Raw genomic sequence first — 144179 nt, 5'->3', positions numbered from 1 at the left:
GTCAGGCTGCCAAATCACAGCACGCAATGGCAGAAAGGCTCATATGGGAATGTGGCATACAGCAGCAGAAATGACCAGAGAAGAGACAAGTGCAATATTGGTTGAAATTGTTATTAAAACAGAACACCAAGCATATGCTTGTTTAATTTCTGTCTATATGCTGATTATTACTTAAGTACCACTTAAGTAAATTAATAAATACAGTATATTTCAGTCTTATTTAAATCTTAAAGGATCAATGTTTTACCATTTAACTGTTAAATGTATTTTTCTTTTAATCTAGCCAGCACATCAACTACACTTTAAACATATTTAATAAATATCTGAGTATTGTAATAAAGTCATAATGCATGGCAAATATAGAGTAACTGGCATATGAAAAGATATTTTATGTGTCACTGTAACGTAATGTAATCCCTGGAGGACAATGACCTTTTCAGCAAACTCCCATGACAAAAAAAAATCTTAATGTGCTTTAGCTGTGAACTAAGTATACAAAGATTTGCAGCAAATTAGTGTGAAATTATTTTATCATCCAGTACCTACGGTTAAAAGTTAACTAACTCATGGAAGTGTTAACAATGTGTTTCTTGATGTGAAAATGTTCATCGTAAATTAATTTCTAGTCCCTCCCGGATGGCCGAGCTCCTCACCCTATCTCTAAGGGAGTGCCCGGCCACCCTACTATTTCAGCCGCTTGTATCCGGGATCTTGTTTTTTCGGTCATGACCCAAAGTTCATGGCCATAGGTGAGGGTAGGAACCTGAAGAAGACAAGCCACCCTTTTCCAGTCGAGCACCATGGCCTCTGACTTGGAGGGGCTGATCTTCATCCCAGCCGCTTCACACTCGGCTGCGAACCACCACAGCGCATGCTGTAGGTCTTGGCTAGAGGGGGCCAGCAGGACCACGTCATCTGCAAAAAGAAGAGACGAAATCCACTAGTCCCCAAACCAGACCCACTCAGGCCTTTGGCTGTGTCTAGAAATCCTGTCCATAAAAGTTATGAACAGGACCGGTGACAAAGGGCAGCCCTGCTGGAGCCCATCATGCACCGGGAACAGGTCCGACTTAGTGCCGGCAATGTGGACCAAACTCCTGCTCCGCTTGTACAGGGACCGGATGGCCCCTAATAAAGGGCCCCCGATTCCATACTCCTGGAGCACCCCCCACAGGGCATCACGAGGGACACAGTCGAATGCCTTCTCCAGGTCCACAAAACACATGTGAACCGGTTGGGCAAACTCCCATGAACCCTCGAGCACCCTGTAGAGGGTATAGAGCTGGTCCAGTGTTCCACGGCCGGGACGAAAACCACACTGCTCCTCCTGAAGCCGAGGTTCGACTATCGGTCGGACTCTCCTCTCCAATACCCTGGCGTAGGCCTTACCAGGGAGGCTGAGGAGTGTGATCCCCCTGTAGTTGGAACACACCCTCCGGTCCCCCTTCTTATAAAGGGGGACCACCACCCCAGTCTGCCAGTCCAGAGGCACTGTCCCCAACCGCCACGCAATGTTGAAGAGGCGTGTCAACCATGACAGCCCTACAACATCCAGAGACTTGAGGTACTCAGGGCGGATCTCATCCAACCCCGAAGCCCTGCCACCGCGGAGCTTTTTAACCACCTCGGTGACTTCAGCCTGGGTGATGAAAGAGTCCAACCCCGAGTCCCCAGCCTCTGCTTCCACCAGGGAATGCATGATGGCAGGATTGAGGAGATCCTCGAAGTATTCCTTCCACCGCCCGATAATGTCCCCAGTCGAGGTCAGCAGCCTCCCACCCCACTGTAAACAGTGTTGGCGAAGCACTGCTTCCCCCTCCTGAGGTGCCGGACGGTTTGCCAGAATTGCTTCGAGGCCAACCGGTAGTACTTCTCCATGGCCTCACCGAACTCCTCCCAGGCCCGAGTTTTTGCCCTTACCACAGCCCGGGCCGCGGCACGCTTGGCCTCACGGTACCCGTCAGCCACCTCAGGAGTCCCACAATCCAACCACAGCCGATAGGACTCCTTCCTCAGCTTGACAGCGTCCCTTACTACCGGTGTCCACCACCGGGTTCTGGGATTGCCACCGCAAAAGGCACCGCAGACCTTACAGCCGCAGCTATGGGCAGCAGCATCGACAATAGAACATGGTCCACTCGGACTCTATGTCTCCAACATCACCCGGAAACTGGTCAAAGCTCTCCCAGAGGTGAGAGTTGAATACATCCCTGGCCGAGGGCTCCGCCAGACGTTCCCAGCAGACCCTCACTATGCGCTTGGGCCTGCCAAGTCTGTCGGGCTTTCTCCTCCTCCAGTGGATCAAACTCACCACCAGGTGGTGATCAGTGGACAGCTCAGCCCTCTCTCTTCACCCGAGTGTCCAAAACATGCGGCCGAAGGTCTGATGATATGACAACAAAGTCGATCATTGACCTCCTGCCTAGGGTGTCCTGGTGCGAAGTGCACTGATGGACACCTTTATGTTTGAACATGGTGTTCATTATGGACAATCCGTGACTAGCACAGAAGTCCAATAACAAAGCACCACTCGGATTCAGATCAGGGAGGCCATTCCACCCCGTCACGCCTCTCCAGGTGTCACTGTCGTTTCCCACGTGGGCGTTGAAGTCCCCCAGCAGAATAATGGAGTCCCTGGGAGGGGCACTATCCAGCACCCCTGACAGGGCCGCCAAGCAGGCCGGGTACTCCACACTACTGCTCGGCCTGTAGGCCGAAACGACACTCAGAGACCTGTCTCCAACCCAAAGGCGCAGGGATGCGACCCTCTCATCCACTGGGGTAAACCCCAACACGAGACAGCTGAGCTTGGGGACAACAAGCAAACCCACCCCAGCCCACTGCCTCTCCCCGTGGGCCACTCCAGAGAAGAAGAGAGTCCAACCCCTCTCAAGGAGATGGTTTCCAGAGCACAAGCTGTGCGTGGAGGCGAGCCTGACTATTTGTAGTTGATATCTCTCGACCTCCCGCACAAGCTCAGGCTCCTTCCCCCCCCAGCGAGGTGACGTTCTATGTCCCTAGAGCCAGCCTAAGCCTCCGTGGATCGGGCCGTCGAGGTCTCCCCTTTCGTCTGCCGCTCAATCCTCTTTGCACCGGTCCCTCGCGGTTCCCCTTGCAGGTGGTGGGCCCACTGGGGGGGTGGCCTCGCGTTTCTCGTTCGGGTTTGGCCCGGCCGGGTCCCACGAGGAGCAACCCAATATGTCTAAATAACCTGATAAAAATAATAAATGATTTTTCTAGAAAAAAGGAGCTTTGTAATCCAAAGACTACAGCATCCATAATTCTACAATGCAAACTTCATTATATTCTAAAACAAAGTAATTAAGCATGGCCTCTTCTGCCTCTCTAGATATTGTTAGATATTATTTGACCTCAAGCATGATAAACACCAGACAACAGTCTAAAACAGTCCTACCTCCAACGTAACATTTGATGTTAGAGGTGAAGATACAACAGTGCCACAGAAAATATCATGTTAATATATATATATATATATATATATATATATATATATATATATATATATATATATATATATATATAGTCACACAAGTATTTTTTTAGCATTTTTTCACACTTTTGATAAATATTTTGTGGATTGAAGGAATTTGAAATAGTTGGTAGAAACCATCTTAGTTGGAGCTTGCTATACATCTTAGCAGGATTTGTAGGACAAACAGAGAAAAACTGTTCTCAGGATCTGTGTGCTGCTGTATACATCACATAGTCGTTTCTAACCTCTATCAATAGGCAGATAGATGGTGGCACTGCTTTGAAGGTATTTAGGTATGCCGTGTAGTATCCATGGCAACCCCCCCCCCCCCTCTCTCTCTTTTTTTCACCACTGTGAAAAAAAGGAGGGGGGGAGAGGGGGGGATTCCTATGTCTCTGTGATGCAATGGGAATTTGGCCGCCCCGTACGTCACTCAAATAACACTTGCTTGTCTTGTGGGAAATAAATGGCACCCAACAAGGCAAAACAAGGTCTTGGGAGGTTTTACAGAAAAATAACGAATAATAAAAAAGAGTAATAATAATAAGTTAAACACAAATAACGTTGCCTTCATTTATGAAGATGAACTGACGATAATAAAGGTTTCCAATCAAATACTTGTTTGGGGCTCCAGGAAGACAAGATTCCTATTATATTTCTCCTGCTTGATTCACGGCCTCTGAATTGAGACACTGGCGGAGACATCAATTATTCCAACATGGAACCTGCTGGGAAATGGGAGTGGGGTGGATATATTTGATTTCTCTCAGCCGAAAAGGCATCTGCTGTCGGACATTTCTGTTTTATAACCTTCTGAGATTTGCAGAAACTAATCTCCTCGCTGCTCCAGATTGACTACTGAATCATAGTAAATGTCTTATTCACAAATTTGCAAAAGTAAACAAAAAAAGGCAAAGCAAACTGGAAAAAATAAAAACAAAATCCAAACCCCAAAACAAACTGCAACTCTCCTTCTTTAAATTATGATTTTGACCTAAACATCAGTTCGTTTTTTTATTTAATAATTTCTACATAAAATCACCCATTTGTACAGATATTGGAAAATGCAGTTTTTTAACATTTTATTTGAACTGCTATAGCTCTGTCAGTTCCTGCACAACACAAAAATCTGTTTCCATTGTGATCTTTAATCCAGTGACTTGACCATTGTGTGGTACAATGTATCTGGATATTGTAAGAACCAGCTCAATTTAAGAAAAAATACAAATATACAGTGGGGATTATCCACTGGTCTCTGGCAAAGTGGAGGAGTATTGGAGTGCTTCACTGCTGTTTCGGCCTTTCAGCGCTTGTATAAAGTGATGTTCTTATTTAAGCCAATTTGAAAGGCAGAGTAGCAAGATCAAAAAGTAACACCCATCTCTGCTGATATGAAAGTGCACCAAAATGTGAATGTGGGGGGGCACAGACTGAACTTTTCACTACAGGTCTCTAAACTAAAGTAATACACAGTAGTTGTGTGAATCCACAGTGCAAAGGTAAAACTGGTGGTCATTAGACTTCACTAAATATTTTAACAAGCTTACGTTTCATTTTTTGAAAAAAATTTGGATTGCTTCACAGCCAGAAGATTCTGGATTTAAATACTTTTTCTATGTGATGGTTGCATGCATGGGTTTTCTTCAGATACTTCAAAAAATGGCTGTCGCTCTAAATTGCCTTAAGGTGTGCCAGGCACCAGCCCCCATTAAACTAGCATTACGCTATTTCACAACGGTTGTGTCACCAAAGGTTCAAGCAATTACTTTTCACTTACGGCTTTGCTTCATAAATAAAAACAACATTTGAAAAATGTATGTTGTGTTCACTTAGGTTATCTTTGGTTATACATCAAATTCTGCAAATATAGTATAAATAAATGATTTTACTAAAACTTATAATAAACCTTTAAGCTTTGAACAAGATATTGACATACTGGAGTTAGGGACAACCAAAGCAGTGTAGTAACCATTTGCATTACACTATATCTGTTATGATTTGGGGTTGCTTGGTTTTTGGTTTCTGGGTTTTTGTTGGTCTTATTCATAGTTCAAGTTTTGAATCATGTTTCTATTTATTTTCCTGGTCATGCTTTTGTTTTGTCGTCTTGTTCATGTTTGGCAAGTTTGGTTTTCGGATCTGGTTATGCTTTTGCTTCATGTTTTTCTAGTTTGTGTTCAAGAGTCTCTGTTCTGCTCCAGCCACGTTTTGTTCTGTTAATGAAGTTTATTCGGTTCACCTGCTCCAAGTTAATCTGTCTCCTTGCTCCACCTGGTTTTCACTCCATATATACACACCTGTTCAGTTAGTCATCACGGAAACATTTTTCTCTGATCATGTCTTGTTCACAGATCATGTCTTGTTTTTTTGCTCATGCCATGCCTGTCTCGTCTGCCTGTTTGTTGTTTTGTTCCTGCCTCCTGTTGTGAGTGAGTTATTTGTTATTAAACCTTTGCACTTACCATCACGCTGCCTGCTCGTCTGCATTCTGGGGTCCTATATCTCGCAAACCCTAACAATATCTGAACATTTGTGCCACTACAGATTCATGGGGAAATTTTTCTCTTAGGGCCAGGTGAGTTTGGCTGAATTTTTTAGCTTCATAAATGAATTCACAATTTGAAAAATGTGTTATATTTACTCTATTTATCTTTGGTTATTGAATGACCGTATAATCCTAGTATGAATGTTTTCATTGAAACTGTTATAATAACCCATTTTCTTCAAAATGGGTTAGGGTTAGCGTAGATGGATCATATGTTTAAGCATAGATCATGTTTATTAAATTCACAGCATTCAATGCAATGGTCCACATACATACATACATACATACATACCAACATACAAAACTGCAGCAAGAAATCAATGATGGCAGTGACAGCATTCTCACATGGTTGTGTGTTTCAGGACCACTTACCCTCCCTGGCATCGGTTTGCATTTAAATATTAACCAACAACACTGTGACAGGCTGACTGGGATAATGATTCAGGTCAGTAGAGATGACAGAGACTGGGCACAGTTGTGGGAAAATACCTAGTGAAACCCACATCCAGCATCAGCTCTTAGATAAACCTATCATAAAAGAGTGCCATAATATTTAAAAAAAAAAATGTTTTCCGGATATTTAAGAGCATTATATTATCTGCCTGATAACAGATGTGTAGCAGCATAATGTGGTTCCATTGTTTTCACAAGAGAAACACAAGCAGGCATCTAATGTCTGATATACTGTATATGATTACTAAAGTGCATCTTATTTTCAACAATAAGCAGACAGTGTTAAAAAGGCTGATATTTTGTGTGAATCACACTATGTAATTTACTGTTGTGACAAATAAAAAACCATTACAATCATATCCAATCATCCAACACAGAGATAAGGTTCCTCTTGATTTATTTCTAATGCTAATGGACGAGCAATTCATCTTTTCTGAAACCCAAACAAAAGCAAGCAAAGCAGAAAGCTGTATAAGCACAGACTTCAAAGCATGAGTCCTCATTAGACAAGTCACGGCTTTGAAGAGCATGCTCTCCTTGGTGTAAAATAACAGATGGATCGGTGTGAAAGCTCTGTTTGTCTCCCACTGGGGTTCCTGCAATATGAGCACATTAACTGAAAATTCTGTTTTTAGCTTTGAACGACACATACACATACATGGGGTTAGGAATAAGTAAAGCGTTGTAGTGAGCATGTGCATTACACGATTTCTGACCAGTACAATCAATTGCACCATTTGGCACACTGCTGTTGATACCTATTGCAGTGCCAAAGTGCCACTGTAAATCTTGTGTAAGCGTGTTTATTGGCTCTCTTAAAAGGGTTTGGTGCACACAAACACACGAAACAGGAGCAGAAACCAAATCTTGTTGTTTAAAGTTAGGACTAATCATGGGAATTGATTATTTTGAAGCTTTCTGACCTAAATTTTGAAAAATTATCAGTATGAGGAATACTTTTACAAGCATTTACAGGAATTCAGATAACTTCTGGATCAACATGGAATACAGACAGCTAATTATGTGCTGATTGGTCAATTCTTGGTGTTTGTGGTCACTACATGATACTCTGTGTTAGAATTTAGTTACATATAAATTAAATGATGAAATAAAATGATCCCACACTGACCCACCACTATGAGTGGGATTAAACAACTCTACACAAATATGGATGGATGTGTCACACTTTTTTTTAGAAAAATAACATGCCCTCCTTTTTAATTGCCACAATGTAACATAGAATGTCTTGTGAGTGCACAGTAAAAATATAACGTCTCATAATGGGTGTGTAAATCCATATCTATAACAGTCTGTGTTATGAGATTTTGCCAGGAAGATAGCAGAGATGGACAGAAAAGTACCCCTTTAATCATCATAACACGAGCTGTAAAACATACAACAAGACAACAAACCCCTCAGGTTATCTGAGTAGTGCAGCAGGGCACGTGTCAAACATGACATTGATATAGGTTTTCACTGAGCCCTTATACATCTCTCACATCACACGATTTAATTTTCTTAATACCCCATAAAGATTCTTGCTCTCCCAGGTAATGGGTATTCTTGGAGGTTTTATTCACACTGAGTGAGTTTTTATGGTTCTTTAAAATCCATAAAAATATGTCCAATAATCTTTCAGCAATTGGACGTTGAACATTTAGCTTTTATATTTAATCTTAACTTAATTTAATAAACAAGACAATAAAATATTATAATAAATCTTGTTTTAAATGTTAGATTTAAATATCTCTTTATTGAAAATATTATTCAAATCTTTATCACAATTTTAAAAAATACTTGGAAAAATACTATTTTGACAGGTAAGAAACTAATAAGAACAAGGGATTTTTTTGACAAAAAACATTTATAAACATGTTTATAACCAAGCCCCCAGACACTCATAAATAGATGGAAACAATTTATACGCTGACAGTGTTTGTTATCTTGACCAATCGCCGAGTGTAACTGCCTGTGTAAAGTAATAATAGATTAATTTACAAGAGCGAGAAGAGCCTGCAGAGCACTCAGATACAGTAATTCATGCACTGGATAAAGAAAGCATAAAGTGACACATTTCCTCCAAAACATCCGCTCCGACTTTAAATGTGTCACATTTGATACGGCTCACATTTGTTCCCTCCACACATCTCACTAAACAAACAAGTAGGACATATTGGACACAGCTCATTCCACACCAGAGGGAGGTCTCACTCCTTCCTGTCGGTGCAATTGCCTTAGCTCAATGATTTATAAAAAGCAGAACAATGTGTTCACAGATGGGGCATAGATATAAATATTCTGACCAGTCGGAAGGAAAACCTCTGTTTCTTGCTTAAGGTGATCTAAAACAAGACAGATGAAGGTGCGATAGTACTAGAGTAAATGTGTGAAAAAACCTAGAAGCAAACCTGTAGCTGTGTTTATGTTTTCAGTTCAAACCTTAATGCCTATAAAGCCTATCTACAATCTTATATGACTTAAAAATAATTGTCTTGCTTGAGCATTCAGACTCATTAATGTGCAATATGTTTGCTCTATATGTGATTCAGTTGTATGTGTAGCAATACAGGAGCAGCCGCTGTTGTTTACTACCAACACCTGATCCAGAAAGCCAATTGCTTTGCTAACACGTCAGTGCATCTTTTTTTCTTCTTCTGAGGTTTCCCAGGAGAATTGAAGGCAATTTTCTGTGATGAAAAACCCTTTGAAAGCAAACTGCTTATTACATGGCTCCATTGATTTGGACACCAGCCTAAGATTGCATAGATCACAAATCCAGCAGCAAGACTCAGAAAGAAATGGGCACAATGCATGGTTACATTTTCAGTTGGTTTGTCTTTGATCCCCCATACTGGGACTGTTAATAAAATAAAGAAAAACTGCTGGTCAAGTGTAGTAGCATCAAAGGCTTTCTGGTTTTAATTTGCAATTTAATAAGTCAGGGGAAAATGTATCCATTACAAATGAGTATGTTTGTGAAAAATAAAAATAGAAAGTAATGTGGACAATATTGAGGAGAATTCAAAAAATGTAGAGCACATGACAAAAAGTGTCAATTGAGATATTTTCTGTACTGACTTGATCCAAAGCCTTAAATAATTACCGCCTGCCCCTTTGGAACTTCATGTATCTCTAAACCAACACTCTTACAGCAGTCACAGTTGCACCATCCAGCTTGACAGAGGCAACACAGCAGAAAACAGGAAAAATCAATCAAACCCGGGGCCACATGAGGTCACTGAGACTGTAAACAGTATAACAATAACATGAAAACCATTTTACTTTGAGGCATGGCGGTGGCGCAGGGTTAAAACATGCGACCCATATACAGAGACCACAGTCCTTGCCGTCCTGGTTTAAAGTCCTGGCCCGTTGACTTTTGATGCATGTTTTCCCCTCTCTCTCTCTCTCTCTACTCAAAAAGTCCACTGGTGCCACAAAATAAAAACAAAAAAAAACTCTAAAATATCAGCACTGAAAGCTTCTCCAGACTGCTGTAGTAACATTTCTACATTTAACAGCTGGGACACAAAACTCTGCTATGTGGTTTTTATTGTTGTTTATGTTTCTGGTGCATTAAAGATATCCTGTATCACATCACACTCTTCTAATGCTTTGTGCAGCATATCAATGTATGGTTTAAAAACTATGCAAAACTGCCTATTACATGAGCATGCATGAAACATTTATGGAAAGGTAGTAGTATGTAGAGCTGTTGATTGTTTCTGGTCATAGCTGGGACACTGTGATGCAGACCAACACCACGTTTTTGTCACTAACATGCTCTGATATTCCAATCTTTAACTGTCACAAAGAGGACGTCTCTCAAGCCTGGAGGGCTTTCACTCTGTCTGCTCTGCTGCCTCAGTTGCTGCTGCCGTTTTGTCTGCCAGCAGCTTTATGATCTGATCTGGGTAATGTACTAAGATAGCTTAACTAACAAATAACTGTGAGTTTTCCAGTTGCCAACCTGTGCATCTGTTGTTTGCAGAGTGCAAAGATCCCTGGGAGAACTAATTTGCCCTTTCTTCTAATGAGCCCTGCCCTGCTGCTGATCCCGTGTATATATAAGCATAAAAAAACAGGGTGTAATATATTACAAATCCTCTTTAAGTGGTACAAAAAAAGAGAAAAAGATTTTACATTTAGCATCTAAATTAAAACATTTAAACATTACTTTGAATTTAACAAACCAAAGCTGTCAGGTATTTGTTGTTTGTTAATTTGTTTTTTTATGGGTTTTCTAAGAATCTGTTTTTTTAATGGGGTATTTTAATAGGACCATCTCCAAGCATCAATACTAACAGAAACAGTGTCGGTGTGAATCCACCAGAGGGCAGCAGATAGATTTTGTTTGTTTTATGTCACTGACCCTTTTACAGTCCATTTGAGGCATTTTAACCATCTTGTTTCATTTAGCTGTAGCAATGCTAAACTTAAACAGACACTAGATCGATTGAAAATGATAGCAAAAGCTTAGCAAGTATGTACTTCATAACTCTTTTTAATCCACCCAAACTGAGATTATGGGATTTTGAAAAATAAATCTTTTTGGTTGGAGCAACCAGAGGGTACATACAATAGTATATTTTTAAAGAAAATAAATGTATGTTAAAGATTGGTGTATCAGTCTCTCACATTGCATATCACGCAGTTATTCAGTGTCATAGAATAGCTGGCATCTAAAGTGCCTTAAAAATGCTTTCATTAACTTGATTTATTGCTTCACAGTTATGCACTAATACAGGGTTTCAATTATGCTGTAAAAAAATGAAAATCCTATTAGTGTGACATCTATTCAGCATGAACAGTGAATAGTGTGTTCATTATTCATGAATACACTATTCTTATAGTGAAACATGGTGATGGCAGCATCAGGCTGTTGGAAATCTTTTCTTTAGCAGAGACAGTGAACCTGATCAAAGTGGATGGAGTTAAGCATAGGGCAATCCTGGAAGATCCGTAAAAAGACTTCGACTTATATGAAGGTTCATGTTCCAGCAGGACAACACCAAACATTAAACCTGAGCTAAATTGGAACAGTTTCAATTAAAGCATGTCTGTGTGTTAGAATGGCTCTGTCAAAGTCCAAACCTGAGTCAAACTGAGAAACTGTGGCAAGACCTAAAGTTCTAGCTGAGCTTGAGCTACTCTGCAAACAATAAGCAGCTGATAAAGACAACTCAGTAGTAGTCAGACAGTCATTTTCTGTACCGCTTCTTCCATAGCAGGTCGCATGGAAGCTGGTGCCTATCTACAGCAGTCTATGGGCGGGAGGCGGGGTAAACCCTGGACAGGTCGCCAGTCCATCAAAAGGCAACACACAAACCACCATACATACACTCATTCACAACACAAAGGGCAATTTAGAGAGACCAATTAACCTAACAGGCATGTCTTTGGACTGTGGGAGGAAGCCAGAGTCCCCGGATAGAATCCACACATGCACGGGGAGAACATGCAAACTCCATGCAGAAAGAACCCTGACCGGGAGTCAAACCCAGGACCTTCTTGCTGCAAGGCAACAGTGCTACCAACTGCGGCACCGTGCAGCCCAACTCAGTAGTATTTTATAAAAGTTTGATTAGTGGTGTCTGAATTTAAAACAGTTTTTAGATTTTGTTTATAAATATTTAAAAAAGAAAACATTTGTTGGAACCCCAGCCATGGGTTACAACATGAAGGGCCAGTAAGAACCTTTCTGGAACTTTAAAAATAAATTGCATTAACCTACTCCCAGCACAGCCAGAAACATGGAATAACAGTGGACATCCCGTGACGTCACTGTCCAAATAAAAACCCCGCTTTTGCAACAGACTGACCTCTTCCATGCAGGTCCCCAGAGGAACTGGACGGAAGGACACAGCACGCTATTGTCTCTTTGCTGGTAAACAGACATAACTCTGCAAACTGGATCCAAGAGTCTCATACGATCACGTGATCATATGCACTAAGTTAAGTAGGAATGAACTGCTGTTTGTGTATCCGGTATTCATTCATGAATGGGGTAATTAAGGTACAAGCGTTGCTTGACTTTTCTCTCTGAGGTCTACAGAAGTAAACTGTGTTCCAGAGAGTTCCCAGCAGAGACCCTGTCTCTACGACGCCGAGTAGAGCAGTTTTTCCCGGTCTGACGGAAGGACAACGGGACCGCATCACTGTGGCTACAGCAGTAAAGTGCAGTTTGGCCGGCCTGGCAGAACACGCCGCCCCACCCCACAGCTGCGGAGGTTAGCAAGTTAACCCTTTGTTCACTGTGGATGTTTCCTCAACTTCGTCGCCCGGGATAACTTTTCCTCAGCACGGTTCACATAGGAGGTTGTGTTTTGGGCAGAGAGAAGTAGTTTAGAATGAAATATTCTGAACATTTTTCGTTTTATGACGTTTGGTTTGGTTTGTGTGAAAACTCAGCCATCTTAGTGCTAAACTTTATAGCTAATTAAACACCATTAAGCCCCATTTGTCAAAGATTTGGTTCTTATTTAAAATAATATTTCCTTAAATATTATTTTACTATTTCCTTAATAATATTTCTTTAAATATTATTTTAATAAATAAAGGCAGCTAATTAAACACCGTTGAGAATTGGTCGTCCAGAAGGTTGGTTTTATTCAGCAAATCATTCTTTAAAATATTATTTTATTAAAATAATATTTTATCTGATCTTGCATTGTGAATGGTTGTCTAAAGGTTTACCAATTATTGCCTAAGTTGGTTCCAAGACTAACTTAACTTCATTTCCAGATTCTTCAAGACAATCCTTGGTTCTCAAACATAAATATTGCATGGTAATGTTGTATCACTCTTTCAGTCATGGATTTCAACCATATTTGATCAGCTTGTATATATTGTACATAGCCCATTAGTCTTTCATTCTGCTTGGTAGTTTAGTTGAATTGTTTTAGCATAGTAAAGAGTTTGTTGATTGAAATATGTTTGACTTTGAGTTGACTTATTTTTGTTAATAAATTCTTGTATTTTAAGAAATTGTGTGAATTCATTCCATGTGTGTGCAGAGTTTTTGCTGTTCAATAATGTCAGAGCTCGTCTCACACCTTTCTATTTTGTCCTAATACCACCACCTTATTAGGCTGGTATTTACAGGGCAACCCTTAACAGACCAAAATATTATTTAATAAGTATTAAAGTATTAATATTAAATGTAAAATAATATATTCATATCCATAATCACAACACATTCATCTTTTTCCTCCCATTTCACATTATCACTACTTTCTGTTGGTCAACCACCCACACTGAAGTTTGTTGTTGTTGTTATGTGACAAAAATGCTCAAGGGTTATAGTTTTGCAAGACACAGTGCATGGAACATGCCTTCATAATTAACTAACTTTGCTGCCACTGGGAAACTGTACATTCCTTTATAAGGCACCACACGTCATTACACACATATCATCTACTGTTCAACTTTTTGAGCACATATAATTCAGGCTGCTCTGAGTGCAGCTATGATGGAAATTATGGGATACACACTGGACACATCTGGTGTCCAGACTGCTAAATATTTGTGACTCATCTTGCATGTTTAGTTTTCATCCTGTAAGAAAGCCTAATTATACTTAGATACATGAAATCAGGTCGGGACTGTGAAAGAATTGCCTTACATTAAAGGGAAATGTCATGCTTTGAAATCCTTCTCTGTCTTCCTTAAATCATTCAGTTGTGGTCTATATAAAGTGGAATTGCAATGCTTTGGTCTGAACTCCTTGTTATTGTAGCTGTTCTGAGGTGCGTCTGAGAGCAACTTATTTTGTGCCGTCTCTTTAAATGCTACTGAGGCATGCCCTGCCCCCCTCGAGGTCAAAGAGCGATGCACTTTATCCCGTTCAGCCACTTTTGTGGTTTGATAACAATTATCTAGCACCGCAGCAACAAGACAAAAATGGCAAAAACAACACCAAACTGTTTATGTTTATATAACAACAAAATTCAAAACACTCTTTACATTTCTGTCTTGAAGGAGCTAAAAGCAACACACAGCACTAACATAAGCAGAAGGCACGATGCCAGTGGTACCAAAACAATGGCCAGGACATCATATCAACACACAAGAATTTTATGTTTAAAATGTTTGTTGTCATTTTGGCGTTATTTGCAGCTTACCGCTTTGCTGTGTTTCCATCGTTTCCATAGACATAGAAGGAACTGACCCTTAATCAGATGAAGTCTTTTAGCAAATCCTTGATACTGGCGGAGGTTGCTGAAGAACTTGTCCTTGAAGTGGGAAAATAGGACTTTCCTCGCTGATCTGGGAATATTTCCATGAAAAAGGTATTTCGAAGAGGTTCTGATGCTGAGGGACGGTGTAATGAATTGGGTGGGTAAATACACCCAACAACCGAACTGAACTTATCCTCTTTCAGCTGAGCTTGCAGCGAGAAATAAATATGGCAAATGTGTGACATTGATCAGCTGGACGTTCATGACCTTATTTAGCTCTTCCACAGCAAATACTGTGACATAACAGTTGGAAAAATGTAACAGATGATAGAGAAAACTAAGCAGACTGAATAATATGACCTAAACAGAATATAAAGATTTCTTTGCAATACCTGGAGAGACTATATTTAACTTTTCTGCATTCCTACAGACTCCAAAGACACAACAAAATGTATTTAAGGACTAAAAACATGAATTTTGCATGATATGTCCCCTTTAACAGTTAGAGGTGGTAATTTATTCTGAGTTTTATGTAATAAAAGCAACTGAAAGAAGTAAATTAAGTAGTAGGAACTATCTTTAATTGGACTCTACACATATATTGCTGCACATACATTAAGAAAACCTGCATTTTATTATTATTTTTTTATTTGTCTCTATTAACATCTTCTGCTTAAAAAAACACTGTGCACCATAAAGCAGTTGATGTACTTCAGATTCAAGGATTGCACGGAAAATAATTTTTTTTTGACAAAGCTCATTGTAGACTTTTCAGTGGTTTGACTGTGTCAGGATGTGACATTTTGGAATTTGTTTTGGGTTTCTGTGTTTTTTTTTACTTTAGCTAGAGGTTTCTTGTTTTTGGTTTGTATTCATGTTTGGTTATTTTTGTTTTCCTGGCTGTTCTGGTTTCCTTCTCCCTCCCATGTGTTCTCCTCTTGCCCTTCTTCCCTTAGTGTGGCTTCCCTACTTACTTAGAATGGTTTCTTTATTATTATTATTATTATAGTTTTCTGGTCCCTTCGGTTTGTTTACTGCTTGTCTTGTCTGGCTCCTCATCTGGTTCACCTGCCCCTCTGCTTGCTGCACGCCTGTTCCACACCTGTGTCTGTTTTCCCTGATTACCTGCCCTATTGTTTCTTGTCCACCTTCATCTGCATTTAAGTTTGTCTTTGTCCTTTGTTCCCCGTGGTGTCGTTATGTCTCTTCCCTGTATTTTGTCATGTCTTTGGATACTCGCCCTGCTCCAGATCTTATTGTTTCCGTTTTTGAGGATACCTGTGCTCTGGATATCTGTACCCCTGCTCCTCGCCTGCAAGTGAGTGAGCTCTAAAAATAAAGACAAGTTTTTGATACCACTCTGCTTCCTCAGAGCCTGTCTGCCTTTGGTCCAGCAACAGAATAGCTAACTATGTCAGTCTGCCGTTCCAGTGATTCGACAGGCAGTCATATTTTTCTGGTTATAATTATGGCTCTGTCCATGTGCAGTGTTAGTGAGGAGAGAAAGTGTCTGCTTCGTGAGTTACGCTGACTGAAAATCTGAGGTCATCATGAGAGAGGGAGTTGGAAAAAGACCACAAAAGCCACAAGAAAGTAACCAGTGTCAACATAGAATGGAGAAAAAATGAAATCCAGAACAGCAGAATACTATTAAAGGCTCATGGTCATGCTCAACATGTTTTGTAGTGAATCCTAGATCACAGGAATGTCCCCCTGTCCTGTCTCTGATTACGAACTGACTAATGGCCACCAGGCTATTAAATAATATAAGATCACACTGTGTTTTCTGTTCCTATGCACAGCTCTCATCCACTGTCACCAGACAGCTTATTTTATATTTTTATCCTTATTTTGTTGGTCCAAGATTTCTAACTTTCCTTTATTGATTTATTTCAAGCATATTTAGCAGACACTAGACAAAAGTGGGAAAAATACTTTAGAGGAACTTGGGCTTGTCTTTCACTAAGCAGAGGTGAAAGGTTTGATCACAAAGTGTCAGAGGCTTAGGGGTCACCTAACTGGTGTGAGTGTCCATTTTTCTGTGTGGTATTTGGTGGGGAGTGGGAGTGTGAGGGTCGTCAGTCCCTATGTGGCATTAGTATAACAGGCATTAACTATTCAACTAATGGGTTTTACAAGTGCATTAGAAAACATTTATGACAAATTTAATTGTTAAAAATTTTATAAAATTAGTAAATAGGCAAATAAATATCACTGAATAAAGACCTTGGTTAACCAGAAAGAGGAGTGAATTAATGGGAAAATTCCAAGTGGATGACAGCCAAAAATCCACGGAAAAAAATGTTGGTGAGTTTGACAGCAGTCTTGTGTCAAACTGTGCTGTGCATTTTTTTCTGTATGTCACCCTGCAGCACAGAACTACTGTACAGAGGCATTTAATCAATGTAGTGAGACATCAGTGAAGGGCACTGAGCCAACCCAGTAAAATCAAGCCCAATAAAGAACAGCAGACTATATTATAAAGCCTTATTGTTGCTGCATGTAACTTTCCCTGACGTAAATCCTCAGCCATTTGGAACTAGTGCTATGCTGTTCTTACAGTTTGTCTCAGTTGGGAAGACTTTGTAATGTAAGCAGCAAAAGCAAATTAGATGTTTTAAAACATGAAACAAACACCAACAAGCTGTACAACTTTATATGGAACCACCTTAATAAGTCAACAAAAAGATGTAATGAAAATCGAAAATTCCTTAATTACAATTGGTCAAATTTCACATATGTTAAATCATTTTAGTCAGTTTCATAGAAAGATTTTTATCTGTTCAGATATCTATTAATATATCCAACAAAAGGCTGAGATATTTACTGGGGCTAAGCTGTACAAAGCCATCAAGGTAAAATAACACAATGAACCTATAAAACTTAATGAAAACATGCAATACATTTATTGAGGCAGATGCCGTTTAGCTACAGTTTTGTGCGATGTACTAATAATTACCCCATAACAAAAAAAATCAACTAGTATTTGCTCTGTGTTGCAATAGACTGAACAATCAGTACATTATTCTGACATGAAATAAATGAGAGTTTAATGGAGTTTAAACAAAAATTCAACATGGAAGACTCACCATCACCTCCAGCTTCATCTATTTACTCCTCAATGCGGCTCTGCTCCACCAATCAGCGTCAAGTCTGTATTTCTCCCCCGGCCAATCATCCCTCAAGGCTCCGCTTTAAAAGATCTTCATCCACGGAACCCTCCGTTCTGCAGCTGAACTTTGACCCTCCTCCACCCCATCTTCCAAACTCTTTCCAAATCTCCTCAGGCCTCCACTCCACCACCAGGATCGGATCCCAGGGGGGGAAGACATCTCTAAATCTAACCTTAAGATGTTCATTCAAGCGCACGTCATTCTCAGCATTCACGTGTTCCACTGGGGTCCGAGCACCAAAGTAATAAACATTCACTTATAAACTTTTGTAATTGCATCCCTGTCTTCTCTTTGTGAGTCTTTCCAGGTTGCATTATCAGTAGTCATTTCTCTCAGGGAGCTAAAACCTCCCATAAACCACACACACACACACACCAGGCTCTGAATACGCAAACAATAACAAGATGAGAAAATATCCCTCGATCATCATCTCATAGTTGTAAACACAGATGTGCAGAGAATCAAATCATGTAGGAAGCACATGTCAAACACACACGTGAGGAGTGGTGCTGCTTATAAAAAGATATGAAATCATACATTTCTGAACAGGAAACTGATGAGATCTATAGTTTACAATACCACTCCTGGACATAATAAATCAGTAGTTTGATGTAACAGAGTTAGGATGTAAAACAGCTGGTAGAGATTCAGCATTAAGCTTCCAAACCCAAAAAAACTAAACCAGCCAGACGTTATAATTATATGGAGGAGAATTTTTTGAATTCTTTTTCTTTGTGAGAAATGTAATCTGACTCAGAAATGGTTCTTTCTGTCACAGACAACATGGCCATTGTCCTCTGAGGTTAGCGAGCCTCTTCTGAAAGGCTATCTTCCTGGTTGCCCCGGGCTAATTTGGACCTAGGCTGAGTGGGGTCAAAGACCACATGCTTAGACTAGCTTTCTTAGCAGAGATAGCTCTGGTCTACTTAGCTCAGGTGATTAGACTCTCCATCTTTTTCTGTTAGGAACTCTGTGAATAAACTGCAAGCTGTAAAATGATCTGATAATCCTTTTCCCATGCAGAGTTGCCATTTAAACATGATCCTTACTGACTTTGGTTCGTACTAGAAAAAGTCAACCAAGACAGCCATCGGCAACTGACAAAGATGACCTGTGCACCATTTTGCTCTGCTACATCTTAGTGGTAATCAAGTCTGAATGTTTCACAGAATAAAGAATAAGCCCCGACTTCCTGCTCTCTTCCACGAAGTCAGCTGTCTTTTCAGACATTGGGCTGATGTGGCTGATGAAGGCCAGATGTGAATCACAAAAGTACACACATTTTCTTTCTTTTGAAAAGTTCACAGTCACTGTGTTGCTTTACAAACAGACATTCTAATCTGTGGTTTGCCCTAAAAATACCATTGATGTCACTCAGATGCCTTTTAGGGAGAATCACTTTTACAGAAAAATGAATTGTTGACTTTTTGTGTGTAGGACAAAAAACAATCCTAAAATTGTCCTCAGTCGTTCTGATCTTCATGTTCAAACCACAATCTTTTCACTATAGACTCCAACATTTCTAATTTAAAGTGAAAATAAGGGTTTTAGCAGGAGACAGAACTTTTCACTCTGTCCATTAAAATGGCTACTGTAAAGTTCTGTTTACACCTTGAAGAGTTTACTATAATACCTTACAGTACCATGCAAAAATATTTGCTCACTTAAACTTGAGATCAGACAAGTTTTAACATTTGATAAGATAAAGTGACTAAATACAAATTAGTTTTCAAATGATTGTTTCCTTTATAGAAAAAAAGGTATCCAACCCATCCTAAATCTTATAAAACAATAATTTATCCTGTGTAAAAATCATGACTTCACTATAAATAAAATTTATTTTGGCTAAATTACACTTGTCATACCCAGGCCTGATTATTGCCTGACTTGCACATTTCATAAAATCACTTACACTGGATATGTCTGAAAACATGAAGTATTCTACTTATTCTCAGAAAAACAACACCTCATGCCCTGATCCAAAGAAATTCAAGAACAGATGGCAAAGTCTGGAAATGTTTACAAAGGTTTACACTATTTCTGAGGATTTGAGGCTCTGAAGTATAAAGTACATAATGTTGAACTTTCCAAAAAGTTGGCAGGCCAGCAAAATTATTCCAAGAGCGTACCTATGACTCATCCAGGAGGTCACAACATAACCCAGAACAACATCTAAAGCACTCAGCTTCAGTCTAGGTCAGTGTTCGTGATTCAACAATAGGAAAGAGACTCGGGACAAATGGTATCCAGTAGTGGGCACAGTTCCGCTAATCTGCTAACAGCTAATAGTGGAACTAATGTTTTGGCATTTTTGCTATGTTGCTATGTTGGGTTTTGTTAACTGTAAGTCCACTAACAAGACATAGGAGCAGCCAGCTGAAGACGCTCTATTGGCTTACTAAGGCTATACACTTGACGCAGCGTCATTTTCTACATCATTGTCACCATAAAAACAAAAGAAGAAGATGTCATTGTTCAAAGTGATATGTTCCACGCAGCAGCAAGTGTCTGGCCACCTGCAGTTATTCTTCTAGTTATGGAGGGTGAATACAGCAGTTATGCTTGGCCTGTTGAGGAATCCGTATAAGCAACTGTGGCAGCATCTTTTGTTTGAAGACATGTGATGCAAATTGAGTGACAGACGGTTAATGCTAACGGCTAGCAGTTAGCATTAACTTCCACTAATTCCTTTACCTGTTCAGCAGTTTAGTGGTAGCAGAACAATTTTTTCAATTAGCAGAACATGGATTAGAGAAGGTATTTTTATGGATTTTTTTATTAGAATTAACACTTCAACTAAAGATTGTACAAAAGATTAACAAGAACTAACACTCACTTGTAATCTTGATTTCATTATTTATAACGCTAAGATCTACTTACTAATTATTTAATTAAGCAAAATTAAAACAGAAGGGAAAAATAAGCTAAAACAAAAAAAAAAAATAAACAAATTCTACTCTACAATAACTTGCTAAAAGAGGAGCATTTCATGACTACAGAACTGGACTTTAAAAATGTTATTATCAAGAGATTATTATCAAGAGCATTCAGAAGCCTATAGAAAATGTTTTATAGTTAACATTTTTAGTTCTTATATTTCAAGTTACTCTAGGACAATAAAAAAATGGAGGATGAATTTCAAGTCTTGGAGAAACTTGGAGTTTTCAACACCATAACAAAGCCTAAAGAAAGAATTCACTGCTTTACTTAAGCAACCGTCTACAGTTCTGGTTATGAGGTTCCCACACTTCTATCTTTTGGCTTGTCTACAGAAAAAAAGCTTTGCAGAAACATATGTTTTGTCACTCTGAGACAAGAATCTGTCAGTTCTGGTGTGGATTTTTGTTGTGCTAGTGGTCTCTCACTAGGATTCAGAAGAAGGTTGGATCCGAAAAGACAACCAATTAAAGACAATTGGTAGGTGACGATGAACACACATCCAACATATGGAAGAAAAACTGTCCTCCTCTAAAACTTTAGGTTGATCAGGTCCTTCTCTGACCCAATCAAGCAAGGCTTCTTGATGGTTTGACAGTTTGGTCTAACTCAACGCAGACTCAACTCAGCCTGGTTGCCAAGCTTCTAGGATAGGGGACAACAAAGGTCTGAACAGCCAATCAGAAGAGTGCTTGGAATAATGTGACAGCTATGCCACACTTTTTAAAATGAAAGAAACCCAAGCATCAAAAATACCAACAAACTATTACTGGATACAAGACATGAAAACCCTCACTGATGCTGTTTTTACATTGTTTTTTCGGAAAAATGTACTTTCATATTCATATTCTCTTTCAAGATTCAACAACATCAGCTATAATCAGTGCTTAAAGTTATGATGAATTACGGATTATTTTAAACATTGTTGGCCTATCTAAATGGGCATAATAAGATCATTCATATAAGCTTAACAAGATATGAGATGTTTTTGCTCTTAGAAGGCATTTTTTACACCCATAGGCAGCTTTCACATAAACTGTGTGCACAATAACAACAACAAAGGTTGTGTTCTGTTCACATGTTGTACACTGAGATACCACCAGCAGGGAAAGAGGTAATTATGACTAGACGTAGGGTCTAGCAAGGACATTTTGAAAGGACCTGGAGAAAGACCATTGATGGATGTTTATGTACACTGCAAATATAAATAATGCCCCATTTTAGCAATCTGTCAATAGTACAATTAAACCTAAAGAACAAATTTTTAAAAATGCAAAAAGAAATAAAACATGTACCCATCACCACAGGGTAGAAATCGAAGATGCTACTCAACCATATTGAAGATTTAAATTATCTTCCTATCATTTCCCCCACTCTGGCCCAGTGCCGCATACAGAAAAAAATGTAAACTTGGAAGTTTTGACCTTTGATTTTATCAGTCAGCATAAAAAAAAGAAGCCACATCTTGTGCCTGTTTTTTCACTTCATCTCATTTTGAAGGAATGTTTGAATGAGTCCAAAATCTTTGATGAACAGCAATTCGAACTACTCTGGCCAGAGTGACTAAATAGGTTCTTGCCAATGAGTTTCACAGCACATGAGTGAGAGGCCAGCTTTCAATTTCAAAAGCCCACTAGCACCAAAGCAGTAAAACGTCTCTATTTCTAACTTGTCTCTGATGGATGTTGGATTATTCTCATTACCTCCATCAAATCCATCTATCCGTTGTCTTTACTCGCTTGCCCTTGTAGGGTCCCGGGGGGCTGGGCTGGAGCCTCTCTCCAGCAGCTGTTGGGGGCAGGAGTACACCCTGGACATATTGCCATTCCATCTCAAGGCAATACAAACACATACATTCATACCTAAGGGCAATTTAGAGGAACCAATTAACAGCAATTAATTAATTCAGAACCCACGCATGCAAACTGTAGGTAAGGTTTCGCACCAAGGACCTTCTTGCTGCTACCACCTGCTCCACTGTGTAGCTCATTTTGATTACCTAAAATCATGCTTTCTTCACGCATGCATTTGGATAGCACAGCTAAGGAGGCGCCACCTAAAACCGATAGAGAGTAGCTTTTCAAAACATGATTATGACAGCTATTAAAAACATCTCTCTTGACATGGTGAGTTTAGAAGGATAATCGAAGTCAGGATGTGATCCCGGTGTAATATTGTAAGCTGATTCTGCTTTCACATGTTCCTATTGGAATCCAGATGTGTAAAGCTGGCAGTGACATAAATGTTAACACACTGAAACACTTAGGAAAGGAAAAAGGAAATCTCAGATCTTATTTAATTTAGAGGAAAATGGAATAAAACGTGAAACACAGATATTCCGGTGACCCTGATTTAGACCTAACAGGCAGTGATGAGAAAGGAAAGGCTCAGAGTTTCAAAGGAAGTCTCACATCCACACATGTACTTTTAGTACACCTGGGTTGGTTTATGCTGCCTCACGTCCTGGCTCTCCTGAAACATTAGCACTATTCACACACTCTCACTTGGTGCTTCAAACACATTCACTCTGTAATCCTATCCTCTGCTGGAACTTGTGTCGACAATTACGTCAGCTTAAAAGAAGCTAAGCAGTTTTACATTTTGGAACAAGTCAATCACCACAGATAACAGAGTGGAGCAAAATGTCAAAAAAATCCAAAATTAAAATCAGGTTAAATTGATACTTGTGGGAAATTAGAGGATGAGAGAAGAAGAATATTCACAGTCTACAGCAAAGACATTACAAAGTCTCTTGATTTGGTTCCTTCATGTTCCTTCATCTCCATAGAAAGGTGCTTCACAGCTACTGTTTACAACACAAGTTTTTTTTTTTCTAATGCAGCTGATAAAGGAGAATAATTGCCTAAATAAGTTTGGCTGTCCTTCACTAAAACCTTTTATCAGCTGACTTCAGTCCCAGAAACCCAGTATAAATGGTTGGATAAACGTTGTCTTAAATTGGGAGGATAATGGTCAGAATTTTTTTTTCAAAAGAGAGATGGGAACCTACGGAACCATTACGAAGATGTTGAGAAGCACCAAAAGTCTGTGTGAATTCAATCTTGATTATGTTACATCTGTTTTTTACTACCTCAGCAGAGAGCAGTTAGTTGTCTTTCTGTGACTTTCTACTTTGTACTGCAAGGCAAAGTAAAATTACATAAAACACCAGAACTACATGCACAACTAGTCAGCTTTAAGGTGTCAGAATAAAAATAGGGGTTGAGGAAATCTATTGTCTCACTTTTGGATAATGTGCACTGGGGTTTGTTATCTGTTCTTTTAGTTTGGGTAAATTACATGCACAGCATTCCAATCTGCTCTCTGAGTTTAGAAAATTCATGCACACAGACCTGTGTTATGTTTGAAAATTGTCTACAAGGACTTGCTAACAAATATCATTTTGTTAGAGAATCACCATTAAGATCATTGTTTGTGTTTAGTAAGTTCAAAACTTAAAATAAATTAATTAAAATGAACACTGGTAAATCACAAAGTTCATCTGCTTTCAGCAGCAGAAAAGTGTTACAATACTCTCAAACCATATTTTACTCTAAACAAGTAATACTTTGGGCAGGAAGAGCTTGGGAACTGATGAATACTCTTAATATAACAGATGATAATTATTCAAACAGCTCTACAGTAGCTAATATACATTGGAAAAAATAAACTGCATAAATAGATAAGAAATGTAAATTCTAACTTTTACATTATTATTGGAAAAAAGTGTAACTATCTAAATTGTGCTTATCACATTCTTGCAAAATTAGCCTATTCACAGCAATACAGAAATCTATACTTGTAGCACCTGTTGTATTTAAATATTTTTTTTATTTCTATTTGTTTTTGTTTAGAGCAGTGCTGGTTGTACAATCCAAGTTATACTTTCTGTGTTGTTTGCTTCTGCTATCCTGTTTCCAAGTTACTTCCTGAGCTAAAACATATTTCAATGCAACATCTCATTTAATAAACTGAGGGACTGGTCTGCAAATGTCTGCAGGGTAATTGCTCTTGTTTGATCAGAGTTTATGAAACTGTATCCCACCACCTGCACATCTATTTAAGTGACTTTTTCAGCTGTACATTGCTCAGAGACTGAGGCAGGCACTAGGACCTGCAGCTTCATACAACTGCCCAGATCCTTTAGCCTCTAAGACGCTTCTCACTTTCTTTCTGAACAATTTTCAAACAAGTGCACGACTCAGGAGTGTTTGGAATAAAACGGTTGTTCTGCTCTTGAAGTTCTCTGAAACTGTACAAAGAAACTGGAATATATTTCAGAAAGCTTTGGAAATACAACATCTATGGGAGAAGACAGCGCTACTTTAAAGGTATGTGGATTTTTTTAAACTTTCATTTACAATGCATTAATTTACTATGACATGCTACTCTATAAAATAAAGCACCATAAAACACACTATTATGTCAGTAAGGAGATTTATGGAACACAGTAGTTTTGTAAGAGAAGCTTCTAAGATGAAGAAGAGAGGTAAGTTTTCATATAATTACATTTTTTAGATTTCCTGTTTTATTACATGTTGTAAATTAATGAAAATTACCTGCAATCAGCTCCCATCTCCTAAGGAAGTTTTTAGGCTCATCATATTACAATAGCAGCGATCAGACCTGCACCCATCTCCCATAGCTAGGTAACATTCTCATGCATTCCTGCAGACTGGTGTATTTGAATGTCATGTAAGGTTATAAACAAGAGGCTAGCTGTAGGGCAGTTATCTCAAATTATGTATACCCACAAATGTCCAGCAAATTGTTGCATACTTCACATAAATGACAGCTATTAGACTCAAGATAACTTCAGTGGGTACTCTTGGAAATTTTAACAGACCTTTAACTATACATATGGAAGCCTTTATTTTTGCTGAGGAAATAACCTAAAGTTCTGCCTGCTTACTGGGCTGATCTTGCCAAAAGTACTTACTAAAGAAAATGGGTCTGCAAATGAGCTACACGAAAGGGTCAACTCACTTATGCGTTGCACAACATGATTGTCAACTGGCATGAAAAAGAGAACGCTCAACTGAAAGAAAGGCTTCTCTGCACAGACAATAGTAGCAGTAGTCGGTTTGCAACGACAAAGAAAGACAAATCAGAAGGGGCTGAGCTGCAGGTAGCAAGTTGTTCTTAGAGCTTAGTTAGGCTGACGTGAATTGTTCAGGATGCAAAGTTACAAATGCACATTTTACATTTTTTTAATCAGTTTCTTAGTTATGGTAAATAGTTGTGGTTGATATTTTTCCAAATAGATTCTACAAACTCAAAATGCTCTGCAGTAAGGAGCAAAGTGTGTCCTTTCTCAAAGCATCTGTGAAGTATCAGTGATGTTTTTTTTTTACATGCTGAAGAACAATAATACCACATGGCTCCTTGCCTCTGATTTTCGTAAATGATTTTGTGTTATCTTGGTTGGAATCGGGGAAAAAATTAATGTACAGACATCAAAGCTGAGTGGAGTAAACCACAAGTTGCTCTTACAAAACTGAGCTGGCAAAAATTGATGAGATGCCTGGAGAGTAACTTAATATCCACAAAGCTATCTCAAGTATGCTAAGTATGGGATATGTTTTGTTCTTAGTGTGCATTTCATTAGGTGTTTGATTTATGGACCATGGCTCTCCAAAAGCCACATGTGTTTGCACATAAAAACATACCATTTGTCTCTCGATGAAGACTGAATAGTGCAGCTAAAGTATCTAAGTCTGCCTGAACCTCCAAAACAAAATGTGTATAAGGTGGTGGGACTTTGTTGCTGGGGCTTGTCCTCATCTGGCCTCCATTCTGAGGCTTCAAAGATGTTTGAGCAAACGTTACTGAGATGTTCCAGAAGCTTTCCAATTTTAACTTTATGCATTTGAGTACAGAGTTATACAAAAAGACAGAAAGTAATGAATAAAATGGAACCCTTTCGAAGAATGTTTAGCATTCTACCGGTGCACAGCTCAGAAATGTACATCTGGGAAGCTTTTCTGAGCACCAGCTGTAGTTCCTATCAATGAAAAATATGTTACACAGGTGAATGAATAGACAAGTGAGATTAACATTATTTTAACAGGTTACAGGTCACTGTGTGATCAGTCTAAAAAGAGCCAGAGTGCAAAGGTTTCACGATTGTTTCTAAAATTCAGAAACGGGTTGTCCAGCTCATTGAAGCTCGCTACTTCACTTCCAAAAGTGTAAGTTAAAAAGTTTACTTCAGTGCTTCTTGATGTGTTCTATGCTCCACTGTTTATCATTTGTGTATTTGCACCAAGGATATTTTAAGAAGAGCACCTAAATATTTGAAACTGTCATTTTTGCAGTGTTGAGCTGCTATGGCCTGCACCGCCCTACATTCCAAAGCACTTATACGTGATGTTTGGCACAGAAAGTTTGTAATTGTTCCTCAAGGCCTTGTAACTTTAGTTCCACACCCTGAATTCACAGTGTATTTAATGCACTTCCTTCATTTTATGGCAAAATGAATGAATTCAGGGTGGTTTTCATGGGCTTTACAGCTATACAAAAATTATTTGTAAGTACAAGAGTAAAGTAATCTTAGTGACTAATTCCTGTCCAAAAGGCTTCACCTTCCTGTAACTGTTTTGAAATAATCAAGGCTGAATTCAAGAATTTGTACAAAAACCATAACTGCCACCCACTATAAATATATGAAAATGCTGATATACTTACCAGTGGATTTTAAAACTGGAGAAGATTAATTTAAAAGAAAAACATTTAATAAAACTCGTATAATTTTTACGCAGATGTTATATTAAGAGAATATTTATTGGATAATCCTCTTCTACTAATGTCAGAAAGAGCTTGACTATAATTACCAACCATTACAGGGGACTGTGTTCCTCCTACTTTCACGGTCATCAAACTTAATTATCCTTCTTTCATCCATAATCATAGCAGTATCTAACTTTCCACAAAAACATGTCTGATCATTGCTTTCCATCTCCGACCCAGTTCAAAGACCTGGGCGCACATTTAAAAAAAACAAAAAGAACTATAAGCTACTGTTGAAACCACCTATATACCTGCAGACAATTATCTCCTTTAATATGTCAGACGTACTTTCATCTTCCATCACAAGTACATTGATGGAGACCACCAAATTTAGGAAAAGTGAATCTCTAAGAGTTGAAACAGGTCTGTGCCTGAGCAGTATTGCCTCTTTCGAGTGAAGCACCCCTGCACTCTGATGTATTTTATCATACCAGGGTGAAAATTACAAGAAGGCCACACACATTCACATTGTGTGTGTTTATAAACTGTGACTCAGTTTTGTCATCCTGAAAATCACCCAAGTGCAAATTCAACCATGTATAACTCCTACTTGTCAAGATATGTTCACTATTTACATATTTTGGTACTTTGTTACATGTTTTCAGTGTAAAGAACTGAATGTATTGTGTTCTCAGAGCATTCTTTCTTTTTTTAAATAAGAATTCTGGCCAAAACTATCATCATTGACCAATATTTAACCGAAGTTATTCAATTTATATCCTTTAACTGGGATTTTCACTGTTTTCTAAGCTGCTGAGTACAGACCAAAGTGAGGAGAAGTAAAATGTCTTCTGATGTGAGAGAGTAAAACCAAAAGCTTCCAAACAGATGGTAAATGAAAAGTCAAACCTGCTTGAAAAAGGTGTTGCACTTATTGCCACATTTATAAACAAAAATGCACACTGCCACTATTATGGTGTTACTTTGTTTACCTTGCATAACAGATGAAGTGAATTTATTTAGAAAAAGAGCAAACCATAATGTAGGGACTCAGACAGTTGCAGTGTTGAAATGAATGGCTTCTGAAAGTGAGTCCAGATGTCATCAGAAGAAGTTGGGCTGGCAGTCAAAAAGTATCATATGAGAGTTTATAACAGAAAAATAAAGCAGACATTCATTTAGATAAGTGACAATAATAGTCAATAGGCTGTATGCCACAGGGTGTTATTCATTAACTAAAAACCATGGGAATAATCAAGTTCATGTATTGTAATAATCAATACTATCATTAAAAGCACCCTGGCATTTTTGTTTGGGACTGCTTTGTAATTTGACCTGATCTTGAAATCAATTTTGGCTTCCTGCAACTATCCATCATCTTCCACTTCTCTGAGAATGGGTTGCATGTTTAAGAGTTTCTGGAGGATTCTGGCTTCTCTGTCTCTCTCACATGCAGAGATAGTCAACTTTTCTGTTTGAACAGCGGGGCTGTTTTCCACAAATCACTCTGAGATGGGTGGTGAGTACAGGTCTCCTGTCGTACTGGACTTTTAAAATCTTAATGGTTCCCTACTTTTAAAATGAAGAGAAGATAAATACTAAGGAAGGTGGACAAATATTCTCAGCTACACTGTTAAATTAAAATGAAAATATTGAGGTTTAATGCAACCCGATTTCATAAGGTTGATCAGGTTTGTCTGATCTGTTCAGACAAACCTGCTTCGTTAGTCTAAGGGTCAGACTAACTTCAGATTCAGCTCTCTAGGAGCATGCACTGAGCAGGACACATCACAAGAGACTGATCATGCATTCATAAGAAGACCTGGGGTACCAAACGGGACATGTACTGACAGGTATTGAGACAAAAACTTTTGAGGATATAACCAATAAGTCCATATCCTTCTCATAATTTCAAAACCCCAAAAGATATGAAGTTTGCTTTGAAATCCAGGGAAGGATGGTCTCGCTGTTTATCATGCAGCCTCACAAATTCATGTTAAGGTTTACTTTTCCAGTAATATTGTATACAGCAACATTTAGTCATTTTCTTTCTCCTGCTCAGAAGTTCCCCCCTTCCCAGTTTATGTCCTTCCTGCAGTTTACCAACCCAGAAATACAGTCTTCCTCATCCATCAAAGCTGTCCTAATTTCTTTACTTTGTGTAAACACATTTGAAATTATTGACTTTGATAAACGAACTGTGAAACCTTGTTTGCCAAGGCATTTGACAATAGTTGCAAAAGGTTAGGGCTAAACAACGAGGAGGCTAAAACATGTCAGGCAAGAATGATCTGAATAAACATCATAGTCCAGCCTGATGAAGCTTTCCCAAACCGGCTGCTTACTGAACTGTAACACAACTGGTCTATGTGCAGTTTATGACAGTTTTCCTTTGAATGACACGCTGAAAGAAAGACAAAATGAACAAACAAGTTTGCTGAAGTATAGGAAGAAACTTACGCCATCAGAAACTGAATTTGAATTGCTCAGACTGAATCTGTATTTGTGTAATTTGAAATTAAATGCATTGGTTTGAAAATGAATTTCACTAAAACTGAATGTAATGGTTTAAAACTGAATTTGTTTGCTTTAAAAATTGCTTTGCTTTGTATTCAAAATTCTGTTAGATTATTTTCACTTTCAGGTCTGAAATTAAATTTCTGTTCAAAAATTCATTTTTTTGTGTCACACATCCGGGTCCTTGAAGCCACAGATTAATCAAACACTGATTCATGGATGTCATTCACTATTGCTGTGTCCAAATTCAGGACGGCATCCTTTGAAGGGCGACGAATGCTGTCCAATCTCCAAGGTTACAACAAATGTGTCCTTCTTATCCCCAGATTTGAAGGATGTATCCTCCGTGTCCCGCCCTATCCCATGATTCATTGCGGGTCGAAGTAGATTGTTCAAACGCAAGTAGCAAAGGCCGGAGGAGAGAGAAAAGTTGTGAATAAAATTGGATATATTGCGCATTCTGTGAAACAACTGAACTTTTACAATGTTTTTAGACGAGAATGTACAGGTCCTTCTCAAAATATTAGCATATTGTGATAAAGTTCATTATTTTCCATAATGTCATGATGAAAATTTAACATTCATATATTTTAGATTCATTGCACACTAACTGAAATATTTCAGGTCTTTTATTGTCTTAATACGGATGATTTTGGCATACAGCTCATGAAAACCCAAAATTCCTATCTCACAAAATTAGCATATTTCATCCGACCAATAAAAGAAAAGTGTTTTTAATACAAAAAACGTCAACCTTCAAATAATCATGTACAGTTATGCACTCAATACTTGGTCGGGAATCCTTTTGCAGAAATGACTGCTTCAATGCGGCGTGGCATGGAGGCAATCAGCCTGTGGCACTGCTGAGGTCTTATGGAGGCCCAGGATGCTTCGATAGCGGCCTTTAGCTCATCCAGAGTGTTGGGTCTTGAGTCTCTCAACGTTCTCTTCACAATATCCCACAGATTCTCTATGGGGTTCAGGTCAGGAGAGTTGGCAGGCCAATTGAGCACAGTGATACCATGGTCAGTAAACCATTTACCAGTGGTTTTGGCACTGTGAGCAGGTACCAGGTCGTGCTGAAAAATGAAATCTTCATCTCCATAAAGCTTTTCAGCAGATGGAAGCATGAAGTGCTCCAAAATCTCCTGATAGCTAGCTGCATTGACCCTGCCCTTGATAAAACACAGTGGACCAACACCAGCAGCTGACACGGCACCCAGACCATCACTGACTGTGGGTACTTGACACTGGACTTCTGGCATTTTGGCATTTCCTTCTCCCCAGTCTTCCTCCAGACTCTGGCACCTTGATTTCTGAATGACATGCAGAATTTGCTTTCATCCGAAAAAAGTACTTTGGACCACTGAGCAACAGTCCAGTGCTGCTTCTCTGTAGCCCAGGTCAGGCGCTTCTGTTGCTGTTTCTGGTTCAAAAGTGGCTTGACCTGGGGAATGCGGCACCTGTAGCCCATTTCCTGCACACGCCTGTGCACGGTGGCTCTGGATGTTTCTACTCCAGACTCAGTCCACTGCTTCCGCAGGTCCCCAAAGGTCTGGAATCGGCCCTTCTCCACAATCTTCCTCAGGGTCCGGTCACCTCTTCTCGTTGTGCAGCGTTTTCTGCCACACTTTTTCCTTCCCACAGACTTCCCACTGAGGTGCCTTGATACAGCACTCTGGGAACAGCTTATTCGTTCAGAAATTTCTTTCTGTGTCTTACCCTCTTGCTTGAGGATGTCAATAGTGTCCTTCTGGACAGCAGTCAGGTCGGCAGTCTTACCCATGATTGGGGTTTTGAGTGATGAACCAGGCTGGGAGTTTTAAAGGCCTCAGGAATCTTTTGCAGGTGTTTAGAGTTAACTCGTTGATTCAGATGATTAGGTTCATAGCTCGTTTAGAGACCCTTTTAATGATATGCTAATTTTGTGAGATAGGAATTTTGGGTTTTCATGAGCTGTATGCCAAAATCATCCGTATTAAGACAATAAAAGACCTGAAATATTTCAGTTAGTGTGCAATGAATCTAAAATATATGAATGTTAAATTTTCATCATGACATTATGGAAAATAATGAACTTTATCACAATATGCTAATATTTTGAGAAGGACCTGTAGTTGTGTAAACCTAAAATAACTGATCAGTCTATCAAGATATCGCTGTATTGCACAAATGCGCAGATGTGTTCGTCCGCTGTACCAGCAGCCGGCTCGCATTGCCAGCTGTCAGCTGACCAGGTGGTTGAGGTGCGTTAAACCCCGAGAGAACAGCTGACTCAGCTGAAAAATAAATTAAACAAATGGTATTTGTCATCAATGTATTTTATCCAGTGTTAGATTTTTATATCTATGAACACAAAAAATATTTTCAACATTTTAAATGGCTGAATAATGAACAAGATCATAAAACAATAACATTTTAAAACAAAAAAGCATTATAAGCCATCAGCAATATGTAAAAGGTAAATAAAAACCGTGTAGTTATTTATAGTAGAGACAGCATTATTAACCTTCAGGCTCCATTTGTTCGACTTCACAGATGTACTTCACGCTAACACGGTTGCTAGGCAACCGAAGTTACGCTGAGGTAAGGGCAAGAGAAACGCAGACCAACGTAACACCGGCGGCGAACTAGGCTAATCTGGCATGTTCAGCTAATAGCTACAGGTAGCATAAGTGTTACTGTTTGACCATCATTTGTTTACATGATTTCTTATAGATGCTCATTTGACTTGTTGATGGACATCCGCCAAGCTCATGTAGCTGCACTGCTCCAGCTCAACATGCCGTAAAGGAAGTTTAACCTGATGTGAAACGTAAATCGATGAGTCTGTGTTTGACACACAAAATTAAATTTTGGAACAGAAATTGAATTACCGACCTGAAAGTGAAAGTTGTCAAATTCAATTTTTAATACAACGAAATACATTTTAGAAGCAAATGAATTCAATTTCAAACCATAACTTTCAGTTAAGTGAAATTCATTTTCAAACCAATGCATTTAATTTCAAATTACACAAATACAAATTCAGTCAGAGCAATTCAAATTCAGTTTCTGATGGCACAAGTTTCTTCCCATATTGAAGGCTGTGGTGCTTAAATTTGAAAAAAGTTAAATAAAATAAAAAATTTATAATTTATAACCTTTATAGTAGTATTGTAATTGCTAAAATACTGAATACCTGGTGCACAGCTTTAAATTTCAAAGTCTCTTGAGACAAACTAATGATAAGCAACAACTCACTGGAGTTTTCTTTGATTGTGTGAGTCGCTGCAAGGCAGGTGTAACTTTAAAGAAACTACTCTGTAGGTGAGAATTTACATGACAATAAACACCAGGAGCTCATACATGGAAACCAAACTTGTGAATTAGAGACATATCTTAACTGTGTTTTCAGTGTCACAAAGCTACATTCATTGTCTGCAAAGTGTAAAACTATTGCAAGTTATACTGTAAATCATACCTGATTCAAAGCAAAACAGTGGAAATAGTCAGATAGGCAAAAGAAAATCCAAGAGTGCAGACTGCTGATTTCACAGCTTATAGCAACTAAAGTAAAGATTAAATATCCAGGACGTAAGCCTCAGTTATACTTTTGAAACTCTGTAACTGATATTGGACAACATCTCTCTTTTGAAGTTTAAGAAAACAATATAAAAAAGAGTACATTGCGTGGCCTCTTTGGCAGGCATTTCTATCATGAGTAGAAGCCCAAGTAAAGCCTAGAAACTAAAACTAACAATCAACAGTTTTAGTCAACTTGCTGTGGTGTAAAAAAGTTATGTCTACACAAACATGAACTCACTGTTTCCATCAAAAATCTTCAATGCAAAAAATATGTCCAGAAATCTGTTTTTTGAGGATCTGATTTTTATCATGACAGACTTGACACTGGCCAAGTGAGGATAAAAAATCCTGAAAGGCCAGACCTTGACATGAGGATGTCAAGGTCTGGCCGAACAATTTGTTAAGAGAGCAGAGAATAAAAAACAACTATTCTGTCCAAGGACTAAAAGCAACATCTGATGTGGAATCTACCATTTTTATGTTCTTCAATAAACACATTGACTGCAATCTTGGCAAACAAAGTTTGATCAGTTGTTAGGAGGAAAATGGAGGCAGATTCAGTTCCCACAGGCTGTCTTCAGTCTCAGGTCTTATGAACTAAAGTTAATTGACAAATAAACTTTGTAATGACGCAGTTCATCTCAGGTGGCTAACATCTGCCAAGGTTTGAGCATAAAACAAATGTCCAGTTTTGAACCTGAGCCACCAGATAATGAAAACAGCACATATCTTGACCCCCCTAAATAATCTCTGTAAAAATAAAGAACTTGAAGTGCTTGAACTGAAACTGTCATATTGTTGGGTTTGGTTAAATTGTGCATAGTGACAGTAGTCACTTGTGCTTTCTCAATGCATTAAAAGCAAACAAAATCATGATAAGTAATATAAGCTTTCTGAAATCAGCCATTTTCAATTCTTATGGGATTGGTTCTGTTGTTGTCATCACCAATTACATTTTACATCTTTGATTTTGGAAACCATAAAATGTTCTGACACTTGATGGTGCATTTTTCTGTTATCGTTTCAGCTCATCTTTGATGTCACAAGGTTTGTCCGAAGCTGCTGCACGTGTTTGTAGATGTGAAATCTACTTTATAAACTCAGATGTCAAATAGACAAGTGTTCTGTGTCAAACCCTCTTGTGCAAACCATTTAGGTCGTAAATACTACATCACAGGGCTAAATGTTATAAGAATGTGTTTTAACACATGAACATGAACAATAAGCTATTGTTTTCCCAAATGGAAAAATATGAGCGTCCAGTCACAGTGATTAAAGTTTCTATTGCCTCACCAAAAGCTTTGGACGAAAAAGCTAGAACCTACTCTTCAGTGATTGTCGATTTTGCTGATCATGTCTAATGTGATCTGTAACTAGACTCAGTTTTGTCTCAGTTTGGACCAGAAGACTTCTTTGGGTGTTTGTGTCTAGCAGACTTCCACACATCTGCCTTAAATCACAGCTGACTGCCAGCAGAGCCTGTGTTACTCAAGCAATGCTCGGGTTGTGCTTGAAATGGTTTCCTGCGTTGCTGCCTGATAACAGTATAGCAGAACATCACCACAGCTTTATAAAACAAGACAGCAGTTAGGATAAAATGGAAATTACAAGCTTCAATTGCAAGCTATTATATTTCCTAACATGTTTTCTTTGACATGTTGCCTAGAGAGAAATAAGACATTTCCCCTCCCTATAAACTGTAGACAAGCCAGAACAGGTTTGCAGACGTAGAAACCCTTACTCTGTGGCCAGCATGAGGAAAACACAGTAAAGAATTAATAAAAAAAAAATGTAGTACAACATAATTGCCATCTGGCCATTTTAAGTGTAGGTCTAGATTTTACAACAACAAAAATGTTGGCTGGTTTGCCAGCAGTTATTCATTCATTTTGAATGAAGAAACAAAATTATTGACACAGAATAAATGTGACTTGTCTAGAAAAAAAATTATTTACTGAGGTTTTCACAAAGTTTGTCTCAACTAAGCATATAACATCATCCAAAACAAAAAAGCCAGAAGTCTGTTGTGGTGAATATTACTAGTAACCCGTTTTTGTTTAATGTGCTTTCTAGACCAAATCTTTTCAGATTAAAAATAACAAAGAAACAAATAAACATGGACATACTGCCTTATAAATGTATACACTTTGAACCTTACCCCACTTTGTATTGTTACAACCACAAACTTGATCATATTTATTTTGTGTGTATGTGGTTGAGCAGCACAAAAAATTGCATAATTGTGAAGTGAAAAAAAAATGTCATTTACAAAAAATGTCTTTTTATTTGTATTTCAGCCACCCCAAACCAATTTAATCCAATCCACCATTTGAAAATAGAAATAGTATGCCACAGCTATAAATATACCAAGAAATAGCCCCAAAACAGACAGGTTGGACAAAGAGAGCATTAATCAAAAAAGCAGTAAAGAAGCCAAAGGTAGATCGGGAGATCTGTTGAGAGAATCCAAAGCAAACTTGGAAGAATGTGCTCTGGTCACGTGAGACCAAGATAAACTTTTTTCAACTTTATGAAAAATGCAGAAAAGTAATATTGTACATCACAGTCCTCAACCTGAAACATAGTCATATAGCAGCATCATGCTTTGGGGATGCCTTGCTTCAGCAGGGGCAGGGAACTTGGTCAGAGTTGGATGGAGCTGAATAAAAGGTAATTCAAGAAGAAAACCTGTCAAGGACTGACAAAAAAACGAGAACGGGGTGGGAGTTCATACAGCAGTGCAGCTAGAGTCACAATGGAATAGTTTATATCAAACCATATTGAAGTGTTATAATGGTACAGTCAAAGATCAAACCTAAATCCAATCCAAGAAAACCTCATACATGCTTTTGATCCAATTTGCAAAGAGGAATGATTCCTAAGTCTAGAGACATGCCCCAAAAAACTGTAAAAGTTTCAACTCAGCGGGGCTCAAGTTATGGACTACTTTGGGTTAGTCCGTCACATAAAAGCCAAATAGAAAACTTCCCAAATTTGTGGCTGTAATGAGACAAAATAGGATTTCAGTGGTGTGAATACTTTTGTCGATGTTAGACAAACTTCTTAAATTCTCTTCCAAACAAACTTGATCTAGCCTCTAACAGTGTTTAGCCTTTTGCCTGGCATCTGTTGCTGTTTTTGCTGTGTGTAAGTGAGTGGGTGTGCTGGGTTCTTTGTCAAGAGGACTCCAAATTAAATACACTGTAGGCGGTCTGAAACAAGATCTGGGAGAGAAAACATCCATTTCTCTACAGGGAGCATCCGTGGAGACCACACTATTATTCCCTTTTTTAAATTTGGAAAATCATAAGGATTTTTTTTCCTTAATTAAGTCCAGTCTATTTTGTTTTCTATTTTTAAAGTAACTTAAACCTGTGCAGCTAAATACTGAAGCATTTGCCTCTAGATGGAATTTACTGTCCTGTCAACACAGCAACAAAATTACGCTCTGTTTACTTTTGCCTGTCAACACAAGAAATGTTTAGATCCTGTCATTGTTGCATCTTCCTGTCCATAAATGTGCATCCATAAAACATCAAAGCAAAGATGCAGTAACTGTTAATTACGATATTTCCATCCTTCAATTATGATGTGAATGTCTCAAAGACACGGCATATGGTAACGATACAGGAATCATAATGTTTAGCTACACAAACAGCCCACTATTGTCCTTTAGACTGTATTTTGGCAAGCAGCAATATAGTAACAGCAATCCAGTCTTGTTTATTTGTGAAGAAACAAGCAATCTTCAGTAGAATAGTCTCTGCTGTTTAGACTGCACCCTAAACAAAAAGCAAAACAGGAAAAATTTTATTTTGCCAAGTTTTAAAAGAAAAATCAAAACATACTAAATATAAATTGAAATATTTTATTCCTGCTGTTGAAAAGAAAAATGTTTCCAAACATTTTCTTGATTTTTGAATTTTAAAATGAATCCAAATGGTTCAAAGCCATATTTTACATTTTGTGCATCCAAGTAAATTATATACATTTGCAAAACATTTTAAAAGTAGCACTTGTTGCTATAACATCTATCTCGAAAACTTAAAACTTTCTTCCCTTTTTCCCATTTGCACATAACATTAAGTTTTTCTCATTTACTAGAAATAGTTCATTACACAGATGGTGTGATAAGCTTTTTCCTATTCACATACATCATCCTCTACACTTACTGGCACCCCTCTTACAGAAGTGCTAAAAAATATTCATTTATTCATAACAGCATCCAGCCTTTAATTTGAGTACATTTATTTAAAATCATGAACGCCACAATTAGGAGTACCCCTAACAACAGGATAAATGTAACTGAAGCATTCTTGAAATGTAATATATATTTTATAATAATTACTGACTTCCTGTTTGCCTGGGGTAAAAGTTACGTGTGGCGCAGAGATCAATTTCCATAAGCCACTCCTTAAAATGGGAAAGACATGAGAACATGCTGCAAACTTACAGGAGAACATGCTTTTGCTGCAGCACTCTGCCGTTTGACACCTTGTGAGATTTTTTTATGCAGTTTTAAGTTGCTTTAATGTTAGGACTTTTATTTGTCTATTGTGTTTTTTTATTTCTTTCTTATTTTATGAAATACTGTAACATTTTTTTGTTTTTAACTTATTTTAGCTGTGACGCATTTTGGTTCTGTGCTGGTTGTTTTAAAGGGCTTTATAAATAAAGTTCTATTGGATTGGAGAAAGTAAAGCAGATGTGTGCTAATGGTGATGAATCAGAAAATAGCAACAAGAAAATACATTGTACATCATCATTGATGTACAATACATATCAATAAATATCAAGACCAAATTAATGAATAATTCAACCGAACAACTTGACAGGCTGGACTGGAGATGGGACAGCAAAGCGGTTCACAAGAAGGAACAGCAGGAAGGGACAGCAAGATGCTGAATATCTTCTATAAGTCTGTTGTGGAGAGTGCAGTCTCATCTGTCATCATTTGTTGGGGTAGAAGCATCAGAGGCAATGACTTAAAAAGATGAAAAAAGCTGATAAACAAGATTGTCTCTGTTCTGGAGACTGCTCAGAATCTGTGCAATTAAGGAGGCTTCATAAAATGAAGAACACAATTGACACAATTGAAGAGAGAATCCTCTTCATAATTCTGTAATAGAACAACAGACTTTGTCTTCACTCAGAAAGTTCTTCAGATCTGCTGTAAGACTGACTGCTACAGAAGATCGATCCTACACCTACAGCCATAACCATCTACAATGACTGAAAAAACGTGGATAGTTTAAGTTACAAAAACATTTAATTTCCCTTTGGCATTCATAAAGCACATATAAACTGAACTGAAAATTAAATAAATTAACTTAAATGGGATCGAATTGAATTGAAATTAATCTATTAATCAGAGCTGAGGAGTCAAATTTGAAAGATCTCCAAAAAGATCACCATTAAAAATAAAATTAAGACCTTAGGGAATGGAACTGGTTTTATCACTGCAGGTCTTGCCCACCAAGCCTTTTTACAGGTTTTGTAAATGCCATATCTACAGGTCCTTCTAAAAATATTAGCATATTGTGATAAAGTTCATTATTTTCCATAATGTCATGATGAAAATTTAACATTCATATATTTTAGATTCTTTGCACACTAACTGAAATATTTTAGGTATTTTATTGTCTTAATACGGATGATTTTGGCATACAGTTCATGAAAACCCAAAATTCCTATCTCACAAAATTAGCATATTTCATCCGACCATTAAAAGAAAAGTGTTTTTAATACAAAAAACGTCAACCTTCAAATAATCATGTACAGTTATGCACTCAATACTTGGTCGGGAATCCTTTTGCAGAAATGACTGCTTTAATGCAGCGTGGCATGGAGGCAATCAGCTTGTGGCACTGCTGAGGTCTTATGGAGGCCCAGGATGCTTCAATAGCGGCCTTTAGCTCATCCAGAGTGTTGGGTCTTGAGTCTCTCAACGTTCTCTTCACAATATCCCACAGATTCTCTATGGGGTTCAGGTCAGGAGAGTTGGCAGGCCAATTGAGCACAGTGATACCATGGTCAGTAAACCATTTACCAGTGGTTTTGGCACTGTGAGCAGGTGCCAGGTCGTGCTGAAAAATGAAATCTTCATCTCCATAAAGCTTTTCAGCAGATGGAAGCATGAAGTGCTCCAAAATCTCCTGATAGCTAGCTGCATTGACCCTGCCCTTGATAAAACACAGTGGACCAACACCAGCAGCTGACACGGCACCCCAGACCATCACTGACTGTGGGTACTTGACACTGGACTTCTGGCATTTTGGCATTTCCTTCTCCCCAGTCTTCCTCCAGACTCTGGCACCTTGATTTCTGAATGACATGCAGAATTTGCTTTCATCCGAAAAAAGTACTTTGGACCACTGAGCAACAGTCCAGTGCTGCTTCTCTGTAGCCCAGGTCAGGCGCTTCTGCCGCTGTTTCTGGTTCAAAAGTGGCTTGACCTGGGGAATGCGGCCCCTGTAGCCCATTTCCTGCACACGCCTGTGCACGGTGGCTGTGGATGTTTCTACTCCAGACTCAGTCCACTGCTTCCGCAGGTCCCCCAAGGTCTGGAATCGGCCCTTCTCCACAATTTTCCTCAGGGTCCGGTCACCTCTTCTCGTTGTGCAGCGTTTTCTGCCACACGTTTTCCTTCCCACAGACTTCCCACTGAGGTACCTTGATACAGCACTCTGGGAACAGCCTATTCGTTCAGAAATTTCTTTCTGTGTCTTACCCTCTTGCATGAGGGTGTCAATAGTGGCCTTCTGGACAGCAGTCAGGTCGGCAGTCTTACCCATGATTGGGGTTTTGAGTGATGAACCAGGCTGGGAGTTTTAAAGGCCTCAGGAATCTTTTGCAGGTGTTTAGAGTTAACTCGTTGATTCAGATGATTAGGTTCATAGCTCGTTTAGAGACCCTTTTAATGATATGCTAATTTTGTGAGATAGGAATTTTGGGTTTTCATGAGCTGTATGCCAAAATCATCCGTATTAAGACAATAAAAGACCTGAAATATTTCAGTTAGTGTGCAATGAATCTAAAATATATGAATGTTAAATTTTCATCATGACATTATGGAAAATAATTAACTTTATCACAATATGCTAATATTTTGAGAAGGACCTGTAAACAAGCTCAAAAAATTAAATTTCAAGTTAAAACAGTAGCATTTTGTGTTGTGGAACAGAAAAGATCACAAAAGGAAGAGGGTGTGAGCTACAGCATCTGAATAACCAGTGTTTTTTAGGTCAGGGAATCATGATGCAACTACTTATTTGAACAAATAAAGGCATTATCCAACCATCCATTTTCTATACTTTTCAGGGTAGTGTGTAGGCTGGATTCCTTTCTTATTAGCAAAGTTAACTACCACTCTATCTGATCTTCATGATATTCTTCTCGTACTCGTACTCGTACTCGTCGTCTTCCGCTTATCCGGGATGGGGTCGCGGGGGCAGCAGACTCAGCAGAGACGCCCAGACGTCCCTCTCCCCAGACACCTCCTCCAGCTCCTCCGGGGGAAGCCCAAGGCATTCCCAGGTCAGCCGAGAGACATAGTCCCTCCAGCGTGTCCGGGGTCGTCCCCTGGGCCTTCTCCCGGTGGGATGTGCCTGGAACACCTCCCGAGGAAGGCGTCCAGGAGACATCCGGTATAGATGCCCGAGCCACCATAACTGGCTCCTCTCGATGTGGAGGAGCAGCGGCTCTACTCCGAGCCCCTCCCGGATGGCCGAGCTCCTCACCTTATCTCTAAGGGAGTGCCCGGCCACCCTACAGAGGAAGCTCATTTCAGCCGGTTGTATCTGGGATCTCATTCTTTCGGTCATGACCCAAAGTTCATGGCCATGGGTGAGGGTAGGATGTAGACCGACCGGTAAATCGAGAGCTTTGCTTTTCGGCTCAGCTCTCTCTTCACTACAACGGACCGGCACAGCGTCCCCATTACTGCGGCAGCCGCACCGATCCGTCTGTCGATCTCCCGCTCCATTCTTCCCTCACTCGTGAACAAGACCCCGAGATACTTGAACTCCTCCATTTGAGGCAGGAACTCCGCTCCAACCTGAAGAGGACAAGCCACCCTTTTCCAGTTGAGTACCATGGCCTCAGACTTGGAGGAGCTGATCTTCATCCCAGCTGCTTCACACTCGGCTGCGAACCGCCACAGCGCATGCTGTAGGTCTTGGCAAGAGGGGGCCAGCAGGACCACGTCATCTGCAAAAAGAAGAGACAAAATCCACTGGTCCCCAAACCAGACCCCCTCCGGCCCTTGGCTGCGTCTAGAAATCCTGTCCATAAAAGTTATGAACAGGACCAGTGATAAAGGGCAGCCCTGCCGGAGTCCAACATGCACCAAACTCCTGCTCCGCTCGTACAGGGACCGGATGGCCCCTAATAAAGGGCCCCCGATTCCATACTCCTGGAGCACCCCCCACAGGGCATCACGAGGGACACAGACGAATGCTTTCTCCAGGTCCACAAAACACATGTGAACCGGTTGGGCAAACTCCCATGAACCCTTGAGTACCCTGTAGAGGGTATAAAGCTGGTCCAGTGTTCCACGGCCGGAAAACCACACTGTTCCTCCTGAAGCCGGGGTTTGACTATCGACCGGAATCTCCTCTCCAATACCCTGGCGTAGGCCTTACCAGGGAGGCTGAGGAGTGTGATCCCCGTGTAGTTGGAACACACCCTCCGGTCACCCTTCTTATGAAGGGGGACCACCACCCCAGTCTGCCAGTCCAGAGGCACTGTCCCCGACCGCCACGCAATGTTGAAGAGGCGTGTCAACCATGACAGCCCCCACAACATCCAAAGACTTGAGGTACTCAGGGTGGATCTCATCCACCCCCGAAGCCTTTCCACCGCGGAGCTTTTTAACCACCTCGGTGACTTCAGACTGGGTGATGAAAGAGTCCCCAGCCTCTGTTTCCACCAGGGAATGCATGATGACAGGATTGAGGAGATCCTCGAAGTACTCCTTCCACCGCCCAATAATGTCCTCAGTCGAGGTCAGCAGCCTCCCACCCCCACTATAAACAGTGTTGGCAAAGCACTGCTTCCCCCTCCTGAGGCGCTGGACGGTTTGCCAGAATCGCTTCGAGGCCAACTGGTAGTCCTTCTCCATGTCCTCACCGAACTCCTCCCAGGTCCAAGTTTTTGCCTCTGCCACAGCCCAGTGATATTCTTCTTTATTTGAATATTTCTCAGGGGAGATGTCAGACACACCAAAACAGCCTCTGAACCGAGGTTGGAATATCTCAAAACTGCCATGTCTGTACTAATCTCTGCTAATTGCTTGTGGTGATGCCATTAAACTGTATAAAAAAGAAACAATTAGCAGGTTCATTTTATGACTTACAACTATATTTTGGGAAATTCTCCAAGTTTTACAGTGAGCCATTATTCACAAGTAGAGAAAGAATGGAAAAGTGATAAACCTTTCAATGATTGTCCGACCTACAAACATTATTCCAAGAATGCATGAATAACTCATCAGGAAGGTCACAAAAGAACACAGAACAACATCTAAAGCACTATATGCCTCACCTGCTTCACTTAATATTATTGTTAATGATTTAGCAATAAAACAGAAACTGGGCAAATAGTTTCCATGAGGGAGTTCAGAGGTAAAATCCACAGGTGACCAAAAACAGCACTTTTTAGAAGGTGTGCATCCAGTTACATCTGAAGTAAAGCAACACAGCTTTAAGGACATTGCATCAGTGGAACATGGGGGCCACAAAAGGAAAATCAAATGTCAGTGTTGTTTTTAGTTTGCAAACCTCAATCCACCCATGTCGATACCGGCTTATCCTTGCAGTGTTGGGGAGTAGGCATGGAGGACTGGTGTCCATCTCCAGTGGTCAGCGAGCGAGAGGCGGGGTACACTCTGGACATATCACCAGTCCATCACAGAGCAACCATGCATGCTCACGCTCATACCTAAGGGCAATTTAGAGTTACCAACTAACAGTCATTAGTTTTGGCTTGTTAAAGGAAGCCTACCCAAACATGGCTTGAAATGAATAAAAGTGTTGTTTCAAATGGCTACCTTCCATCATCAGAATCAAGATAATATGTTTGAAAGATTTTATGTAATAGGCGTCCAGGTTCAGTAGTGGCAATATTCCACTACCTTTAAAGTGGAGAGCCTCAAGTTAAGACAAAGGAAACTTTGTCAATTGCAGACGAATGACCATAGTAACGTAATGAGAAGAATGTCATTTAAAGCTCATCTTTCAGATAAAGTCACCTTGTCCTCCGTTTCCTTTTGAATGACATCCAGCCATAGCGGATCAGGTTACTACTGCAAGTCTTTTATTATGTGAATAAAAACAGTCCTGTTTTTCTTTTTTTTTCAATGAAGGATTGTTCCTGGACTGGATTGTGTACCAATCTCTGTTTGTCAGTCAACTCGGCCAGGGTTCATTAAACCAACTCCATTAGAGCTAATGTGTTATAGGTCAGCGGTTATTGGTTGCCTGTCCGTCCAGGAGTAACAGGCCACATGACTGATGGGCATGCTGACTTTGTTAATTTGTACTCTAAAGGGAATACAAGGCAGTCATTGTGCAAAAACCAAGATGCTTTAAACCTTATCTGCTAAACCACAGAAAACACCATAAAACCTTACTACTTCTGTGGATTGTGACTTCTGTGTGCATAAAAATTAAAAGCAACCATCACCAGCTTACATCTAGATGCTTAGTGGGAGGTTAGAGTTTGGTTTCTAAACCAGCAGGTAACAGCAAAGTAAGCACAACAGTCAGAATATGTCAGTTGTATCTTTTATAAATGACTTGCAAAATAACTTAATTAGGGATCACTAAATTGACCAAGTAACATATATAAGCCTACAAAACAAGTTTATTTGCTGCTAAAGGTCAAATGACCACTTTTGGTTTAGTTTTTTTTCTGCAAGTCTGTTTCCTACATGCTATCCGTTGAGCCAGTGGCTTACTGAGAAGTAAAGTCTTTTGAATAGGGTTGTTTAAAGGACTACACCTGCTGTTTCAACAAAATAATTATCCTAGTGTGATCAAATCTAGGAAGTTCTCATGAAATATGTTTGTGTTTTCCATTTAAAAAACAAATGAGACCAATGTGCTTTTCAACAAAGCAGAAATGTTTTTGTTTCTCCCAAGATCTATGCCATAACCATCATTGTTTCTGGAAATGTTTTTTACATGTTCTTCCGGTTTGGATTTTTCTTAGCCTTTCCATTTCATAAGTAGATGGTCAATTACTTATTTTATTTTGTAAGAGCTCAGTTTCATATGCATTATGTCTGGCTTCAAGTTCTTTGGTTTGTTCTTGAGATTTTAAGTTATTATTATTATAATCTTTTTTTTTTTTTTGCTTGTTACCTTGTCCCTGTCTCCTTTACTCACTTTGTTTCTACTCACCTAACCACTTATCCCTATACACGACTCTGATTGTTTTGTTGAACAAGACTTGTACTTTATTCAAATTTTTTGTTTGTTTTGCTTTTTCCTTCACATAGCTTGGTTTTGTTTATAGGTTATACCAGTCTTGCATTTGTGTATTTTGTATCTGAAAGCAGTTCTCATAAAAACATGGTAACAATTTTAAAATTGTCTTTATATTATGAGGTCAGGTCTGTTCCCTATTACTTGTACAAATTAATTAAATTTATGCACAGCTGATACTAAGCATCGCAAGGGCCACTTAAAAAGCTGCTGTAGAATTCAGGAGAAAAGAGCTGACTGAAAATGTATCTCAGGGACTTGGTAGATTAGTGTGTTTTCCTTTATATTAAGGGCATTTGTTAATACATCCACTGAACATTTGCAACCATCAAGCACAAAAAGACTGTAAAGAAATGAGCTAATGTTGCAGTGAAATGTTTACCCATTTAAATATCATGACATCCAGAGACCACCTTTGCTTAATTGTTGAACACTTCCCGTGCTGATTTGGATTCTGTACAGGGCAACACAGTCGTTTAGATTTACAGCCCTTTCACTGCTGTTTACATGTCGTTTACATTCCTTTCATTTAGCAATTGTGCCACTTGTTTCATAAGCCATTCCTAACAGCAATGATTTAATAAAACAGGTATTTTTTCAGTCACATTGTTTTCTTGGATTGTGCCATGTGGATGTTTTTATATCTTTGTGTAAGCTTTTGTTGTTAGTGGATAGTGCATGACACTATCATGTATCTTTCTTTTCAATGTGATAGGAAAATAGTGCTCTGCTATCACCTTAGTACACATAACACACTGTAGCATGTACAATTTGTTCACCACAGGAGCTGCTACAGCGTGAATGTCGGAGGACTCTGCCTCAATTGACACAATAAACAAAACGAGCAGAGGAAATGCAGACAAATCCAGAGAGGGTCTTCTGTCAGTAAAATTGAGAACTATATTACAGGGGCAAAAAGAAAATTACGAAATGTGTCAACAGAACAAAGACAAAGAAGAACACTGACTGTTGAGACTTAATATTATTTGCTAAATAGTTGCAATTGTGTTGTGTTTTTAGGTCCAGACCAACCTCTCAAAACCGTTGTGTCTAACAATGCCAACATAATTTAGAGGATAATATACATCATGTTTTTGTTCTACATATTCTACATCATGCAGGTTTGCTTCAATATTCTGGTATGTTCAGCATGTGATGAACTGGTGAGGGGGACTAAACATATGAACTTGTTTTTCCCCCATTGGTCTTCCAAAGAATGTGTTTACAGTGGGTTTTATGAGGCGACTGAGACACTTTCTCGGCTTGTCTCTCAACAGGACAGAAGAGCCGAGGTATAGGAGGGCAGAGGTGTGCTGCATGGGGGCCACGGCCAGGCCTTATGGCAGGAGGAGCCCAGGTCTCTTTAATTACATCCTATAGGAGCCTCTGAGGTGAAACAGTTCATACGGAGACACTGAAAGGTAAGGTATGGAAAGTTGGCAATATGTGTTCATAGTTTGTGCATAAATATAATTCTATATATGGCATATTTGCATGGCACTTTTATCCACTTTAAGCTTTATATGCAGGATTTTTTGAGATTGAAAGTACAACTATCTAAACTAGTTTTTTTGTTTTTTTTCACAGTATACTAAATTGTGACTGTATTCTATCTAAAGATGAGAATTTGATCATTTTACATAATTCCGGGAAAAATATTTTAATCCCCAACTAAGTGTGCAAATTATTATTTATATCAGTCTCATATAGTGACAAATGTTTTACACTGCTGATGTTTGAAAAAGTAGATCTTTACTCAAAAATGAGTTAATCAGAAGCATGTACTAACAGTCTTCTACATTGCTACTAAAGCTGAACTTGATGTACTCCTAAAATTTAAGAGCATGTGGTGTGTGGACCAGGCATGTTTTCTTTTCGCCTACAGGGATTTTCTCTGAGTACTCTACCTTCCTCTGGGCCTCCAAAGAGTTGCAGGTTAATAAGTGATTGTAAATCTTAATCATATGAATGATTGTGTACATGGTTGTTTGTCTATGTCTTGGTGCTTTAAAGAGCCGGCAACACGTCCAGGGTGTCACCCACAGTGGGTGATCCACCCCTTGTCCTATTCTTTATGGGATAGAATAGATGTTATAAAGGAAAGAATAGATCATTATGAAAATAATACATGAATGAATTCATGTTTTAATTAGCAATGCTCAGAGCAGAATCTCTTTGTCACTAATACCATGCCAATATATTTAACATTAGGCAATCATTGAACCTGAATCCCTGTCAGATCATTCCCATGTATGTGCTTGAAAACTCTGTTGTTTACAGTGCAATAAAACAACACAATCCAGCTCATCGGGTATGTACTTACATACTTGCTAGTGACGTTTTGACAGTGCCAGATACATTGCTGAAGATCTCGGCTGACAGTTTTGTTTTTACAGGGTTTTTCGATAATTCAGCTTGTAACATATTTCAGCAGGGTTCCAATTAACTGTGTGCAGATTAAACTTACAGAAAAGGTTTCCTGCTTCATACAATGAGCACTTTGATTTAAACATCAGAGATTTCAAGATGTTTTTAACTTGTCATCAAAAAAGTTGACACTGTTTTGATGACAAACTGTGGCTACTTTTTATTGGAGTGATAACTAAGATTTTTAAGCTAGTAAACCTACAGCGGCCATTTGCTTGCAGTGAACAGCATTGTTTGCACATTTATACATTATTTGAAGCTTTGTTGTTGGGTACTTGTTATGGCAAACCGGGTAAAATACCCCAGAAAAGCTGTAGTTGTAGAAAGCTATGACGAAGATGTCTTCATATAGACATCTTATTACTTTTCAGTATTTGGCCGCATTTACATGCTTTAAAACAGAACATGAAGCTATATTGTCAATGTTTTTCAAAAACAAGAAAAGTTAGAAAAGACATCAAATAAAATAACAAAACTCAATGCACAACAATGTAAATAACCTAAAAACTCAATATAAAACTTTGTAAAAACCAAACAATGAAACAGATAAAATCATTACCTATAAAAGTTGAGTAAAATCAAGTTTCAGTTGGGTTGAAGGCCAGTGAGTAATAATAAGTATTTAGACAGATTTTAAAATGGATATTGAATGGGGTCTGTCAAATGTGCAAAGGTAAGGCATACCATGACTTAGGGGCCCCAATAGATAAGACCCTATCCCCCCTAAGTATCCCCTTGGAACTTGGTCATTCCAGGTTCCATCCCAAAGTATTAAGGAACTTATACTGTAGGTTCTTCTGGAAGAATAAAGTGAAATAACGCTTGACCCTTTGCTACAAATGTTTCTAATGATTTTTTTTTTCAGGTTTGGACACTTTTTTAATTGACAGTAAACACTTAACAGTATACACTTTAAAGATTAAATTTACAATTACAATATTAACAAATATATTTTTGCCAGAGAAACAAAAATTTACTAGTTTTTAATTTTTTTTATAATCTATAAAGGTTTGTTTGAGTTTTATCTTGATTCTTATACATTTTTGTCAAAACAAAATGGCCCATCATCTTTTTTTTTTTAAAAGGACAGAAAACCCCCATTTTCTCTAGATGTAATCTGTTTACCATTTGTTGTTTGGTAATTATGCTGAAATGAATGCAATTCAATGTAATTTTTTTTCTCATCTCAAATTATTGCAGTGCAAACAGGACAGAGCATAAACAATCTATACTTAGAATTGGAAAGATCCCACAAAAAACATGCTGGTATATCATAGCTCACATTATGTACTTTCTACAAGCCACGAATTTTCTCTTTTATTTGTTGTGCCAGCAGTTTTTATCCACAGGCCCTCACCCTGACACCCGAGGCAAACGCAGCATATAATAGGCAGGTTAGCTGACAGAGCCCGGTAGCAGCAGAACCACCACAGGTTTTAACAAGCCTATGATGCAGGATGAGCTGCTTTATATAAACCACACTGCTTGACATTTTATTCAAAACAGAAAGTACAAATGTTCTGTTGTTAAGTGAGTAATTATATGATAACAAAAAAGGTGGTGAACATACAGTATCACAATAGTGTCATTTAAACTGTGTACAGAAATATAGTGTGATACCTACTGTGTTTTCATTAATAATTATATTTTTCATTTCAAGATATATGCATAAAAGCTCTGTAGATTTTCAAGGATTTTATTCATTAAAAATATGGTGTTTTTCCATTATAAACCTAGTGATATGTTACCATACCACTACTTCGTTGGACCAGAGTCACTGGAACCTAATCATAGTTTTGGTCACTTGTACTTTTTTCCTGAACAAATTTGTTTAGTGTGGTTTATAAGTCCTGGTTAGGAATTTTGCTGCCATGTTTAGGCAATAACAGCAACACACCATTGTGGGATTATTGTGGTAAAACAAATCAGTTAAGAATTATGACTGGGTTAATGCTTGATCGGATGCTCATACTTAAAACTGTGAAACAGGCCTGAATTCGAACAGTTTGCCCACTTCATCATGCAGATATGTGAGGATTACTTGAAGGCCTTCAGAGTAACTGCAACAATGTTTTCCCATGCTTTTCTTGAACTATTTCTGCCTTTTTCCAGGCGATTTCTTGCTGATAGTAACACCTTCCAAAATGAAATATTGTTTTACTAATAATGCATACTGATCCACACGCGTCAAATCAACATCCATAGTAATGGCAGGCTGTCTAAGCAGGACCCTGCCAAAAGCATTAATCAGCCCTGTGCCTTGATTATTCTTCCTGATATGATGTCTTTCTTTATACACATCATGTACATCAAGCCAACTGCCCACAAGAAATAATAGAAACGTGAATGATCAGGTCAAGATTCCATCTCTCTGACATGCACATTTTAAGTCCATGACTGTTGTTTATTCAAACGAGCTTTAATTTTTTTAAACTACCTCACCTACAGCAGCTCTTTGAATTGGACAGTTTTTGCTCACTGTGTGCATTAGTACGTAACTTTGTGCATATAAAAGTAACCTTTTATACTTTCACTGGACCTCTATCTTTGGGTCCTGACTGCTGCCGACCAGGTAAAATTCCCAAAAACCTGAAGTAGTAAAAATGCTGTAACACACTGTTCAAACATTTCTAATTGGCTCTTGTCAAAGGTAAGGAAGGAAAGTAATATCTAAAATTCTGAAAAGTGTGGTGACCATTTGTACTTAGCCCCCGTGAGTCAGTGCTTTGCGGACCTTTAGTGCAATTGAAGCTACAAGTCTTTTGAGGAATCTCTCTACGTACTTTGAAATTTGAAATCTAAAAAGCTAGAAATTGAATATTTTGCCCATTCTTTGCAAAATAGGTCACAGATTGCATAGATTGTTTATGTGAACATTATAAGCCATTCCGTGATTTATAAACTAACAAAAGTATTTTAAAGTCTGTTCTCTGCGGTCCAGGGAGCCAGTGTGAGGACTTTAGAACTGGGGTGATGTGCTCTACTTTCTTAGTTTCAGTGACGACGAAGGCAGCAGCGTTCTGAGTCAGCTGCATCTGTCCGATTGACTTTTTAGGCAGACCTGTGAAGACACTGTTGCAGTAATCACTTCAACTAAAGATAAACGCATGAATGAATTTTTCCAGATCCTGCTGGGACATTATTCCTTTATGTGCCTCTGATGGTTCAGGTCAATGTCCCTTTGATTCCATCACTACACCCAGATTTCAGGCCTGACCAACTCTTTCTAGCTGTAACTGAAGCTGTGTGCTAACTCTTGATCACTCCTTCTTTGGTCCAAAATTAATTCAGTAATTCAGGCACATTCACACATTGATTTGTTCTATGTATCTACCTAATATTTGAATAGATCTATTGCCACCTGGTGACATTTTAAATTAGAGCTGTGTGTCATCTGCATAGTTATGGTAACTTCTCTTGTTACTGGTTGAAATCTGAGCTAGGGGGAGCATGTAGACATTAAATAGGAGGGTCCCCAGGATGGAACTTTAAGGAACACTGCATGTGATTTTTGTTAACTCCGATGTAAAGTTACCCACTGACACAAATAAGTTCCTGTCCTTCAAGAAAACTCAAACCAGTCAAGTTCTGTAACAGAAAGACTGACCCAGTGCTACAGTCGCTCCAGTAATATACTATGATTAATAGTGTTAAATGCTCCACCGAGGTCCAATAATACCAGCACTGCGGTTCTTCCAGAGTCTGTATTTATGCAGATGTCATTGAGCACCTTGACAAGGGCAGTCTCAGTATTGTGATGAGCACATAAAGCTGACTGGGAGACGTCAAAGTGGTGGGTCATTGTTAAGAATACATTTCACTGTTGAAACACAGCTTTTTCAGTCACCTTATTGATGAATGGAAGATTTTGAGATGGGCCTGAAATTTTGCAATAGCATCTTGTCCACATTGTTATTTTGTTATTTTGTTATTATTTTTTTCAAACAATGGTTTGTTGGAGCTTAATTGATGTATAATTTCTTCTAAGATTTTGTAGCTGATTTGGTAGAATTGTGTGATTTTATCCAAATTTGTTTTGATTGGAAAATACCATTGGAATTGGGCCTTATATTAATGCACAGGAGGGTTTGTTAACCTGTTGACCGTGGCTGACATGTCACGAGTGTCATTAATGTTTTTGTTGATTTTAGAATAGCATTCTTCAGTTGTAAGTTATATCTGTTGTAAGCCTCTCTTTATAGATGTCACAGTGAACATAGAGTCCAGTCTTTCATCACCTCTGTTCTGCTTTTTGACACTTCCTTTTTTCACCTCCTACCAGTAGAGCCTTTCTCCATGGAGATTTCTTCTTACCAGAGATAACCTTCATTGTAATGGGAGCAATGGAATCAATGATTTCTGAAATTGTAGAATGGAAGTTGTCTTATCTCATCACATTTACTCAGTTACTGGACAAAGAGAATGTGGAAGAGTAAACTTAGAGGTTTGGGATGTCCTTAAAAAAGGATTTTCTTATAATATCTTTTTGACTAATTGTACTCGTACTCGTACTCGTCGTCTTCCGCTTTATCCGGGACCGGGTCGCGGGGGGGGGCAGCAGACTCAGCAGAGACGCCCAGACGTCCCTCTCCCCAGACACCTCTTCCAGATCCTCCGGGGGGAGCCCAAGGCGTTCCCAGGCCAGCCGAGAGACATAGTCCCTCCAGCGTGTCCTGGGCCGTCCCCTGGGTGTCCTCCCGGTGGGACGTGCATGGAACACCTCCCGGGGAAGGCGTCCAGGAGGCATCCGGTATAGATGCCCGAGCCACCTCAACTGGCTCCTCTCGATGTGGAGGAGCAGCGGCTCTACTCCGAGTCCCTCCCGGATGGCCAAGCTCTTCACCCTATCTCTAAGGGAGTGCCCAGCAACCCTACGGAGGAAGCTCATTTTAGCCGCTGGTATCCGGGATCTCGTTCTTTCGGTCATGACCCAAAGTTCATGGCCATAGGTGAGGGTAGGAACGTAGACCGACCGGTAAATCGAGAGCTTCGCTTTTCGGCTCAGCTTTCTCTTCACTGTCGATCTCCCGCTCCATTCTTCCCTCACTCGTGAACAAGACCCCGAGATACTTAAACTCCTCCACTTGAGGCAGGAACTCCCCTCCAACCTGAAGAGGACAAGCCACCCTTTTCCGGTGGAGAACCATGGCCTCGGACTTGGAGGAGCTGATCTTCATCCAAGCCGCTTCACACTCAGCTGCGAACCGCCCCAGTGCATGTTGTAGGTCTTGGCTAGATGGGGCTAGCAGGACCACGTCATCTGCAAAAAGAAGAGACGAAATCCTCTGGTCCCCAAACCAGACCCCCTCCAGCCCTTGGCTGCGCCTAGAAATCTTGTCCATAAAAGTTATGAACAGGACCGGTGACAAAGGGCAGCCCTGCCGGAGTCCAACATGCTCCGGGAACAGGTCCGACTTAGTGCCCGCAATGCAAACCAAACTCCTGCTCCGCTTGTACAGAGACCGGATGGCCCCTAGTAAAGAGCCACCGATTCCATACTCCTGTAGCACCCCCCACAGGGCATCACGAGGGACACAGTCGAATGCTTTCTCTAGGTCCACAAAACACATGTGAACCGGTTGGGCAAACTCCCATGAACCCTCGAGCACCCTGTAGAGGGTATAGAGCTGGTCCAGTGTCCCACGGCCGGGACGAAAACCAAATTGTTCCTCCTGAAACCGGGGTTTGACTATCGGCCGGACTCTCCTCTCCAATACCCTGGCGTAGGCCTTACCAGGGAGGCTGAGAAGTGTGATCCCCCTGTAGTTGGAAAACACCCTCCGGTCACCCTTCTTATGTAGGGGGACCACCACCCCAGTCTGCCAATCCAAAGGCACTGTCCCAGTCCGCCACGCAATGTTGGAGAGGCGTGTCAACCATGACAGCCCCACAACATCCAAAGACTTGAGATACTCAGGGCGAATCTCATCCAACCCCGAAGCCTCGCCACCGCGGAGCTTTTTAACCACCTCGGTGACTTCAGCCTGGGTGATGAAAGAGTCCAACCCCGAGGCCCCAGCCTCTGTTTCCACCAGGGAATACGTGATGGCAGGATTGAGGAGATCCTCGAAGTACTCCTTCCACCGGCCGATAATGTCCCCAGTCGAGGGCAGCAGCTCCCCACCCCCACTGTAAACAGTGTTGGTGAAGCACTGCTTCCCCCTCCTGAGGCGCCGGACGGTTTGCCAGAATTGCTTCGGGGCCAACCGGTAGTCCTTCTCCATGGCCTCACCGAACTCCTTCCAGGTCCGGGTTTTTGCCTCTGCCACCGCCCGTGCCGCGACACGCTTGGCCCACGTTACCCATCAGCCGCCTCAGAAGTCCCACAAGCCAACCACAGCTGATAGGACTCCTTCTTCAGCTTGACAGCGTCCCTTACTGCCGGTGTCCACCACCGGGTTCGGGGATTGCCGCCGCGACAGGCACCGCAGACCTTACAGCCGCAGCTACGGGCAGCAGCATTGACAATAGATGCGGAGAACATGGTCCACTCGGACTCTATGTCTCCAACATCCCTCGGAATCTGGTCAAAGCTCTCCCGGAGGTGAGAGTTGAATACATCCCTGGCCAAGGGGTCCGCCAGACGCTCCCAGCAGACCCTCACTATGCGCTTGGGCCTGCCAAGTCTGTCCGGCTTTCTCCTCCTCCAGCGGATCCAACTCACCACTAGGTGGTGATCAGTGGACAGCTCAGCCCCTCTCTTCACCCGAGTGTCCAAAACATGCGGCCGAAGGTCTGATGATACGACAACAAAGTTGATCATTGACCTCCTGCCTAGGGTATCCTGGTGCCAAGTGCACTGATGGACACCCTTATGTTTGAACATGGTGTTCATTATGGACAATCCGTGACTAGCACAGAAGTCCAATAACAAAACACCGCTTGGATTCAGATCGGGGAGGCCATTCCTCCCAATCACGCCTCTCCAGGTGTCACTGTCGTTTCCCACGTGGGCGTTGAAGTCCCCCAGCAGAATAATGGAGTCCCCAGGAGGGGCACTATCCAGCACCCCCCACAGGGACGCCAAGAAGGCCGGGTACTCCGCACTACTGCTCGGCCCATAGGCCAAAATGATAGTCAGAGACCTCTCCCCAACCCGAAGGCGCAGGGATGTGACCCTCTCATCCACTGGGGTAAACCCCAACATGAGACGGCTGAGCTGGGGGGCAACAAGCAAACCCACCCCATCCCTAGAGCCAGCCTCAGCATCCGGGGATCGGGCCGCCGAGGTCTCCACCTTCGTCAGCCGCCCAATCCTCTTTGCACCGGTCCCTCACGGTTCCCCCTGCAGGTGGTGGGCCCAATATTTGGCTAATTGAGCCGATGGAAATTACGTTTTCAAAGATAAAAGAAAAATGGTCAGATAGGGTGACATCAGTTACAAAGACCATGGAAATGTTTAGACTCCTACTGATAATTAATTCCAAAACGTGTCTCTATTTTGTGCGTTGGCTGTTTAGCATGTTGAGACAAACCATTTTTTTGTGAATCCCATAATTCTTTTGCACCTTTGTATGGGGGGTTGTCATCATGGATGCTGAAGTCTCCCATGATGATTAACTAGTTGTAATCAACACATATGACAGATAGAAGGTAATTGAAATCATTTAAAAAAGTTTGCATGTGGTTTTTCAACATTCTGTTTCTTAGCGGTCCTAATTAGTTGTCTGTCAGTCTTTTTTCCACACATGACTAATTATTGTACAGATTAGCATGTGTTGCCATGAAAAGTACAGCTGCTCCTAACGGTGTCTGGTCCTTCTCTCAAAAGCGATTAAAATAAAAATAAAAATCCTCTGAGTAATCGCTAAGTGTCACTGATTTAAAGTAGTTCAGTGTTTTCCCTGAGAGATAAGAAATTGAGAGCAAAAGAATGCAAGCAAACAGAGAGCAAGGGAAGAAAGCGTCCGAAAAGCAGAGAGATGGAAGCAAGCAGAGAATAAAGCATCTATTCTGGGGAACTAGAATTATTAAAATAATTGGCCTTTAATACATAGCTTTAGCTTGCTGCTGTGTTTGTCGGGACACCAAATGGCTTTCACCTCAGAGACTGTTCTAGTACTGTCAGGGGCTGTATGGGATTGCCTGTCCTCTTTGTGGATGATTTTATCACTATTATTGTTAAATTAGATATCAAAGTGCATCCTGTTTACATGAATTAATCCATCCAGACTTTGCTGCCCTCCAGGCTTCTAAAGTAATGTTTAATTTTAGTATGCTTCCTGCTTATTCAGGATTTTTGGAGTCAACAATCACACGGATTTTTACATAACAGAAAAAAGTGCTTACACTAAACTATTGACTCTTTGCATTAGGGAGGATACGTTTCTTTCCTACTTCATAGTTGAGCTGCAATATTTATTTTATTTAATAGCAATTAAGAGCATTTTGACTAAAAACAAAGAGCACTGAACACAAAGAGCTGGTTTATGGATAAGACTAAATATAAAAATCAGATTGTCAATACCAACAACAACAGCCACAGCAAGACACCAACAGAAAATAAAAATAAACTGACTTGATGCAGTCAGGGAACCTGCAGAGCACACAAAATACAACTATGAAAGCTTGGTGGTCTGTGCACATAAGAGTGCTAAAGTCATCCTCCAAAGAACCTAATGTTTGGAAAATTGGTCTCCTAGAAGCCACCTAATCTGAATGCCATAATCTTTTTTTACTTAATTAACTATTTTTGTTCTACTTTACATTAAGTTTAAAATTAAATGCTATCATCCTGTTGTCTGACTTAACTGAAAGCACTTTGTCAACTTCAGCTGTTTCAGTTTAAACTGATATATTTATCCAAAAGATAACATGAATACAACTTTTTCTAATGCTTGCTTGATTGACTTTTAGCTGAAATAAGTTTAGAAATGCAAGTACAACAATGCATTTGAATGGGAAATTCTGTTTGGGTTTGTTTCTATTTGAATTTACTAACCACATTAAATTAGATTTTTAAACCTTCTTTCAGTTCATCCTGACCTTTATTAGACCTTCTCATATTTTTTTGACATAGACCCGGGTTTTAGCTCTTGCCTAAAGGGCAGATCCAAAATGTAATCAGAGAAAGAATATGTACTGCGGCCATACATTCAAGTTACTTAAACTCACCAAGAGGCCAATTTCTTTTAATATCTAGATGATCCCCCTAGCTGAGATAACCGAGTTCTAAAACATTGCTTACAATATCTATGCTGATGACATTAAACTTTTACAATAACTACTTAGCCATTGTGCATTACAATCATATGTGAGTCAGTGTGTTCAAAATACCCATGAGTGGATGTGTCAGCAATTCCTCCAGTCATTGTTTTTAACCTCCCAAAATACAAGGTTAAACACCACAGGGCATGCCAAAAACCAAAGCGTTATCACGGACCTCCTGAACACAGAAACACTGGTGCATGCATTTAGTTTCAATTTTGATTGTTTGCAAAAGAATAGCATTTAAAAGCTTGATGTTCTATGAAGCACTGAATTGTCTTGGGTCTAAATGTGTTTCAGAGTTGCTGGTAAGCTTTGAACTACAGTCATATTTAATAATTTAGAATATCAATTTAAAGTTCATGAACTTCAGTAACTGAATTTGCTAAGTGAAAGACATTATATAGATTAATTACACACAGACTGATGCTTTCAAGCCTTTATTTCTGTTATCAATGATGATTTTGTACTTCCAGCTAATAAAAACACGGCATTTAAGATTAAAATATTACATCAGCCAATAAAAAAATTAATTTTCAATACAGAAACATAGGCTTAATGAAGAATATGTTTAATACCCGCTTAATGGTAATTTATAAAGGGGGCTTTTAGTCTGACAAAGAAGCCTTGTCTGAACCCGTATTCTAATTTATTGAATTTGACTGTATGCAGACCCCTTAGAACATCTTAGACCTGTTTATTCCAAATTCCCAGAACCAGAACTAGATAAAAGGAGGCAATATGTACATAGTTTCTATGCTTCTCAGCTCTGACACTAACTCTCTGAAAACAAAAGATGCACAGAAACAATTGGCACCTTTTAAATCTGAATTGAAAACATTTCTAGTCAGTGCAGCTAACCCATAAAAGTACAATTTTGCTTTAATAGGTGATTGTTATCATATATTCTGTTTTGTTTTATATCAGCAATTTGATCATTGCTATCTTTTTAAGCAATGCTTATATTTTAATATTATGTTACTATTATTGTTTAAATGTAAATCATGTCTTTAATTATCGTCATATCTGTTCCTTTAACTTCCCTGAAAAGCAGCTTGAATTAATTCTGCATGTATGGTGCTATACAGATACACCAGCCTTACCTAAAACAAAATAACAGATAATCTGGCAAGGACAGGAAGGTTTTAAATCAGTTAAAGAGCTGGACATTTCCCTCCCACAAACTGTTTAACGGACAAAGTGTTGATGACTACTGATGCTTCTGTAGTATTGTTACATAAAACAGCCAGGTTTTTTTTTTCATGTGAATGTGTCAGCACCTTATGTTTTCTTCCGTATGGATGTTCTTCATTTGTGTTGTACCAGTTATTTTTTCTCTTCTTGTTGGTTATCTCAGATCGTGTGCTCATGAGGTCATCCATGCTGGTCCTGTTCCTTGTCTTCAGTGCCCAGGCTGTGGCCACCATTAGAGGGGTCTCTTGCAGAGCCACAACAGCACAACAGAACAATCCCACCTCCATCCCCACTGTGGACCCTAAGCTCTTCAGGAAGCACCACTACCTCTCACCAAGGGTGCTTTTTAGCTCACAGCCCCCCGACGAGGAGCCAACAGGGGAACAGGGTATCAGCAGGAGGTCTCGAAGGCGAGCAGGGCAGCCTCAGCACCGGGGGGTGTACTCAGTGTGTGAAAGCATTAGTGTCTGGGTGGGCAACAAGACCAAAGCCACAGATATCTCAGGCAATGAGGTGACAGTGCTCCCAGAAGTGAACATAAACAATGTTAACAAGAAGCAGTATTTCTTTGAAACAACGTGTCACAGCACTCGCTCTGGAGGCTCGGGCTGTTTAGGAATTGACGCGAGGCACTGGAACTCCTACTGCACCAACTCGCACACTTTTGTACGAGCGATGACTTCATTCAAGAACCTAGTGGCATGGAGGCTCATACGCATCAACGTAGCATGTGTGTGTGCACTCAGCCGCAAATCATGGCGGCAGTGAAGACTCACCACTAGGCTGCCACACAGAACACCATTTAGACACATTAAAATGCAGACAGGTGTGTTTCTGCATATAACTTATCACCAAAAACCTTTCACCCTCTGCACAAAGTAAGTTATTATAGTATGTTTATAAGTATGAGGACTGCAAGTATACACACCAGACCTGGGTCAAACAGTACCAGCAAGTAGTTTATAGCTACTGAAGTGCTAACAGGATTGTGAAAGTGTTTTATTCAGCTGTGGTTTACAAAATAACCAGTTTGTTGCGATAAAAGTATTGTTTTGCAACTTCAAAGCAGTAGATGAAATATTTTCTACAGCAGAAACTTTGAAGTTCAACATTTTTTTGTTGTAAAAACATTTCTTAAAAAAGATCTATAAAACTACAATTAGTGGCATTTATTGGCAATACAATTTATGACACAAATGTTTAGGATCATCAAAAACCTTTTAATATCAAACAAAGATAATCAGAGTAAATATAAAAAAACTGTTTTAAAATTATGATTTAATTTACAAAGGTCTTCACACTAACCTGGCCTTCTTTGATTGTTCTCCTTGTTAAATCAAAAAATTACCAGGTTTAACCCCTTTTTTATTCATATACCTAGCCACACCCAGACTTGATTACATACTGACTCCAGTGAACCACAGGAATGGCCAGCCTGCTAAAATTATTTTAATAGCCCATTGACAACTCATCCAGGACGTCATAAAAAACCCAAAGCAACATCTAAAGCCCTGAAAGCCTCACTTGCATCAGTTAAGGTCAGGGTTCTTGATTCAACATTAAGAAAGAGACTGGGCAAAAATGGCATCCGTGTGAGATTTCCAAAGCAAAAATTATAGCTAACATTAAAAAAAAAACACAATAAATTCTCAATGATGCCCAATATTATGTGAAATGAAGAGATAAAGGTTACCCTTGTATGTGTCCCATTGCAATTGACATAAAACTAAAACAGTATTTACAAAAATGATCATAGAGTCTAAGACCTTTAATAACTTAGCTACTCCCAGTAACTGATGGAACCAAAAATCCTGAAGAAGAATGTCCGGCCATCCGTTTGTGAACTTAAGCTCAGGTTCATTTGAGTTTTGCAACAGGACAGTGATGCAAAATGTACCAGCATAGTATGCTTTGCATGATTTGTTTGATGGTCATATATATTTAAATGTGACAAAAACGCAAAAATAGATGAAGTCTATCAGACTGGTAAAAACCTTTTCACATTACTCTATTTGTATAAGCTTTATTGGTTCCTTACCTTGATTGTTGTGTGAATCTAGGCTAGTGTGACAGCAAAAAGGGTGGAATAATCTATGGTCTTTAGCTCATTTCTTTTCCATGAACTCATTCAAAAAAATTCTGATGGTAAGGAAAGGAGAGGAGAATTTTTTTTTAAGACTAACAAAAAGAGAACAGCACTGAAACTAGAATCCAACCATTCAGAAGCTAAGCAGTGATGTAGGTATTTGTAGTACTGCAACTTTTAGCATTCAAAGAAAATAATTAAGGGACAGAACAGATTCCTTTATTTCACAGCAGATGGTTTGTTGTTTTCTCTACTGAAAGAGCTGCATAATCGTTAGATTTTTGGAAAAAGAAATAAACAGTATTCAACTGGTTGCAGCTTTTTACCATTAGATATCACTTTGTCAAACTAAATTAAATGCAATATGAAAATAATATACATGTTTAATCTTTCAAAATTTTAAGCTACACTGTAAGAGCTTTTTTAATCTCCCAATTTCAAAATGTCACTTTTACAAAAAAATGGCCCAAGACTAACAGGAACTTTAAGTTATTTCCAAATGTCCATGATTACTGACTGCTCAAGAAAGAAATGGAAGATACTAATAAATGCACAGAGTACAAGATATAATTTTAATCCAGGAGCATTTACACCGAATTCAACTTTCTTATGGCATTTTGAATGATTTTGATTCTAATAAAACCACAAAGCAACTATGGAATTAGCCCCATATTTGTAGATGCCACACTTGCCCTGCTGCAATTTGTAAATTAATACATATTTTTACAACTGACAACATTTTATATCGGAAAAAGAAAAAAACATCCAGATTTGGACAAAGAACCTGGCTTGTAGACCAAACCGCAGCTGCACTGTCAATCACAGCTTCTAAAAACACAGCATTTTGGTTTACAGGTTCAAGTGACTGTAGCTTCCACAAAGCAGAGGCTAAAATCTAGCCAGTAGTAGCTGAGCCAGTAACACAGTGAAAGGCCTGTAAAAGTTTGGCACAGCAACACGGTCGAACTGCTTGTAATCATTTCTGCCTCGCTGTTGACCGTCTTACAGAAAGGCGTCATGCTGAGAAAGAGTAATAAAACTATTCTGCTGATACAATTTAACCCAGGTCTGTTAAAAGTTAAGATTTGTTTTTTTATAAATAAATAATTGTGTTTATACTGTTATTTATTAAACATATACAAACATGAACTGTGCATTTCATGAAGTTGTCCCTGCATCTAACAGGAAACAGTACAATACAATGTATACAGTTATGCAGCTTTTGTGGAAAAATACAGCTAAAATCCACATGCTGTCTTTTAACAGTCATTAAATTAATTTATTGCTTCAGCTGGTAGTTATATATATTTTTCTCGTCATCATTCTACAATCGATATTAAATAACTGGTTTTAGAAACAGACATTAAAAAGAAAGACTGCAAATGATTCATGAAGCCTACTCACTGATTATATCATGACCTAGCATATTCTTTGTCTTGGCAGTTGCATTTCGCTGTTGTCAGCACACAACAAATTGTACTACTGGCATTTACTCAGTATCAATTGTGATTGTTTTTGGTTCCCTGCCTAAAGTTTTATCACAACTTGTGTTCATGAGCTTGTCTTGTTGGACTTGAGCTTGGAGGCTCAAGGAAAACTGAAAAGAGCAGATGAAAAGGAAAAGAAGGTGTTTTACAAAAAGCGTTTAAACATTTCTACCTGCCAGCCATAAATGCAGTTTTCATGCCAAAGTTTATAAAGCTTAGCACTGACTTCACCACAAAAGCTGCTCCTCCAAAACAAAATGCAACACTTCTCCCTAGTGGACAAAGGCTGGAAGTAAAACTTGTCAGAGATGGACCTCAATGTAAAGGTCACTGGCCGTAGCATGCAGAAAACATTCTACAGTCTATAGATTAACTAGTCCTAGCTGAAAATACAGTCTAGATGCTAAGATGAGAAGTCCAGGAGTCGCCATAATCAAGATGTTTCCTAACTTACTAAAACAACTTGAGAGGAAATTAAAGAAATCTTGATTTGATTGGATTTCTTCCTGTGGGCTCCACATAAATAAATAATATGCCTTAAAAAACTATTAGGTCAAATTAAATTTAATTAATCAGATATAATCACAACAGTTACATTTTCAAATTTCATATGGTAACAAAGAGTTTGACAAATGTGACACTATTTTAAATTACCATGCTTGTTTAAAATATAGTTAGCTCTAGAACATTTTCACATTTTGTCTCCTTACAACCACAATGATTATTATTGGAAGGAGAGTGATTCATGGTTTTAAATATATTTTACTAATTCAATTCAAATTTCATTTAAAAATATTCTATTAATCCCAAAGAGAAATTAAATGTAGCTCAAAATTGAAAAGGTTTCTTTAAAGAGCACATTAAAAATACTAAAGTGTGGCATTTGTAATCAGCCCTCAGAGGGGTTTTGTAGAACCACCTTTTGTGGCTATTCCAGCTGCAGTTGGATGGAGAGTATCTGTTATCTTAAATTTATTATTTGATTCAGGTTTGGACTTTCAATGGACGACTTAAACACATAAATATATGCTTTGATTTAAATCATTGTATTATAGCTCTGTCTGTATGTTCATGGTCGCTGTCCTTCTGTAAGGTGCAGAACCACCGCAGTCTCAAGACCTTTGCAGAATCTAACAGATTTTCTTCCAGTTTTGCCCTGTATTTAGGAGCTCAGGTGGTAGGAGTTTGTCCTGTAATTATCGGGTCGCCGGACCCTAGCTCTGTCCGTCTCAGTCGTTGTGTCCTTGGACAAGACACTTCACGCACCTTGCCTGGAGATGGTGGTCAGAGGGCCCGGTGGCAGCCTCACTTCTGTAAGTCTGCCCCAGGGCAGGTGTGGCTGTGGCTACATTGTAGCCCACCTGTCAGTGTGTGAATGGGTGGATGGATTGTAGTGTAAAGTGCTTTGTGGTCTCTGGGGACTTGATAAAGTCCTATACAAGTGCAGGCCATTTACCATTTAATCAACATTTCCATCTACCCTGACCAGCTTCTCCATTTCTGCTGAAGAAAAAGGAAATTAGAGCATGGGATGTCAGGTTTACGTGTAGTGTTACACATCATCTGACCAGAGCAGCTATTTCAGCATTTGCTCCGTTCCCAACATGGCTTTTGGCAAATAATAGGACTTCTTGCCACTCTTCCATAAAGACAGGTGGAAGAATCAGTAGATTCTTCCACCTGAGCTGTGGAGCTCTGCAGCTCCTTCAGTGTTACCATGAGCCTCTTGGCTGCTTCTCTAATGCTCTTCTCATCCGTTTAGGTGGATGGCCATGTCTTGGTAGGTTTGTACTTGTTTCACAGTCTTTATAATTGTGAATGATGAATTTATTAATTAGGCAGCTCAATTTAAATCAGGGTATAAGAGTAAAGGGGCCTGAAGGGGCATGGCACACAAGCAATGTGTCCTTTTCCTTCCAATTTGGTTGAATGCATTACTTTCTGTTGGTCTACCACATAAAATTCCAATAAAAACATTCTAGCTGTAGTAACAAAGTGTCATGTGATAAAGTTTTAAAAAGTTAAAAGGTTATGAACCTTTGCAAAGCACTAAACCTGACTGGATATATTCAACGTTATTAATCCTAGTTGAATGAAATAATATGAGCCCTCCAGGTTTTAGAAACAGTTGTCAGTCGTGTGAGTCTAACCAAAATTAATGGACATCGTTGACATTTTGTACTTTGTCCACTAGATGGTGACAATTAAATTTTGGAAATCCTACTCTTTTCATCATTTGCTCTCTAAACCCAGACAATTTATAGAAACGTATTGCCAATGTATCCATTAGAAAATAATGTACTCTGACCCTGCAAAAATGTATTTAATGATGGGCCTAGTGATAGAACACTGGTTTCTTCTGACACAGGTTGTCTATAGACACCTTGACTGTAACTCACCAATTATTTCAGATTAAATAATTAGATTATGCTGATGCAATTTCAAGTGCAATAATTATTTTACCATAATCAAACTTCCTACGCCTGATACCTCTTGGATCATGAAGATGACTCAGTTGCACCATGTGGCGAACAGATTACACCACAGTGCCTAATTTACATGTGAATTACAGCAAAGAAAGTTGAGGAGGATGGAGAGAGAGTGACTGGGAAGGGATAGTGGGATTTTTACTCCATTAAACCCAGAGGATATCATTTCAGCTTGGGTATTTTTGCTAAAGGATAATTACATGACAGGACTGGATGATCAAACTGATATTAGTTTAACATTTAAGCAGTTGAAGGATTTTACATATTGAAAATCATTAGTCAGTTTGTCAGCTTTGTAAAATAGGAATCTATTAATCCTTAAATAAATAAAAGCAGTGATAATAAAAGCTGGGCAGTGATGTGATATGTCCCGTGATCCAGTCAAACTGACCCTCAAACAGTGGGGTCGCTGTTTCCCTCCCACGTCATTACAGAAAACAAAGGCAGCACAAACATGAGAAGCTTGGATGTCAGAGTGGGTGAACCCGTGCTGACCCCATACAATACTGCAGAGATGACAAAGAAGAGCTTTAGTAATGGGCCATATTGGTCTTTAATGCAGAGAAATGGCTCAGATTCAGACATAAAATGTTCATATATTTTCTACAGTCTTAAGCAGGTGTTAATTTGTTTTCTTTTTAAAATGAAATAAAAATGTTTATATTGGACAGAGGATATTCACTGTAAGTTAATGCAACAGCTACAGTCTTAACTCAGAACTGCATGAGTAAAATTACAAAAAGTAAAGAAAAAGAATTTCCCCCTTTGTTTTTTTATTTTTATTTTAAGCACATTGGACATTGTTATCAGGAACAGAAAACCTTCTTAGATTGAAATCAAATTATGCTTGATATATGTGAATAAATATAAACAACGGGAAATGAAGAAAGCATGTGAGAAACCTGCTAATTAACATAAATTGTAAAGCCAATGAAAATGTGATTGCTTAAAAGTAATGTTTTTGATGCATTTGGTTGAAATGGAAAAACAATAAACTCTTCTGGAAAATGACAAAACAACAGTTCAACAAGGAATTTATGATAGAGCTCTCCGATTTAAAGCGAACCGTTTTTACAAAAGTTTCTAAATCCAACTCTGTCATCAAACAATGTGCTAATCCTGAAAACAAAACTATGAATCAGGGCAGGACCCAAGATATTTTGAACAGAATCAGACTGTCTCCCAATCATGACACTATCATTACCATCAACAGATAAAACACATTCTTTAATTGTTTCTGCAGGAAAATCACACTTGGCAGGAATTGAATCTGGACCGAATTGAATTCCTCATTTGAAGACTATAAATATCTTCAGCATTTAATGGAGATAGACTTGGTTTATGTAATATCTGTGTTAGTCTGTGTGTAAAGTGCACACAAAACTATATTTTCATAATAAACAATGATATCAATGACTCTTGAAGGATAGTGCAGTTTCGCAATGATTAACCTTTGCTTCATTTCAAATGATATACTGTCCTTACAGTGCCTCAAATTGTGTCACATTAACACCAAAAGATTTCATTGGATTAACCAACAGAAAGTTGCACATAACTGTGAAGTGAAAAGAAAATAATTATAATTAATAATAAAGATAATTTTCAAATTATGCTCCTAAGTAAGATCCAGTGCAGTGCATTGCTTTAAGTTATCTCCTAATTATTAATCAGAGTCCACTTGTGTGCAGCATAATGCCAATAGGATGCATATGACTTCATATACAGTATGTAAGAGAACATTGGTGAATGTATTACACACGTCAGACATAAAGTTGTGGGAACGTTTAAAGCAGGGTTGTGTTATACAATGACATCCAAACTCTTAGACATCTCAATGAGAAATGTTCAGTGCATCATCCGAAAATGAAAATAGTATGGCACAACTGTAAACCTACAAAGACATGGCCATCCATCTAAACACACAGGCCAAGGCCAGGCGTGGAGAGGACTGAACACAAGGGAAGCCAAGTCCATGGTAACTCTGTGACAGCTGCAGAGATCCACAGCTCAGTTGGAATAATATGTTGACAGGACAGCTGTTTCAATTCAGTTTAAATAAACTTAATTCAACAGACTTTGTTAACCCCAAAGAGAAATTAAATGCTGCTGTAACTTAAACTATCAATTTTTTTTCAAAGCTTCATTAAATTGATGATGGCTGTTGGGAGGAAGGGTTGTCTGTAGCAGCTTGTAATACAGCAGACCTAAGGAAGCCTCTGACTGAAGACACTTGTTGCTGTATGGCAATCTCATTAAGAGGATGCTCAGGTTGTCAATAATGTTCTTTATTTTATCGGCATTCTTCTTGCACAATCATCTCGAGATGCTCCAGAGCAGTCCCCAGAACACAACCAGCTTCTTTTTCACCCTGTTGAGCTTGTTAAGTCGTCCTTTTTCTGATGCTGCTTCACCAACAGATGATGGTAGAGGAGATTTCACTCTCCACGACAGATATTCAGCATCTTGTTGCAAACACTGAGGGACCTAAGCTTCTTCAAAAAGTACTATCAACTGCTCTTTCTTGTATAAAACATAAAAGTAATGTTTTATACACCACCTTCCCCTCTTTCTCTCTTATGATGGAAATAATGTTTGTCATATTGATGTTTCTCCTGATATCCACAATAATCTCCTTTGTTTTGTTTACATTGAGAGTGAGATGAGTGTCTGATTTTATTTGTTGTGTTCTCTGCAAATCTGGCTTTCATTAAAGAGGGGCAAGAGGAAAGTCAATGTTAAAAAAGAACCATAAGAAGTCCCATCTGCAGCTTGCCACAAGAAAGTTGAAAGTGGAAGAATGTGATCTGGTCAGATGAGACCAAAGCTGAACTTTTGGGCCTAAATGCAAAACCCTACATGGTGAAAAAATAACATTGTACATCACTCTGAACCCACCACCCCCACTGTAAAACATGGTCCTGGCAGCATCGTGCTGTGGGAAGGATTTTCTTCAATAGCAAAACAGGACAAAACTAGAACAAAACCTGGTTATGATTCGCACCTGTTTGTGTTCCCTGTTGATTGCACTCACATGTTTTCTATGTAACATGTCCCTTCTCAATTGTATATAAGTTCCTGGTTTCTGTTTCCTCATTGCTGGATTCTTCCGTTGATCTGTTCCGTTGCCTGACTCATGTTTCTTGTGTTCCTGTATCTCTAGGTTCTCCAGTTTTGTCCAGAAATAATTTCCTCATCATGCATCTGTTTTAGTCCAGTTGCAATTTGGGTTCACAACAACCTCGAATCATGACAGTTAGAGGCTCCCAAAGGTTTGAGGTTAAGGGCTTTACCTGGAGCTGTAGAACAACCTTACACATACAGACAGTGCTTAAATGGCTCAGATCAAAGTACAGTTGTGTAATTAAAAGGTGCAGCCAAAGTCCATACCTTAATTTAACAGAGAATCTGTGGCAAGAATGGAAAACTGAAGTGTTTCAACTCGCTCCTTCCAGGCTGACTGCATTGCAATTTTGCAAAGAAGAATGCAAAAGACCTTCAGTCATGCAGCTCAAATGTCCAAAGCTGTTAGAAATATACAGGGGTTGGACAATGAAACTGAAACACCTGCCATTTTAGTGTGGGAGGTTTCATGGCTAAATTGGACCAGCCTGGTAGCCAGTCTTCATTGATTGCACATTGCACCAGTAAGAGCAGAGTGTGAAGGTTGAATTAGCAGGGTAAGAGCACAGTTTTGCTCAAAATATTGAAATGCACACAACATTATGGGTGACATACCAGAGTTCAAAAGAGGACAAATTGTTGGTGCAAAGAAGCGTACCACCCAGACTGTTGCATGCCCAGAGTGAAGCATGGGGGTTGATTAGTGATGGCTTGGGCTGCCATATCATGGCCCAATACTTGTGCTAGATGGGCGCGTCACTGCCAAGGACTACCGAACCATTCTTTAGGACCATGTGCATCCAATGGTTGAAACATTGTATCCTGAAGGCGGTGCCCCGTATCAGGATGACAATGCACCAATACACACAGCAAGACTGGTGAAAGATTGGTTTGATGAACATGAAAGTTAAGGTGAACATCTCCCATTGCCTGCACAGTCACCAGATCTAAATATTATTGAGCCACTTTGGGGTGTTTTGGAGGAGCAAGTCAGGAAACGTTTTCCTCCACCAGTATCACGTAGTGACCTAGCCACTATCCTGCAAGAAGAATGACTTAAAATCCCTCTGACCACTGTGCAGGACTTGTATATGTCATTCCCCAGACGAATTGACGCTGTATTGGCCGCAAAAGGAGGCCCTACACCATACTAATAAATTATTGTGGTCTAAAACCAGGTGTTTCACTCTCATTGTCCAACCCCTGTACTCTAAATCACTTGCAGCTCTAACTGCAGTGAAAAGAACTGATTCGGGGGGGCTGAACATGCTTGGCTCAGTGGTCAGATTTTTATTTATAAATAGGTTAGATAACCGTATTATTTTCCAGTTATTTTACAGTTATGCAACACATAGTTTTATAGGAAAAAGGCAGTACAATTTGAGGTTGTAACATAACCAGATGTGAAAATTTTATTAAATTCAAGAGATATCAATAATAATAATAATAAAAATAAGAGCAAATAGCTTTTGTGACCAGTCAAAATATTTCACACAAGTCAGTGCATCCCTCTATTTTTGCCCAATCGCATATTTAAGTCTTTAGATCAAATGTTTTCCTCTTTCTTGGGGAGTTTAAGGGCCCCTAGATTGAGACTCTCTCTATTGCATCAATTCACCTCTAACGGGGGTCTTTCCCTATACCAATTTTTTTATGTATTACTGGTCCTCATATATTCAGAAATTGACTTACTGGCTAAATTCGCCCAATTTGACTTGGTGTAAACTTGAAATTCAATAAATTTTTCCATCTTTGTTGGATTTTAGATTTCTAATTTATATGGATTAGACATTCGATTTATTTCTAACTCATCCCCCTCAGCTTTTTTCCCTTGGGTTTATATAGGGTTTTGTATGTTGTAATTTGTTCCTTAAAATGGTTGGAGAACGCTAATGTCATGTAAGGCGTAGGCTATATGATGTGTACAACTTTGTTTAATCTCTTCACAAACAAACAAAAAAAAAAGAACAAGAACAGATGTCACTTCTCTTTACAACCCTGATTAACACAGATTGTTAATTAATGTGTGGATTTAGTAATAACGACAAACTAATTTCTTTTACAAATGAGGGCAACTTAAAAAAAAACATATAACGGAATAATTTATCACTGGCCGGGCCATTAAAGCCAACGTCAAACAATGGAAAAACCTTTAAATGTTTTCCTCGGGGTCCCCAGTGGACTCTGATGGCCACCTCCTCGGGAACACTCGCATCACCATTGGGTGGTGCAAGACGGCGCGCAGCTTCACTGGCAGCCTGAGCAGCTTGTGCGCATGTTTTCACATAGACTACGGGGCAGGTCTTCATCATTGCATGGGCTGATGTTCAGTGGGAAGAAGCGGCGGTTTGCAAAATAAAATAAAAAATAAGAAAAAGGATACAGATCGGACAAATTGATAAATCAGGCGCCATCATGAGCAAAGTGCAAGGCGGGATGAAATGCGTGAAATATCTGCTTTTTTCCTTCAACTTCATCTTCTGGGTGAGTCCGCGCTGAAAATGGATTTGCACGGAGACATTTTTGTTGATATTAATAAACACTCAGATGTGTGCTCATTCGGGTCCTTTGTGTTTAACACATTACCGTAAAGGCAGCAGATTTTCGTCTCTTTTAAGAGAAATTATTGTATTTTCGGCAGGGGGAAGAAAAAAAACAGTTGGTGCGATTGTGATCTACTTCGCCTCGCAGCGGTGTTTACATGTTCAATATTTATGGCACGTCATAATATGCATACAGTTAGTTTATACGTTTTTTTTGTTTGTTTGTTTTTTATTGAGAGCATAGTTTAAGAATTTAAAAGCGAAAATATTTCTGCAGATCCTTTTGGTGCACCTGTTCAACCCACACAGACTCTGAGTCTGCTATACCTTCCTACCTACTCCAACCAGTCCTAAAACACAAATAGTGATCTACTTTTCATTGTATCTGGTATTAAATAGCGCTGAAGTAATATAATAGCCTTTTTATAAATTATCTATAAATTGCTGTTAATTGTTTATTTGGCAGAGACGACCTCAGACTTAATAGCCCACACCTATATTTAGAAAGATGGATGTTGAATATAAAGCACTCTGTTCATTTTGCAGCACATACTCTATATCAGAGCTGCACTGTGTTGCTATTTTTTTCAACACCTACGTACAGCATATAGCAATTTTAGTAGATGTATTCAGTTTGAAGAATATGCTGCACAGATCAGGTTTAGATGCACCTTTGGCTACAGTGCACTGAATTTTGAGTCACTACATTGTCCCATCATCTGACATGAATCAGCTGCTACAGCCTACCTGTCTGGAGTCAACCAAGGCCTATGTGAAAAAGTAATCAGTCGTTATCTAATTATCAATAAACTGTGGGTAACCATATTTTTGTGGAAGGCTGGCCTATATTTTCACAAGCCAGCCCAGGTCTGATTACTGCCCTGTTGAAGAAATATATATAACCTTCAAGAACCGATGAGAAAAAAAAGTCACTGACATCTATCAGTCTGGAAAAGGATACAAAGCAATATCTAATGCTTTTAGACTCCAAAATGAGCACAATAAGAGTCATTGTCCAGAAATGGAGAAGACAACAGTGGTGAAACTTCTAAAGAGTGGCTGGCCTACTAAAGTGTCTCCAAGAGCACACTGATAACTTAGAAGGTCACAAAAGAACCCAAAACAACATCTTACTGGGCAGAAATGGCATCTTCTGGAGAGTCCCAAGGTCAAAACACAATGGCCTGTCTCAAAAGGGTTTTGGAGTGGGCTAGACAAAGTCTGGGCTTAAATCTAATGCATCAAAGAGTGGATCAAGTGTAACAAGAAAGCAAAAACAAAAGAAATTCTTCAGGGGGAAAATACACTTTCAGAGTACTTTATTTTTATATATTGTTTTAAATAAATTGCAAAGAATGAAAGAAAGTTTCTGTATTAAGGCTTTTAAAATAGAAATAGGCTTTTATGTTTTCCTCTTTTGATATTCAATCTGTTGTGCCACAGCCTCAGTTTTTGTTGGAATCAGTTACATGCTCATTTGATTATGCTCCTGTTTTAAATTGAATTAATCTACTATTAGTTGTAAATGCAGAACTAGAGCTACAATTTATTTGTTGCTCGTTGAGAGAGGTAAATCAATACAGATCCAAAGGCAACTGCCGGTTTTGGTTGTTAGCTATGGGTACTGGTGTTTTACTGTTGAATGATACAGTATATATGAGTTTAAAGAGACAACATTGAGTCTGTGCTTTGTAAGATGATCTCTTGTTCCACCCTAAACTGACAGCAGCCTCTTTGTTTTTGCCATTTTGGGACAGAAAGGAGAGCTCTTGTGGTTGGAGCCAAAGGAGGCGTACAGTGCGTTGTCATTTTGGGGTGCAGAGCCAACATGCAGCCAATGCCAACGTGAGTTACATCACCAAGGCGCTGTGAGGCTGGCACAACCAGTGGCTGAAGTGCACCCTGGGAGATTACTCCCTGATCTTCTTGTTCTGATATAATAGTCCATGTAGACGCATGAGATGCTGCAGCAAGAAGTATAATCTTCTTTTATCAATAACGTATAATAAGTTATTCAGGTGATACTTTATTCTTAGGCTTCAAAAGAGTAGGAAGAATGAAAAGAAAAGGCAGAAATTAAAACTAAAAAGATTTAAATGTGCATTTTATGTTAGGAGATTAAAGTTGAGAAAAAATAATTAACACAGCGTTTATTTCAGGTCTTTCTTACCCAAACCGCAGTGAGGATTTACAGGAAACATACTTGAACTTTTTCTTTTCAATTTCTTTCTTTTAACAAAGCCAATTTCATTGAATAGATGAAGCGTTAACATTCCTGGCACAACCCTGTTTTGAATAAACAGAAGGAAAAACAAGCAGTGAGCGTCAGTAGCCACTTCATTCACGAGACAAGAGCAAGAGCGCCACCTGCAGAGCTTTAACTAACAGATGATAATTCAAAGAAAGTAGAGTCAGTCAGCTTTTTTTTCCCCCAGTTCTAAAATTATTTAATTCTGACCTTTAGTGCCCATAATCACACATCCCAATCCCCCGTGTCAATATCTGATAACACAGCAGTGGCTAATATGGAAAAAACTCAGAAACATCTAAGCACACATTCAAACTAAGACTTTTAACTGTTATAGAAACGGTAAGTACAGTTTTCTCATGATTGTAAAACAAAGAAAAAAGATAATAAGCCTCACAGTGTAACGTTTAACTAATTTCTAAAGGTATAATGTTTAAAATAAAAAGAAGTTCTTTCAAATCTTCATTGTTATTTACTTATTTATATTAATAACAAAACACAATTATTGATTTGAGAATACCATAATTTTACAGTTGTCGGGCTTGTTGGTGCTGGCCGTCGGACTATGGCTACGGTTTGACCCTCACACAGTGGATCTCCTGACAGGCGATGGCGCTCCTGATACCTTCTTCATCGGTACGTCATATTTTTTCATCCTCCTTTACCCCCTTACCTCTCTTACCTGTTGCTGAAGTTGTATTAAATTCCATTGTACCAAAGTTCAGTGCATTTGCAGTCAAAATGGAAGCATTTTCAATATAGTTCTATGTTTGAAGAAGGCAGCATATTACATTTAGATCTTGTCAGTCAAAAAAACTGCTTTCTTTGGTTTTACATGTAAAACTTAGTATGTTACATTTAAAACTAGAAGGAATCACTGTAAAACCTTCAAGAACAATTAAATAAATGACTTTTCCTTGATATGTTTACCTGTTTTCATGTCAGCTTGGCATAAATGCCTGATCCGTTTAACTATTTGACGTCAATCAGATTTGTTTCTGAATGCATGGTTCTTTTTAAACCAAGAGCATATTTGGAACAGCATGTAACCGTAAGCTTGATCATAAAGTATTCATATTTATAACTTCAACCTACAGTACTTACTATGTTAAACCTGAAAATTGAATCTTAACTTATTATTTATATGATGTCACTGGTCATTACATGAATGAGATAATTATATCACATAGTAATAAAAGGGGTCTGGTAGTAAACCAGGCAACATCCTACTTTGTCTTTGGCTGGCAGAAAAGCCAACCTGTATCAGAGTACAGGAGCAAATCCCAGAATGTCAATAGTTACAGCTAATAAATCCCAACATTTACTTTCTTAGATTAGAATATTACATAAGACCAATAAAAAAGCATTTAAATACAGAAATATTGGCTTGCGTAAAGGTTTTTTATCCGCATATTCGCACGCATAATTTATTGAATATGACTGTATATAGACATGTACATCTCAAAAAAACTTGAATATCATGAAGTTCAATATTTCTTGTCACTCACTTCGGAAGGTGAAAATCATATATCGATTACACATAGAGTGAAATATTTCTAGCCTTTATTTTTTTTATAATTTTGATGATTACGGCTTACAGAAAATGAAAAACCAAAATTCAGTGTCTTAGAAAATTTAAAAATTACATTTAAAAAAAGGATATTTTAAACACAAATGCCCAGCTACTGAAAAGAATGTCTATTGGGTCTGGTGTCTTTCATCTTTTTGACAATACCCCATAGATTCTCTAAGGGGTTCAGATCAGCCGGGTCAGTCAAGCACAGCAACACCATGGTTATTGAACCAGCTTTTGGTACCTTTGGCAATGTGGGCAGGGACCAAGTTCTGCTGGAAAATGAAATTAGGATCTCTATAAAGCTTGTCAGCAGAAGGAAGCATTGGAGTGCTCTAGAATTTCCTGTTAGATGGCTGGGTTGACTGTGGACTTCAAAAAACACAGTGGACCAACACCAGCAGATGACATGGCATCCCAAATCATCACTGACTGTGGAAACTTCACACTTGACTTCAAGCAACAAGGGTTTTGTGCCTTTCCACTGTTCCTCCAGACTCTGGGACCTTGATTTCCAAATGAATCGCAATGTTTACTTCTAACTTAACAATGCAGATGAACTGAACTATCAAAACAACCCAGGCTTCCATAACACCTCAGCGTACCACTGGCTATTAACCTCTATGCTATGCTGCATGACATTTCTGTTTAAAATATACTTTTTTAATCTTATGCAGTATTCAAACTTTCTGAGACACAGAATTTTTGGTTTTTATTAAATGTAAGCATACTCTTTCAAATTACAAGAAATAAAAGGTGTAATAAAGTGTAATAAATGTAAATGTTATATGAGTTTAAAAATATTCAAGTTTTCCATAATATTCAAGCATATATAAGTGTCCTTGAATGAGAGTTTGTTTGTAAAACTCCCACTAAACACACAGTAGATTATTAAGACATACAGTAGGGAAGACAAGTGGCCCTCAGTGTTCAGTCCTCAGTACAACAGGCTCTCTATTTCTTGATCTGTGTAGGACCGCAGGCTTTGAAAGAAGCCTGTTCTTATTCTCCCGTTTAGAGCATGACCTAAAATGGTGATTTCACTTCATCAGCTCCCTACTGTGCTGTCATGGAACTGGTTGCTCCCTCAGGAGCAGAGGAGCAGGTTGGGTTTTTCAGATGAAAACTCTTCTGTAGTCTCTTTCTTTTGACCAACATGATATCTGTTTCATGCAGAAGCTGGTGGAAATTTAAATGGGTAAAAATCACAAGACACGTAAATCCAGCTTAGCAGAATAAAAACATAAGACCAAATAAAAAAATAACACACACAGGCACACACACATGCACACACACACTATTTAAATTTAGTTTATGCAAAGTCATAGAGGTGAATGAGATAATATTTTTACAGTGTGATTACACGCAAATATCCAGACACTTGTCAGTTAAATGTATTTGCACTCCAGCGCCTTATTTTTCAACTAATTTTTGTCTTTATGCACTGCAGCTGTATTAGATTGCTTTTCTTTCTGCATGTTTCACCTGTGGCAACAAATAGCCCCCTAGCTAAACCATTTTGACTAGCTTAGTTCTAAGTGATGGCCTAGTTCGTTGCTCATCAGGTGTGGTCTAAGAAGCTTCTCATAATGGATAAAAAGCAAAGAACTCTTTCAAGAGCTTTACAACCCTTATTCTTGCTAAATACAGGTCCTTCTCAAAATATTAGCATATTGTGATAAAGTTCATTATTTTCCATAATGTCATGATGAAAATTTAACATTCATATATTTTAGATTCATTGCACACTAACTGGAATATTTCAGGTCTTTTATTGTCTTAATACGGATGATTTTGGCTGAGTCTGGAGTAGAAACATCCAGAGCCACCGTGCACAGGCGTGTGCAGGAAATGGGCTACAGGTGCCGCATTCCCCAGGTCAAGCCACTTTTGAACCAGAAACAGCGGCAGAAGCGCCTGACCTGGGCTACAGACAAGCAGCACTGGACTGTTGCTCAGTCGTCCAAAGTACTTTTTTCGGATGAAAGCAAATTCTGCATGTCATTCAGAAATCAAGGTGCCAGAGTCTGGAGGAAGACTGGGGAGAAGGAAATGTCAAAATGCCAGAAGTCCAGTGTCAAGTACCCACAGTCAGTGATGGTCTGGGGTGCCGTGTCAGCTGCTGGTGTTGGTCCACTGTGTTTTATCAAGGGCAGGGTCAATGCAGCTAGCTATCAGGAGATTTTGGAGCACTTCATGCTTCCATCTGCTGAAAAGCTTTATGGAGATGAAGATTTCATTTTTCAGCACGACCTGGCACCTGCTCACAGTGCCAAAACTACTGGTAAATGGTTTACTGACCATGGTATCACTGTGCTCAATTGGCCTGCCAACTCTCCTGACCTGAACCCCATAGAGAATCTGTGGGATATTGTGAAGAGAACGTTGAGAGACTCAAGACCCAACACTCTGGATGAGCTAAAGGCCGCTATCGAAGCATCCTGGGCCTCCATAAGACCTCAGCAGTGCCACAAGCTGATTGCCTCCATGCCACGCCGCATTGAAGCAGTCATTTCTGCCAAAGGATTCCCGACCAAGTATTGAGTGCATAACTGTACATGATTATTTGAAGGTTGACGTTTTTGTATTAAAAACACTTTTCTTTTATTGGTCGGATGAAATATGCTAATTTTGTGAGATAGGAATTTTGGGTTTTCATGAGCTGTATGCCAAAATCATCCATATTAAGACAATAAAAGACCTGAAATATTTCAGTTAGTGTGCAATGAATCTAAAATATATGAATGTTAAATTTTCATCATTACATTATGGAAAATAATGAACTTTATCACAATATGCTAATATTTTGAGAAGGACCTGTATACTCACGACATTGGTTCCAGATGTTTTTTCTCAACTTCTGAAGGTTCCAGTGATCACCACAGGGGCCATAATCCAGAAGCAGAACATTATTTCACCATAAGGTAGCTTTGACCAGGTGCTCTCACATAGGAGTCTGAACAACAATCAGAGGAGTGGTCCAAAAGAAAGGGCCACTCTTAAAGAGTTTCAGAAAGCTTAAAATTAGCAGGTACAGTTTTATTTTTATGAAAAAGCATATTAAAACTTGTTTAATATTTACTCCAGAACATTTATCTTGTGAAATACTGAGAGAATAGAGTGACGGCTGATATGACCAAACTCTAACTCTTTAAATGTCTTCACACTCACCATGTGTGGAAGAGAAACGGCACTGCAAATTACTACAAAAACACTATACTAACAGTGAAATTGGGAGGTGAGAACATCATGGTCTGGGCCTGTCTTTCATCCTGTGGTACTTGCAGACTTTTCATAATCAAAGAAAGAATGAGTGGAAAAATGTACAGTATCACCATGACTCTAAAGATAAAATGAGGGTGGATTTGTCATCTGGACTATGACCCCAGTCACACAGCCAAGTAAACTCTCAGTCGGTTTCAGAGAAAGAAAATAATGTCCCAGTCAATAACCAGACTTGGATGTAATTGAAAATCTATAAATTAAACTGAAGCTCAGAGTGCATAGAAGATCCCCCTCCCCAGAACATTCACAAAAACACCCGAACAACAATGACAACTAGTTTATCCATACACTGACATCTTGAAGATGTTCTGATCTCTTTGGTGGTTATCAACATCTGGTTTGAATTTCATATCAGTAGCCTCATTAGAAATGTATTTATTAGGATAAACTCTGACATGTTCAATACGTTTTTCCCTGTTAGAATGTCAGTCAGTCATTTTCCTATACCGCTTCTTCCATAGTGGGTCATGGGGAAGCTGGTGCCTATCTCCAGCAGTCTATGAGCAGGAGGCGGGGTACACCATGCACAAGTTACCAGTCCATCACAGGGCAACACACAGACAACCAAGCACACACTCATTCACACACCTAAGGGCAATTTAGAGAGACCAGTTAACCTAACAGGCATGTCTTTGGTCTGTGGGAGGAAGCCGGAGTACCCGGTGAGAACCCATACATGCACAGGGGAGAACATGCAAACTCCATGCAGAAAGACCCCTGGCCGGGAGTCAATCCCTGGACCTTCTTGCTGCAAGGCAACATTGCTACCAAATGCACCATGGTTAAATTAAAAAATCTCCCTGGTGCCACATCAACGTTTACATAAATAGAACAATATCATTATGTTTAAATTGATTTTTGTGAAAATCGTCCCCCTTTATACTGGAATCAGAAACCTTGTTCTTATGTTTGATATAGAAATATATTCGTCTTTACCTGGAAGAACAACATGCTAATGAATAGTTTTGTCATCAAGCCAAAACACCTCTATGGAACCCTTCCTCTTGGAAATGTAATATGAGGAACAGTTTATGTTTCATCTATGTTTATTTTAAAGCTTTAGAAATCTGGAGTAGTCTCAGTGAATGAGTCGGAGCATGGTTAGAGGAGGCATCTCAGCATCTTAAATGACTTAGAGTTATACAGTGCAAACACATTTTACTGTTCTCATTTTATGAAATTAGATCCAAGCTGAATGACACCTGGAGCAATTTAAATATCTTTTTTTGCAACATGGTGTGGAGGATCAGTCGCAACTAAATACATTTCATTAAGTGCTGAAAACAATAGTAAGGTATCACCCCTCACAATTCACCTCAGGCAAAGGGCGCAGACACAGTGCTACCTTACTAAGACAAAAGGACTGCATTCCCTTTGGGTGATTCACTTGCCGTTCTGTCACCTCTGCACTATCCAGTGTGTACACAACCATCCCGTGTGTATATAAGACAGGGACAGAGTTTAACTAAGAGATTATGCAGATGTTTACACTTATTAATGTGTGTTTCTATTTGATACCTGCTTTAAAAACCACCAGGGCTGCTTGGTTGATATCTGCGAGATGTCACTGGTTTCACTAACAGGAAGTTCTATGAGGAACAAGTATTAAAATCATGGTTCTTCTGTGTGTTGACACCTTTTACATACAGTGGAAGCTTTCTTGGCCCATTATATATTATGCTGCATATCCAGACAACTTGCTTTAACGCAGTTTTTTTTTTTTTTTAATATAATTTTTTTCAGCACTAGAGGCCTTTATTTTTGATAGTAGGCAGACAGGAAGGAGGGGCAAAGAGAGGGGGAGACATTTGGCAAAGGTTGCCAGGTCTGGGATTTGAACCCAGGACGGCCACTTCAAGGACTATAGCCTCTATATGTGGTCGTGTACTAACCCCTACACCACCAGCGCCACGCCAGCTATAATGCAGTTTAGTCCATGCTTTTATCTCACTGTATGTCAGCAGTCTACCTACTTGCCTTTACCTCCCCTTTTGTTCGACAACAGGAAAACAACAGCTTGTGATGGGCCCTTGTGGATTAATTATATTGCAGCAGTGATTAGGCTCTAACCATGGACCTCAGGGAGCAGGCTGGTGTATAGTTGCAGCGTAGAGGACTCAGTAGTGAAGGCTGGGACCACAGGAGCAGACAGAGAAGGTGACGTCAACCCGACTGAAGACAAGCAGAGACAGTCAAGGTTTCCAGAATTTAAACGGTCCAAAATTTGATTTGCAGTTTTACCAGATTGTGTCTGTTTCACTGCTTCAGTCTCCAAGACCATGACAGAACAACGCCTAAAACAAAACAAAAATCACCAACACATCTAGAGAATACGCTGAAAACACACTCATTTCAGTTTTGCTTTTAATTGAACTGAAGGTCAGCAAAGACTCTGATCAAACCTCATGTTTTCATCCAACAGGGAAGATCTTATGGCTATATTTGGAGGTGCCAAAACCAGGTCATTTTAGTGGTTCCAAATGTCAAACAGTCCCAGCGTCTTCCAATCAGATGTCTCTTTTTTTCTTTTGATTTTAGATACGTTATTTACAGTCTATAAGCAGTGTAGCCAAACTCTTCACAAACACCCACATCCTAAAAATAATCTATTTTAAAAAAGCAATCAACCTGACAGCTAGCACTTATCTCCATAGAAAGCTGTGAAATCCTCCGTGAAGGAGTAGGCTGATAATCAAACTGAGAGGTGGGACGCAGCTCTGAAGTTTTGAGTAAAGACGTTTCCACCTACATGTTTCTGCTGTTTCTCAAATACAACAAACAGACTTTTTACAAACCTCCCCAAAGGTAAGAAGTCACGTTGGGTGGTGCTGCCATCATCAGGTGAATCTGTGAACTGCAGGATAATAAAAACCTAACAAACACTGAATGCTCTTTCTGCAGCTGTTTACATCCTTCTCGGTGCAGGAGGCCTGATGATGGTCGTCGGGTTCTTCGGTTGTTTTGGAGCTGTGCGGGAATCTCAGTGTCTTCTCGCATCGGTGGGTTAAGATGGTCGAAAATGATTCCATGATAGTATTGTTTCCCTATCCCAGTGTTGCAGTAATGCAAATCTTAATCGTATTTTTTTTGTTCCCCAACAAACTGCACAAGGCGTAATCCTTCACTTTAAATGTCTATGGAGATTGATTTAATCTGTAGTTTCTTTTGTCATGTATTATAAGTACTTGAACAATGTTCATGGCACCTTTAGTACATTTTTTCCATGTTGACTTTTTTGTTTATTTAAAATGTTGACAAATAACTTAAAAGAAAAAAAAAATAGATGGACATATTTACAGATTGTGTATCTTCTACAAAAGTATACAGTAATTATTTTAAAAAGAATCTTTGTTATAATGTTGTGTCCAAAGGTAAATCATGTTACGCCATAAAGGATCTGAATCCAGCTGAAGAAAAAATAAATAAATAAAAATCTTTGCAACAATAAGCATTTTTTTCCATTTCTGCAGTTCTTTGCCTGCCTTCTGATCATCTTTGGAGCAGAAATCACTGCTGGTGTGTTTGGGTTCTTGAACAAGGAAAAGGTAAAATAGTTGATAATTAACCAGTTGCCTCAGTTTGTCAAAAGGGGAATAGCAAATCACTCTTTCTGTCCTCTTTTGTGCTATTAGATTGCTGAGGAAATCCAGAAATTTTATAGTGAATCCATGGCTGATGATAACCTTAATGGCACTGTCATAGCAGTAATTTACCACAAAACTGTGAGTACAGCTTAAATGTTGTTCCTTTGCTTTCTTAAGACCTGAAGCATCCACATAAACATATTCCTTTACCTTTTGCATGTACAGCTGAATTGCTGTGGAGGTTCCAGTTCAGAGAAAAACCAAGCATTGTGTGCTGACGTGCCAGAGGACACGAGGGTAAGATGACTGTAACACTTAATAGCCACATGATGGAAGCATAGCACCGATTCTCAGTGAAGACTTTAGACCTGAAGATATACAGTATTCCTGCTTATTTGTTAAACCTTTTTTGAGTCTAGGACTGCCTTACTGCAATAACAGACTTCTTGGATGGAAAGCTGCAAATTATTGGATATATAGGGATTGGCCTTGCTGGCATAATGGTGAGAATTTGGAAAACCTTCACCTTTAACACATTAGAACAAAGCTTCTAAAATATTTATCTAAAGATACTGGTTTGTTGTCTTCATATCATAATCCATTTGGTGCTTTAACTTGTTACCTAATTATGTTTGTTTTCAGATTATTGGAATGATCTTCAGCATGGTCCTGTGTTGTGCTATCAGGAACAGCAGAGAAGTTATATAGATGGTGGGATGACCCCCCACCCAAACCACCCACACCCACTCTCCCAGCAACAACCAGACCCACACATGCGCGCACAACCCTTTATAATCAATGTATCCATATGGGTAGAGCAGTTCTACAGTTGCATTTTGGTGGCATTCTTTTAGATCAGACTGAAGGGTGGGGAGGTTAACTGCACAGACTGCATTCAACACGATACGCTGGATCATTTCAAACCTTCCCCATGAATTTACCAGCCCAGAAACACTGATTTATTTCTCTGTTCTTTTCCATTCTTACTGCTTCGCTTTTTAGCACAACATTGCAACAATCCCTGTTATTAACATGATTTTGTTAGGCTGCTGGTGCTCTGTAGAGTTTGTCGTACTGCGCTGTAGCTACAACACAATACACAAGGCCTTCTATGACACAAGAATGTTGTGTTGGAGGATTATTGCTGTAAATACTGTATCCTGTGCATTCATTTGCTTTTTTTGGGCCTAATTCTCGTCATACTTTGTTTGATTAAGAGTTTTGAGGACTAGCCTACCTTTGCAGTGTGAATTTCCATGTAGTGCCTCTTTGAACCTCTTAAGTCATAGTCAAACCTCCAACTACTGAATTATGTGTGCATTTTTCCTATATGTAATATGTACATAACAACTGTGCTTGCTGTTTGCCTCCACTTTTAAGTATTTCTACTGTAAAGCACGAATGTAAACTCAAATTGTCCAGGAGGTTTCATGAAGAACTGCCCCTTTTGTAAATCTACAAATTCTTCCGAGAGGTCAGTAATATGTTGTGCTTAGCTCTTCTTGAGCATGTTTAAACTGTAACAGTAAGCTAGTTTGCATTTTGTGTGAATTTGTGTGGATGTAAATTTTGTTAGGTGTGCCAATAAGATGTGAAATAGAAAATAATACAGTTTGTCATTCTGTTAGTGATAATAAAACATACTGGGTGCTCTTATTGATTTGTTTCGTGCTTTTTTTAGTCTCTGCTGTTCTGGGTTCAAAAGTTTGCTCTCTGTTCAGTTTAGCCAGGGCAGAGCATCAACATATATTTTGTGGACCAAAAATGTCCTTAACATGTCAGCACTCTGCCAGTTCACTGAAAAAATAAGAAGTATCACAGGTGATAATTAACCATCTTAGCTTGTTCACATTTAGTGACATTACAACCAACAAACAAATGTTTTATTGGGTTTTTATTTGACATACCAACATTAACCTGCACATAATTGTGAAGTCAAACGTACAACAAGAATTCAAGGTTTTATAAATTGGGGGAATTGAAGAATAAATCTGGTCCCACACATTACAATTTCTAACAGCGAGAGGTGTAACTAAAGAATTGTCTTAATTTATTCTGCACTTTTTAAGTTAATCAGTGTCTAGGAACTTTTGCGCTATCTATGACTTCCTGTTTCTCAGACGTACTAATATGATGTGACACAGTCACCCATTTTCCTTGGTTACTCTTTCAAATGGCAAGGACAATAGACGATGCCATTCAAAAAAGGCATGTGTGTTGACCTTCATAAGTACGGAAATAACTACAATAACTGCTTGACTAAACTTTCTCATATCTACAATGAAAGCAATAATTAAACAGTATAAAACAACTGAAAATGTGACAAACCAAGTTAATCTTGCCACCATGTGGAGACCATCTACACGCCATTTGATTGTTGTGAGGTTTGCCACAGACGTCTTCTGTCCTACCATCACCAATAAAAATGCCTGGAATCTAATAAATGCTGCTGGGGCTTTAACTGGAATGGTATGCTCTGCTTAGATGAGACTAAATGTAACTTTTCAGCAACAAACAGGTATGTTTGGTGTGAAACAAAGGATGAACATGTGGAAAAGGTCCCCCTACCCTATAGGTAAGTATGGTGGAAGATCTGGTATGCTGTGGGGCCTGTTTTTCTTTTCAAATGACATTTTTAAATGGCATGTCATCATAAACAGTCAATACAGCACTCTAAATATAGACTGAAAATCTTTGGGTCTTTGAGTAAAATAATGACCCAAATTAACACAAACCGTTCACTAGGCACTAATTCTACCTTTTTCCATGACCTGCATCCTGGTGAAAACCCTTGGGCGAGCTGAAAAGAGCATTAGAGGACCCAGAAGACAACAGTAAGTCGAAAGAGATTGTGACAGGGGAAAAATGTTTCTTTATGCTGCGTTGAGGCACCAGCAAACATTGACCCCTGCTATAGTTAACACTCAGGTATAAAGTGGGATTTTTCTCACTGTGTAATTGTGCTAGTGCAGATAAGTTTAGGGATATGATTCGTTCATGTTACAGACGCTAGAGGTGCTGTAAGGATACTGCCTTTTATTTTTACCAAAGCCGTGAATTATATTTTTATTAGCTTTTAAATAAACAGTAAACAATGCAACCAAAGTAAATGAAAAGGAAAGATTTAATGGATATAGTGTGTACAAAAAGCCATCACATTGACAGAATGTAACAGTCATTTCTCACAGTATTAATGTTCAAGTCAATGCTGCCTCATAGAACTATCATTTAGTTCTGCTCTATTACAACATAATCCAGAAACAAAAAAACAGGCCTGTATATATCTGAAGTTAGATTAGGTAGACAAACAGGATATGCACAAAGTCAAGCTTTGTAATGAAGACACAAACAACTGACCTTTAATATCAACAGGACGATGAAGTGTATATGAGGATGCATTTTATGGTCCGGTGACCTGTATGGTCCCACACCAGTAGGAAGGCTCAAGATTAGTCCATTGAAACAGCTAAATGAAATGTTAACAGCAGAATGTAAAACGTGTAAAAAAATTAAAGTGGTGGCTGAAATATATTCAGCCACCACAAATCCTATTTCTAACTTCAAGTCTCTGTGTGATGAGACATCAATGGAAATTAGGCAGGAAAATATATTTATATGAAATAATTACAAGATATCCTATTAACAAAAATATGAAGATACAAAATTTGAAACATTAAAACACAAAAATAAGTCTCAGTGGGTTCCGCTCCCTCATAGAGGGAATGTGGACATGAATATTTTGAGAGTCTGACAGATGAAAACTAATTCAGAGTCCACAACTTTTAAAAGGCCAACAGATTCAAGTGCAAACAATGGGCTCAGTCGGCTTCAAAAGTCACAAATGTGTGCAAGTGCAACACAGCTGTTAAAACTATGTAGATGATTAAACCTTCTGAGTCAGGAGCTCTCTTTTTTTGTTGTTGCTGTAAACTGATTGTATGTAGCTGCCAGTAGCTCCACCAGGTCCTGTGTTTAGGTAGCCTGCCTGTACAGCTCAGACCGACAGGAAACTTGGGGAAAAGTTGTCCAAGATATATTCACCAACGCCGACGAAATACATGACCTGTGCAATTCCAAACAGAGGTGCAATGACCAGAGCCCGGCAGCCGGCACCCTTCAGGAAGCCAGTGGGCCCCTCTTTCCGCATGATTTTACTGTTGTGAACAAACGATGAGTATATTTAGATACATGCATGATGGAGTAGGTATGCATCAGTGAATGGTGTAGAAAGAATGGGCTGTCTAACCTCACACAATCCATAACTCCGTCGTAACTCTCCTCACTTGGCCCTTTGTTGAGGGACTGCATTCTGGTCTTCACCACTGCAAGACAAAGAGATAACGCATTTCATGAGACGTGTTGCTACTGGTACGTAATGACACACACTGAACAGAAAAAACAAGACCCACCGTCACAAGGGTTAACAGCAACCGCAGCAGTAGACCCTGCAACACAGCCAGAGAGGAAGGCCCAGTAGAAGGGTGATGACTGATCAGGACCGGGTTTGCCCAGGCGGTTTAGGTTGGCAAACAACGGGAAGTAAATAATAGAAAAGGGCACATCTCTGAAAGAAATGAAACAAACACTCGCTTTATTAGTGAAGACGAAACTGAAGGGTTTGAGGCAGCTTTCTTATATCGAGAAAATACAGTTTTTACATAAAATGAGCGTCACCTCATCAGTGTTGCCCCCAGACCTCTGTAGAGGCCAGGGATACCCTGTGTTTGTAGGAGTTCCTTTGCGATCTGCGTGGCCGACACGGCTCTTGCAGCGGACACCACGGGGCCGGAGTTGTACGAGCGACTGAGCACCGTGTTTGATACCACGAGCTTTGTGGGAGACATCATGACTGGTTTCTTTTGTTGGGCTGCTGTGGAGAATAAATAATAGAAACATTAAAATACATAAATTATGTTCTAGAACCAACAACCTTCACAGATACTCTCATTTTCTTACCAAGCCTGCCTGCATCCTGTAACTGGATCTTCAGCATTTCCATTGGGGTTGTAATAATCACCTGGCACATGCCTGCACCACAGCCAGCCAGCATTTCTTTGAAAACTGTCAACCCCTTTCTGTTACCGGAAAACAGAGTCAGACCTAAATAAAACAGCTGCGACACACACAGAATTTCTATGACTTTTCCAAGAAAAATGTGCTAACCCGTCTTTGGAAAGGTGATGGCGGAAGAAGTCATTAGCTGCCAGCTTGATGGCCTTCTCTGGGGTAACCAAAGTCAAATTTACAGCTGCACCTGAGAAACAAACAATTATAGAATTAGTACTGAAGCCCCCCCATCTAGTTTCCAATGAGAGAAACAACACTGCCTGCCACTATTACTACAACATCATAATGTAGCACTCAACTAAAAGCAGCCTCAATAACTCTGGCAAAGAGGATGAGATATTACACTTAAGTATCGTTTTAAAAAGGTAATGACAACAGAAGACAGAAAGGGAATGGTGGGTGACATACAAAGATGAGTCTATAAAATGCAACCAGACGAACAAGGCCCATATCAGGGAGAAAGCTTTTCTGTTTAAATGTGTCAACTTAAAGATTGTAAGTCAGTAAACATGTTTACCACACAGAAGAGAAATTAAACATTATTAGTGACACGACAGACTGACTTGAACACTAAATACAGTGTGCAGACTTTGAACAAACTTACAAAGTTCTGTTGCATTGTTGTATAAAAATGAAAATAAAAGAAAGCTTTAGCCAAGTTCAGATTATTTGCAAGATCAAACAAAGTCTGTAAGTATTATGTGTTATAGTCTAGAACAGAACAAGCCATGAAACGTTGAGAGGACAGTGACGAGACAACCAAATAATTACTGACAGGGAGTCAAATTACAGAACAAACAGATGGCAAAACATAAACTTGAGCCTATAGTTTTAAATAGAGCAATATTATAAGAATCATTTAATATTTGCCTCCAGCGTGGCTGCGCCTTATCGGCTAGCCTTCAATATCCCAGGGGGACCCAAGTCTGTAATACGGAAAAACACAGATGCAAACAACAGCATTCCTCACAAGAGCAGACGCCTAACCTAAAGGTCTCCATTTTCTTTGCAGATTTAAATAAGACAGCACATGTTTTAAAATAAATAAGTGTGTGGCACTGTGTTTAACAATATTAACACATTTCAGTTGGTTTCTGAGATTTACTTTGATTTTAATTGCAAAACCCAAGTGTCTCATGCAAGAAAAATACAGCAATGAAGAATAAAACTACTGTATAACAACCACAGAAATGTTTTGACTAGCCACACTAAGCTTGCAATTTTCCTAAAATGAATCCTATCAAATAGAACTTTCATATGTGTGAACCTGGAGCTTCTAAATACTCAGGTATAATATGTTACCTCTGTACATTCCAAAGTATCCCTCTGATCGGAGAGTCTTGACCAGGCAGTCCATCCTACATAAAATAAAAGCAAGGAAACATTACATTAACTCGCTGCTGAAGGGATCAGAGGATTGTAGAATATCAGGCTGGGCTTGTAAATTTCCACCCAAATCAGCTAGACGACTTTCTCAACAAAGAGCAATGACAAAAATGTACAGTTGTCACAGCCCATCAGGTCAGCAGACACAGTGATTGTGATTCTCTGAATGAGTCATTGTAGAATTAGTAAGGAGTACTATATTTAACACAAAGGTAACAGGTACAACTCCCAGAGACAACACATCAGGGAATAGAGTGTAGCTATAAATAAATAAATAAATACTTACATGCTCTTGTAGACTTGCTGCCCACTTCTCTGGTTCTGCAGCCTAGTCTTTGCCAAGTCAATGGGGAAGACACATGTGACCCCGACAATGCCAGCAATGCCACCATTAATGAGCTTGGCTGGGAGGCTGAAAAGGAACAGAATATAGTTTTACCAAAGCTTTATGAGAACACGACTTAAATGTATGTATTCAGAAGAACGAATAGCTCTTGGATTTAGGCTTCTGGTAAAAGAAGAAAAAAAAAAAAAAAACTCTCCAAGATAACTTTTTCTAGATAAGGCTGTAGAAGTTCAATAATGTGAGGAGGGGAAAAAAACTGACTGAATGAGACTCACCTGATCTGCTGCTGAGACATGCTGACGATTAATGTCGCAGGTGAAGACAGGAGATGAAGCGATGTAGATTCAAGAGTTTGCAGTTAAACTGACAAATAGTGTCCTGGAGAAAGAAAACCCACAGGAAGTTAATAAGAATTTTTAACAGGGTTCTGAGGAGCCACACAATGTTGTACAATCAGCTTATCCCACCCTGAGCTGCAGGTTTAATCTTATTTATGTGCCTCAGAGTAGAGCGATAGTGACGCACCATTTGAGTAGGTCTGGTGGGCGTGGCCTAGTTCACATTCCGGAACACCTTATATGGGCATTCCCGCCTTTCATAGAAATGTGATACAAATCTAGCAGCTGAAATTTAAATACAGCCAAGGATATAAAATATTGAAAGGCACGTTTTAGGGGATAACACATATTTTATGTTGGGCTTACTTTACAATTTCATTAATAAAATTCCTTCTCCGGCATTTGATTATGATAAAATGTGATACCAATTAATTTTCGTTCTACCTCAGATCAACTTAAGACGTTTTATGGTTGCAAAGTATACTAAGCGATATCAAAAATTCACGTCGTTTGCCTTTTCATGCAAAAAACAGCAGTCTACGTTTCTCAGCTAGTCAAAGTAAAACATCCATTCAAAGCATCACGGACCTCAAAACTAAGATGGATAAAACTCCAATTCCATGAATCAGAAGCGCTTCCTAAATTACTACAACATACATATAGTGTTGCACTTACCAAATGATTGTCCTTTATAGCGTTTAGAACAGTTTCGACCCTTTAAAGTGTAATTCGTCCCCACCGTTCTGGACCTTAGCTAATGAAGCAACGAATAGAGCGAATGGAAATTTCCACTGCTCTTATGAGGACAAAGACAGACACAGAGCAGGTCTCAATGACAACCAATCAGAGTTTAGACGTCACTCTAACGGTAGCCAGGTTTCCTCCCTACTGGCCGAAAGATCCATCAATTAACATGTGCAGCCAATCACAGCGTTACATGCTGTGGACGAATGGCCGAAAGGGAAACGGGTATATGAAAAAGGAGACTATTGTTTAAAGAGCTTAAATTTTAGATTTAGAGTTACGGTGCATGATTAGAAAAGTTTAGGAAAGACTCTTAAAGTATATTCTTCATTTTTTTTTAAATAATTCTAGTCTTGGCACGGGTTAGGTTAAGATTAACTTCATCCTATTAAAATTGTCTTGGCTTTTACAGCCGTGGGCGTGGTGTTGGCTTTACAAACGGGAACTAGATATTTCTATTCTATTCTAGATAATTGTTTTACAAGTAGTCTTCTATTAGGCTAAAAGAAGGTATTGATTAAAAGGCTCAAATTTCAAATGTTTATAGTATATGGAAAGAAAAGTACATGGCAACACCTTTTTGTTTTAGATAACTCCAAACATTAGTTATCTCAGAATTATCTCTATCCTAAAAGATCTACATTGTCTTACCAAAGTGAGTAAACCCCTCACATATTGTAAATATTTTATATCTTCTCATGTGATAACATAAAGATATGACACTTTGATACAATGTAGTCAGTTAATAGCTTGCATAACAGTGCAAACTTGCTGTCACCTCAAAATATCAACACACAGCCATTAATGTCTAAACTGCAAGCAACAAAAGTGAGTAAACTCCTCAGGCAAAAAAAAAAAGTTAAGCTTGTGCTCAGTGTCAATATTTTGTGTGGCCATTTTCCAGTGCTGCCATTTACCCTCTTGGGCAAGGAGTTCACTAGAACTTCACAGGTTGCCACTGGAATCCTCTTCCTCCATGAGGACAACATGGAGCTGGTGGAAGTGAGAGACCTTGCACTCCTTCTTTCCATTTAAAAAAGGCCTAAAGATCCTCAATAGTTTAGGACTGGAGACATCCTTTGCCAGTCCAGCACCTTTACCCTCAGTTTCTTTAGCAGGGCAGTGGTCATCTTGGAGGTGTGTCCTTGGGCACATTCATGGTTCTCTCAATGAAGTGTAGTTCCTCATATTTATCAGCACTCATCCAGCCCCAAACCATGACACTCCTACCACCATGCCTGACTGTAGGCTAGATACATTTTTTTTTTCTTTGTATATCTCCTTGCCGCCACACACAAGTGACACCATCTGAACCAAATAAGTTTATCTTGGTCTCATCAGACCATAGGACAAGGTTCCAGTAATCCATGCCTTTAGTCTGCCTGCCTTCAGCAAACTGTTTGCAGGCTTTTCTGCATCATCTCTTGAAGAGGCTTCCTTCTGGGACGACAGCCATGCAGACCAATTTGATGCAGTGTGAGGTGTAAGGTCAGAGCACTGACAAGCTGACACCCCCCTCTCAACCTCTGCAGCAATACTGGCAGCACTGAGATCTGACACCGAGCAAGTGCACCCCACTTCTTTGGTTGACCATGGCAAGGCCTATTCTGAGTGGAACCCATCTTGGTAAACCGTGCAGCTCAATTTCAGGGTGTTGACAATCTTCTTATAGTCTAGGCCATCTTTATGTAAAGCAACAGTTCCTTTTCACTTATGATCCTCACAGAGTTCTTTGCCATGAGGTGAAGTGGTTCAGGGAACCTTTTCTATAAATTTGCTTGCATTGCAGGATTGTCTCCTTATATACTACTTACTTAAATATTGGGCTCACATTTACTAATGGATTGTTTTTAAAAACAAGAATGTACTTACATGATACACCACTTCTTATTTTAACGGTGTAAACCATTTGCTTCCTGCTTCTTTTTTTTTACTATTTTACTCAGTGTTTCTGTATAGAAGACTATTAATGCAGATAATAAAGCTATTACTGTCATAATACAACAGGGGTATTTGTTTTTATTTTTTATTTTAAAACTGTTGGGTGTGGTTTTCATTCCATTACTTTTATTTGCAACTTAGTACTTTTTAAAATTTTAATACTGATTCTTTTAAGGCCATGCATTTGAATACGTCCTTCCCCTCCATAGCTCTTCCATTGCAGCCTGCCAGAATTATTAATGAGGGTGAGGAAGTATATGTTTGTCTATAACCCAGTGTTACCACTGAGGATGTGTTTGCAAGTGTAGAATTTCAGAATATTGTATAAAGGAAAAACAGAACACTACTCCTAGAACACTGCTAATCTCCCCATTTAATTATAAAAGGAAATGCATACTACACATCTTGCAAGTGTGAATTGTGTTTGGCATTCTGCTAAGTTCTACTAAACGATTTCAGTTGTAGGTAACTGAATGCAGCTTGGAAAATTACAACCTGAATTCCAAAAACAGGAGTGATTATCTGCAAAGCTTTTAAAGAAAATTCCAGGTATCATTGGGAACCGGTTTCCATAGGACCAGGGGCTGAAAGTTGTGTAACACTGGGTGTTGCACCTATTTGCAAGTCAAACAGGAATGTTTGGCAAAGGTGACTTCAATTTCAATCATATATATTCTTTGCTTTTGGTTAACTCAATTTATGTCACACAGCTAAACATGCAAAGATGTACTTTTAAGTTTAAACTCAGTCAGGAATCTGATCATCATAAACAATTAAATTCAAATTCAAAAATACTTTATTAATCCCAAAGGGAAATTAAATGTTGTTGTAGCTCATATTATGTAGGTTTCTTCAAAGAGCCGTTGTAGATGCTGATGGTTGTAGGCAGGAAGGATCTCCTGTAGCGCTCCGTCTTACAGCAGATCTGAAGAAGCCTCTGTCTGAAGGCACTCTGTTGTTGTAGGACAGTCTCATGAAGAGGATGCTCAGGGTTCTCCATAATGTTCTTCATTTTATGAACAATCCGTCTTTGCACAATGATCTCCAGAGGTTCTAGAGGAGTCCCCAGAACAGAGCCAGCCTTCTTTATTAGCTTGTTGAGATTTTTTAAGTCCCTGGCTCTGATGCTGCTTCCCCAGGAGATGATGGTAGAAGAGATCACACTCTCCACAACAGACTTATAGAAGATATGCAGCATCTTGCTGCAAACACTGAAGGACCTAAGCTTCCTCAAGAAGTACAGTCTGCTCTGTCCCTTCTTGTAGATGGCTTCACTGTTGCATCTCCACTCTAGTCTGTTGTCCAGGTGAACACCGAGGTCTTTATACTCCTACACCACCTCCACTTCTTCTCCCATGATAGAAATAGTTTTTGACTTATTCCTGTTTCTCTTAAAATCTACAATCATCTCCTTTGTTTTAGTCACGTTCAAAATGAGATGATTGTTTCCACACCATGCCACAAAGCGGTCCACCACCTTCGTGTACTCAGCTTCTTGTCCATCTCTGATCCACCCCACGACTGCAGAATCATCCGAGTATTTCTGCAGATGACAGGAGTCTGTCTGGTACTGGAAGTCTGAGGTGTACAGAGTGAAAAGGAATGGTGAGAGTACAGTCCCCTGTGGTGCTCCTGCAAACCGCACCAGCATTAATCAGAAACCTGTTGACACATGTGGGAAAGCCATAAAAAATCTAATTAAGGCTCCGGGTTGTAAATAAAAAAAAATAAAGGTTGTGCAGATAAATCAGCATGGCTTTAGCTTCGGCCTTTTAGACAAGCATACACTTACTATGGTGGCCGGGAGGTGCAAAACACTTTTACAAGTACCGAAACAAATTTACATTTCAGAAAACAAATTTACATTTCAGAAAACAAATTTACATTTCAGAAAACAAATTTACATTTCAGAAAACAAATTTACATTTCAGAAAACAAATGTACATTTCAGAAAATCAACCGGAAAGGGAATGTACCAACGCCGAGGCTGACCCGGAAGTCAGCCTCAGGGGCTGCATCCTTCGAAGGCCATATTTGTAGGCCGATTACATAAGAGCGCGGCAACGAAGGCTGTCCCAATTCATGAATCATGACTTCCTCAAATGCGGCCGACAAATGTGTCCTTATTTTGCCCGATTTGAAGGATGTGTTGTGAGTATCCTTCGGGCCCATCATTTCCCATCATTCATTGCGGGTTGAAGCAGATTGGTCAAGCAGGGGAAGCCATGGCGGACCATAGCAGCAAAAGCTGTGAGTAAATTGTGGAAAATTACACTTTCTGTGACACAAATTAATTTCTACAATGTTTTTAGTGCGGGAATATAACTATGTAGATGTGAAATATCTGCTTGATTTATCTAAACATCGCTTAATTTCAAACGTGCTCCGACGTGTTCGGAGTTTTCCGTTCCCACCGTAGTAACCGGCTTGCCTCGCCAGCCCTACCGGCGGTGAGGTGAGCTAGCCCGGTAGAGATCTGACCGGACTATCGGCCCTAAGCTCCCGCTGGCAGTCATCACAGTGAACGTTTAACACAAGTGATTTCTAACAGTTTATGTTATTATTTTAATTGTTACTGAAAATCGATTTAACATTTCAGGTGATATTAAGGTTAACCAGAATAAATGGACAGTTTTATGTAATCCAACTGTATCGCTGGAGAGTGTGATTGAGAATAAATAAGCTTTTCAATATTAATTTTTAATGAAGAAATGTGCTACATGTTTTAAAAGTTTATTTATAATTCAGTTAGCATTATAATTTCTGATTCCAGGTACAATCCAGAGACAATCATGTTCAGGTAAAAAAGATGTTTGATTTAACTAGCCAATAAACAAAGAGATAGCAACTTTATGGCTAATGTATGTCGACATATTTTATATATATATACATATATATAAACAACAACTTTAAATTTTAAGATAAATGGGAATTATAAAGTATTTGATCACTTCTGGCTGTTCTTAGATAATTATATAATAATGCATTCTTTTTGGTGTATTGGTATCTACTTGCTTTGATCACTTAAAATATCCAGAAGTATGCCTTAAAAATGTGTTTTTCTTTTCTTAAAGCTGTGGGTGCAATTGACGGCTGCCATATCCGCTTCAGGTGTCCAAGCAGCCCTGATGGTCAGTGCTACAGGAACAGGAAACTCTTCCCTTCCATAATCCTGCAAGCAGTTTCTGAGAGCCATTTTATTGACACGTATGTGGGCTGGCCTGGGTCAGTGCATGACTCTAGGGTGCTCCGCCACAGCCCACTGTACAGTTTATCCTCCTCCAGGGCATTTTATCCTTGCTGATGGAGGGTACCCCTGCCTCCAATATCCACTCCCCCTCATCACTCCCTACAAGAGGACAAGACAAGGTGTGGGAGCCCAGCGCTTTAACAGCCATCATTCCAAAAACACGCTCTATAATAGAGCGTGTTTTTGGAATGATGAAAACCAGATTCAGGGCCATCTTCCTGCAAAGCTGGAGGTGCACGACACCTTTGTACCTCACCTAAGTTTTGACCTAGATCCATTTTATATATACATTATACATAATATATACACATAAATGCACCCTCTTTTAAATTGTTTTCAGGTCATAACAGCATGCGCCATCCTCCACAACATCTGCCTTGGTGCTGGGGGTGTCATGGCCCCAGAGGATGACCCAGAGGAGGCTGTAGAAGAGGATGAGGGTGAGGTTTGGACTGAGGCAGTCAGCGTTGCTCTCTGGCGGGACCAGCTTTCAGCTGAGGTGTCTGCCCTGGAGGAGGTACCACCAGAACATGACTACTGTGTCAGCCAAGTATAATATAGATGTGATAAATTTTTGAGGGGTATAACTAATTGTAATATTTTTTGAGCACCATCTTTTAATTCTGCATTTTTCTGATTACCTCTTAGTGATGTGGCAGCCGTCAATTCAGCCAGCCCTTTAAACCCACTTGATGGACGATACCGTGGACAGTGGAGAGAGGCATCACAAACATCTGCAGACCACCTGTGTGATGCTTCGCTCACCATCCAGAAAGACAAACCACAGGTCTCAGTTGCAGCGTCCCATCCAAGTCTCTGACCTTGTGTGAGATTTAGCCACACCGCCAGAGACTTTCTGTTCAGAAAGACATCTGCCTCTTTGTTCTGTTGAAGAGGTTTTTCCAGGAACTGGTCACTCAGGTTGATCCTGCTGTCGCCATTGTAGATACTTGTACATAGTTTTATTTTATGCCTTTTGTCTTGTAATCTTGATCTGTTTGAATGTTTTCTTCCCCCATTCCGTTTAAAATCGTGTTTGTATTTTTCATAATAAATTCTGTTTATAACTTTAAATGAAGTTGATGTATTGTTAGATCAAATGTAAATAACATTAGTGACAAAAACAATTTTGAAATTTATTAGAACACCTTAAAACTTTAAGAAACAATTTGAACAAAACTTAATATTTCTTATGTAGCACCTTATTTTAGTGCCATTCTTTGGAAAACAGTCTGTCCATTCTCTGTGCCCTCATGTCCTCCCTGATCAACTCCATCATCTCTGTCCCTCTTTCTTTTCTGACCCCTTCCTGCTGGCTCAGTGTCTTCCTTCTCTATCTGGTTGACCACCGCTCCGCTTGGCCCTGGAGTGTCCGCAGGGATGGAGGCAATTAGGACAGGAGGTGTTGTGGAAGACCTCTGTCCCAACATCTCATCCATAAGGACAAACCAGGGCCAGGTAGCAGCAGTGGGCTTTTCACTGACTCCCTCTCCTGACCCTGGATACTTACAATCCTAAAGTTAGATGGAAAAAAAAATAAAAATAAATTGACTAAACAGAGAAACCAACAAGACTTTTAGAAATATTTTTTATTTGTGTGTGACATGAGAACTTCTGAACATAATCTAAATTATTTTCATTTTCAAATTGTCCTACATTGTTTTGTCCTGCAAAGGGGGTGACCTTCCCCTGTTGGTCCATCTTCTCCAGAATTGTCCTAAACCGAAAGAAGTATGTTAATCACTGGATGGATATTTATGAAAGTTAGAAAGATAGGAGTTTTTGAAACTGGACAGAAACCGACTGCAAAGAATGTTGTTATTGTACCTCCAAGCCACGGTGGCTGAGTTTTTAGCTCCAGTAAAAAGGTGGTGGTTCTCACCCCTGAGCTTAATAAACTGGACGGTCTGCTCCTTTGTCCCTAAAACAAATATGAAAATACCAAAAAAAAAACCATCTTGCTCAATATCAGAGCAAAAATAAAGCCTTTTTTTATTTCACATTTGTCTTAATTTGAAGACATTATTAAAATATTTCTATGCAAATGTCTAAAACAAGATCTTTCAAACTTTTCACTTCTTTACTGAGATTCACTTACATTTGGAGGTGTATTCCTCCAAATGTAATGTAAAATATGTCGACATACATTAGCCATAAAGTTGCTATCTCTTTGTTTATTGGCTAGTTAAATCAAACATCTTTTTTACCTGAACATGATTGTCTCTGGATTGTACCTGGAATCAGAAATTATAATGCTAACTGAATTATAAATAAACTTTTAAAACATGTAGCACATTTCTTCATTAAAAATTAATATTGAAAAGCTTATTTATTCTCAATCACACTCTCCAGCGATACAGTTGGATTACATAAAACTGTCCATTTATTCTGGTTAACCTTAATATCACCTGAAATGTTAAATCGATTTTCAGTAACAATTATAATAATAACATGAACTGTTAGAAATCCCTTGTGTTAAACGTTCACTGTGATGACTGCCAGCGGGAGCTTAGTGCCGGGAGTCCGGTCAGATCTCTACCGGGCTAGCTCACCTCACCGCCGGTAGGGCTGGCGAGGCGAGCCGGTTACTACGGTGGGAACGGAAAACTCCGAACACGTCGGAGCACATTTGAAATTAAGCGATGTCTAGATAAATCAAGCAGATATTTCATGTCTACATAGTTATATTCCCGCACTAAAAACATTGTAGAAGTTAATTTGTGTCACAGAAAGTGTAATTTTCCACAATTTACTCACAGCTTTTGCTGCTATGGTCCGCCATGGCTTCCCCTGATTGACCAATCCGCTTCGACCCGCAATGAATGATGGGAAATGATGGGCCGCGAAGGATACTCACAACACATCCTTCAAATCGGGCAAAATAAGGACACATTTGTCTTGGAGGGAGTCATGATTCATGAATTGGGACAGCCTTCATCACCGCGCTGTAATGTAATCGGTCTACAAATACGGCCTTCGAAGGATGCAGCCCCTGAGGCTGACTTCCGGGTCAGCCTCGGCGTTGATACATTCCCTTTCCGGTTGATTTTCTGAAATGTAAATTTGTTTCGGTACTTGTAAAAGTGTTTTGCACCCGCCGGCCACCGTAACTTACACATTAATCTTTTTATCATTTAAAAAAATGCCTGCTGAAAATCTTGGTAGTTCTCAGAAACTGAAAGCAAATATATAATGTTCCTCAACTGCCAAATTTATGAAGCTTACAGCAGCTTACATTTTGAATAGTAGGTGACCGTGGAAGGGGAGCATTATCTTTCATGTCTTAGCTTACATCTGTCAGGTTTTACTCACTCAGCAAACACTGGATTGAACACTATACGAAATTTCACTGGATCAAAAAACTTATTCCTGCTTTAGTACCAACCTAGAGGTACCATAAACTGTCAGGAGTTGTTTAAACATGTCACTGTTTCGTCTAATGGAACAAACAAAAACAAAGGCAAAACTGCACAATGTCTGACTGAAAAAGTGATCGGCATGTTCACCACATAGCTGATCTCCATAGAGTGCTGTTGCAGGCAAATTCCTTTGGAATCTGTTTCATCCTTTAGGTTAGCAGGGTTCACAAAACAACTGCAGCCAGGCAATTTTAACCACAGTGCCACATCACATGTTAGGTTTTAGAGCCATATCAGAACAACTTTGTTGCTGCTATAACTCATTTTAAAATCAGTTAGCTTCATTTTATTGGGAACTTCCTTTTTTTCTACAGAGAACCAGCAGAACCAGTTTTAGGAAGAGAGAGATGATCTACCATAATATGTTAAAACTTGAAGTAAATACATATATGTATATATAGGTCTTAATATCCTTGTTGTTGATTTTTACAATAAAACACTTGGTCTTGTGTAAAAATAAACAAACCCAAAGTAAACTGCAGCGGTAGTGATACAGAAAAAGAAAGCAAGAAAAGCAGTCTATGGAGTGGTATTCAGCATATTATAAGATATCGCTCCGCACCCAACCTGTATCCTTTCTTTTACAATTCTGTTTGGTTTGCTCTGTTAAACTCTTTGGCCAACACTTGGGTTTGCAAAGGGCCATATGATAAGTTGAGCTGAGCTGGCAGCTGTTAAACTGACTTCCATTCCACTTTTAGATACTGTAGGAATCTCTACTAAACCTGCACTCTGAAAAGAACACTCTTTCAGGCATACAGTTCAGGAAAAAAGTATTCATACCCCTGGTGCATTTATGTTTAAAATAACCTAATCTTACCAAGATTTTTTTTATGACTGGAAATAATATTAATATATCGGACGGGTGCAACCAGAGTCTCAACTTCGATATGATAGAGAATCTGTGGAGAATTTTTTCTATATGCAAATCTTTAATAAAATGTGAGCGGCCAATGGAGCGAAACCGAAATTGAGCTCTTGATTTTAATGTCAGTTGGAAGCTTTTCCATCCTGATGTTAGAAATTACAATAGTTATACCTTTATTTAATTTTTTCTTTTCCACCACAGTACCTGGCTTTATCAGAGAACCCTTTCTAAAATATATGCGGGTCTGACCTATAACTCAATAAATTGCCACTCCTGAGTGAAAACAATTTACATGTAGTGCTCATGTATGTCAGCCGAATGCAAAGCCAAACAGCCAATCAGATTTTCAGTGTCTAACATTGTGAACATATTGTAAACCAATTTTTAGTCGTGAGAATCTATCTGAGATACAGAAACAACAAATTGGATTATGACATCTGAATATTTTAAGAAAAAATATGATTAATATGGGCTTGATACAATAAATGATTACAAAAGAGAGCAACACCCCCTCCCTATAGGATGACATAAATCAAACACTGTTTCACTCTGAGGTTCTGAGCTATTAATACTCTCCAGCTGTCATTGAAGCTCCATTTGTGGACCATATACTTGCATAAACCCTGCTTAGGATGAGATATGGACACAGCTAACAAACTGACACATTCAATTTGCTGTTTGGTCAATAACCTGTAAACAGTATCAGAATAAATATCCGCCCATTTAATCCTATTGGAAAGATGAGTTGTGTCAACAATCATATTTCTTTGAATGACTTCTTAGGTAAATATAGAAACAGGAGGTGACATGTTGATCTCAACAGCCTTTGGTTTGTTAAAGTAAACAGGTATGGTAAGAAACCAAATGTAATTAGTTCAAGCACACTTGATTCAGAGAGCCATTAAGAAGATGAAGCTTTAATGGCGTTTATTCAGAGAATCTCTTAAAGAGTGAATATAAAAAGTCTGGGAAAAAGAATATGGACTGATGCTACCAAAATATGTGAAATCAACCTCATTGTAAACTGAAAAGTCAAAGTGCAGCATATTTATTAGACAACAATCAGATCAAATTTAGAAACAGCAGAAAACTGTGCAAACACCCTACGTTCCACTATAAGCTAAAGTAAAAACCTTTTCTTACATAAACAGAGGAATCAAAAGGGGATCATGTAGTTGCTTTGACCAAGATAAGGATAAACTCGTCTGACTGGTTTAGCACAGTTAGCATTGTAGCTGTTGGCTCTGCGTGTGCATTCATCCCTGCCAGTCCTGCAGGCACCACAGTGGCAGCTGAGAGCTACTGGGACGGTATATACTGGGTTGGAGTCGATAGCACAGCCAGGCAGAATGACTGTGCGATACTCCACCCTATCATATGTGCAGCTTCTTTGGACAACAAAACGTGGGCGGAAAATATCCCTCATGTTGCTGTCCTGCGTGATACATAAACACATGGGAAACAGCTGATGAAAGATCATGTGACAAATTCATTTGACTGGGATAGATACAGACACACAAATTATGATTAAAGCAAATCTCAAATGAATGTACTACCTCTAATAATCTCAAGCTAATCATCCTACATTTATGATTTAACCAGTAGAAATGTACAACAACAGATTTGTTAGGATTGCTAATGACAAACTAAATGACTACTATGCAGAAGACCCCAACTGAAGTCATTGTAGAAGAAAATAATCTGCATTTTTTATTTTTCTCAGCAGCACAGCCACCAGATTCTTTGACTCTGCTGCTTTTTTAAAACATAAAGCCCAAAAATAAAATAGTTATAAAAGCGTTCATTGAAATCCGACATTTAACAGGTTCTGAGTAATTTACCTAAGCTTGGAATTTAGTTTTATATGACATCTGTACAACTAAGTCTTACCTTTTTTTTTTTTTACAAAACAAAATTAATACAGTTCTTTTCTTTTATTAGAAAGAAATACATACCCTTGTGAAACAAAATCCCATGCAGATAGTAGTGTTGATCGCCACACAATAGTCACAATCTGGCTTTTCCACAAACAATGTGAACTCTGTGGGAAGACACATGGGAACAGCTGGGTAAAACAACAGAAAAAGAACCCAGCAGCTGAACACCGATGTCTCCATCTTTTACGAGGCGGCTTCCCGTTAATCAGGTTTGTTCCTGCGAAGTAAAGAGAGATAAAGAAACAAACATCAAAACTTTTTTCTTTGTTCAATGTTAGAATCATGTTTGAGAGATTCAGTCACTTACAGATCTAATAATGGTCTGACTCTGAACATCCTTTCTACATGGGATATATATATATATATATATATGTATATACACATAGTCTAATCCACCTTAATCCAAGCTAACTGTTATCTTAAATCTGTGACGGAAGGGGTGCACTGATGTTTTGTCCATTTTTTAAATGACATTAACATATTGATGTTCTTAATGAATAAAGTTGTTTAAACAATTTAATTCTGCCCAAAAGCAATCTCTAACCCAGTGTCCACTACATGTCACAAAGTGCCAAAAATCTTTACTTGTGCTAGAAACATTGTCTGTTATAAGGGGTTACATAAGTTAAAGAGTTTAATCACCTTTTCCCAAACAAATCAACCTTTTTTGGATTAGAAATTAACAGAAAGTTAGGATGCAATAATGTCAGTGTATGCGTTAGTGTGTGTATAAAGCATGTTTTGGATGTTGTTGGTTAAAAATTGACTAATGTCAGCAAAGAAGTTCCCTGATAAACACAAATTGGCAAAGCATACACTATACTTGCTGGGTTATCTAATCTCCTTTCATAGTGAGTATAAACCAAATCAGTGAAGCATTTTGTCACACAACAACTACCGACAAATGTAACTTTAGAAAGCACCACCTAACAAAAATTTAATGCTGGGATTTTTTTAATCTGATTACTGATTGGCCAGAGCAGTCAAAGTGTCCTGGAAACATTAGTGATTATGAAGCAGAATCCAACAGGTTGGTATGTACCAATGCTACAGTGCTCATCAGTTTTTATTTCACATGAATTTATGCAAACATAAATATGCTCTAATGTAAAACAGAGCCCCAGAAAGTTGAACAGGATAAACTCCTTTTCCTTTCAGAATTTTTAACACAACATTGTCAACATCTTATATTTTTTATCTGTGTAGCACATAAGTCTTATCAGTAACAGGAAATAATGCTTACCCAAGCGTGAACAAGCCTGTGTGTATAAAAGCAAATCATTGCATCTCTCCAGCTGTCAAAAATCTGATAAAACATGATTAGTAGCTGTCATTTTTATTAAACATCTACATTTGTGTTGCTTGTTCTACAGCCATGTGTTACAGAGCAGACATACTAAAACACAATTTCTCTTGATTGCAAATACTTATTTGACATGTGACATTTTGACACAAAAAGGATAAAAGCTTAAGCCTCGTAAAATATTTCTAAACTAAATGTATTTATTTCTGTTACGTTGAATTTTCCTTAGCGATTGATTTTATTTGAAATGTTACCCTTCGCAGTACTGGAAGGATAACAGAAGATAAAAATACGAAGTCAGGAAATAGTAGTCACAAGTGACAATATGATGTGGCGAAAGGAGTTGAGACCAAACCCTGAAGATTCAACCTTCCCTCCCCCTGGAAATCTTTATTTAACCAAAAGGTACTGAGTAACCCGGAGACACAAAAATACCTACCATCAATGTATCACTGCATCTCTTTGTTTTATGCAGAAAATAGATTTATTGACAGTAAAGAGTCTTTTAATTGCAACCAGAGGCACGCCGATGGATCATTTTCTTTTATAATCTCCGATATTATGGAAGGGTTCACTGGCTTGTGTCCTTGATGGATCATTAACCTAAGCGGACTAATCTTTATTGTCTGCTAAATGCGTTAAAGCTGACCAGAATTCTTCCAGTTGCACGAGAGGTGGTGGGACTATCAATGAGCTACTGATGACTGAAGTGACAGAGTTGAAGGCAAGGTAGGACTAAAGCCACTGGAAACATCAGCACTTTGTAAAGGCTTAAGGAGAGACAGATATTTTAAATATATTTAACAATTCATTTAATAAAATAATTTTCCTTGCCATCTTTAATCAACATTTTTCGAATAATGCTTATAATGTTTTACATATACCTTAACTGGAGGCAAGGAGAATAAACTAACATTGTATTTAAAATATTAACGTTTTGTGATTTTTTAATTTAGTATTTCATAGATCAACAATGGTTGGAACAGGTGGCCCAGTGTCCACTTTCTCTGTTTGGGATTACGTGGTGTTTGCTGTAACGATTCTGGGAGCAGCCAGCATCGGCCTTTTTCAAGCCATCCGGGGTCGGAAGGAGACCAGCAGTGCAGAGTTTTTGTTAGGTGGACGACAAATGACAGCGGTACCAGTTGCCATGTCCCTGACAGCCAGCTTCATGTCTGGCATCACAGTCATTGGCACACCTGCAGAGGCATACCGGTTTGGCACTGCCTTCTGGCTCTTTGGTTTCTCGTATGCCATCATGTCTATCATCACTGCTGAATTATTTGTACCACTTTTCTACCGACTGGCGATCACCAGCGCCTATGAGGTAGGAACATGCTAGATACTCTGAATTATGGTATACTAGGAGAAAGATGAAGCAAGAAAAGGTGGGTTTGAGGCAAGCCTCTTTCTTTTTTTCTTCAGGGACACCTTTTAGCAGCCTTCAAAGTTATCTTAAGTAAGATGTTTGCAGGCTTTTTTAAGGCTTCTTTTAAAATGATGTCTAAGTTTAGTAGTATATGCCAATTTCCTTTGCTAAGCCATCTAACAAAAACCTGATTTATTTATGTCTAAAAATGACCCTTCGTCAAAGACAAAACCAGGTAGGTAGGTTCTGTGTTAGTAACAGCCTGCCACAAAAACATGTCTTCTGGTTGAATCAAAAATGTCTCAATTAGCACATTTTGACAGGGAGGAAAGAACTGTTTTCTTTTAGAGATTAGCAAAAAAAAAAAAGAGAAAAAAAACTGAAAATGAAAGCCATGGCTTTAAGAAATTACAAGTCTAAAAATGGATTAGAATTTATAGTCTGTCAAACTGTGATATTTTTTCAGCAAAAATAGACGTAGGAACCAGTGTTCAGGTTCTGGGGATAGAGATGCAGTTAAAAAAAGCTCTTGGCCAAATGACATTTTATGAGTAAAACAACACTGAGTTACGATGAAAAAGGGTTGTCTCTATGGTTAAGTAATTCATGACTTACTGTTGATTTGGTTTACAAAAGGTTAAAGGTCTGAAACAACAACATGTGAAAAGTTCCAGAAAGTCTCTAAAAACATTTCACAAGATTGTATAAAAATAAAATGGAAAATATGGCTCACTCGAAGAAAAAGGGGAAAAAACAAAAACAATTGGCATTGATTTTACCTCTATATGCCTGGTATATCTAGTATAATCACTAGAATAATGTCTAATACTTTGCTTATCTTTTGACTCCTCATTTTTAGTACCTGGAGCTGCGCTTCAACCGGATTATGCGGCTGATCGGAACATCCATGTACATAGTGCAGACGGTAACAAATGCACTCTTAATTAGAATAAGATCATAAAGCAGACCTTATTTTTTGCAATATAACATTCAAAAAGAAATGTAACTAAATTCTGTGATGCACATGTAAAATTACAAACAGCATCTGTTCTTTACTCTTTTTGACCTCAAGTAATACTGATTGCAGATACCTGTACCATGACAACATAAATTTGCTAATACAACCGTGCTGTGTTTGCAACTAATTCATTAATGGTGCTGCTTTTCAGGCTCTCTACACAGGCTTAGTTATTTATGCTCCAGCTCTTGCACTAAACCAAAGTAAGTCTCAACACAAAAAAAGTCCTTATCTTCTCACACTGATTCAGTTGTTATAAATCTAAATTCCAAAATTTTAAATACACGACTGGTCAAAAGTTTTAGATACACTTTCTCACCATATGGGTCTCTTTATATGACTATTTACATTAAAGATACTCACCAAAGGAAACAAAACTATGGCTGAGGAATTATGTAGTAAACAAACATGGAATTATGTTGTAAACAGTGTGAAATAACATTTTTATATTTTAGATTCTTCAAATTAGCCTCCCTTTGATCTGATGACTGCTTTGATCTCTTGGTATTCTTTCCATGAGCTTCATGAGGTGGTCACCTGAAACGCTTCTCCAAAGAGTCTTGGAAAACCTTCCCAGAGGTTCATTGAGAGACGGCCAAACGTTAATATTTCAGTCAGCCCAGTAGAGGGTGGCTACTTTAAAGAAAAATGCAATCAAAATTATATAATATATATTTTTCTTTTGCAATTATTTGTTTGCTACATAATATGTGTTCGTTCACAGTTTTTATGCCTTCGGTGACAATCTGCATACGATGTAAATAGTCATAAACATAAAGATAACCATTAAATGAGAAAGTGGTTCTAAAACATTTGACTGGTAGTGTATATAAAAAAACAACTAAAGAAAAAAGATGGGGGAAGCTTGCATAAAATGTATATTTATTTATAACTGAGCATGTTCCTGATTGCAGTCACCGGACTGGATCTCTGGGGAGTTCTGGTGGCAACAGGAGCAGTATGCATCATCTATTGTACTTTGGTTTGTAATTTTTTCATTATTATTTCAAAAATAAGTATCAGTTGTGCATAATTATTTCCAGTGCAAGTTTGAAATAAATAAACTAAATCGCCAAGAATGTCCTAAATTAGCATCAAAGTTGCCCTGCCTTATAATATCAATCCCGTCACAGGGTGGTCTGAAAGCAGTGATCTGGACAGACGTGCTGCAGATGGTGATCATGCTGGCAGGATTTGTAGCTGTTATAGCAAGAGGAGCCGTAATACAAGGAGGTCTGTCAACAATTTGGGAAGATGCTGGCCAAGGAGGCCGACTGGAGGCATTTGAGTATGGGCACAACACTTGTTCTAAATATTGTTTGAGTTTGATTTAAACTTACATCAAAGCAGCCACTCTTTCCAAATCAGAAGAACTGAAGAGACTCTCAAAAACTTTATGTCTTGAATGTTTTGGATAGAAAGCATGTTTATTTAGCAAAATATAAGAACATTTTGCAAAAAAACCAAAACAAAACAACTGAAAGTGAACAAAAAGACATTCATCTTTGGACATGTTCTAAGCTCTCTCCTACATTGTTTATTTTTTTCACAGTTTTGACCCAGATCCTCTCAAGCGGCATACTTTCTGGACCATAGTGATTGGTGGTAGCATAATGTGGGTGTCTATCTATTCCATCAACCAGTCCCAGGTGCAGCGTTACATCTCTTGCAAAACCTTGGGACATGCCAAGATGTGAGTGTAGCTGTAATGAAATGCAATTAATCCTCTGGCAGTGAGCACCGTTTCATGTACTAACAAGTGTTCTTTGATCTTTCAGGTCCCTGTATGTTAACATGGTTGGTTTGTGGGTAACAGTGAGTCTTGCTGTCTTCTCTGGTCTTACTATGTACTCCATTTACAAGAACTGTGACCCACTTTCAAATGGCGACATAAGTACTTCTGACCAGGTGACCAATAGTATTTGTACCTCACTGACCATTACATGCACAATCTGCCTTTTAGTTGGGAAACAAAGCATTATCACTCAAATCAAAATTGGTCTATATTTGTGAATCAGCTGCTGCCATACCTTGTGATGGACATTCTGGCAGCCTATCCTGGAATCCCTGGCCTGTTCGTGGCTGCAGCCTACAGCGGTACCCTCAGGTAATGCAGAGAAAAAGATTGAACAAGAAAAAAAAAGAGTAATTCACTCAGAAATGTTGCCATGATTTGTCTCACCAACAGATAATGCATGTCAAGGCATTAAACCTAGGAATTTCCATGCTAACTTATACTAATCTATGTAGCCATTTATATGAATCGAGCTCTGATTTGTTACGGTTCTAAAATCTTACCTTTGCACGTTTTTCAGCACGGTGTCCTCCAGCATTAATGCTCTTGTTGCTGTCACTGTGGAAGACTACATTTTTCCGTTTTACAAAGATTTCACACAGAAACAAGTAACCTGGATGAACATGGGCCTGAGTGAGTATATTTAAAAATGCATACACCCAGCTACAAAGTAGAAAATTAGCCCCTGACCTCTCTGAAGTTCATATCTAATCTAAATAGTTGTTTTTTTCTTGGTAGATAATGGTCTGAACTTCTAGTACACTGTAGTCACAAATACATGACTACTGACTAACAACTCTGAATACAGCAGTCACTGCAATGTACTTTATCTTCACAAAAGTTGACTTGCAGCAGGCAGGTTAATGTTTCAGGAACTTGAAGAGTCTCATTTCGCAACTTTACTTAGAAAAGCATGAAAAGTAATTTGGTTCTCAGAAATCCTTGAATGAGCCAAATGAACGGTGGGGCTCTTTTTGTGAGAGAAATATCAAATTCCTGACCTAATTAAGTACAAACACTTCTTTGTAAAGAACTAATGCATTCTAAAATACATCTATTTCCAAATTTGCTTCTTAGTAAAGACTTAATGCACTCTAAAATGCTCCCATTTTCAAAACTGCCCTGATATTTAGTGTTCATTAGAGCTTCCGGATCAAAACACAAAAAAATTGTTTCCTAAAAATTGTATAAAAAGTTCCTTTTTTTTTTTTTCTTGATGTTTGCAGCAAATAATATCTTGTCCTACACTTTGACTATTTTAATTTTCAAAATGATTTTCTTTTGCCATTACTCAGGTGTGTTCTTTGGAGGCCTGTGCATTGGAATGGCTGGAGTTGCTTCAGCAATGGGAAGTGTTCTGCAGGTAAAATTCTCAGTTATCAATAAAAACACTGCTCAAGTTTTTAGCTCAACAGCACCATCAAGTGCTAACTCTTAAGAGCTACAAGTTCATTTTTTTCTATTTTCAGGCAGCTCTGTCTTTATTTGGCATGATTAGTGGACCTCTTCTTGGCCTCTATCTATTAGGCATGCTTTTCCGCACAGCCAATTCAAAGGTGAGTATTACATATAACTGGAATGTTTTCTTGCACAACTGAACCTTACCAAAACTGAACATATTCAGTAGAAAAGCAGGAATGTGAGACCCTGAGGATGAAGTTGACTGAGGTCTTATTTACCTTTCAGGGAGGACTGGGAGGATTGATCATTGGTCTGGCGTTAACTCTGTGGGTGGGGATTGGAGCTCAGCTTTACCCTCCAACAACTGACAAGACAAATCTCCTTCACACCAGCACTGCAGGCTGCAACAAAACAATGGACCGAAATAGCACAACAGCAGCTCCATGGACCAGTCCAACAATTCTGACTCCAAAACCAGCGTTGGTCATTTTACGTGATTCTAAAACATTTCCGTTTGTTTCTTTTAATCCACCAAGTTTTTGTTTTGGAAATAAAAGTCAGGCAAAAATGACTCAAGGTTTAAAACCTGACCTGACATATGTCGTAAAAAGTACGATTCTGAGATAGGAATTAACACGAAGATTTTTTCCACTTTTCTCCAGCTTTAATAATTTAATACATTTTATTATAAACCTTTCAGGCATAACATTATGACCCTGACTGGTGATGCAGCAACACATTCTACAGACTGCAATGCACTGTGTTCTGAAATCTTTCTATCAGAAGGAGGATAAAGTTATTCAGCTATCTAAACTACAGTAGCTCAGCTGTTGAATCAGACCAAATGAGCCAGCAGAGATTCGGTCAGCCTTGGCCACTTCATCCTTGTTCTTGTCTCGTGCCACTTTTAATAGATGCCGACTATTTGGCTCTTGTCAAACTTGCTTAAATCTGAACGCTTTTTTTTTCCTGCTTTCCTTATTTGAACTTTAAGGGTACAATGTTCGCTTGCTGCATAACATATTGAGTGTTATTCACCTCACTTGTGAGTGGTCATAATGTTATGACTGATCAGTGTATGTGGTGAAGACACACATTACCAAATTTCACCAAGATGTAACACCTTATGACAGATGTATAAGCTTTAACAAAGTAAAACTTACATAGACTTGTGACCATCCCAAGTTTAAATATCACTGTTTATTTATATTTTATATTACTGTGAACTAAATTACAAGTTTAATTCATTATCACCAAGGCTTTTAGTCATGTTACTGCCCATTCCTTAAAGTGGTACTATGATTTTCTGACTGACTTAGCTGAACTGACATTATTAGATATTCATTAGATGTTTTATGCATTATTTATTGACTTTCTGTGTCAGTTTCAGGCCTCCTTTAGCAGACACCTGGTACTCTCTGTCCTACGTCTACTTTTCTCTTTTTGGCATGCTGACCACAATAATTGCTGGCCTGTTGTTGAGTATAATCACAGGTAAAGGTTCACTTCTAAAGCTCTACTTTAAACAGAGTAAAAATTTCAGTTTATACTTTTAATTTAAATAGTTAACAGATTTTATCTGTTTTACAGGCGGATGCAAGCAAAAGAAGCTGAACTCTGATCTCTTTGTGAGGAAGAGTGATTTGATATGCTTCCGTGGCTGCCGTAATTCAAAGGTAAAATGCTGACCGTGTCATATTGTTAGATAATTAGTAACGCAGTAGTTGCAGTACACCAACTACGGCTTTTTAATGTTCTTAATCTGACACTGTTGTTAACTCACTGCAGGAATCTGATGAGATGGAAAAGGCTCCAGCAGACCTTCACATGGGAGTTGACAACAAAGCATTTACAGCGATGGATGTAATGAGCAAAGGATCAGAACATGCCACCAAACTATAATGCTGCCGTCATCTATAACACGTCTAAAGCAAGCTATGGTTATTTTGTAAAAAAAAAAATCGCAACAATGCAAGTTTTTCTGTTAATACTCATATTTAAAACTGAACACTTAAGATTAACTATTTACACTGAAGACATTTTTAAAGTTTGTAATAAAGCCTGGGAAACCAAATACTTTACATAAAAAGATTAAAGTCAGAAAGCATTGTTTCTTAATTAGTACTTGTATAACAAGGCAATCAAAAAGCACGAGGTTACTATAGCTGAGTGTCTACGTTGATTAAAATACTTCCATTTGATGTTTAAGTGGTGTTGTTGCAGCATTATGTAATCGTTGATGTTTTTACAGGCGATTTCTTAAAAATACTATCTGACATTTCATATTGAAGCAGAAAGTCACTTATTGTTGTATGTTTTTGAAATATGTTGAACGCCATTCGTTTCATTTTGTGTTTATTTTATAAGAAAACTGTGCACTTTGTGAAAAAATGTTTTACTTAATAAATATTTTTTACTGTTTAAAATCACCACAAAGACTTCAAATGCTCACATACATTCACATAAACTCACTTTATGGCACATTACCAAATGGTTGGGGTGAGTTTAAGAACAATGAAACAAATAATATACTTTTACAATGCAGTTAATGATTTAAAAGCGACGTCTCTATGTATTAATGGTTATAAAATGTATTTTAGCTGAGGGGTAGAGCTTGAGCTTTGGACTGGCTGTAACCAACCCCTTGTCTCCTTGGAAACAAACAAAAGAGGAAGTTTACAAAGAACTGCCCTGCCCACTTTAACCTGACTCTGTGCCAGATAATCTGTCTTTTAGCTGTTCCGGGAAGAGAGCTAAGAGTCAGGCTTGTAGAAGCAGACTCAGAACCAAGGAACTGAATAAAGTTTGTTTTCGCTCATTCTTACAAAACAAGGTGAGGTACCATTTTTTGATTAAGTAGTTATAAACATCATAATAATTAAATAAGATGTAGTCTGAGTTATTATTGTAAATGAGCGCATAAGGAACAATTTAAGTAATCACAAAAGCTAACGAGTTTGTCCACAGAAATGCTCGGTCTGTTTAAATGAATTTTGTCTGGCCATATTCTTTTCTAATGTTTACAAATTTAAGAAACACGAACCTGCTTACAAAGCACAATGTACAACATTTTTCTTTACTGCAAAACATTGCCAGGATTTGAAAATATATAGAATCTAGGCTGAACTGAAATATTACCAAGAATAAGGGAGGGATTGATGATTTAATCTGCTAAGCATTTCGTGTTTAAGAAATCCACATTTTGCTTCCCAAAACAGGATTTAAGAGCTATGGAAACAATCTTGGCACGCCTGATTTGCTACCTCCTGGTACTTTCTTTTGAAGTGGCACACGTAGAAAACCAGAACGTGACAACATCTCCAGCAAATCCTGGCTCAAACCTGACAGAATTCACGACAACATCAACTTTATCCAACTCCACTGGAGCTCCAACTACTTTCTCAAACTCAACCGAGGACGCAGCCAAATATACCAGCACAAAGCAGAAAAATGAAACCTTCACTACTACAGCGGCTGCAACTGAAAAGACAAGCCAACATCAAACTTCTCAGTCAGCTAGCTCGTCTTCACCTACACCAACCATGAAATATTCCACGCTTACAATAACCACACAAACTATCCAGACTACAACACATGTCATTAGTACATCTGATACACCAGTGAACTCATCCATAAATTCATCTCCCACCATCACATCTGCATATTCAGTTAACACCACAGAGGGTAAGCATCTGTGATTTACTTCTTCTACTGTTTATGTCAATGAAAATAACTTTATCTTTCTATACTATTAGGTTTGAGGCTTAACATTCCTGAGAGGAATATGACAATAATATTCAGCGGTATGCTTGGACTCCTTGCTGTGGCAGTAGTTATGATCATGTTTTACAAATGCAAACATAAAATTCAGTACTTGCATCAACCTCTTACCACCACAGATGACACAGGTACAGACATACTTTATTGTGTAGCAAATTCAAACTATGTGAGTTAACATTGCCTTATAAAACTAACTGTTCATTTTTCAACAGATGGATTTGTAGCTGATGATGACACCCTTGTTATTTCCGGAGGACTTTATGATGACCATCCAATCTACGATAACGTACCACCCCCTCCCGCAGAGCAGTCACAATTTCACCTTGAATTCCTTCGATAAAGAGAAATCTCTTTTCTTAATCAAAGTGCCATTCATTCATTGAAGACTCGCTGACATAGACAAACAAGAGGAAATGATAAAGAAAATAATAATGAATAACAATGGATGATCTAATAAACTAAATACTTTTTTTTAGCTTTACCATTGTTTTTATTTGTGGCATTAACAATAAACATATGCTCAAATAAAGGATACTTACATATCAACATCTGTTACCAAATTTACACAAAACCTTTATGCAGAATGAATTAAATGAATTGCTAACAGTTGTAAGTATAACTTTCTTTTAACAGTATTAAAACAAACATTTTTTACTTAAAACACAAACATAAAAACAAAGAGCATGACGTTGTAGTCACATATGTCAACTTCCAAAACAATTTAACAGTATGAACTATAAACTCCAAACAAGTATAATGGAACAATGTTAAGAAGGAGTTTTCTCTGTAGATATTAGAACTATTTATTTTATTAGAACTATCAATGTATGAAGACCTAAAACAACACCAACTGTGTAAAATTATCTATTAATCTAACCTGTATTGGCAATACTTATGCAAATATTTTCTCATTGGTCTTCTTTTTTTTCTTGTCGCAGCCAGTCACAGCAGTCCAGCCAGCATCTCTCATTCTTTTCATTGCAGCCAGCTTTAAGGAATTTCCAGGTGATTTTAGAGTGACGGGGCTCTGAATCTGACAAACAAAAAACAGACAAAAAAATAAATACATGATTTAATTGTTTCCTCTTGTTATCTCAACTAGAGCAGGTTGTACAGTATCATAATGTGACATACTACTGAAGTCACGTTACCTTTTTAAAAAAATTTGGTCTGGTCTGCAGAACAGAACCATTTGGTGCTGGTTTAGTCGTACAGGTCTAACGGAACAAGAACAGGCATCATCTATCTTTGTAAGGTTTCAGAAATAGTAGAATAAAGTTTGCTAAACCACGCAGGTTTAGGACAAATTTCAACTAGTAAAAGCAGCACTCACGAACATATCGATATTATCAGAGCTGTCAGACTTGGAGTCAAGTTCAATGGCGTTCTTCTTCCACTGTCCTGCCATTTCATTGGAAGGGGGGGTTCTTATTCTGTATGACTGTAAGAGAATTCACTGGGTAAAAAACATGCTTGTTCAATATGGAAAATGTCAAAAATATACAGTGTATTACTTTTATCTTTGATATTCCAGAAATCCGGTTTTTAAGACTTCCTGGAGTTTCAGTATCTTCGTTAAAAACAGGCTATAAAGCAAAGTCAGTGCAAGTCTGATTTATTAAAAATGTTTAAGGAAACTGTTTACTGCTTTGATACGATTGTCTAAGATTAAGTTAATAAATAAACTGATATGCTGTCTACCTTTGTCTTTGCTGTTGTTCCACATGGCGTCGTGGTCATTTTAGTGGCTGATACCTTACCAATAGAAAAATGTAGAGGAAATGTTTTATACGGCAAAAATAATCATTTCTGTAGAAACACATAACAGCTTACAGCAGCATGCTCACATTGCAGTTATCTGAAGTTGTTATACTGCTGAGGCAAATATTTATTTGACATTTTGTGAACCTGAAAATGCAATAATTAGTAGGGTTGGTCTGTGTAACACCAGCGCAGCGAGTCAGAGATGGGGCACTCGGTTACTTCTACATGAATCCAGAGGTATTTAAACATGTTGGTCGTGCACCCTCCTTTGTATGATATCAACTCATTGCAGAGTGTTGCATTGAGCTGACTGCTAATTTCTTTTATTAAAGTTAAGCCACACTTTCGATTGGCGGCACATACTGTCTGTCGGTGGTTAAACGCATATTCCATGCGGATTATTCTCCAGTGGTGTTCAGCAGCTTCTTCTTTCGGTCGGTGGACTAGTTGTCGAAACTAGGAATTGCATTTAAAAAATGTCAATGATTCTGGAAGAACTTGAATGTTAGTCCCAGTTCCAATCGATTCTGAAGGCTCGATGCCCAACTCTGATAATTAGTCAAGAATAGGAAATCATTGCCTTTAATAATTTAATTCATACCCAACTTAACAACTAACACTAGTTAAATACAAAAAAAACCAAAAAAAATCACATTTAGGTGAAATGTAGTAAAAGTTAAAACTTACAGCTTTCCTAGTAACTTCAGGACTTTTATTCTTGTTGGACGGAGTTTTCTTGGTCTTGGAGAAATCAAAAACATGTTTTTAAAGAGTATCATAAACTGTCTCTTTTCATAGTCTAAAGCATTTGACAAGAAAGTTCAAGATAATTTACAGGGCAAGTACAAATGACAACAAACCAGGCCATCTGCACCAAAATTAAGTGCTGACATTACCTGCTTGTTTCTTGCTTGTGATAAGTGCATAACCTTTGCAGTAGAAATTTCTCTTTTCAAATCAGCTACTTCTTTTTGTAGATTTTCCTTAAAATGATGCACAGAATACATTTAAAATCTTTCAGAAGGCCCCATTTTGTTTTCAAGGCAAAAACATATTTTATTTATACAAGGGCCTACCTTTTCTGTTTCTTTTGTCTGCAACTGTTTGTACAGTTGGTCATTTTCTATCTTCTGTTTTGACAGGTCCAACTCCTTATGTGAGATTTAAAATGAAAATGTTTTGTTTTTTATCTATAGAAAAATTGTAGTTTTTCAATCATTTTACAAAATCTTACCAGTGATTTTGCACATTCAGACACCTCCATCTCCTTCTTCTTGTTTTTCTCAAGCTCTGTGTCCTTCTCTTCAACCATGCGGTCATACTGGCTCTAGCAAAGACAAATCAAACGTTTTCAAATGCAGCAACAACAAACAGACTATTTCAAACTATAAAAGTAACTTTATTGTACCCTACCTTGTGTTTTTCCATCAGTGCTACCATATCTGCAATCTTATGCTGACACTTGACCTCTGCATCTTCTTTGTTCTTAATGGCCTCTGCTGTTGTTAATTTGAGCTTTTGTACCTAAAACAAACAATTTTTATTTTAATGTAGATCTTGTCAATTAAGGTAGTCAGAAAAAATAACTGTAATATTGTGACTAACCTCATTTTCAAGCTCTGCTGTACGGATTAATTTTGATTCAAGATCTTTACACATTTTCTGGTAATCTTCATCTTTCAGTGTCTTGAGGTCCTTGCCCTCCTTTTGAAGCTTATCGATCTAAAAAAAACAAAAACAAACCACAATCCAATATAAACAATAGAATAAATGTTTATTGTTGTTGCTGTATAATTTACAAAAAAGGTTATACCAACTTACCATCATTTCAAGATGATTGGATTTAGCCGTTTCTTTTGCGATTTGTTTCTTAAGCGTTTTGTTCTGAAAGTTAACAGTTAAGAAAAACTTCATAACAGTGCCTCTTAATTTGGATATTGTGATAAATATCTAAAGCTTTGTGGTTATTACATACTTCGTTCTTGAAATCTTCTTGCAGTTTAAATTTAATCTCCAATTTCTTCCTGAGATTGTGAAGCTAAAATGTGCAGAATTTATTATTAGCCTCACAGAATGAAAAATGTTTTGAGAAATGGTATTTTTCTTTTTTAATCACCTTAGCTTCCACGGCTTTTATCCGTTTCTCCTTTTGTGAAACCTCGTCTTGTAGATGATCACACTGTTTAAACACATGCATAAAAAACACACGATCATCATGAGAAATGCTGTTTCTACTCATGATTGTAGTAGACAATATACTTACAATTTCTTCAGTTTTCTTTTGCATAGTTTCAGTTTCTTGACATGTCCCCTGGATTCTGGTTTTAATTGTACTGATCTCATCTCTAAACAAAATACAACAAAGTCACTTAAAGGTTAAAACTTTTAGTTTTTTTTAGACCCTCAACTGGAAACTAACCTTAAACACTGGTTTTCTTCTTCCAGCTTTTGTGCTTCTCTTTCAAGTTTTACCATCTTCTCCTCACTCACCTGCCCAAAGAGTTTCCCAGACTTTGTTATTCATTCAGTGATGGAAGTAAAATGTAAATTATAACTCCTTTTTTAAACAACTTAGCTTCTTATATCTGCCTAGACAAGTCTTACCTTCCTGTTTGCCTCAAATGCTTTTACTTTGGACAGTCCATTTTCAAACTCCTGCTGAATGACCACGTTCTCAGATCGTAGCTTATCAAAGCTAGAAAGCAGCTCCTCATATTTCACTCTTAAAGATGGCATCACATGAACGTTTTACATCACAATAGGAACAATTGTACAAAAGAAGATATAGTAATGTGATGGCAGAGCTAAACCCACTCATGCTGCAAGATGTCTTCCTTTAGTTGCTCTATCTGAAAGCCGCAGTCTTTATTTTTCTTGATTTCAACAGACAACTGCACCTCAAGTTCCTTCACTTTGATCTGGGTACATGATAGCATATAACTTAAAACAGAAAATATTTTTCATGCCACAATTTCATATTTGTCCACTCAACCTCCAAAACACTTTCAGATAGACATTAAAGAAAAAGGAAGAACAAAAGGAAGAAAGAAGCAGAAAAGTAAGAACAAAAATGAAGAAGAAAGGAAAATCATTCACACCTAAGAAAAATAGAAGGGAAGGAAAGAAAGAAAGAAACAATGAGGACAGGAAGGAAAGACACAAAACGAAAGTGGGAAGGAAGATGAACATAAATAACAAATAATTAAGGAAAAACGGATACAAGGAAGGAATGAGGAAAGGAGAGACACACAGGGATGTCAAAAAAGGAAGGACACACGGGAGGACAGAAGAAAAAAAAAGAGGGATACGCTAAATAAAAAACGAAGCAAACCAACAAGGAAGGAAGGAATAAATAAATAAAGGAGAAAGACAAAGATGGACAGAATGAGTGAATTGAGAAAGGAATAAAGAAAGAAAAATACACAAATTATAAAGAGGGGGGAGAAAAGAAGCAGGACAGAAGGAAGGAAAAGCAAAAGTAAGGAAGGAAATAGGGGGAAGGACAGGAGAAAATAAGGGAAACGAGGAACAACACAAAGATGGAATAAAGAAAGGAAAGACACAAGGTGAAAGTGAGAATGACAGTAAAAGGGAGGAAAGACAAGAAACAAAGTAAGGAAAGGGTGGAAGAAAGGAAAAAGGAAGGACAACCAAGATGAAAGCAGTGAAAAACTGAAGATAGGGACAAAGAAACAAAAAAGGAGGAAGGCAAAGATCACAAGGAAGAAATGTAAGAAGGAAGGACTTTAAGAACATATAAAATATAATGTGCCAATACAAATGTTTCCATAATGTGAATATTTTTAATACTTATTCAGACCTGAAAAATACTTTAATCGAATTTCATACTTTTCCATACACTTAAAAACAGCATCAGAACGTTGTTACTTCAACAAAATATTACTCACTGGTTAAGGAATAAAAAGTGGAACAATGATGATGACGCGATGTACAAACCTCATTAAAAGTGGACTTCTCCTGCATATCTTCTTTTGCCTTTTCAGCATTTTCACAAACCTTGTTGAGAAGACTATTTTCAGCTAACACCATCTCTTTTTCATTCTGTATCAGTAGACAGAAATATTGTAATTTACATGTTTTATGCATGCATATAAGACTATTTATCACACATTTTTCTTTTTAAGAAAAACATATTTTTGTCTCACCCTTAAAATCTGAATTTCTTCTGTTTTCCTTGATAGCTCAGAGGCAAGTTCATCCACTCTGGCTTCCAAAGCATCAATCTTGCATTTCAACAACTCAGTGGATTTAGATTTGATATCCTATGAATAACAACAACATTTAGTATCTGTTGTCTCTAGGGTCTTACATTTACTAAAGAAACAAACAGATTTTTACTCACCAGTTTCTCCACAAGGCCTTTGATCAAATCCTCCTTCTTTGCAGCTTCATCCATGGTCTCTCCTGTTAAGTAAATAATTTGGCTTGAAAGCCCATCAAATATAATAAAAAAAATAACATCAATCACCTATCAACACTCACCTAAAAGTTTTGCATTTCTTTCAAGTTCACTGCTCTCTGTCATTAGTTTATCCTCAAGATCTTTGGCCCTTGAACAAAAAATAAAACATTTAATGACAGAAATAATACTTGACTTAATACTTGTCGATTTTATTCAATTTATTCAACCTCTGTATCTCTAGAGCAAGGGAATTCTTTAAGTCTTTGATTGTTGCCTCAATCTTCTTCAGTTTCTCTGATTGCTGAATTTTTATTCTGTTGAGGTCCTGCATGTTGAGGTCTTTGTTTTGGATGATCTCTTCATACTCCTTTTTACTTCTTTCCAGGGCTGCAGCAGTGTTTTCCTCTTTTGTCTATATATATATATATATATATATATATATATATATATATATATATATATATATATATATATATATATATATATATATATATTTATTTGCATTGTTATTGTTTAATCAAAGCAAACATAATTCAAGAGCAATGTTTTACAATGAGTAACAAATCTTAAACACTCCCCTTAAACTCTTCACAGCGTTGCTCAGCACTATCCAGGTTTTGAAGAAGAGATTCTTTTTCAGTTTTCAAGCATTGGAGAAGTTCAGATTGTTGCCCTGTTAAGGTAGAAAATATGTTGTATTCATAGTATTAGTAAGTATATTAGTACATTACAGTTCAGCCCAGAGATAAATCACATAGTGCTTGGCTATTTAATTTCACACTTCAGATATTTATTGGTGCTGCAGTTAAAATGTGGAGATAAATCAATCCTACGAATCCAATTCAATTCTTCTTTTTTGTCTAAAGAGTTTTTATGTATTTATTAAGAACCAAAATGTTCCACTTGTTTTTATATATTGAGATATTGCACCTATATACAGCCATATTCGTGATCTTACTTGTTGAGTCTTGCAGTCGTTTGCAGTACTTCTGAGCTTCATTAAGGTTTAACAGGGCTTTCTGGAGCTCATTTTCCTTATCCTCAAGTTTTTTCTCAAGCAATTCAATCTGAAAATAAAGTAATTCAAACCCTTAATGTGTTAGTAGCCTATTATGCTAAATATCTTAAGCAATAAAATGATTTTTTTACCAGACCTCTTTGTCTTTCATAATTTGTTCCCGATGAAATTTTTCTTTCAGCTCTTCAAACTGCAACAAGCCCTCTTTCACTGTAAAGAACACACAACGGTCAAGTATTTTGAAGTAGGAAAAAATTCATGGTTGTTCATTTAGTTTACTGTTTATAATGCCTTTCGTGGTGGATAAACCGCTATTGTTATGTCGGTAAACTCAATACATTAATAATATAAAATTCAGAGTAAAAGGTGTATAGGGCAGTATATTCAGCCTACTCCTATTTCTTTACATGTACCTTTCTGCATCTCTTGTTGGTCGGCTTCTACTTGAATACGAAGGCTTTCAAATGCAGAAAGTAGTTTCTACGATTAAACAGACTGGAATAATCAATTTTTTGGCTCAGATGGTATGACAAACTATCAAAATCTGTTGCATCACTGACTTCTTCAGTAACACACTACCATTCTCACAAAATATAATAAAGAAAAATGTGTGCTTTATAATAACCTACCTTAATACTGCCACTATTTTCCATGAAGAGGTGATGTGTTTCTTCCCTTTCAGATTCAACTACAAAAAAAGAAACTTTGCATCAATATTTTGAATAGCTTTAATATCAAAGCAAGTAAAAAATATAAAATGATTGCACTCAGTGTTTGAAGTTCTTTTGCTTACACAAATGCATTTTCTCAGAAGATCTCTGACAAGTCTCTTTGAGTATATTGCACAAGTTCCTTGTTGCATTGTTTCTGTATGTGTAGTAAAAAATGTTTATATTATGAATACAGGTTCAGAAATGATCAACTTCAGTGTTTCCCCTATAGTTATATTAAAGGGGCGACCCGACTCTTTATTTACCGCCTCTGCCCCCCCTCCTGTACTTGACATTAAACCTGTAAAGTGCATAGAAAATGCCTAAAAACCCCTTTGTGGGTCTTTGTGATTTTTTAAAAATGAGTTCAAGATCAATTCAGAACTTCATTTTTCACCTTTAATGTGAAATATATATTTTAATTAACTTAAAAACAAACCAATATGTAGCATAAGTGTGCACATCCATAAACTAATACTTTGTTTCATCACCTATTCATTTAGTCCCAATTAGCAGTCTTTCTGGGAGCACACCTGCCATCAGTAATAGTCTGCTAAGCCTTAGATGCAGGACTACTGGTTAAAGCTGGTTGTTTTCTACATGTGACAACAGTCGCTTGTGTTTTCCATATTTTAGGAGTTAGAATATCTTCTGAAGAAAACATCTAGGCCTGACTAAGATACACCAGAAAACATTTTAAAGATTGTGTTATAGTATAAAACATAACTTGGAATTTTGACCACACTTCTAAAAAGCTAGTTTGGCACAGAAATAAGGGACCATCAACAAATTCCAGTCAGTCAAAATACACATAAAAAAAAAATCCAAAACCAATAGACTTCAAAAGAAGTCTTAACTATATTACTATACTGTAATAATGAGACACACAACATTTTATAGTTCTAATTAGAAAGGCGCTGCTGTTACTTTTTATTCTGATTATTTCTTTTTACCAACACAAATTTCTCGTGGTGGATAAAATTGATATTTTTTGGACGATTATCCTCTCGGGTGTCAGATCCTGTCCAGCTGGAAGGATTTTTGCTGATACCTTTTTACTTTTGGACATTTAATTAATTGATTAATATTTCAAAAGCTCAAATGATACGTCAAGTACAACCCTGATTTAAACTTTGCTTCACTCTCTGCTACACTTCTAACGTTTCAGCAGTTTGTCAGCTCCTCTACCAGAGAGAACAAAACGTTATTAATACATCTCTAAAGCAAGACCTCCTCTAGGCAAATCAGATCAGATCTTCTTGAAATATAAGCCCCTTGTTCAGAGGCAACCTGCTAAAAAAAACTGTGAGAAAATGGTCACAGGAAGGTGAAAAAGCCCTGCGAGGTTGCTTTGAGGCTACAGACTGGGATGCACTGTGCCAGCCACATGGAGAGGACATCAATGCCATGACTGAGTGTGTCACCGACTATGTAAACTTCTGTGTGGATGGGCTGGTGGTGTAGGGGGTTAGGGCCGGCTGTCCCGGGTTCAAATCCCGGCCCTCGCAATGTTTGCTACAATATTTCCCCTCTTTCTTCATTTCCTGTCTATCTACTGTCGAAAAATACTGGAAAAATACAGAAGAAAAAAAAAAAACTTCTGTGTGGATACCACCATCCCCACCAAAACGGTGAGATGCTTCCCCAGGATCACCAGTGACTTGAAGGATCTGCTTAACAAGAAAAAAAGAGCCTTCAGAGAGGGAGACAGGGAATTATTGAGGAGTATACAGTAGCAACTCAAGATAAGAGACAGCAAAGAGGTGTACAAAAAGACACTGGAGAGCAAGCTCCATCAAAACAATATCAGAGATGTGCGGTCACGGATGAAGATCACAGCCTTCAAACAGAAGGAAGATCGGATCAATGGAGCCAGTGAACTAAACACATTCTTCAATAGGTTCAGTTCAGAAGCAAGCTCAGCATCCTCCTCCCCTACTCACAGTCAAACAGACATCCCACCCTCCTTTGACCCACAGCTTTCCCGCCACCCTGGCCATGGACCTTTACGCAATCTACATGTTTGCCTTCAACCAAATCAGAAGATGATGATACTTCCTTTGCTTCCCCCTTCCACCTGTGTGTCTCAAGAAGTCAGGTAAAGCGACAACTGCAAAGACTGAACCTGAATAAGGCTGCAGGTCCAGATCATGTCAGCCCTAGAGTCCTGAAGGCCTGTGCAAAGCAGCTTTGTGGGATTCTGCAGCACCTCTTCAACCTTAGCCTGGCCCAGAAGAAGGTTCCGGTGTTGTGGAAGACCTCCTGTCTTGTTCCGGTACCAAAGAAAACTCACCCATCAGTCCTCAATGACTATAGACCTGTTGCCCTGACATCTCACATCATGAAGGTCCTAGAGAGACTCCTGTTGGCCCACCTGAGTAAGCAAACAATAAACTATCGAGACCCTCTTGAGTTTGCTTATCGCTGTGGAGTTGGAGTTGAAGATGCCATCATACACCTGCTTCAAGAAAGTAGCTGTCATCTGGACAAAGCCAGCAGCACTGTGAGGATCATGTTCTTTGATTTCTCCAGTGCATTTAAAACAATCCAACCTGATTTGCTTTGTCAGAAACTCCAGAAGACTCAGGTGGAGGCCTCAATAATCTCCTGGATCAAAGATTACCTGACAAACAGGTGAGACTGAAGGGTTGTGAGTCTAACCAGGTAGTCAGCAGCACAGAAGCACCACAGGGGACTGTACTCTCACCATTCCTTTTCACTGTACACCTCAGACTTCCAGTACAAGACAGACTCTTGTCATCTGCAGAAATACTCGGATGATTCTGCAGTCGTGGGGTGGATCAGAGATGGACAAGAAGCTGAGTACACGAAGGTGGTGGACCGCTTTGTGGCATGGTGTGGAAACAATCATCTCATTTTGAACGTGACTAAAACAAAGGAGATGATTGTAGATTTTAAGAGAAACAGGAATAAGTCAAAAACTATTTATATCATGGAAGAAGTAGAGATGGTGGAGGAGTATAAATACCTCAGTGTTCACCTGGACAACAGACAGGAGTGGAGATGCAACTGCGAAGATATCTGCAAAGGGACAGAGCAGACTGTACTTCTTGAGAAAGCTTAGGTCCTTCAGTGTTTGCAGCAAGATGCTGCATATCCTCTAATCCATCATCTGCTGGGGTAGCAGCATCAGAGCCAGGGACTTGAAAAAACTCAACAAGCTGATAAAAAAGGCTGGGTCTGTTCTGAGGACTCCTCTAGAACCTCTGGAGATCATTGTGGAAAGACAGATTCTTCATAAAATGAAGAACATTATGGAGAACCCTGAGCATTCTCTTCATGAGACTGTCCTACAACAACAGAGTGTCTTCAGTCAGAGGCTTCTTCAGATCTGCTGGAAGACGGAGCGCTACAGGAGATCCTTCTTGCCCACAGACATCAGCATCTACAACGGCTCTTTGAGGAAACCTTCATAATATGAGCTATAACAACATTTAATTTCCCTTTGGGATTAATAAAGTATTTTTGAATTGAATTAATATCCCTTAATTTATGGAAAGAAATTACTCATCATATATTCCCAAAAGCTTTCAAAAACACAAAATTAAAATTAAAAAATAGATCAGGCCCTTTGTTCTGCTGACCATTTTTCTACATAGTAATGACCAAAATGGGATCTGAACTGGTGAAGTGGCAAATTGACTTGAAGCCAACCCTGAGACTTCAAATGAATGTTTAAATCAGACAGTTCAAATACACATTAGTGGTTCTAATGGATGTTCAATGCAATAATATTAAGAAATTGTGTTTATTTAAGTCACTTCCCTATCACATGTGCTGGTATGAGCTGTGTATATTGCAAATTAAACAATAAAGTCTTTAAAAATATAGAGTAAAACTTCTGTGGCTCATTAAACCAGTATAGTAACACAGCCCAACATTAATTTGGAGTCTTTGGGTCACATAAAAAAAAAAATCAATAGCTTCCAGGTTAAGTTCTTTGATTATTTGTTGATGATCCCTAAGCGTACCAAAGTTCTCAGGAGCAGAGTCTAGTTAACCACTGGCTCTGTGACAAAAGCTATCGCTGACTGTAGTGAACCACGGAGTGAATGTCTAATATCCAACATTAAACTAACTTCAACTAAACCGGGACATTTGGAGGAAAGGAGGACTATCCTTTTCCTCATTCAGAGCCAAGAGTTATTGAAAATAAATGGTGGTTCAACAAAGTACTGGTTAAAGCATGTGCACACTTGTGCATCCAGGTTGTTGCGGCTTTTATACATTTTTCCCTTAAAGGATTGACTTGTTTTTGAAATGAATTTCACAGAATATACGTCTCATGAATGGTGGTAATTTTGAGCTAATTTAATATGGTCTCATTCTTTACATCACAAAAATTTGCCATCTTAAGAGGGGTGGGAGAAATTTTGATTAAAAAAAAAATTACATACTTGTTTCTTAGGTCCTCATTTTCACAGATTTGTTCCTCTAGCTTTATGCTTAGACTTTCATTGGCAAACTGTAAAGATAAAACACCTACTGTTAACTAGCTTTTAGGCAAAAGCAACACCAACATAAACCAAATAAATACTCTATTTTAGTAAGGATGGAAGCAATTGGCTCATTGCACGATGTGGCTACTTGACATCTGCTAATTGAAAGTTATGAGGGCGAGTACTTCCTGTTTGGTTGTTCACCACCGAAAAGATTGACACTGTATTACAACCGCTCCCTTCAGGACCTCCCAAAGGTTTCAATCAGCAATGTTCTCCGCTTGATTCGAGCCTCATCAGTTCCACGTTTCAAAAAAGCATTAGATATCGAATTACACTGACAACTATGAAGGTAAGCATTAAACATATTCAGTCACTGTTTGGCTAACTAGCTTATATAGCTCATATACAGTATATATATATATATATATATATATATATACAGTATATATATATATATATATATATACAGTATATATATATATACTGTATATATATATATATATATACAGTATATATATATATATATATACAGTATATATATATACAGTATATATATATATATATATATACAGTATATATATATATATATATATATACAGTATATATATATATATATATACAGTATATATATATATATATATACTGTATATATATATATATACTGTATATATATATATATTGTATATATATATATATATATATATATATATATATATATATATATATATATACAGTATATATATATATATATATATATATATATACTGTATATATATATATATATATACTGTATATATATATATATATATATACTGTATATATATATATATATATATATATATATACAGTATATATATATATATATATATACAGTATATATATATATATATATACAGTATATATATATATACTGTATATATATATATATATATATATACAGTATATATATATATATATACAGTATATATATATATACAGTATATATATATATATATATATACAGTATATATATATATATATATATACAGTATATATATATATATATATACAGTATATATATATATATATATATATATACTGTATATATATATATATATATATATACTGTATATATATATATATATATATATATATATATATATATATATACAGTATATATATATATATATATATACTGTATATATATATATATATACTGTATATATATATATATATATATATACTGTATATATATATATATATATATATATATATATACAGTATATATATATATATACAGTATATATATATATATATACAGTATATATATATATATATATATATACAGTATATATATATATATATATATACAGTATATATATATACAGTATATATATATATACAGTATATATATATATATATATATATACAGTATATATATACAGTATATATATATATATATATATATATATATATATATATATATATTTACATTGAGAGAATGCATGTACAGATTAATACAGTACAACACACAATATGTTAACACAGGATAATTAGCCCACACAGTAATCGTGATCAGGAGCTACAAACACAATCTCCGATTCTGAAGGGTCCACAGGCCTATGGTTCCACACACCGGGTCTTTTCTCAGGCAACGAGTAGTTGTTCCACTCAAATAAAATGGGAATAACACTCCTTTTTAACCCCCATGGTGTATCTACCAGATCCTCAGGTAAGAAATGTTGACTACATACCCGTGTGTCTCTAATGGGACTAAAGTTAACTCTCCAGATTTTGGCTAGCCATTGCTGACGTGCTACATTATCAGCAGGGAAGCTGTGAAAGCTAACTTTAGAATTATAGCGTGAGGAACACGAACATCGTGATACACAACATTGTAGCGACAATCTGCTCTCCTGCTGATAGCATCATTTCTTCCTCTGGACAATTGACATACTCATTTCTTTCCACTACTTGCTATCAAAACAATCCAACCTGAATGGCAGAGACGTTTACCCAGAAGTTCTCGACCTCACAACTTTTGACCGGAAATTATTGAGCACATAGCCAACTGACAAAGGACGTTGAAGAACAACTGTCTCTAGTCAAGTCAAGTCAAGTTTATTTATATGGTGCTTTTCAGCAACAAGGCACTCAAAGCACTGTACATGAGGAAAAACATTACAAGATACACACCTGCAATTCCTGAATGGCTTTTCGTTGGGTTTCAATTGTTCTTTTGTTATCCTGGAGTTTTCTCTCTTTCTCCACTGTGTGAGTGTCAACTTTGACCTTCCAGGACTTTATTTTCTCTACTTCATCAAACAGCTTGGAATAAAGCTCACCACTGCTGGAATTATTCTGGGGAATATTCACAATGGTTGGAAGTGGACTGACACCATTACAAACAAATAATTCACAGCCAAGTCTATGTTTACATCTTCATGCTGCACATTTGTCTACAATGAAAATAAGCATCTGAATAGTACTCCCATATTCTGTCATTCTGTCAATCATTGAATCTTTTCTTTTAGCACCAATGATTTCATTACACTTCAAAACCAACTGTAAAATTACTTATAACAGTAGGTGCAAGAGAAATAGTGAAGTACACTTTTACCCTGAAAATACGTACATAAGGTTTACGTAGAAGGTGAAATATATTACAAATAAATATTAGTACTTGGTCTTCTTAACGTTAATGAAATTCTCAAAACTATTTGTGTAACTGTAATTTTCCAGTGTTGGAGTTTTATTCGGTCATTTTACAATTTTCAATTCAATTTAATTTAACCCCAAATATTTACAAGAAAAAGTTATGTCTTACCTGGTTTACTGAAGAGCTTACCCGCTGCATTGTATTTAGAAGATCACCGTGGTTCTCTACTATTTCTTGAGGTCGGACCGCATTTATCTGACTGTGGTTTACTCTGGGAGGCACCAGAAGTTTGAACTTAAAACCTCGGTCTATGTCCATTTTGAACTGAGAGAAACAGCAAACAAAAAAACATATCATTTTTGCATAACTTAAACAGTTTAGACTGAGACGACCGAGAATAAAGAGTACCTAGCTAGTTTAGACGTTAGCGGCTAGTTTACAAGTTAGCTTGACAATTTAGAATTCGGTTTAGCATCGTAGGTAAATGGATTTCACTCGACGTTAACTGTTTTGTGCTTGCTAATGGAGGTTAGAGTGGATAAAATTCTTACTAAGCAGTAGGCAAAAAAGCCCCCAGGGCGGCTCGCTGTTTCTTAACAAATGTTTAAAAAATGTATAACAACTGCCAAACCTTTTCAGTTAGCCTTGCCTGGTCCACCGCTGGCTTCTAACGGTTTGCCCTGCATGCGCGAGACAGACTTCTGCGTGGGGCACATTAATGGCGCGGTGGAAAGGGGATGGGATTGGTTTTATTTCACAAACTCCTTCATTCTCAAAATACCAAGCAAATGCAAAACTGCAACAAGTTTCTTTAGCGATTTCTTTACACACACACATGTGGGCCCAAATATACATGTGTTTCAATAGAGAGGGACAGTGGTCGCATTAGTATGTATGTTTGTTTCTTAAATTTCATTGTATGTATGTATACATACGTATACATATATACATATATATATATGTATATATATATATATATATATACATATATATATATATATATATATATATATGTATATATATACAGGTCCTTCTCAAAAAATTAGCATATTGTGATAAAGTTCATTATTTTCTATAATGTCATGATGAAAATTTAACATTCATATATTTTAGATTCATTACACACTAACTGAAATATTTCAGGTCTTTTATTGTCTTAATACGGATGATTTTGGCATACAGCTCATGAAAACCCAAAATTCCTATCTCACAAAATTAGCATATTTCATCCGACCAATAAAAGAAAAGTGTTTTTAATACAAAAAACGTCAACCTTCAAATAATCATATACAGTTATGCACTCAATACTTGGTCGGGAATCCTTTTGCAGAAATGACTGCTTCAATGCGGCGTGGCATGGAGGCAATCAGCCTGTGGCACTGCTGAGGTCTTATGGAGGCCCAGGATGCTTCGATAGCGGCCTTTAGCTCATCCAGAGTGTTGGGTCTTGAGTCTCTCAACGTTCTCTTCACAATATCCCACAGATTCTCTATGGGGTTCAGGTCAGGAGAGTTGGCAGGCCAGTTGAGCACAGTGATACCATGGTCAGTAAACCATTTACCAGTGGTTTTGGCACTGTGAGTAGGTGCCAGGTCGTGCTGAAAAATGAAATCTTCATCTCCATAAAGCTTTTCAGCAGATGGAAGCATGAAGTGCTCCAAAATCTCCTGATAGCTAGCTGCATTGACCCTGCCCTTGATAAAACACAGTGGACCAACACCAGCAGCTGACACGGCACCCCAGACCATCACTGACTGTGGGTACTTGACACTGGACTTCTGGCCTTTTGGCATTTCCTTCTCCCCAGTCTTCCTCCAGACTCTGGCACCTTGATTTCCGAATGACATGCAGAATTTGCTTTCATCCGAAAAAAGTACTTTGGACCACTGAGCAACAGTCCAGTGCTGCTTCTCTGTAGCCCAGGTCAGGCGCTTCTGCCGCTGTTTCTGGTTCAAAAGTGGCTTGACCTGGGGAATGTGGCACCTGTAGCCCATTTCCTGCACACGCCTGTGCACGGTGGCTCTGGATGTTTCTACTCCAGACTCAGTCCACTGCTTCCGCAGGTCCCCCAAGGTCTGGAATCGGCCCTTCTCCACAATCTTCCTCAGGGTCCGGTCACCTCTTCTCGTTGTGCAGCGTTTTCTGCCACACTTTTTCCTTCCCACAGACTTCCCACTGAGGTGCCTTGATACAGCACTCTGGGAACAGCCTATTCGTTCAGAAATGTCTTTCTGTGTCTTACCCTCTTGCTTGAGGGTGTCAATAGTGGCCTTCTGGACAGCAGTCAGGTTGGCAGACTGCTGTCTGGGGTTTTGAGTGATGAACCAGGCTGGGAGTTTTAAAGGCCTCAGGAATCTTTTGCAGGTGTTTAGAGTTAACTTGTTGATTCAGATGATTAGGTTCATAGCTCGTTTAGAGACCCTTTTAATGATATGCTAATTTTGTGAGATAGGAATTTTGGGTTTTCATGAGCTGTATGCCAAAATCATCCATATTAAGACAATAAAAGACCTGAAATATTTCAGTTAGTGTGCAATGAATCTAAAATATATAAATGTTAAATTTTCATCATGACATTATGGAAAATAATGAACTTTATCACAATATGCTAATATTTTGAGAAGGACCTGTATATATGTATATATGTATACGTATGTATACATATATACATATATATATATATATATATATATATATATGTATACGTATGTATACATATATACATATATATATATATATATATATATGTATACATATATATATATATATATATATATATACATATATGTATACATATATACATATATATATATATATATATATATGTATATATGTATACGTATGTATACATACATACAATGAAATTTAAGAAACATACATACATACTAATGCGACCAGTGTCTCTCTCTATTGAAACACATGTATATTTGGGCCCACACAAAAAAATAACTTCAAATAAACCCAAAATGCAATGGAAATGCTGAAAATAAAAGTATAAACAATGGATAGATGGATAGACTATCTAATGATGATGGATATAATATCTTTTACTCTAATACTTTTTATATGATTCTTAATTATATTTCATGATTATCAACTGTTTTCAGAAGGTACAGAATTTGTAAATAGAGCCCACATTTAATCTCAGTATAAATCCAGCTGTTCTGTGAAGGCCTCAGATGGATATTAAAGAACAAGAAAAATTATTATCAAGAAAACCAAGAAAGACAACAGACAGAAGCAACCAAAGAGCCAAGCAGCCAAGAGGGCCATAATAACTCTGGAGTTATTATGGCCTTCATTGGATTGTGGCAAGAAGAAGGAAATGGTTGATAAAAAGCCATGAGAACTCCTGTTTGCAGTTTGTTCCCTCAAGGCTTATGAGTCACAACCCATTAAGGGAAAACTGCAATCAAAAAAAGTGTTTTTGGTCTACAGGCAGAACAGTAAAACTAAAATAGCTCATCACCCTAAAACACCATCCTTTTTATCAGCAACTGTTTTGAAGCTACATAAAACTTGAGAACAACATGAACATAATTGTAGAAATAGATCTACAGTGTAATACTTTAGATCAAAACATATTCATTTTTGTGAGTGCCCTGTCAAATCCAGACCTAAATCACTTTTTAAATTTCTACTTGTGTTGTGTTCAAGTGTTTCTGCTCTAGTTTTTGGTTTTTTTTTTTTTTTTTTTTACTGTTCATCATTTCCTTGTTGTTTATTTATGTTATTTAGTTCTTTCCATATTAGTACATTTCTTTGTGTTTAGTTTATTACTTTATGTCTTGTGTTCTGTCCTGCATCCTAGTTTATTTGCCTTAGATCAGTGTTGGGCTTTTTCTGTCATTTTCTTTGCATCCAGTTTAGTGCCCTCTGTTTGTTATTGATCTTCCCATAGTCTGCCTGATCCCCCTCTTCCACAGCTGTTCCTAATCCCCTTATTAACTCACCTGCATTGCTAGATTCTTCCATTGCACTGCCATTTACTGTCCCAATTTCTCTGCCTTTATTTGATTATCTGCTCTCAAGTTCCCCCATGTTCTCCTTATTTCATTATTAAAGTACTCTGTTAAACGAAGTTACACAGTCTGTCTCTGCACTTGAGTCCTTCTCAACCCACAAACATGACTATCAGAGTTTGGTTGTCTCCGTGCCTGCTGCTTCCTTTTTCCACCTCTAGGGACCGCGGGGCTGGAGGACCAAAGGTGTGACAGGTGTTCTTCAATGACTCATCAGTTCAGAGGACTACAGGTCCTCCTCAAAATATTAGCATATTGTGATAAAGTTCATTATTTTCCATAATGTAATGATGAAAATTTAACATTCATATATGTTAGATTCATTGCACACTAACTGAAATATTTCAGGTCTTTTATGGCCTTAATGCGAATGATTTTGGCATACAGCTCATGAAAACCCAAAATTCTTATCTCACAAAATTAGCATATAATTAAAAGGGTCTCTAAACGAGCTATGAACCTAATCATCTGAATCAACAAGTTAACTCTAAACACCTGCAAAAGATTCCTGAGGCCTTTAAAACTCCCAGCCTGGTTCATCACTCAAAACCCCAATCATGGGTAAGACTGCCGACCTGACTGCTGTCCAGAAGGCCACTATTGACACCCTCAAGCAAGAGGGTAAGACACAGAAAGAAATTTCTGAACGAATAGGCTGTTCCCAGAGTGCTGTATCAAGGCACCTCAGTGGGAAGTCTGTGGGAAGGAAAAAGTGTGGCAGAAAACGCTGCACAACGAGAAGAGGTGACCGGACCCTGAGGAAGATTGTGGAGAAGGGCCGATTCCAGACCTTGGGGGACCTGCGGAAGCAGTGGACTGAGTCTGGAGTAGAAACATCCAGAGCCACCGTGCACAGGCGTGTGCAGGAAATGGGCTACAGGTGCCACATTCCCCAGGTCAAGCCACTTTTGAACCAGAAACAGCGGCAGAAGCGCCCGACCTGGGCTACAGAGAAGCAGCACTGGACTGTTGCTCAGTGGTCCAAAGTATTTTTTTCGGATGAAAGCAAATTCTGCATGTCATTCGGAAATCAAGGTGCCAGAGTCTGGAGGAAGACTGGGGAGAAGGAAATGCCAAAATGCCAGAAGTCCAGTGTCAAGTACCCACAGTCAGTGATGGTCTGGGGTGCCGTGTCAGCTGCTGGTGTTGGTCCACTGTGTTTTATCAAGGGCAGGGTCAATGCAGCTAGCTATCAGGAGATTTTGGAGCACTTCATGCTTCCATCTGCTGAAAAGCTTTATGGAGAGGAAGATTTCATTTTTCAGCACGACCCGGCACCTACTCACAGTGCCAAAACCACTGGTAAATGGTTTACTGACCATGGTATCACTGTGCTCAATTGGCCTGCCAACTCTCCTGACCTGAACCCCATAGAGAATCTGTGAGATATTGTGAAGAGAACGTTGAGAGACTCAAGACCCAACACTCTGGATGAGCTAAAGCGTCCTGGGCCTCCATAAGACCTCAGCAGTGCCACAGGCTGATTGCCTCCATGCCACGCCGCATTGAAGCAGTCATTTCTGCCAAAGGATTCCCGACCAAGTATTGAGTGCATAACTGTACATGATTATTTGAAGGTTGACGTTTTTTGTATTAAAAACACTTTTCTTTTTTTGGTCGGATGAAATATGCTAATTTTGTGAGATAGGAATTTTTGGTTTTCATGAGCTGTATGCCACAATCATCCGTATTAAGACAATAAAAGACCTGAAATATTTCAGTTAGTGTGCAATGAATCTAAAATATATGAATGTTAAATTTTCATCATGACATTATGGAAAATAATGAACTTTATCACAATATGCTAATATTTTGAGAAGGACCTGTACCTTGTGATTGTTTTGAGGATTTTAACGGATGTATTTTCCTTACAATTCTTCAGTCCTTTGCATTGGTCTGTCACATAAACATTTAATAAAATGTAAGTTTTTTGTTTTAATGAGGGAGTATGAATACTTTTGAAAGACACTGAATCCCTCTGTGTCACAGGACCAAAAGTGGATACTCTTACTTTAATGTTTTAAGCTAGAAGTATGACACACGCACTCTAAGAGTACATAAACTATATATCTTTATTACTATAGATGCATAATATTCTTGCATCATATGTTCTTTTTGAGTAAATATGACTTAACACATCAGTAATGAGAATGTCTTAATGGCCATGGGTTATGAGACACAGTAAATGAAGTGAACGTTTTTTCGAAATTGCTCTTTATTCGTCTCTCTAACACAACTCCCATATATACAGGAAAACAGCAAGCAGTTTAAAAAAATAATGGACTGTGAGATTCACTCAAAAACATCTCTTTTGAAATATAATGCTCTGCTGTAGCCTTGGTATATAATAAAACATAACATGCATTTATATATACTTAAGTAACAGGTTACTAATAATCCCTGACTAAAGATAAAAGCCATATTACATATCACCTAACATTATAGAACAAGCATATGTGAATACCGGTCTCTCTGCATATAAGAGGTATTTTATGTTCAATTTTTATTATAGCTTAAAGGCCTTTAATAAATGAGTAAATATTCAAAAGCGTATCTGTGATTTCACTGACACTGTTCAAATACAGCATATAGTGAACCAGATACATGTTGTGAAGTATTTCACAAAGGAACAAACACTTCTCATAACATTAGATTGCATTATAAAATGTAAGCAGGCATGTAATTAAGCCCTAGACAGGGTCCTCACTGGTCCTAACCTCACCACCCTCTTTGGCAGAGTTGGGATTTAGTTGTCTAACCCCCACCCTGGCCTTCCTCTCCTCCTCTTTTTTCTCCTTATCCAGCAGTCGATAGTTAATTCCCATGCCTACAAACAGGAAGAAACTGGAGACGATAAGAACAATCCCACAGCCCTGGTACGTGTACTTGTAATCATTGTAGATGTCTTTAAACTTTCCTGTAAAGACAAAACAAGCTATATTTTATTTTGTTGTATGGCACATTGTTGAAGAAATTTTACAGAAATGAAAACTATATTTTTTTGTGGAACGTGTACTCACCAAGCAATGGGGGCCCTAACAAAACAGGGGCACACTCCATAACAGTGACCAGCCCAACAGCACTTGAAAAGCGCTGTGCTCCAACCAGATCCATCAAGGTCTCGAACAGCACTGAGCTCAGCCAGCCAAAGGCAAATCCAAAGAAGATGGCATAAATAACAAAGCCTTTGTAGTCGACTGATATTGGAGCAAGAACATGACACACACCATTATACAAGACAGAAGCTGCAAAGAAGTACTGTATCCTGGGTCGGACCCACTTAGTGTTGGCCACAATGCCCATTGAGGGCCGCGCAACCATGTCAACAAAAGCCAACACAGAGAGGAGAAACGCTGCCTTCTCTTTAGGGATTTCTTTACTCTTTGCATAATTGGAAAGAAACACCAGTGGTGCAAATAGACCAAACAACATGACAACATTGCCCATAATGTAGAGTAAAAATCCCCGATGCTTGAACAAAGTGAAATCCAGGAAGCTGTTAATTGTATGCAATACACTCTTCCTCTCAGTGGTCTTTTCTGCAGGTTTAGGTTTAGGTCCTATTGGTCGCATGAGGGAACCAGCCACACAGCAATTGAGAAGCAGGCTGCCCAAGATCAAAAAACTTCCTCTCCAACCAAACTGGTCATAGAGCCAGGTGTTAAGAGGAGCCAGGGTAGAGAGAAAGACAGGGCTGCCAGCCATGGCAATCCCATTAGCTATAGGTCGTCTCTTGAAGAAGTATTTTCCAATCATAGTGAGGGCTGGGTTGAGGTTAAAGGACAATCCCAAACCTAAAAAACGTATGAAACATTTAAGTGTGTGTGAACACTTGATTACCTCTAGACCAAATTTGAAAATATAGAAATAAAAAAAAAAAATACAAACCTCCCAGTACACCAACGCAAAAGTACAGAGCTTCAACTGAGTTGCAGAAAGAAGCAGCAACAAACCCAGTTCCAGACAGGAGTCCTCCAACCATCATGACAGGACGACCCCCATATTTGTTCATCAGTATGCTGCTGATAGGACCTAAGAATATCATAAAATATACACAAATAGTTAAAGTCACTGGGTTTTGAGACTCAGACCATATGTACATTCTACATTCATCCATTAGGGGGCTCTAGTGCCACAGTAATGGGATGGCAGCTTCCTCAATCATTTGTGTTAGTACTGCACTGCAGTAGACGTGTTTTCATGTTGTTGGTAACGTGATTTATCAGAAAAACTACAAACACTGCATTGAAGCAATTTATTTGATTCTGCTATTCATACAAAATAACAGTATGTATTAATTTTTAATTGACTTTGATTTATTTTAAAACTCTTAAACTTTTAAACTCTTCAGACAAGTTGGTGGGGGTATTAGAGTGTGTGTCTTAGAAGTGTGTGTATGGCGGTGAGAGAGATTTCTGATCTGCACAAGACAGTTAAAATAAAAGAAATATTTTGTGCCCTTCTGGCATTTTTGGCACCTTGCACACTTTTTACTGAAAGACTGGCTTAATGAGAAAAGTGGGAATCAGCTTCTCAAAATGCATACTAAGTTCAAAAGAAACATTTATGAGCATTTCTATGACTTGCAGAGAAATGACTAAACTGCATGCAGAGTTTGTATAGCAAAACACCATCTCCATCTACCACTTAGAACAATAAGCCTAAATGAGTACGAGGATCCACATGGAAGACACTTCTGCCTCCCTGCCAAATCCCTGCAGTCCCTAATGAAGCTAAATGGAAACTGACAGTTTTTGTTTAGAGGTTGTCCAAACTCATTTGCCAGCACGGTGCAAGACAAAGGGTTCTTAAATTGTAATGCAGGCCATCCCCACGCAAACAATAAGTTCCTTCCTTCCACTTTGCAGGAAGGGTTGGTTAGGGTATAAAGGTTGGATACAAACCAGTGTAGAATATTATAAATGTGATGAATCAAAAATTAATTAATTGAGATACGCAACAGTGCGTCGTTACTGAATTTCTCCTGTCGACGTGCTGAGAATTACCTGATGAATATACAGACTTGAACAGACTAAGGTGTCATCTGCTCAAAGCACTAAAAGCATTTCACCAACTTATTCTTAGATATAATACAATACAAAGTTTCAATGTTGATGTGTATGTTTACATCTGATATAGACTAGCGACCTATATTCGATGTACCCAGCAACCTCTCACCTACTGACCTCTGGAATAAGGCACCAGCCCTCTGTAACTCTGCAAGGATTAAATGGGTATAGAAAATTGATTGACTGACACCTGTTCATGTAGAGATTGGTGTAATACCAAATAGGGTGAGATATGATAGAAGTTAATTCTTAACCAAAAAAAGGTGGATTACGCTCTTTGAATCAGGGTGACTCTCTGCCTTAAACGGAGGAGGTCAAGTATCTTGGTATCTTGATCAAGAATGACGCAAGATGATGTTGGAGATGTTAATATGTACTGGGGCCTCATCTGCAGCAATAAGGACTTTGCTCTGGTCTGTCATGTTGAAGAACAAACTGAGCTAAAAAGCAAACTTCTCAATTTCCTAGTCCATCCATGTTCCTACCCTCACCTAGGGTGATGAGATATGGATAAGTATCGAAGCAACAAAACATTAGAACCAAGCAGCTGGATTCAGCCTTACAGACAAGGTTGGGAGCTCTGTCACCTGGGGGAGATTCAAATAGAGCCATTGCTCATCAACACTGAAAGGACTCACTTGTGGTAACTCGGACATCTGATCACTTTGACTTCTGGACACCTCCCCTTGGAAGTTTTCTAGGTACTTTCAGTCAGGAGGAGGCCACGGGTAGGACTACATATTCCTTCTGGCCTCAGAAAACATTTAACATCCTACAACCTTGAGCTGGGGATAGTAACTGAGGAAATGGATGTCTGGGTTTCCCTCCTGGACCTTATACGTATCTATTTCGTATCTATTTCAGATAAGCATAATGTATGTATGTGTGTGTGTGTGTGTGTGTGTATGTATGTATGTAGAATTCTAGGTATTTTCACATTCATCACACCACTCACTGAAAACACACACTGTCATGGGGAACATTGTCACCCTACAGTTGACAGTTTCTTCATGAGTGGATAAAGGTGATCTCTCAGAACAGCTCGGTACTGATCTGCCTTGAAACTATTCCCTCCATGGGGATGAGTGGACCCAAAGCATCCCATGACTGTAGGAGTAAAAGTTTAAGGTTGCTCCTGTTGTCATTTGTCATAGAATTGATGTTGTAACATATGAAGATATGTGAGGTCCTTGCTTCATCTAACCACACAAAGGCTTGAATCTATTTACATTTATGGGTAAAAGGTGTAAAAATACACTGCTGTAAAGTGATAAGGTAAATTATCTCACACCACAACTCAGTAACCGTTGGTTTACATCTATTTGGTTGGGTAACTGGATGCCAAACACTAAGCAACACTAATTGCTTTAAGGATTTCAACACAATGATCACATTGTACAGTAACGTGGTCTTACACTGAATGGGGAGTTTCAGTTCTTTCTAGTATCTAATAAACATGGCATGGTAATTAACACTTTCTTCAAATTAAAATGTTTACAAACATGAAGATTCATATACCTTTAAAAATCTTGGAAAAGCTCAGGAGATGATATCATGACTTTGTAAGCTTCTGACAGGTTAATTCAAAACATTTGAGTTAAATGGTGACATTTTTTATGGCAGCACCTCAAACAAAAAGCTTGTAATGCAAATCTAAAACTATTACAGAAATTATTCTCCTTTTTTGTCTGGTTTTATGCTTCTTGTTTCTCTAAAATATCTTCATTTTTGGTAGTGGCGCAGTGTACAAAACATTACAGTTGTGATCATGGCAGTGTTTTAACTTAATTTCAGAACCATATGGGACAACGAAAGCTTCTTTGAACTCCACTCTGTTTCAGTAGATGAATTGAGTCTTATCACCACCCAACTGTCCAGACGTTTGTGACATCATCCACCATTTCATTCATCTCAAACTTCCTGGTGGTCTTCCACTCTCAAATGACAAGGGAAACCAATCAATGGCTATACAAAGCAAAACCTAATCATCTGCTCCAGTGACAGATAGTGTTACAAAAACACCACAATAGTGGGGCTCCAGTACTGTTTTTTTCTCTCTCTCAGAATGACATATGTATTAATTCTGTCTGCTGTATGAGTGTGAGAATCAGGGCCCTCTTTGTCCTGATATTAGAGACTTCTCTAAAAGGTTTCATTTCACCAAAAAAAAAGAAAGAAATAGATTGATTTTTAACTGAACACAGTAGGAATAAATCTTTCTCACTCATGCTAAGAGCTAAGAATTGATTCAGTCGATTTTCTTGATGTGCTAAATGTCAAGTGTTATCAACAGCCTGTGATGTGTGATGCAGTTCACCTCCACCGTACGTGACCGCTAACATGATGGAGGAGATCCATGACACCTGGCTGCTGGTCACATTGAAGATCACTTCGATTTCCTTGAAGAAGACAGTGATAGACTTGGCGGTTGCGTAAGAGAAGCCAATGGAGATAAAGGCCCCAATCACCACCAGCCATCCCCAGCCACCCTCAGGTGGTGTGTAGCCCTGAGGCCCCCCGATGGCAGCTGGCATTTTTCCTTAATTACAAAAATCTGCTGAGGGGAGAGAAAGGAAATAAACAAAACAAAAATGATTTCATTAGTTCATGCAAGATGTGTTTTTATTATACTTTCTTGGAACAGAGGGAGTTTGGACATCATGTTAAAGATAATAATTCCTTTTATGGACAATCCTACTTAATAGTGAGAAGAATTGAATCTACATCAGTTTATCTATGAAGGCATCAAAGTGAAACTTAGAGCAGTTTCATGTAGTTGTTTCATTATTTGAGCAATTTTGAGTGAAACAATGTTTAAAATATCATATAAGTTTAAAAGTTTGTAACAAATCCTTTACTAAATGATTGTCAAAAAGTGTTTGGCTTTATATTGGTTAGCTGGTCACGCAGACTTCCCCAATGAATTTTGCAAACTGTAAAACATGTTATTGGCATATTTATTTGTCACAAAATAAGATTTTTGGGCCAGTTGTAACACAGTTGAATTCATAGTGACATTAATTGATACAGCCTGTAACATCAACTAACAATTTTAGGGTAGTAATATAAAAGTTGTTAGGCTGAGAAAACAGCAACACATTTCTCCCACGAAAGAGACTTTTGACCTTTTCATGGGCTCTACTTTGGCAATCTCTATTCCACTCAACATGTTTTTGCAACAGTGTCTGTTACGGGCTTTTCTGGCTTGGTACTGGCTTTCTTGGTACCTGCTCATCAGTAGGTCCGCAGGCAGTGCCTAAATGCAATGTGAACAGTCTGCTAGGGCAGCCATATGGCAGCAGCATGAGGAGGTGTTCGTTGAGGTAGCGGAGAGGATGACGAGGCATGGATTTTACATCATACTGCAGTGCCAGGAAAAGCTAAAAAAACTCAAGTGGACTACAAAAATATTCAGGACAACAATGGCTGGAGTAGGTTAAGCTGATTCACAATTTCTGTTGAAGGGCATGATGTACTCGAATGTTTATTTTACTTTGCATGTTTGTATTGAAACTTATCTCATGTTTGGTAGGCTCACACCAAATCATAAGGTAGTAAAGGTTAATAGCGGCACAGCGAACAATGCTGGCGGCTGGAGGTGGGGCTTCATGCCATAACTCCAGCCATCAATAAGTCAATGGAAACACAACAAGTTTCATGTGGAGTAGAGTGAGGCCAAGCAGAGAGGAGCCATGCGGTGCTAAAACCGTGAATGGAAAATAAGCAAATGTGTCTTATTTGCTAACATAGCATTGTGTCCTGATGATTCTAAAATTTTCATTTTGACCTTCAAATTGCAAAAATCTGCTACAATGGCGGGTCGGTCTGACTAGCTGTTAGCCATTCAGCTTTCAGGGAATTTATTCAATTTTCTACGGACTCATGGCATGTGGTGTATTACAGGAGAGGAGAAGGTATTGGTTTACCTTACAGAACCTCACTTAAAAAAATCGGAACTATTTCTTGGACCCAACAAGATGCTGCTACATATTTTGGATTCAGAAAAACGTTCCTATTTTATAAGAATTACAGCGACATGCTCCTCAGTCATTATAAGATATGTGCTCTGGTTGGATGCTGTATTTCATCCTGACCCGGTTCTTCCTGCACCCCTGCTTTGCTGGTAGTTCATGTGTTAAACAAATCTAACACATTTTTTTATTTTTATTAATTGCATCCCTGGAACAATAAAAGAGTTTAAGCTTAAGGATACAGTTTCTGGTTATCCATTGCTTTGAATTGCTCTCTACATGAGTTCACTGAACTCCCAGCCTCTGCTGTTCTCACAGTTTCACTTGGTGATGAATACGATTCTATCTACAGAGTCAAACAGCTTACTGTAATGTTTACACAGAAGGGGACTACACAGAGAGTACATTGATCAGACCATGAATGCACGTTAAATTCACACTGCTCCATAGCTCGGGGCTAAGCTCCAAAGTGGGTGATAATATAATGTTTTTCAGGCGAGCAGGACTTGATTTGGTTGATGAATTGGTTTAGTACTCTGAAAACGTATTGGATAAGCCGGTCTTGTGCAGCGAGTGGTGAATATTTAATGTGTAAAATAACTTTTGTTATTGAGCTGGGATTTTAGCTGCAGCTGTGCAGCTGTAATTGTGCCTCCTGTGTTGTTCTACAGATACATAAGTGGGAAATAAAAATAAAAACTCATCGTATCTCTCTTAGTCATTCATTATGGGTAGAATTTGAGAATCTTGTAGTATACACTTGGGGAAATGTTTTGAAATTTGCATATATATTACTTGAAGCCAACATTATTTAACATAAAAAGGTTGTGTTTGTTTGAGACTACGAACATCACTTGATTTATACACCTTTCTGCATTTGTTTTTACAGAAATGGGCCGAAGTCAACTGGAGCTTTACGGTGAGTTAAATAATTAACTTTCTGTTTGTATGCCATATTATGTTGTTTTTAGTTAAGATGTTTTAATATCAGCTATATGTATTCTGATCATGGTTGCATACTTTAATACATTCCTCTTGCAAACAAGTATATCAAACATTCAAATTGTATCACATTTTTGTGAAAAAAAAAAAGCCTAGATATTTAATTTTGTGTTTTGACAAATTTAACATCAGCTGTTTAAGCATAAAACGTTTAAAGCATGTGAATGCTGAATCATATACTTTCTATTATTCACTATAAATAAAATGCTACATGATGTATATTTGGATTTGGATCATAACTTTAACTTTGATGAGGTAAGATCTTATAAATAATTCTCTGAACCTTTAGGGAAAGCGTCTCTTTATTCTAACACACTAAAAGTGATTAATAGTTTATTTTCTTAACATGGCTCTCAGTAGGTAAATTATGACCATACAACACTATTCCTCCTTTACTAATAAAAATCTTTGAACACATTTCTAAAATATGCTATTTTTTTGAAAAAGGGGCATCTCATTAATTACGTGGCCATTCGGATTTCAGTGGAAACTAGACACACCCCAAACAATGCAAAGGTACTCCCACTTCGTAAAAACTGTCAAATTGTTCATGGTGGAGAGTAACATTTGAATTTATTCTCATCTTGAACAGATTTAGGATGATCTGGATTTCAGTTCACCACTGTCAACTTTCTTTGAAAACTGCAAAATCACAAGAAAGGAAAAGTTTGAGTGTTTGTATTTTGTAAATGCTTACACAAAACATCTTGAGATTGGCTCCAAAATACAATTGTCTGCTCAGAAAATTCTTCTCTGTCTTCAGGAGAGACTGTGTTTTACAGTATGTATTTTCCACTGAAGACCAATGTCCAAGTCTCAAACAGTTCATTAAGAAGTGTAGTTAATTCAGTTAAGCCAGGTGGAAGAGTGAAATAAGACAAACAACAGAAGCATGAAGCACTAGTCTCTCTGTGAAGGTCTAAATAAAGCTGTGAAAGTGACAGCCTGAGAGTGCTACATGACAACAAACAGACTAGCAAAAAGCAGTGTTAGCTCACACAAGTTGAGAATGTTCCACTGATAATTTAAATAATTTCACATTTATTTCCCTCTGTGAAGGTTTTATCAACTCTAAAGGGACATTCAGATATTTATTCTTCAAAGTGGGGTAATGTGAACTAATCATGAGTTGCCAGCACACTACATCCATTCCACAAAAGAGGATTTACTAAAACTATTAAATTAAATGCAGTTTGACGTGTTTTCCCATAGGACATTTTTATTTTTCTGATTGCCTCATTCTGACCATCAGAGCCTTCATATCTTAACAGCATCCCTGCCTCTCCAAAGAAGAAGAGGATTCTTGCTTGATGTATGAGACCGAGCCTACTCCTAAATGCTTTGCAAGATGCCTGTTGTACTGGTGAAAATTGTTAGTCTAAATATTATTAAACAAAGTTGAAAAATAACAATATCCAGTTGTTTATTGCTGTATTAAAATTATTTTATTGTAGGACTGCAGGAAGTTGATTCTTCCTGCAGACATGCTTTGGGCCCTCTGACCATAGGGTTCTAATATCAAACATTAAAATTCATGAATCAGAAAATTATAGATGGGGAAAGCCCTTTTCATGAGCTCAACGACACTACAACGAAAACATTCAAATAACAATGAAGAAAAGCAAAACCTTCCTCATAGGTGTCCAGCTTAAAATCAAATATTTAACCAAGTAATTACTTTCAAAGTGTGAATGTGCAAAGTGTCTGTGTCGAGTATCTTACCTTGGTTTTAGTTTTTGAAATACAGATGAGCTCTGCAGAATAACTCTTAAAGGCACATTAATGCAAAGCAGACATAACGGTATATGACTGAGTTGATTTTGATATGGATAAAAAACAAAACAAGATTCACTTCATATGTTTGACAGATTAGCTGGAAGGGATCTGTGGGTCTGTATTTACTATGACAGACCAAATGTTACCAGAGGCACCTCTGCGTCAGTTTCTATTTCCAGTGAGTAAAATAAAAATAAAAAAATCAGTTCTCTCAGTGACCAGATCAAACAGTGTGTTGATCTGGACACTATAGTGCTAGATGAGGGGGTCAGTTGTTCTTATTGGGCGTGGGAGACTTAGTGCCATGCCCCTTTACTAAGCTTTCTCCACCCCTCTGTCATGTGCCTAGCTCAAAGACAAGGTCAGAGTAATCCACCACAATAATACTGTATGTAAGGTCTGAGAAGAAAAAACACCTTTGCTTTAGAGAACATTGAATCCCTACTTAGGTGCAGACTTTTTTTTCGCAAAGCTATAAATCATATGCAAACAAGCATTAGAAGTTACAGCTAAAATAAATGAGTTCATTTCATAAACAACAGATATTGTTTACTTCAAGCACCCAAAGAAAGACTATTGAACACTTGAGTGGTCAATCCTGTTTGAACTTTCCTGCCTGTCTCCCTTTGGAGCTATTAATAATTCCATATCAGGGTTTGGGAAAGGATAAAGCTTGAGTAGAGGCAAATAATACAACAGCATGTACTTACAAACATCTGTCAGACCTCTTACATTCCTGTAACAATCTTTGTCTTTTCTTTATTGTTTCATGTGATTCATTATGTCTGCGAATGTAATACAGAAATACACTACCATTCACGATACAATTTATGTTTTTCAACAAAACCCCAATTATATGATATCTAAGATGGCAGGAAGTCACAAGTGACCCCACTTGAATTAGTCACAACTTCAGCTGCTTGAAAAAAGCCCAGAACATTTAGATTTTTTAAGAATTTATCAATACTACCTGGGGATATTAAACAGCAGACAGTATTTACAGTTCCTCTCTTAACTGAGCATGCAGGTGAAAGATTAAAACATCAGGCAATCATACAGCATATTGTACCATGTCATGTACCATGTCTTTCTCCTTACAGATTTATTCTTTATTCTTATTTTAGTCACAGTGAAATACTTCAGATCAAACCAATTTTAATATCAGACAAAAATAACCAAGTCCAAAATGCAGATTTCAAATAATGATTTAATTGATTAAAGGATAAAAGCTATTCAAACAAGCCTGTATGTGAAATATGAATCAGTTGGGTCACCCTTGGCGGTCACAACTGCTATCAAGTATTAGCGATAACCGGCAATGAGTCTTTTGCATCACTGTGGAAGTATTTATCTCCACTCTTCTTTGCACACAAATAAAATGAATAAATTAAAATAATTAATGAAATCATTTGAAAACTGGGCTGCATGATGGTGCAGTTGGTAGCACTATTGCCTTGCAACAAGAAGTTCCTGGGTTTGACTCCCGGCCAGGGGTCTTTCTGCATGGAGTTTGCATGTTCTCCCCGTGCATGCGTGGGTTCTCACCGGGTACTCTGGCTTCCTCCCACAGAAAAAACATAAGTGTTAGGTTAATTGGTCTCTCTAAATTGCCCTTAGGTGTGAATGAGTATGTCTCTGTGTTGCCCTGTGATGGATTGGGGACCTGTCCAGGGTGTACCCTTCCTCTTGCCCGTAGAGTACTGGAGATAGGCACCAGCTCCCTCGTGAACCACTATGTAATAAGTGGTATAGAAAATCAATGAATGAATGATTTTGAAAACTGTATTTTGGTATTTACTCTTGCTATCTTTGTCTGACATTAAACATTTTCAAGAGGATCTGAAAAAAGTGTGACAAAAGAGCAAAAAATAGAAATAATCTCACAGTTTTGGCAGCAGTGCAGCTTTAAAGGTTTTGGGTTGTTGTTACTATTTGTTGAGTATTTTTTTGTTTTAGATGGACAGTAATTCTTTTACCATCCTGAATTCCACTTGTTTCCAAAATGTAGATTCTGAGTAGTAGTCAGTACAATCTCTCTCCCTTTATGCAGGTCCTCTGACATAGTAATAGCAATTTCTGTCATCCACCCGCTCAGCAGGGAAACAGAATCCACCAGTTTTATCAGAGGAGTCACTCTCATCTGACTCACGGACAATTACATCAATCCCCTATCAACACATTCCAGGATATCTGGTCGCCTGTGTCTACGTGTCAGGCAACCTGTCGTTGCCTTGGGAGTTGGCTCTTCCAATCCCATTGTACATACAGTGAAAGACATGAAAATTGTTTCATTCGTTCAGAGGTGGTTTATCTGGGCTTTATGCTAGGCTATAATCAGGGTTCAGTTCTCACTGATGGCTAAGAGACATGCCAGACCAACAGAACAAATATTTGCATTGGCAAAGTGCAACAACATGCACAAAATCATCTCATATTTTTACTGACTTTTTGCTGATGAACACAATGAAAGCATAAGTTATTACATTAGGTGTTACTGGACAGCTGTGGGTCCTGTGGGTCAAAGGAGGGTGGAATGTCTGTTTGGCTGTGATCAGGAGAGGAGGATGTGAAACTTGTTTCTGAAAATCCTCTGCAGTTTAGAGCCACGGCTTTAGGAACTACTGCTGTAAAGAACCTTATTCATTGTCAAAAGGATTAAAAGTGATTAGTTCAGCCTTGTGAAATCCAGCTCCTATGCAGTGAAATAAGCTGCAGTAAGCCTGCAATTTTCCCTCAATGTATAGCAGATTTCTGTGTTAATTACTGTGATAGTTTTTCCAACCTGCATCCGTGTTTTCAGTTGTACTGCGCTGGCTATAACTTTTATACTCTTACATTATGACTTTAACAATATAGCCATTTTCATTTGTACTCTGCGTATAAATGGTCTAAAGTATTACAGAGCAGTGACAGATCAGAATCAGAATCAGAATCAGAATCAGCTTTATTGCCAAGTTCGTACATACAAACAAGGAATTTGACTCCGGTACAATTTGCTCTTTTGTTCTGTTTTTGCATTACAGAATATACAAATTTAC

The 144179-nt window shown here is 38.3% G+C and overlaps 8 protein-coding genes across 12 annotated transcripts; 4 read left to right on the top strand and 4 right to left on the bottom strand.

Moving 5' to 3' along the window:
• Positions 1 to 24978: 24978 nt before the first annotated feature.
• On the top strand, positions 24979 to 61143 carry ngfb (nerve growth factor b (beta polypeptide)). Its single transcript, XM_047348255.1, has 3 exons — positions 24979 to 25112; positions 46358 to 46501; positions 58072 to 61143. Exon 3 carries the CDS (start codon positions 58083 to 58085, stop codon positions 58674 to 58676), a length of 594 nt encoding a protein of 197 aa, XP_047204211.1. The 5' UTR covers positions 24979 to 25112; positions 46358 to 46501; positions 58072 to 58082; the 3' UTR covers positions 58677 to 61143.
• An 8163-nt stretch (positions 61144 to 69306) lies between these two features.
• On the top strand, positions 69307 to 81979 carry tspan2a (tetraspanin 2a). The gene is made up of 8 exons (XM_047346490.1): positions 69307 to 69574; positions 72415 to 72517; positions 79641 to 79738; positions 80210 to 80284; positions 80372 to 80461; positions 80549 to 80620; positions 80743 to 80826; positions 80966 to 81979. The coding sequence occupies exons 1-8, from the start codon at positions 69506 to 69508 to the stop codon at positions 81029 to 81031; spliced, it is 657 nt and encodes a 218-aa protein (XP_047202446.1). The 5' UTR covers positions 69307 to 69505; the 3' UTR covers positions 81032 to 81979.
• A 1450-nt stretch (positions 81980 to 83429) lies between these two features.
• Positions 83430 to 88289, bottom strand: slc25a55a (solute carrier family 25 member 55a). 2 transcript variants are annotated; one of them, XM_047348577.1, is made up of 10 exons: positions 88136 to 88289; positions 87398 to 87500; positions 87063 to 87188; positions 86693 to 86748; positions 85487 to 85577; positions 85280 to 85398; positions 84998 to 85193; positions 84733 to 84887; positions 84570 to 84645; positions 83430 to 84477 (listed from the first exon to the last, which is right to left on the bottom strand). In XM_047348577.1, the coding sequence occupies exons 2-10, from the start codon at positions 87415 to 87417 to the stop codon at positions 84318 to 84320; spliced, it is 999 nt and encodes a 332-aa protein (XP_047204533.1). In that variant the 5' UTR covers positions 87418 to 87500; positions 88136 to 88289; the 3' UTR covers positions 83430 to 84317. The 2 variants fall into 2 exon arrangements, with proteins under 2 accessions (XP_047204533.1, XP_047204534.1); XM_047348578.1 differs by having other exon boundaries at positions 84998 to 85190.
• Positions 88290 to 98714: 10425 nt separating this feature from the next.
• On the bottom strand, positions 98715 to 99965 carry tshba (thyroid stimulating hormone subunit beta a). Its single transcript, XM_047347626.1, has 3 exons — positions 99927 to 99965; positions 99638 to 99836; positions 98715 to 99117 (listed from the first exon to the last, which is right to left on the bottom strand). The coding sequence occupies exons 2-3, from the start codon at positions 99797 to 99799 to the stop codon at positions 98839 to 98841; spliced, it is 441 nt and encodes a 146-aa protein (XP_047203582.1). The 5' UTR covers positions 99800 to 99836; positions 99927 to 99965; the 3' UTR covers positions 98715 to 98838.
• Positions 99966 to 101500: 1535 nt separating this feature from the next.
• On the top strand, positions 101501 to 108934 carry slc5a8l (solute carrier family 5 member 8, like). The gene is made up of 16 exons (XM_047347624.1): positions 101501 to 101651; positions 101879 to 102249; positions 103151 to 103216; positions 103461 to 103512; positions 104224 to 104291; positions 104443 to 104597; positions 104862 to 105002; positions 105088 to 105217; positions 105328 to 105416; positions 105625 to 105737; positions 106400 to 106467; positions 106574 to 106660; positions 106791 to 106984; positions 107890 to 107999; positions 108096 to 108181; positions 108294 to 108934. Exons 2-16 carry the CDS (start codon positions 101896 to 101898, stop codon positions 108405 to 108407), a joined length of 1827 nt encoding a protein of 608 aa, XP_047203580.1. The 5' UTR covers positions 101501 to 101651; positions 101879 to 101895; the 3' UTR covers positions 108408 to 108934.
• Positions 108935 to 109072: 138 nt separating this feature from the next.
• On the top strand, positions 109073 to 110760 carry si:ch211-105j21.9 (sialomucin core protein 24-like). Its single transcript, XM_047347625.1, has 4 exons — positions 109073 to 109338; positions 109724 to 110189; positions 110261 to 110413; positions 110498 to 110760. The coding sequence occupies exons 2-4, from the start codon at positions 109736 to 109738 to the stop codon at positions 110623 to 110625; spliced, it is 735 nt and encodes a 244-aa protein (XP_047203581.1). The 5' UTR covers positions 109073 to 109338; positions 109724 to 109735; the 3' UTR covers positions 110626 to 110760.
• Positions 110749 to 126097, bottom strand: sycp1 (synaptonemal complex protein 1). 3 transcript variants are annotated; one of them, XM_047347621.1, is made up of 33 exons: positions 125933 to 126097; positions 125470 to 125625; positions 124839 to 125003; positions 122619 to 122686; positions 118284 to 118357; positions 118120 to 118178; positions 117904 to 117970; positions 117627 to 117700; positions 117431 to 117539; positions 117051 to 117145; positions 116700 to 116884; positions 116553 to 116620; positions 116413 to 116474; positions 116216 to 116332; positions 116007 to 116111; positions 114864 to 114967; positions 114654 to 114771; positions 114469 to 114539; positions 114313 to 114394; positions 114166 to 114228; positions 114025 to 114087; positions 113871 to 113933; positions 113655 to 113771; positions 113463 to 113573; positions 113284 to 113376; positions 113126 to 113200; positions 112946 to 113032; positions 112737 to 112790; positions 111987 to 112040; positions 111800 to 111871; positions 111619 to 111726; positions 111437 to 111502; positions 110749 to 111318 (listed from the first exon to the last, which is right to left on the bottom strand). In XM_047347621.1, the coding sequence occupies exons 2-33, from the start codon at positions 125617 to 125619 to the stop codon at positions 111178 to 111180; spliced, it is 2940 nt and encodes a 979-aa protein (XP_047203577.1). In that variant the 5' UTR covers positions 125620 to 125625; positions 125933 to 126097; the 3' UTR covers positions 110749 to 111177. The 3 variants fall into 3 exon arrangements, with proteins under 3 accessions (XP_047203577.1, XP_047203579.1, XP_047203578.1); XM_047347623.1 differs by lacking the exon at positions 125933 to 126097 and adding an exon at positions 125853 to 125874; XM_047347622.1 differs by lacking the exon at positions 125933 to 126097 and adding an exon at positions 125710 to 125835.
• A 5548-nt stretch (positions 126098 to 131645) lies between these two features.
• slc16a1a (solute carrier family 16 member 1a) lies at positions 131646 to 141393 on the bottom strand. Of its 2 annotated transcripts, none has more exons than XM_047346674.1 (5): positions 141088 to 141393; positions 136710 to 136949; positions 133212 to 133355; positions 132344 to 133117; positions 131646 to 132240 (listed from the first exon to the last, which is right to left on the bottom strand). In XM_047346674.1, exons 2-5 carry the CDS (start codon positions 136924 to 136926, stop codon positions 132014 to 132016), a joined length of 1362 nt encoding a protein of 453 aa, XP_047202630.1. In that variant the 5' UTR covers positions 136927 to 136949; positions 141088 to 141393; the 3' UTR covers positions 131646 to 132013. The 2 variants fall into 2 exon arrangements, with proteins under 2 accessions (XP_047202630.1, XP_047202629.1); XM_047346673.1 differs by having other exon boundaries at positions 136710 to 136946.
• Positions 141394 to 144179: the final 2786 nt, after the last annotated feature.

The sequence above is a fragment of the Girardinichthys multiradiatus genome, chromosome 20 (assembly GCF_021462225.1).
Source record: "Girardinichthys multiradiatus isolate DD_20200921_A chromosome 20, DD_fGirMul_XY1, whole genome shotgun sequence".
In the NCBI taxonomy this organism is placed as follows: Eukaryota; Metazoa; Chordata; class Actinopteri; order Cyprinodontiformes; family Goodeidae; genus Girardinichthys; species Girardinichthys multiradiatus.
The sequence above is the reverse complement of the archived record's forward strand: the minus strand, read 5'-3'. Positions and strand labels throughout refer to the sequence as shown.

What these genes read in the sequence shown, in the direction of transcription:
- ngfb (XM_047348255.1), top strand. Translation starts at nt 58,083, where the DNA reads ATGAGGTCATCCATGCTGGTCCTGTTCCTTGTCTTCAGTGCCCAGGCT.
- tspan2a (XM_047346490.1), top strand. Translation starts at nt 69,506, where the DNA reads ATGAGCAAAGTGCAAGGCGGGATGAAATGCGTGAAATATCTGCTTTTT. An exon ending in CCTTCAACTTCATCTTCTGG is followed by an intron (nt 69,575 to 72,414) that starts GTGAGTCCGCGC and finishes ATAATTTTACAG; the next exon opens with TTGTCGGGCTTGTTGGTGCT. An exon ending in GGTTCTTGAACAAGGAAAAG is followed by an intron (nt 80,285 to 80,371) that starts GTAAAATAGTTG and finishes TTGTGCTATTAG; the next exon opens with ATTGCTGAGGAAATCCAGAA.
- slc25a55a (XM_047348577.1), bottom strand. Translation starts at nt 87,417, where the DNA reads ATGTCTCAGCAGCAGATCAG. An exon ending in CATCACCTTTCCAAAGACGG is followed by an intron (nt 85,399 to 85,486) that starts GTTAGCACATTT and finishes TTCCGGTAACAG; the next exon opens with AAAGGGGTTGACAGTTTTCA. An exon ending in TGCTGTTAACCCTTGTGACG is followed by an intron (nt 84,646 to 84,732) that starts GTGGGTCTTGTT and finishes TTTGTCTTGCAG; the next exon opens with TGGTGAAGACCAGAATGCAG.
- tshba (XM_047347626.1), bottom strand. Translation starts at nt 99,799, where the DNA reads ATGGAGACATCGGTGTTCAGCTGCTGGGTTCTTTTTCTGTTGTTTTAC. An exon ending in TGGGATTTTGTTTCACAAGG is followed by an intron (nt 99,118 to 99,637) that starts GTATGTATTTCT and finishes TGTATCACGCAG; the next exon opens with GACAGCAACATGAGGGATAT.
- slc5a8l (XM_047347624.1), top strand. Translation starts at nt 101,896, where the DNA reads ATGGTTGGAACAGGTGGCCCAGTGTCCACTTTCTCTGTTTGGGATTAC. An exon ending in CAATGGGAAGTGTTCTGCAG is followed by an intron (nt 106,468 to 106,573) that starts GTAAAATTCTCA and finishes TTCTATTTTCAG; the next exon opens with GCAGCTCTGTCTTTATTTGG. An exon ending in GTTGTTGAGTATAATCACAG is followed by an intron (nt 108,000 to 108,095) that starts GTAAAGGTTCAC and finishes TCTGTTTTACAG; the next exon opens with GCGGATGCAAGCAAAAGAAG.
- si:ch211-105j21.9 (XM_047347625.1), top strand. Translation starts at nt 109,736, where the DNA reads ATGGAAACAATCTTGGCACGCCTGATTTGCTACCTCCTGGTACTTTCT. An exon ending in TTCAGTTAACACCACAGAGG is followed by an intron (nt 110,190 to 110,260) that starts GTAAGCATCTGT and finishes CTATACTATTAG; the next exon opens with GTTTGAGGCTTAACATTCCT. An exon ending in TACCACCACAGATGACACAG is followed by an intron (nt 110,414 to 110,497) that starts GTACAGACATAC and finishes ATTTTTCAACAG; the next exon opens with ATGGATTTGTAGCTGATGAT.
- sycp1 (XM_047347621.1), bottom strand. Translation starts at nt 125,619, where the DNA reads ATGGACATAGACCGAGGTTTTAAGTTCAAACTTCTGGTGCCTCCCAGA. An exon ending in TTCTGAGAAAATGCATTTGT is followed by an intron (nt 118,179 to 118,283) that starts GTAAGCAAAAGA and finishes CTTTTTTTGTAG; the next exon opens with TTGAATCTGAAAGGGAAGAA. An exon ending in GAAGACATCTTGCAGCATGA is followed by an intron (nt 114,772 to 114,863) that starts GTGGGTTTAGCT and finishes GCCATCTTTAAG; the next exon opens with AGTGAAATATGAGGAGCTGC.
- slc16a1a (XM_047346674.1), bottom strand. Translation starts at nt 136,926, where the DNA reads ATGCCAGCTGCCATCGGGGGGCCTCAGGGCTACACACCACCTGAGGGT. An exon ending in AGCGGTCACGTACGGTGGAG is followed by an intron (nt 133,356 to 136,709) that starts GTGAACTGCATC and finishes TGATATTCTTAG; the next exon opens with GTCCTATCAGCAGCATACTG. An exon ending in TTGCGTTGGTGTACTGGGAG is followed by an intron (nt 133,118 to 133,211) that starts GTTTGTATTTTT and finishes TACGTTTTTTAG; the next exon opens with GTTTGGGATTGTCCTTTAAC.